This window comes from Aptenodytes patagonicus, chromosome 16, assembly GCF_965638725.1.
Source record: "Aptenodytes patagonicus chromosome 16, bAptPat1.pri.cur, whole genome shotgun sequence".
NCBI lineage: Eukaryota > Metazoa > Chordata > Aves > Sphenisciformes > Spheniscidae > Aptenodytes > Aptenodytes patagonicus.
This window is the reverse complement of record NC_134964.1, coordinates 9,215,805-9,359,983: the sequence shown is the minus strand read 5'-3', so window position 1 is coordinate 9,359,983 and position 144,179 is coordinate 9,215,805. Positions and strand designations below refer to the sequence as shown.

Here is a 144,179-nt window from a genome sequence, read left to right as displayed (position 1 = left end):
AGGCTCCCAGGGTTACAATGAGACAAGAAGAATGGTAGATTTGCATGGCCCTTCTTTTCTTTCAGTCGAGTCTTTCGTCATTTTGATGCAAATAAGTGACCTGTGACAGTGCGGCCGCTGGAGTGCGGCTTGCTGAGATCTGTGCAAGTGCTCTGCACATCTCGCTGTCAGCTGGCAGAGTCTTTTATTATCCCATAACTCCTCCACCAACATCACAGATCCTTTTCTTCTGTTTCCTTGAAAACTTTGGCTCTCCTTACGAATTAAATGGCACCGCTCTAGCATCAGCATCACTTGGTGGTACCAGACTCGCAGCACTCACGTGAAAGGTGAAAGCTGCAGCGTCCTTTTTGAGGAGACACTGGGAACACTGGCAATTTGGGGCGAATTTCACCCTTTCCACTCTGTGTTAAGACATGGTTTCAGACAGGTTGAAACACAAGTGGAAATGCAGTACCTGGTCTCTACCTTAAGAGACAGACTTATAGAGCAACTACCCAGTGGTTAAGACATGCAGAAGTGAATCTGATCTTCACTACAGCCTAACAACATTGGCTAAGGGTGGTAGATAGAGGATCTCCTCGTACAGCCTTTACTAGTCAGTTCTGGAAAAGAATAGATATTGATGCCTGGGATTTCCTGGGCAGAGGCTGCAACCTGCCAGATTTTACGATGGAGACAAGCCAACCCCCAGGAATTGGTTTGAGTCCAACAAACGAGTCCCTCTAGTGACTTAAGAGCCATTGGAATGTGGATCTCCAGAGATAACGTAAGGAGAGATCTTGAAACGAAGACTTCTGGTGTCCAGCCAGCTCAGGGTTTCCCTGCAGCTTGTGCAAAGGGCCTGAGCTGGAGGTTTGTTGGTGGTAGGACACTTGCAAAAGGGCACCTTCTCCACTGCTCAGGTACCTATGGTTCGGGCTGCACCGATTCATCTGCTGCTGGTTTCTTAGAGATGTGCTGTGGACTGTGTAAGAAAAAAATCTGGATTTCTGTGCCTATCCATGGTTATTATCAAAAGATACTGCAAGTGCTTACAGTCTTTGAGCAAAATCCTCTCCTCCCCATATATCTTAAAATTTTGCTCGTGCTAAGGAAGTAATGAGTGAAATCAGTGTTGCAGCCTGCTCCCTCCATCAGGAGTATATATTGCCTGGACTTTATTACGCTGCCTGACAGAAACGAGGTTAGGGAGAGTGGTCAAGAGGTGATGCGCTACTTTATTTATAAATGCCCATAGAAGGGTGTCCTGGGAAGCGTAGATCTGATCTGCAATTGCTCAAAGGATGTAAGAGTGGTAGAAATGAGCAAATCAGCTATGAAAATTATACCCTTGTCTTTCCACTTAGGAAATCATTATCCGTTCACCCTGGTAGAGGTCTGGATAACGATGTATGGGTACTAATGGAAAAGAGTAAGTAGATCTGCCAGTCATCGTTACATATTACCCATTTCTTACCCAGCCTGTGTCATGAGCGTTGGGTTATGGGTTGAATCTTCATGCTCTTCATCACTTGTAGAAAGAAAATGAGAGAGGTCTATCTGGGCATGCATGAGTCCCCCTGAAGAGCCATTTGAGCAAAGGCCACCTCTCCTCCCCAGGGAGCTCCCGACACCGTGGCGTGAGGCTGCGTTGTGGATACAGCTCACCTAACTGCAATTAAACTTTTTAATAAGTAAAAGCTTATAACCAGCAGTGCAGAATCGGCATCTTGGGCATTTGCTCTCACCGTGGTGTATGTGTCTTCACTTTGCAACACAACCTTGTTTGAGTTCTGCTTCCCTTTCTTAGCATGACTACAGCAGTTAGGTTTACCCCGGTATGACAGTGCACAAGGCTTTTCTTTTCCCCTTTTTGCAAATTATTCTATTTTAATGCTTTATTTTTTCCTAGAGAAATTCTCGACATCAAAACAAACCTAGTGTGTGGGTAAGGGAGCGATGAAGAGTGAGTTCTCTCATGCTGATCCTCACTGTGAGCAGAGGTAGGGCTGGAGTGGAAAATGCCTGAATTTTGGTACAGTTTGGATCCAAATCTGCATCTCATTCTGGATGGGATTAGCCAAACCAGTCCCTCCAATCTTCAGGGTGGGTTGTAACTCATTGAAAAAACCAGAGCAGTTTCCTTTTTCCTTTCTCCTTCACTAAATATGCAAACCCCATTCTTTTAACAATTAGTCTTGAATATATTCACTCTCTTCCTATCTATTATTGCTTACCTTAGTAATCTCATTCTATTGTATGGCGCTTCTTATATCAGGCATTAATATATTTCTCAAAGGTAATCTTTAAATACCCAGGCTGGTTTTGGAAAGGGGAAGATATTGTTGGGCTTTTCTAAATCATTTGTTTTGAGGGAGTCTTGGAGGAAGGGTTATATGTATTTATTATGAAAACGCAATAGCATTTTAATGAGAAAATACTGCGTTAAATATATATCTCATGTATTTATTTCTGAGAAAATTCATATTGTTCAATCTTTGGGTGAAAGCCAAGCACTTGTAATAGTTACCTGACATGATGTGGCCCCGTGACAGAAAGTCTAATGAAGACTTTCTTGATAGGAATGTAATTGTAAAGAAAAAAAATGATTAAAAAATTGGTTCCAGTGCTCTGCGATCCAAGAGTTCATTTGTTTCCTCATTCATGCACTAAACAAGTCCCTAATTAATCTTGAACCTTGGAGAAAGGAGACTAGATTGGCATCTTCTGAATACGAACGTACTTCTCATTTTGGAAAGTTTGAAGAGGCTCTTAAGCATTCTCTTTTAATGGTATTTTTGCAAGGGTTTAAAGTGGCTTCATTAGCCTGCCAAAGCCGCTAATTGCATTACCATATTTTTAAACTTCGGAGGTCCAGGGTTTTTAAAAAAAAAAAAAAAAAATTAGATTAATTTGCTGGTTGAAACCAACTGAAGTGTTCAGTGACTGTCACCGTCCTCAACTGGAGCCAGCGCGGCACCGAGCAGCGCGTGTGCTTCTGGGGCTGCACCCAGCGGTGCCACCAACCGCGCGTCCCTCTGAGTCCTGCGTAATTAAAGCAGCGCAATCTCTCTGCCCTGGCCATGGCTATGCTGATTTAAACCTGCCTGAAGCTTATTCCTGCCAACCTCAGCGCCTGAGCCGGACAGAAGTAAATAGTCGTGCAGAGGCCAACCTGCCCCTGTGCTACATCTGCTGCTTTGGCTGTTTGCGTTAAAAAAGCAGAACGAACAGATCTCTCCCAACATCAGCTTTAGTTAGGAAAGAAAGTGCCGATTGCATTTTGAGCAGCTCTTTTACATCAACGGGGGATCTTCAGCAAAAGCATCCCAGGCTCTGGGGGGTGCAGACCATGCCCGGGGGTCGCTGGGCTGTGCACCCCTGCAGCTGCACCTTGCAAAAACACTCAACGTCCAGCGGGCAAAACCCCTTTTGTAATCCCAGGCCTTTTGGAGGAAAAGTCGCGGTGCTGATTAACTCCGGCTCCTCCGTTCCTCTGTGCTGTGAAGTGTGAAAGGGATCAAGTCAAAGCCTCAGATGGAAAGTGCCAGCCAAGTTCAAAGTGTGGCTGTGTTAGTCCAGCTGTTCTTATTACAGTAAATAGGCGTCTGAACTTTAATGAGGTCACTTCCTTGAATCTTGCTTGTGTGCGGCCCCAGGTGGCTTATCTAAGGTAATATGAATAATACGAACAAGATAAGATAAGGCTGTTATCCCCAAACAATATTATCAGCCTGTGATTTTAGCTGCCTACCTACTCCATCCTGACAGTGAGGGATAAAAGAAAACCTAAAACTCCAGCCTTGGAGACTTATAAAAGCCGTGTTAAAACCCGTACGAGAGCTTCAAGAAGAAATATTATCCTGGCTGGGGGAAGGGGGTGGAGGAGAATCAAGGGCACCAAGAAGAAAATACAGCTCACGGTTGAGGGAGTTGTTTTTTTTCCTCCTTTGCAAATGTGTTCTTGCTCATTTCATTGTGAGCACCGCGATATATTATCAGCTTTCACGGAAGTGAAGAGTTGTCGGGGTTTCATTAGTTATGTTTATGCCACTAGAAATAAATCTTTGCAGTCATCAGAACAGGTTTGTTCATACTCCCGGCCCCGTCTAGGGAATTTCACTGGTCACATCCCTGTTGTGCTGGTGGAGCAGATACAGTTTGAGATATACTTTGGCCTTATTGATTTGAAGGCTTCTTCATTACTTCTCCAGCACTGCAGATCAATAGCTGTGCCTAGAGCAGCATAATAGATTTTTTTTAAAAAAATCAATTAAACAGAATATTTTTAACAGAGCCTAGTGCAAAATTCTGTTGCGTTTTGATATGTGTGGTTTAAGCTTTGCTGCATTTACCTGCCGGCCCGTATGCTGTACTAAGGGATGGGAGTCTTTGTTTCGGCGTCCGAGTACTGTGATATTCACGCTTAACCTCCAAAGGAGGAGGAACAACCCAAGATTAGAAACAAGAACCACCCAGCTTTTCTCCTTTGAAACCGATATTCATCACTGCAGCCTCGCTAGAAAGTGAAATAATGTTTGTGGTCTTAGCTCAATCCCCAGTGGACAATAATTCAGTTAAAATATACCAAAATCTGTCATGCTTTTTCCTTGCTCCGTGTCTCTGAACACAAGGAGATGAGCTCCTTTTAAATTAGCTTTCATGCTCGAAGGGTTTCCTTGTGCGTGCAGAGCCCGATCCTGTCCCCGCTGAGGCTGGTGACAAATTCCCTATTGATTTTGGTGGCCCGGGACAGGGGTCAGGCAGCAGCGTGGCTGGAGGGCAGCCCCAGGGCTCGCTGCCATCCTGGGGCTGGGAAAAGCCACCCGCAGCCACTCCTGTCCCGAGGTCCTGTAGGAACATGGAGGTGGTGTCCTGGCCCTGGAGCTAGCAGTGCAGCTTTGGCGGCTGTGAAGCTTCTGCGTCAGATTTTTGCAGCAGTGCAAGTGGTTAACGTGGTATAACAGAGGTAGGTAAATCCTTATGGCAAGGAAAACACTTATTTTTCAAAAGCTTTTCCCCAGCGGAAGGACATAATGAAGGATCCTGGTGATGTTCTGAATGGTGATGCTCAGTGAGACCTTTCTCCAGTCACCAGGTCCCCCAGATGGGGCCACTTCAGATGATCTTACAGGAAGCTAAAACCAAATTTCCCCACCTTTATTCTTCCTTCTCCTTCCTTCCAACCTTCTCCAGCTCAACACCAGCTGCTCCGGGCTGCCCCTCAGCCACCGGCCACTCTCCCACCATTTCTTCATAAGACATGGGTTGAATTATTTCTTTGAAATATTTGCATGTCAAATGACACAGGTGCGTATTTTCAGAACCTGCATTTTCAGGTCCCAGCACAGCAGCCGCAGCCACGTTGGGTTTGTTTGGTTGGAGCCTTTTTGCTTTGCAAAGTGCAAATATTTGTGGACGTGATTACCAATGCACTTAGACCTGATTCTGGAGGCTGCCAAGTTGTGAGGGTTTCTCACCGATTTGAACTAGGTCTGCACGTTGTGGAGTCAACACACCAAAGCCTTATGGCAGAGGTGCAGATCCAGCTCCCGATGTCGGGGTGGCCTTAGTGCGTCACCAAGCCAGGCTGCTTCAGCCCCATTCCCGGAGAGATGCTCTCCCAGAGGATGATTTGGAGGAGCTAGACTTCTCTGCATCGCTGTTGCAGGAGCAGCTAGTTGGCCAGGAAGGAAGCCAAGAGAGGCGAATCTGACGTAGCCAATTCCTAAGATGTCTGCAGCTGGGAGATCTGGAAACCTCCTGGTTTTCTTCTTTCTGTCATCCATGCGTGTTGGGGATGTGAGAACCACTTCCAGAAAGCCATTACTTCCCTTTGCTCCCCCTTTTTTGTGCTTTAACATCTCAGGCAATCCAAAGAGTTGGCCTTTTATTAAAAAAAGTTATTTAAACCTCGAATGGGAAAAGGAGCGAGGCAGAGCCTGGCATTGCTGAGCACATGGATTGGAGCCCACCCAGCCTGTCATACCCCCGGCAGCTCAAGTTTAAAGCCAAGAGAGGGTGTTTTCTGTGCGGATGCAAACTGGGTGAGAGAAAAATCATCAGAGAGCCGACAGGTCTGTCTCCAGCAGCGGAGGTGAGCTCGGTGCCGCAGGGAGGGTTTGGCTTTGGGCTGCCAGCCGCGGGTGGGCTGTGTCAGCAGAGCAGGTCGGGGTGGTGGCGTTCGCACCCGCGCTCTATTCATTCATTTTTCATGCCTCATTTTCAGGCCTGCCTGATTTATTAACCTCATTCTTCCTTCCCCTTGGTTTAAATTTATCTTCTGAAAACAAAGCCGGGGTTTATAGTAGACCCTCCCTTCCCTTGAGACAGAGGAGCCTGAGTTGGTTTAAGGCCACCGGCTTTAGCAAGGGCACAGGCGGTGTCCTGGGGACCCGGGAGCTTCTCGGGTGAGCAGCTGCCACCACAAGTTACATCCTCACTGCCCCAGCTCCCACGTTTGCCCCAATGCCCATCCAGACCCTGGCAAGAGCTGAGCCAGCAGAAAGCCGCTCCGTTTGCCAGCAGCCAGGTTTCTCTGGGAAGCACCGGAGCTGAAATCTGGAGCGGCTTGGGAAACCAGGGGAGGAAAGGCAGTGAAATGGGGTAACACAGAGACAAGGGGGGCAGCTCGATGTTGTAGGGATGGGAGGTCTCCCGCCCCAGCTCTGACGCTGGTCCCGCTGTCCCACGAGTGACAGCCCCAGAGAGCCCAGCCAGCCCCACCACGCTCGCTAACCCAGCGGGGGCCATCGCAGGGGCTGTACCAGCTCTTCCCTCCCGCAGCCATTGGGGCAGCTGCAGTTCCTAGTCGATGGCAGCAGCCCGCCTTGACGTCCTGCACCAACACAGCTCCTCCGGAATCACCCCTTCTCCCTGAGGATCGGGAATAGGCACAAATTACCCACCTTTAGCTCTCGTGTGTTCCTCATAGACAACAGGGGAGCAGAGTCATGAGCTGAAGTGCTCTGATTTAGGGGAAAAACCAGCCCGTGGACCTGGGATGGGGCTTGCAGTCTGCTACGGTGGCATCGCTGAAGCTGGTGGGTCACACTGAGTTGTCCCGTAGCAGTCAGGCACGTGGCCTTCGCCCAGGGCAGTTTTGATGGCTCAAGGCTAGCTGGGGTTTGCCTTTTTCATGCTGCAGGACTGAGGCGAGTCTCTAGCCCTTCCAAGGGTCATCATGATCGCGCAGCAACCTTCTCCACTGTGAGCCCCCAAGGTGTAAATGCTGGGGGACAGCATTTCCCACGGATGGCTCTGCCCCGGCACTGGTCCCGGTGTGCTCGTGCATCTTCTGCCAGGCAGCGCTGACCTTCTGATGGTGTTGGCAGTGCCAGCGCTATGGATAATTACTCAGAGTGCTAAGAAGAGACTTTGTTATTAGGAAGCTTTATTTTCCAGTTATTTTTCAGCTAATTTTTCTCCCGTTCTTAATTTGCGCCTCGCTTCTCAGAGTCGTTTCAGATCTGTCAAGCGCTCTCCGTGAAATGCTTGTTTTTGTTTGACTAACACGTTCTGGGGGAGGGGGGCGCGCGGTGCTTTGGAAGAGCGGGGTCTGTTTGCTTTGGTGATAGCAGTGATATTTGGGAGAGACAGATGGAAGGCACTTTTTATTTTCTGCAGACACTTCATGATCCAAGCTGCTCATATTGTATAAGAGAGGCCAGATGCCTTGTTAATTCATAGACATGTTTACAGCATGGAGCTTCTAATAGGTGAATATGAATACTAAATAGTGATTAGTGCTTGTCTGACAGACGTCTCCCTCCTGACTGAAATTGGATCTAAGTTTGACCTTTGATGAGGGAGGAAGGTATTCTGGTACATAATAAGCCGCTTTTTTTTTCTTCTATCTTCTCTGCGTGTAGAAAGACAAATCCTTTTCCTCCCCGTTAAAGGATGTATTTGCCATAAAGACACACCAGCCTGCCAAGCTGGGCTGTGCCTCCCTGTTCCTGCGCCGCTGCGGGAACAGAGGGGAAAACACCCAGCTGGGTATTGGGAAACTGCATGTTAAGTGCTGAGTGTGCACCCGATGGTGATTTAAAGTCCACGGGAAGGATGGCATTTGGGCTTTCTGGAGGCATAGCAAGGAGCACTGCGGCTTTTCCCTTGCACCGATGGGCTTTTCCGGGATGTTTCGGGTTAGACAAGAGCCGGTGCAGCCCATGGCTGTCTGAGCATCCCGGGCAGGGGGCGAGGGCTGGTGCCTTGGGGTCCTGACACCAAACCAAACACGCAGGATGAAAGGATTATAGATGGAAGAAGGGAGAGGCAATAGGGACAGAAAAAAAATTAGGGAAGAGACTTAATTTAAGAATAATCCCCAGCACTGCTGGTGAAAGGGGCCACCAGCTCTTTAAGAGGATGGACCACAGTGCCAGGACCCTGTTCGTCCTGTCCACAGGGCTTTGTATCGCCTCCCTGCAGGACCTGAACTATCGTGTACATTGAAAAACCCATCTAGGAGCAGCATCCAATGTATGTTTAATTGTCTTTAATGTGATATAACACCTGAAAACAAGAGGGTAGCCAGCACCTCGGGTGGGGAGCGCTGCTCAGGCACATAGCTGGGCTGCTCTGGAGGCGGCAGAGGTGGGAGGATGGTTTGTGGAAGTGAAAGCGAGGAAAGCAGAAGCAGGTCTCAAAAGTAGATTTTTTTTTTTTTTTGTAAACTGCTCTTTAAAGATAAGCAAGCACAGATTTCTCATCTTTTCTTAAGGAATCATTCCCATTTTGGGAATGGCAGACTGCCTTTGGGAGGTTTGCAAAGTTGAGGGAGAGTTGCAAGGGGACAGCTGGCTGCCAGCAACGTCCCCGCACTGGGGCTGTGCCACTTCTCCCCGGGGACTTTCTCGGTGGCACTGCACCGGCAGGACCTGGGAAACGGAGCAGGGCACCCGCACAGCCCCAGCGAGCACCACGGGTGACCTGCCCAGCCGCAGCGAGCCCGAGGCACCCCAGGTGCATCACCTTGATCACGCCATCTCTCTTAGGGCACTAGGCATTTCCCAATCTGCTCTGGTTGGGAGAGTTTTGTGACGCTCAGAGACCCAGCAGGGTTTCAGGAAGAAGTGAAGTTGCTGCGGGAAACCTGGGCGTGCAATAGTCCCGCTTCCAGCCTTTTCGGCTGCGCTAAGTGGCCACGGCGAGGGGCACTCCTGCACCAGGGGCTGGGCACATCCAGACGGAGAGATGGCCCTAAGCCAGCAGGCAAGCGGAGGCGGCTGAGCAGGCAGCCAGAGCATGGACAGAGGGAAGAGGGGGGTCAGGCCCTACATCCCCAGCCAGGCTCTCCACCCCCAGCCTGGCTCCCCACGGGTCACAGTGCAAGGCAGTGGCACTTATAATGTCTCTGCATTACTGGAGCGTCCTTTTATACATGCAAATTAATCTGATGCCCGTCCGAGGCACTTTTAAGGCTACTTTGGGGCCGAGGGACAGCGTATGCAGCTATCAACTGGGAATCATCCCATTAAGCTGAGTGGAGCTGTACCCGAGATAAGGGAGACGGAGCCCAGCCCGGCGCCCGCCATCCTCCGACCCCTTCCCAGCACACGGCGGCTCCCAGTCAAGGCTGCTCATCGTTTTCCAAGCGCCTGGCTTCGGAGGTTTCTCGTGGTGGCAGGCACCCAGTTCCCATCAGCTGTGTAGGAGAGCGAAGGGCCTGACTCCTGCCGCAGCCACGCTGACTGGGAGCCTGACAGACAGAGCTACCGGTTCCTCCAGAGATGCAAACCCAGCCTGCTGCTTGTGATCACGGCAGGGTGCGGCGCCTGGCTTGACTTGCTTTTATCCCTTTCCTTTTCACTCCATCCTTAAAATTAGTTGTTAAGTTTATTCCCCGATTAGACCAGGATAGGATAAAATGTTTGCTTTGGGGGATTTTTTTTTTTTTTCTTTTAAAGGCTTGCTCTTGCTGTGAATTTATTGGGTATTGCTGACTGCAGAGGAAATCTTGTGGTTTTTTCTTTCTCTGCTTGTTGTTCAGACGTGAAGGTGCAGAGGACGTCTCAACCCTTGAGTGAGCCCAGCTCTTGCACAAGGCAAAGAGAGCACAACTAGTTGAGCAAAATCAGCCCACGACTCTCATCTCTGAGCTCAGCCTCCCCTCTGCTCGGACTGGAAGCTGAAGCAGGAATGCAGTTTTGGCAAACAACCTCAAAAAGTAAATTGCTTGCTCTGTGGACCGAAAGACACACTCTTTCTCCTCTAACCGCTGCCTCTCTGCAGGGAAACAAGCCGATAAATGAACACGGAAAGAGAGCTGGCCTGGAGAGCTTAGCAAAGCAAAAAGGCGGTGGCTCGTGGGGGGTGTTCCTGCAGGTTAGCAGGGCTGATGCTGCAGCCGTGCTCTCTCACCCAGGGACCAGCTTCTGCCACTGGGGAGGAGAAGAAAAGGGACTTGCTGCGTAAAATGCCATTAAGGACTTTCCAAAATGATGGTCTGGCAAATTCTGGCACCAGGTCCCTCGTGTGCACTGGGCTGGATGGGACGAGGGGGCTGTGGGTCCCAGGGCGGAGGCAGCACAGGGGGTTGCAGGTCTCCCAGAGATGCCCTGGGAGAGCAGAAGGGTAGAGCTGGTTTCGGGGGCAGAGGCTGGCTCTCACTAAGGCTGGCTCTAACCTCCAGCACAGTTTTTGTGCGAGCTCTTCGCCGATCGCGTGGCGACACTGCTGTGGCTTGCAGTCGTGCCCTGCTCTCTGCTTGCATGTATTTAAAGCCCTCCGGGTCAGCAGGCAGGCGAAATGTCCTCTTTTTTACCAAAGCACAAAATGACTCCTCCGCTCTGCGTCTGTAACATTTACACGGGGGCCCCGGCTGCCGCGCTGGGCTCCGGCTCTGAACTTTGCCAAAAAAAATGATGGTGTTTGGAGCTGGGATTTTGGCTGGGACCCATCTTGAGTAATATTGTTTCTCTTGCTTTTGAAACCATAATGCATTGCACTTGGTGGTGATGTCAGGTACTTGGGGATTATAATTACTGTGTAACCCAGCAGCCTGGAGAGAGATGTCTCAGGAGGGGCAGCCTGAGGGGAAGGAAAGTTAGTTCTTTATGAAATGCAGATGTTTTTAAATAGTTGTAATTAACTGGACTGGATGCAGAGCATTGCAGATATAAAAGCTAAATAAACTTTTGTTTTTAAATGTTTGCTCTGTACTTCAAAGGGTCACTCAATTCTGTAGTGCATGATTTCAGTCCTGTCCGCGCTGCCCCCAGCATCGCCCTCTTGCTTCGGGTTCAGACCTTGTCGTTGTGCTTTTTCTTCCCCATTCCAAAAGCTGAGGACCACCTAAACGTCGCGTGCAGGGCTGTGTCCTTCGGCTCCATCCCTCGGCACGGCACAGGCTGGAAACTGGCTTCGGGAGGATGCGGAGAACGAGGCGAGATGGGCAGCATGGAAAAGAAAAACAAAACCCCCCAGCGCTCGTAGCTGAATAGGAGCAAGCTCTCCAACCCCAAGTTATGAATTTTGTCAATGAAATTAGCCAACAATGTTTGGGAAAGAATAAAAATAAAGCAGTGAGGGCTCAAAGAAAAACTAGCAGAGCCCTGGAGTGAATGGGGGCTTTGTTTGGGCTCCGGTCGCTTCAATAGGCAGCCTGAAACCCTGTGAGTCACTGCATGCTGCTGGCCAGGCGCGGGGCCTCCCTTAATGGGCCAGTGGAAAAATCTGCCTTGCTCTCATTTGACAGGCTAACCAGCAAAAGAATAAAGTTAATTTACTGTTAAAGCTAATTTGTTGGGTAAGAGAAGGAAACGAGAAGCATGTTATAATAAATGCAGCAGCAGAGAGGCTGGCTTGCAGGAAGGAGTTTCCGAGGCGAGGGCTGTCCCTCTCCCTGCTAATAACTGGGTTCGTTATACCCGCGGGTCTCACGGCACGTCTGGCCAGCGTCAGGCACAGCCCGGGGACCCCTGTAATACTCTCCGCACGGAGAAACCGCCTTTACGTAGGAAATTCCTGGTACGGCAGCGGTGCGATGCCGGCTCTGGGGATGCAGGGATACGCGTGAGCCCAGCCACATCGGCGGCTGCGCCTTCCCAGGGCCGGCACCAAGCCGGGTATTGGAGTTACCGATATATGTTAGCGTGAGCTGGCTCTGCAGCCAGGCTCATGTTTCAGTAGCTGAAATGCAGGCAGGTAGCCCACCTTCGGTTGGAGCGGGTATGTTTTGTGGGCTCTGCTGGGGCCGCGCGAAGCAGCACATTCCCAGGCTGCGATTTCATCCCCGGCCACACATTCAAACCTGCGGAGAATTGGGAAGCGCGCCCCGCGCCCCGCCAGCTCGCACCGCGCACACCCGTTACGTTACCACCAGGGGAACAGGTACCATTTTGTGCAAAATCGCTCTTGTGCGTAACACGGGCTTTTGCACGCACAGACGCCCCATGCGTGTTTTTGTGGGAGTAGCTGCTGTTTCCAAACAAAGGGCTCCTTTCTTCCCAGCAAACAGAGGTAGCTGGTGTGAGCTGAATACAACCTGCCTCCAGCCTTTGTTCTGCGGTACCTAACACACCCTGTTACTTGGTGCTTGGCATCGTACAAATATACAGTGGAAAAAAGATAGTCCATCCCCCGCGGGGCTCAGCAGAGCCGCCTCGCTTTGTCCCACCGTTGTCCGTGGCCCTTCCCGTAGCCCGGGATGCCCCAACCGAGGGTGATGGCTGTGCAGGGCGACGGATTCCCCGCCTGGCACCGACCCAGCATGCCAGGAGCCGTGCAAGTGCCTGCCCCCCTGTCCCGGCCCCCGGGGCATGCTGCCATGCTGCCGTGGTTTCAGACAGGCACGGCTTGTCTTTGGAAGCTGCCGCCGAGCAGGGGAAATTAGGGCAGTTCTGAGCCTATCCGGCTGGCTGCAGGGTGCTGTAGCCGGGGGGGGGTGGGGGGGGGGGTGGGCACGGCAGCGGAGCCGCTCAGCCCCTCGAAGGTGGACCTGAGACGGTCCCGTGAGCTGGTGCAGAAGTCCAGCTTCTGCGAGGGCTCTCCTGCGGTCCAGCGAGCGGACGTTGGCTCGTATCACCTTCCTTGCTATGTAAGCCGGTATCTATTGAAGCAGAGAGGTACCAAGATCATTTCTGGATCACACGTCATTTGGGAGGAAATTTTAATAATTTGTTACAATGTTTTAAAATCTGGGTTAAGCCCAGAAACGGCACAGCAGAGGTAACCGCTGGGCAGCCAACAAAACTGTAACATCTCCCCTTCCTAGCTTCGAGAGGCCATGTTGTGACCAAAGTAATCCTCCTTTCTGCTCATATCACCTTTCCAGATTTATCATTTTAATGTTCTCTGGGCCACCAAGCCCCACAGCTGTAAATTAATTTTTAAAGTAATACAGGTTTTAAAACTTCCATCTGCTTTAATGAGCTTGGGGGAATCCTGTTGTATTAAAAAACATGCATGCAATTATTTTTCCATCTTGGGTTTCACCAGTTCCCAGCACCACTCTGCGATGACATCTTCTTCCCCTCTCAAAAGTGTTTTCTTGTGATAATGTGGCATTGTATCCTGATGGTGTGTGTTTTGCCGCACGTGGGCAAGGCTAGAGAGGACTTCTCTAAGGACGAAGCAGTATCATTAGCAGGTCCCTCGGTGGCTTCCCAGTCACCTTTCCATTAATCCAGTTCTGCATCACAGAATTACGAAGCGGCTAATGAACAGCTTCAGCACCGGGAGCCTGGAGGTACCGTATTAACCGGACGTCTCTTTGAACTGCGTGATTTCTGGTGGGAGAACTTCATGGAAAAACGAGAGCGTGTTTGTTTTCACAGCCTTCTGCATCTGTTTTTAAATATTTGCTCACAGTAGTTCTGGTTTCTTTTTCTTTTTTTTTATTAGCAATTAGCCTAATAAGCCACCTTTTCATTGCTCCGCATGTAGATTAACCACTTCAGAGAGTACAAAATAAACATTTTGCAATGCATGCATGTATCTTCTGGAAAAGACGAGTAACCTGCTTCCACAGAGATGAAGTCCTTCTAACATCAGGGTTTTGCTCCAGATTAGTGCCCGAGATTTTTTTTCCCCTTTTATTTCCCTTAAGACAACTTCTTACGGCATTCGTTAACCTGAATTTTTAACACAATTAATTCTTACTTAGCCAGTGCATTCAAAATTATGTTCTTTATAAGTAGCAAATAAATAGCCTGGGAATGTGCAACTTCCTTCTGGTACCTGGGCATTTAGAAGATTCATCTCTGCTGAGATCAGGCAGAGTTGAGCAACTCGGACAGATTTCAGCTGTTGCATTAAAAATCAGTCTATAAGAGACAGTCCTTCCTTGCAGCCCATGGGTGAGCTGGGTCTTTTGGAGGGCCAGGAGATGTAGCACCCAAAAAGAGCACATGTACCCAGGAATCGGTACGCTGTTGCCTGCCCTTACTGCCTGACGGAAATCACATTTATTAGCAAAATCGCAGCGACTAAAATATTCCTGGTCCTGATGATGTCCTGAGCGGTAAAGGCAAAGCACCAGGCAGTGCTGCCATCTCTTTGGTACCTCCGTGCTCGTTGCTGCCATCCGGGACGCAGGCAGAAAGTGCTCCCGCAGCGCTCAAAGGCAGCTGGAAAGCAGCGAGCAGGCACCAGGGACAAAGACGCCCTCGGAAGAAGCGACTCTCCCAGTTTGGGGCTCAAACCCACAGCTGGGCTGGATGGGGCAGACTTGTAGGTGATGCTGTTTGTGGCAGCTCTTTACTGGAGAATGGGAGGACACCATCCACGTGGGTGACATCGGCTTGATTTTTCTGAGCTTTCAGGTAACTTCTGAGTAAGTTGTTCCAGAACCAGCAGGATAAATTAAGCCTTTCCTCCAAATCTGAGACAGGCCCCTGTCTCTTGCCTGCTGGAAGAGCTCCAGCACCCACATCTCCTCTTGCCATCCTCTGGGCAAGTGGTGGCACGGCCAGGATGGGGCCATGCAGAGCAGCCCGGTGTCGCCTGGCCGGCTGCCAGTCAAAGCCGGAGTGCAGCCAACGAGTCACTCTGCATCTCGGTGGGGGCCCTCCTCTAGTCTTTTTTCCCCCCTACATGCAAAATCCGTAGGATCTTAACATCTTCCTGACTTCTCTGTCAAGCACGGTAAATGCTTTTTTCCAAAATGAGTGGGGGACAGTGGGAAGAAACCGGCAGCATGACTGCACGAGCTCGATTTCTTCGGCGAACCTGAGTCGTTTATGCTTATTCCTTGCCATTGCAGTACTGCCACTCGTGCTGGCGCGCCTCCCTGCTCCGAAAGCAGAGGTCCTGGATGCAGAACTCCACATTTTCACATTGAATTTTGCTGTTCAACTTGAACTACCTGGCACTCGATTTGAAGGCACCGAGCACGAGCGAAGCACTGACGAAAATCAGGCCCTGGGCGAGGGACGCCAAGTGTCCAAAACGACCCAAAGCGGACGGGGACGCGGGCTGCCTCTTCCTCCACACCCCGTGCCGAGCCCCCGAGGATGTGCCGGGTGGCCCCTCCCTGGCTGGCCCGGGCACGGCCCGAGCTCTAATAAGATCAGTCCTGCAGCGTGTTTCCTGAGCAGCAGGAACAATGAGCCTCTGTCCCACATGCCGCCACAGTGAGAACAAGAACCAGACCGAAAAAAAAGGGGGGGGGGGGGGGGGGGAGAGAGAGGGGGGGGAGGAGAAAGATTTTCATCTTTCAGCAAAGCTGCACTTGTATTCACCTCCTGCCTTAGCAAAGCTGAAACGCTCAGTGCCCACGCCCGCAGACAGACAGTAAGTTATCAGTGCTGGTGAAGGACAACGTGGTTTTTTTCCAGCACAAAGCTTGAACCACCCCCCTCCTGGGACCCCTTGGCTGCGTCTCATGCCCACACGGCCGGTTTCCAGAGCCGGTGACAGATTCCACATCACCGCAAAGGAATTTCCTTTCCCTTCCAGAGATAAGGGACCACGCTGGGCGCAGCAGGGTGGTCCGTCCCCCCCCTCCCCGGCTGGCACCTCCAGCCGTCCCGCACCGCACCAGCCCCGTGGCGTGGGCTCTTCCCTCCTTCCAGAGGGATTTGCCGTGCTGCCCCAGGGGCAGGTAACAGCCTCCTCCCATTAGCAAATGAGGTCAGTGGTCCAAACGTGGAGGGCGACTAACCAGTGAAAAGGAGATCAATAAATGGTTGGGCACTGGGCTGTCTTAAAATCCCGTTTTGATGCTGTTCAAGGCTTTCGCCTAAATGACAGCTGCAGGTTCTTGGGGGATTTGATCGTTCTCCCACCCTCGTGGCCAGGGCAAGCCAAAGGTTTCCCACAGAGCTCCCTGGCCCCTGCCTCCAGGCTGGCTCCCCAAAAACGCTCCTCACCCACCGGGAACCTGCCCACAGCAGAGCCAAGGGGCTTCAATGAAGCAGTGATGACCTTGGACCAGCCGGGCTGCGTTGGACCCACTGCTTCTGGATTTTTCTTTAGGGAGGTTTTTTAGGAGGGAAGCTCTCCTAAAAAGTCCTTCAAGTGTGGCACGAATTGTGCTCTTCCCCTGCTGCTTTTTTGCCTAACGCTTTCCCCTGGGCCAAGCGATTAGTTTGTGTGACTCAGTAGCTTTGATGGAGCAACGCTGATTTACACCAGTTGATGAGCTGCTCTGATTTTCTTACAGAAAATCACTGTTAGGCTGTTACACTTAACCTGTACTAAACTGTGCATGAATGATTTATTGTGTACTTCTCATGCAAATGACATTAATAGACTCTGTCATACATAGAAGAAGATGCTCGAAGATTACTAAAAGCTGCCGCACTTAAAAATGTTTCAGAAGAAAATAATGTTTTATATCGTATTACCTGAGAAATACATCTGACTCTCCCCTTGAAGGCACGTACATGAGAGAACAGTGTGAAGGTTGTGTTGCATTGCATTGTGCGTGAAGCACCTTGAGGCTTTAACAGAAAAGCTACAAGAAGTATTTTAAAGGAATATATATTGATAACCAGAGCTGCATCACAGGGAAGGAGAGAACTGTTTTCCCCACGTATCTTGTTCAACCCAACTCATGATCCAGGAGTGTTTGATGACTTCAGGATCAGACTGCGGAGAAGAAACAAACCAAAAGCAGTCCTGTCTAATTAACTGAACATATTTACATGTGTAAAACTCTCCTGTAGTCCTCGTAATGACTAATGCATAATTATGCACAGACAAATCCCCACAGTAAACACAAATATTTTTGTTTGTGATTATTTATCTCAGGAGAGCTTAGCAATTTGTCAGGGCTTTGCTGAGCTGCTCAGCTGAGCCGAGTGAGGTGTGGGCAGCGGGTGACTGCCCGTGGTCACCCCAGGAGCCATTTTAGCCATGCAGCAATAGAGGAGGGCAGCTTTTTGCTCGCAAAACATTTTTGCATTGAGAAACGTAGATTTGGATCAAAACAAAGTATTTTGCAAGTTTATTCCAATTTCACGGAAATACCCTGGTTTCCCCCAAGTTTAGAAAACATTCACAACCTTTCCATACTACAACCCTCTTTCTTATGCGCTGCCTCCCCCAGACTGCCGGGATGGGAACAGGCTCGTGCGCACTCATCGTGTCTAGATGTGGCATTACCAGGTGATGTTTGTCCACCAAGAAAGGCCATTCCCCAGTGGCTCCCTCCTCTGCCCACGTTCAGTTATCTGAACTGCACAGCTGAGCTGCAGCAGGCAAGTAGGACAGGCATCCTCGAGGATGCAGCATCCTCCAGCGCATTGTGGAGGGCATTTCTGTAGAGGAAAGGGACATCCTCCAGTGGCCAGATCACTTGGTCCCTTCACCATGAGAGGACCAGCATGGACACAGCAGCTTCCTGTAGGGAAATACTGTATTCTCCCACTGCCTGCAGGAGAAACGATACAAAAACACATGGAAAAAAATTAATCCTTGTAGCCAATTTGGAATGAAGATTTTAGCTGGGATGGAGGGAGTCTATTGGCACGCCGATCCATGCACCACGTGTGCTGGGGAGCCAAGGGAGCTCTGAACAGAGCAGAAAGGAAGAGCTCTTGCAGGGTATAAAAATGTAGTGTTAAAGTCTTCCCGCTGGCCTCAGTGGATGCCAGATTCTCATACTTTGACTTCAGCTTTTGTTGTCTGCTGGTTCACCCCAGGGCGTTTCACAGCTCAGCAGCAGGGATGGACAAATCTCCCCTACGCACACGCCGACCGATGCGTGTTTGACATGAGCTCTGATGTCCCCTGGTTTCAGTGGGGCACCTGTATCAGAAAATCCGTAGTGCTTTCCTCTTACATGGCGCATTGTGGTGGTCTGGAAAGATGTGGGGGAAGGAAAGCATGAGGTGGCTTTCCCAAGCCAACACCATGGCTCTTTGTGGGCCTGTCTGCCCGGCGCCCCAAGGTGGCTGGACATGTGGGAGCTCTGATCCACCCCACTGGTGTCACGTCTCCTCCCTGACCGTGCCGCCACCCTGCCTGGGAGTAGCGTGGGCCTCTCACCCCGCTCCGATGCCTGCGCAGCGCAAAGAGCCTTCCCAAACCTCCCAGGAGACACCAAGCTCTCGGTCTGCTCTCCGAGTCCTCTGTGCCATGTCATCTTAATCCATGGAGCCGTGCAATCCCTAGTGATAAATCCATCACTTAGTCAATGGCTTTCCTCCTAAAATCTTCTTCAGGGAACAATTCTCCTATGTCTGATACAGTGACTAATTGATAACTTTCTTTAAGGGGACTGCATGATAACTTTCTTTAAAGCAGTATATTATGATCAGTGGGTTTTCCAAGCAGCGTGCAGCTCTCTTAATTCTCACCTTCGTTATTTTAACACCTCTGTAAAATGGATTTCTAATGGATCTATATTGCCATAAAACTTCAGGGATGGTGGGTGGGTGTCAATAAATTCTTTGCAATCCGAGTGACTCCGCCAGCCAGGTAGGGAGCAGAGTGACAGGCTCTGAGGAGAAGCCAGGTCTTGACTCAGGACTGCAGCTTCCAGTGGCGTGACCTTCCTTGATTTGACCCCATCCTGCTGTCTCTGAACACCTTGCAAAACTTCATTAAGCAACATGACTAGTATCTGTCACAAGCAATTCTTTCTCTCCCACCTCCTCACCCCAGGGATAAATCATATCAGCTCTGTCAGGAATACAGAAGCTGCCCTAGGTACAATCCAACCCAAAGTGTCGATACCTGGTAAGTCTGTGCAGAATAATAGTCATTGCATCAGAGCATTTTCACCCAAAGATCCCAAGGCAGGCAATAAATGTACATTATATTGGCACCAACCCCCTCCAAAACGTTCCCTGCTACCAACGGGATGGAAGGCAGCAGCCACTATTCCCAGCTTAATCAAAGAAAGAAAGAAGTGGATGTTATGGCCCTCCAAAAATAGGGGGAGATTTTAGAGAGGTCAAATTATTCCTGCGATGATTAGCCAGGACATTGGGAAAAACCCTTTTACCATTGGACCCATCACCTGGTCTCATGAAAACTGCTCAAGAATCGTATTTTTTTTCTCATCCAGGTTCTTGGGCTATAATAACTCATTTTTACCTTGTACATTGAAGTACAGGGCCCACCAATTGCTTAGAAACAAGCTGCAGCCGTAAGCATTTGCCATTCTGCCATCCCTTGCCCTGAAGAGCTCCCAGGAACGAGAGGTGTTGGAGTGAGGGTGATGCCTGCACTACCTAGTGCGCGCGCGTCTGCGGTATAAAGGAGTCCCCTACCAGAAGTGTAGGAGACAAGTCGGATGTGTTGGCTTGTTTCATTGCTGGCCTTTGAGGTCACACGTCTCATTTACAGAGTCCTGCTGCAAAACCCCGCCAAAGGCTGTTCTTTGTGCTAACGAAACGGTGTTTGGCTGCCACTGGTGTTGCAGAGGCACCAAGGGGACAGTGCCTGGCCTGGGGACTTGGGTTTCTTTTTTTTCTTAAGTATTTGCAAGTCCTTTAACCGCTGTTTTGATAGCTGGTGGGGTGCTAGAAGATATTGTCCTCCCTACCACTTGTTTCAGAAGAATTTTTGTCCCTTGGGTTTTTCGTTCTGGTGCAGCTGTTTGAGCTATCCATGTCAAAAAAGGTCAGACTGGCATATACAGCAAATTAACCTTTTTGTGGACTGCCTCCAACTCTGCTTTATTTCCATCAGGATAAGAGACTTGCAAATAGGGAGGAAAACCAAAAGCATCCCGAGTTTTGAGCATGTCAGGAAAACAGCTCCAGTGCTTTCCATACATGCATGAGGCTCTGTGTGGGATGAAGATAAAAACCAACAACCTGAAGGAGACCCTGAAAAACCTTTTTCTGAAAGGCCTTTTCAGCAAAGAAGCACTGGCACCTTCCTCCCAGTTCATTGAAAGGTTGGGTAATCGGGTTTTTTTCCCTTTCTGCTGCAGGATTTTTATTACAGACGCTTGGCTTGGCGTCCCCCCGTCAGCCTGCCAGTGCCAGGTGTAACGACTTCAGTATTTCACTGGGGTTTTGCACACTCAGTGGTGGGTTTTCTGTAACATCTGCAGCCATGCCTGGATGATGAGCACTCTCTGTGCCACCAGAATAGTCTGCGTCATCCCTCTGCTTGTTCCAACCCCCTTGTACCAATAAATGATGTCCATGAAGGTAAAAAGCAGAGCAAGAGAAACCTATTCTTGGAAACACTTTTACTATCAGGAGCATGATGCATCTCTGCACATTTTTCCAGCCTCTAGACTTAACTCGGGGTGCTGCGTTCACATGTTACAACCTCTAAAACGTTGCTTCCTCCCCCCCAGAGTAAGCTATAGGGTCAGCTATAGGGTCATGTCCTGGGCTGTGACCCCTCTGTTCAGGGCAGATTATGTATTTAATGTTAAACAACTATTGATAATAAGCAGAACGTGTTATCGCAGCTGCTGTGTGCCGCGGCAAGTAGCATAGAGAGTCATGCACTTCTTGCTTGCTTTTTGGCCTCAGGACACTCGTGTTCTTGTTTATACAATAGCTCTGCTTGGAGAGCAAGAATAAAAAATACCTTGTTTTTCCCCCTTACCAGATTGCTGTTTAGCATCATGCTACATCTCTCTCGTGGGAAATACAGGTTAGAGTCTCTCAGGTTGCGGGGGGGAATTGAATCCAGACGTTACCTTTTCTGGGCAAGTGTTTGAAGTAATGGGTTACTATACAGAAAAGGGAAACCAGCTCATCCAACCTAGCGGTAGTAGATGGGCTTTCAGACTGATGCTCGCTGCAGTGGGTTTGCTGATATTAAACGTCTGTGCCAGAGATCGGGAGGGACCCGGGGTACCGTGTTTTCAGGAGTCCTTTCTGCTTTGGGCCAGCGCCATGGAGAGGACATTTCATAGCCAGATACAACCACCCCGTGTGTTTGTCTCTCATCGGGGCACGGTCCCACCAAGTGGGCAAAGAACAGTTATTCTTTTTGCATGAAAATGTGGGGAGAGAAACATAAGTTATTAAAATGAGTCTTTCCGTAAAAAGAATGACCTGTAAGTTCATTTAAGTGTTCGCCCTAAAGATGCAGTTTGTTGGTAGGGTGGCCAGGAGGGATGTGTTTGCATCCTTCAGTGGGAATGGACTCAATGCAAGTGTCTTGTACATCCATAACTCCCCTGGAAACCTGTGGAAGAGCCTGTTGTGTCCTGGAACCTGCCCTCCCCGTGTAGCTATCACGGGGCATCAGCTCAGACAAGGGAGGGCTTTTGAGGTGTAGCTTCACCTTGTGTGGGCTCTAGGAAATCTTGTTCAGCATCAGACACCAGACTCTCCTTAAGGCATGAGGTTGCATTGGTCATTAAAGCATGGCTAGTGCTGGTGTCAGGCTTTGAGATTAATTTTGTGTGTGCTCGTTATTGCTTGTTAAGAAGAGCTCGGTGACTATTTTGACCCTCTTTTGTACTCGGTTGGATCATAGAAAAATAAGCAAGAGACGTAAAGTCTACAGTGGAGGAATACTTTGCGTGAAGACCTCTGCTTGGCTTAGCTTTGTCACTCTCAGCAAAGATAACACCATACCTGCGTGGTTCCTCACACTCACGTGCATCCATTCAACGTGTCCAGACCCCTCTGAACATTTTGGTCACAGCCCCGAGACACGGGCGTATTGAGAAATTTGAGGTTTACAAGGCAGCGGTGCAAAAGCAGGAATTCCTCCTCCTCTGCAAGCAATGAACCGCCGGCATCATATGTCCCTTTTCCTTCCCTTCACACTAGATCACATCTGTTCTTACTCATGTGTGACAAAAAAAGACTACCTGAGCGCTGGGGGGAAGGAGGGAGTTCAAAGGCAGCAGCGGATGCCCGAAGCGACGGCTCCCATGCCGGAGCAGCTCTGGAAAATAAAGCTCGAGGAGAAGCCTGCGCCCCGCTGGGGTCCCGCGATGGTGGCTCAGCGCAGGACAAGGGGGCTATTAGGGGACAGATGTACCGTACATGGTGCCAGCAGTCACCAGCCGCTGCAAAGCTTCAGCCCACGGCACTGGGGCTGCAAACGCGCCCGGGATCTCTGCGAGCTCCCAGGGAGCACAGCCAAGGGAGCAGGGAGCGCAAAACCCCTGAGGGAGACCAGAGCAGGGGGGGAAAAAATCAAATGTGCATTGGATAAAGCCCTGTATTTAGTGGTAAAAGGGCTCAGGTAAGAAAGAAATGATTTACTAGAATGCATTTTTACCCGTTACAGATAGTATTTTAGAACATGGGTATCAAACACAAGGGGCTCTCTGTGTCTGTGCGGCTCAGGTTACATCATGCTTTTTATGGTAATTTTGTCAGGGCCAAGAAAACATATTAGTACACAAATCACTTTCAGTTTTATTCCACATTTCAGGGTCTCCAGCAACTTGGCATCACTCTGCAGAACCAGCCATTCTTGGAAATATTTGTGTGTTAAAAGTGTGTTTTGAATTACAAATATTTGCACGTTCACAACACATAATTTAGGGCCACGTTTGACTAGAAACATTCCTCTGTGCAATTGCCAAGCAAAGTTTTTGGTCTAGGGCAGCCTCCTGTAGGTACATTATGAGTATGAGAATGCTTGTCCCACAACGCAGGCGAAAAGGGCACGTGGCTTTATCTGTTCTGCTTATTTGGGGTTGTTGGCTTATCAGAAGAGCAAAATCTCTTTCGAAAGCAGCAGTGTGGCAACCTCCTGCTGCTCTGGGGCAGTCTTTGTGGGAAGGAGTCTATAGGTGCTGACCTACATTTAAGTAAGAAGAGCAAGCCGGGAGCTGCGCTGACTGCTCCTGCGGCGGCATCGCTGCTGCTCTTGGGATTGCACAAGCCAAGGAGCACAAGGGCATTTTCAGTCTAGTCCAGGTCTGCCACCGTCGTGGTGTATGAATTCACTCCTGGTGAAAGGTGCCAGACTGACATTCAAAACGTGGGGGGAAAAAAAAAGCCTTGTTCTTAATAATTTTTTTCCTTTCTTTGTGCTGATGAAGTACAATGGGACATTTAAATCTGATTTTTCTAACATTTTGCATATATAGAGATTATGGTCTGACCTGGAGAAGACACTTTGTTCTGACTACAGTGATCTGATATTTCATATTTTATTATTTTTTGTCTTCCGCGTAGTATTTCTGTTGCATTCTGGCACAATATGGGCTCCCTCCAGTGGTCAAGGGACTCCGGGCTCCTGCTGCCGCTTGCCCGGGTGCTGGAGCTGGCAGGGTGGCTTTGGTGCACGGAATCACAAATCTGAATAGAAATCATATTGGGACTGTCCTTGTCTTGTTTTCCCCCATCTCCTGCTGTGTGTGTTTCATCCCACTTGCAATAGTAAACGCCCTGTAACCCACATTCAATTAATATTTAAGTGGAACGGCCTGCGCAAATAAAGATTCAGGCTTTAGATTTCCTTGCAGTTCCCAAAATATTCGCTGCAGAAGGGGGAGAGGAAGCAGGAGAGAAGAGAGAACTGGAGAGGATCGGCTGAAAGACCTAGAAACAACAATTTTTAGCAAAAATGACTCATTTTTGCATTCCATTCTTCCCTGTGGTACTTTGAGAAGAGATCCTGACTTTCTCCTCAAACCTGCAAACAGTTAAACGTGGTTTTTGTGGGGGGTAAACCAGTCCCTCTGAAACGCTGCATTTCCACCTCCCCTCTCCTAGGTACAAAACTCCTATCGGTTCCCCCGGTTCGGTTAGCCGCAAGTTCATTTAAAACACGGCAATTATTTTTTGCGGGCACCTTGGTAGGGTCAGGCATCCCCCCCGACGGCCTGACGCGGCACGGCGCTGCCTGGGGCCAGCCTGAGCCAGGGGGCTTGCAGAGCGATTTGGGGGTGCTGGAGGGCCAGGCCGTACCTGTACGTATAGTCTAGCCCCAGCGTATAGACGCGTATGTGCGTGCGCACACCCGCGCGCACACCTGGGTGCACCTACCCGGGCACATGCAGCTGTGCCTGTACCTGCTGGGTACACGTAAAGCCAGCTGGACCCGTTTCTACCGGCGAGGGACCCCCTCGGGGCCGGCGGCACCTCAGGGTGCAGCAGGGCCCTGTTTCAACACACCCCCCGCCGCCGGCCTCTTCTCGCTGCTCCGTGCCCGCCCCCGCAGAGCGGCCCCCCATCCCGCTGGGGTTTGTGCAGCGTGGTGCTGGTTTGCAAGGGAGGGGGTGAATGCACCGACGGCCGTTTGCGGGGGGGGGTGCGAATGCACCGACACCCGTTTGTGGGGGGGGGGGAGGAGGGGGGCAGCACCTCTGCACCCCTCTGCGGGGGAGGGGGCAGCCCTCCCTCCCCCTCCCCCGGGGCGCGGGCTGAGCGCGGCGGCGGGGAGGGCGCGCGCCGCCGCGGGGGGGGGGGGAGGGGGGGCGGGGCCGGGAGCGCGCGGCCTCGCCGCTCCTTGGCTCCGGCCGCCGCGCTCATTTGCATGTGGCGGGGGCTCCCCTGTCACGTGGCCGCGCGCGGGCCGGAGGGGAGGGGGCGGAGGGGGAGGAGGGGGAGGAGGGGGAGGAGGAGGAGGAGGGGGGGGGGGCAGACTTCCTGTTTGAGGTCAGCGCGGGGAGGGGAGGGGGAGCGCGCGGCGAAGCCTCCCCGCGGTCTCGCGCTGCCTGGCGGGGCTCTTGTCAGTTAGCAACAAAATGGCCGCGGTGGCAGCAGCTCTGCTCCTGAGGACGGCGGCGGTGGCGGCGGCGTCCGTGGCGGTGGCGGTAGCGGCGGCGGCAGCGGCGGCGCGGAGGAGCGGGGGACCGGCCCGGCAGCACTGAGCCTGGCACCGCCTGCCTGCGAGCGGACGAGGCGAGAGCGAGCGGGAGAGACGGAGAGAGGCGCTGCGGCCCCCCCCCCCCACCCCAGCCTCCGCCAGCGAGCCCGGCTGACTGACCGACTCTGCCCGAGGCGCTGCTGCAGCCCCCTGGGGAGACCCTGCCGCCTCGGCCCCCGGCCTCCCCCGCTCCCCGCCTCCCCCCGGGGGCACGGGCGCCCGGGTCCCTGCCCCCCGGCGAGGGGCTCCGCTGCCGCAGCCTCCCGCCGCCCACCACCCCCCCCCCCCCGCCCGGATCCCTCCGGAGGAGACGGAGAGAGGCCCGCGGGATCCCTCTCCTCCTGCCCCCGGATCCCCTGTGCGAGCGAGGCAGACAGACTGTGTTGGGTTTCCCCACTCCCCCCCGTCGCGTCCCCCCCCTCCGTGAAAGACTTTGCTGGATCCTCCTACTCGGGTCCCCTCCCCGCGCTCGCTCCTTCCTGCGAGAGAGGCTGCTGGATCCTCCTCCCGCCGGAGAGGCTGCTGGATCGCTCCGCCGGGGTCCCTGCGAGAGAGACGCGGATCCTCCTCCTCCTCCCCTGAGAGACTGCTGCGGATCCTCCGCCCCTCCTCGGATCTCCCTGGAGCGAGAGACTCGGCGGGATCCTCCTCCTGCCCGGAGCCCCATGTGAGACTCCGGATCCCCCCGTGGCTCCGTGGAGGGTTTTTTTTGTTTGTTTTTGGGGTTTTTTTGAAGGGGGGATCCATCTTAAAACTATTTTCTGGGTCCCAGTTTCTCTTTTTAATTTGCACTTTTAAAAACCCCTCAGATGCTCCTCCATGTGGACTGAGAACCCATCAAGACACACACACGAGAACTCATCCCGATCAACTCCAAATCCTGGCTTTCGTGGGTTTTGCTGCAACACATAAAAGCAAACTTGTATTTAAGACACACTCGTGCAAAAATTTAGCTGGGGACTTCAAGGTGTATTTTGTCTTGGTTTCTTGGTCTGGTTTTGGTTTGGTTTTGGTTTTTTTTTTTTTTTTTTTTTTGCTTCACTGGAAATCAAAAGCTTGTTTTGGAATTGGACCTGCCTTTGCTGCACTTCTCCTCTGGGCTGGATAACACTGAAGCTCTTTGCTTTTCTACTTGGATAGTGTTTTCCTGTTAATCTGTTGGTTTTTTCTTCTCCTGTGTGGCAGACTTTTTTTTTTTTGAGGGGGGGTAAACAAACGACAACAAAAAAAACTTAATTTTTTTGGCCGTGTGAGATTTTTTCGTATTCAGATTCGTGAAATTACGGGTACACTTACAAAAAAAAAAAAAGCATTAAAATAAGAAAGGAACACTTCAGAAAGACCCCTACACGGTAGACAAAATACTCACTTGTTTCCTTACAGCAAGACTGAATCGAAAGCTGCCAAAGAGCCCCATAAAGAAAAGACTAAAAGGTAAGAAGGGGTAATAGCCTCTCTTAATCTGGGCATGGTAGAAGTTAGCAGTGGAAGAGACCTACTAAGCCAGTGCATACCTCCTTTTCTCACAAGTCTAAACCAGATGATTATTTTTTTTTTTTACTGCTTATTAGTCAGTGAAGCAAGTAACACCACAAAACACTTCAAAATCCATTTAGTTTTATCAGATATCTTCTTTTGCTTTAAACAACTCGCCGAAATATTTTTTTTTTAACATGCTAGAATTAATTCAGTATTTTTCTACGTACCTTTTCCCAGTTCAAATAGCTGTTGTGCGCAAAACAGCGATCAGAAGTGCCATTTGTGAGTATGTTGTCCCACTCGGACCGCTTCTGTCGCAGACGTGACCGTGTGCGGTTGCTTTGTAGCCTACCCGTGTGAAAATTATCGCAGAGCATGTTGGAAATGATCCTAAGTCCGGAAAATGCGCGACGTGGGTATGGTCAGCAGTGCCCTGCGCCGGTGGGTGAGCAGATGAGGCTCCAGCTTTGTCCTTCACGGCCGCTTTCTGTTAAAAGTTAAGATCTCTGGATCCGTGGTTTTGGTTTTTTTTTCCTCTCTCTCTCCCCCCCCCCCCCCCCCCCCCCCCCCCAATGAGATTATGGGGAACTACTGCAGTTTTCTCCTGAGTATTCAGAGAGGGATCTTCGTCTAAACCTGAAATGTCGTCCGGTGGGAGAGAGAATGTTGAACAGAGTTTATGCTTTTAACTGCGACGCCGAAGGGGAAGAAAATGGGGAGGGTTCAGTTGTTAACCTGAGAAATCTTGAAACACTGGAAGTTTATTAATTGTTTGAATCTTCTTTGTATCACAAGTTTGTGTCAAAGGTTAATCTTCTTAATATGTAATTAGTTGAAGGTCCAATTACGGGATTTATTGAACTCAATTGGTTTTTTCCCCCGTCTTTTTCCATTAAATATAATACTGCTGGTCTTACTTTGTGGTTACTTTATTTTCTGCTGCAACTCGAATGTGTCTGTGGGAAGATATTTATTCAATTAATATAACAGCCAGTTTAAATTTAGGAATAATCTTTAGTACGACATACCATGTCTGCTTATTTTTCCTCTCGTATGCATATGTATGTTTCTGACGAATTTACGCTAATTTATGTACTGAAATTTGCTCTGGACATTCGGCCAGTTAAGGTAATGAAAAATCCAAAAAATCCCGCTGTTGGTGGGCTGCTTGATGATGCAGAGCTTTAAATCGGGTGGATGTCGGTAGTGCTCTGTGGACCTGAGGACAATGCAAGTGTAGAGGAGCAGGAGAACATCTGCACTGCTGCTGGGTATTACCTGGGAAGAAAGTCATGTCTTCAAAAGCCTGCCCTGATCACGTACGGTGCGTGGGTTTTTTGGATTCACCTACGACTGAGAATTAAAATGCAGTTTCCTATCGGATATTACTTTTTTTTATCGTTTCAAGAAAGTGGTAGAGATTGATTCTCACTGCTTCCCCCCTATGTTTTCCAAGGGAGTAGTAGGTGACTTGCAGTGGGTGCAACCTGCGCTTAGCAAATCGCATAGTATTCCGTAGTTGCGGTTGCTCAAATTCAGAAAGCCCTCGGATATCTGTGTGGCTACTTCAGCGTGTTATTTGTGAACTCAAAATGGTGCGCTGAGGAACCTGCCCCCGGATGCACTGTTGTTTTCTGCTCCGGCTTCTGGAATTACTTCCAGAACGTTAAAGCATCAATGTCAGACTTGTATACAACTAGTGAGAAAGACTGCTTTAGCCAGTGGGAGGCTTGTTCTTTAATTTGCAGGACTAATGTTGCTTTTTTGGGGTGAGATTAAAGAGGCGGCGTTATGCACTGGTATTGGGTAACCTTGTTGCTTCTGAATCTGTGACTACTGCGTGTCTGAAGAAAGCTATAGTAAATCAGAGTAATTGGAACTTTTTTTAGCGGACATGACTGTTTCAAGGGACTAGCGGTAGCGTAATAATGCCTTGCATCGCTTTGTCCTTCTCTTCAAAGGAGAACGTATCTTTTCTGATTTGAAGTTATCTGACTGGCACCTACCTTGTGAAATGAAGATGGTCTGGGTTCAGCCGTGGTGAGCAGGTGCTGCCATCAGGAGAACTGCTGGGGCCTGGGAGCAGGACTTGTTTCAGGGCAAGAGTGATGCGTATTAATAGGGGCTGTATTTTAGGCAGTATTTTGTACTTTTGACTAAACGTTTTGTTTCTAGTAGTGAAAAAAACAGGGTAGACTAACATCTTTATTTAGAGCTCTTCTGGACTGCAGTATAAAATACTTAGGATTTATTAATGTTTCTGTTCTCTGTATGTGTGGATTCTCATATTGACAAATTTAAGTATCGGTATGCATCAGACTAAAAGCTGACTTGAGCTGAGTAGTGTATTATATACGGTTGGTTTATGTCTGCTGTTACATCGGTTACAGTACATGGATTATTTTGTAATTAGGCTGTCATTGAAGCAGGGCGTTAGTCCCACTTACTAGGAATGGACTTGCGGGGAGCCTTGGTCTGTGCCATTTCTGTGCTAGTAGAGAGCATAGTGGAATTTACCCTGGGATGCTGCCCTTGGGTCTTGATTCGGTGTTGAGGAGCATTTGGTAACTTAAAGGTTCACCCTCTTGGCCTGGCATCTTTCAAAATCTGCCCCTGATCACCTGTGAATGGGATGAGGTTTGCCTCATCTGCTATTGCAGAGCCTGCTGAAGCTTGCCAGGGGTAGATGAAAAATCCACCTCTCTGGCTTAATTTCTTTTTTTTTTTCGGGGGTTTGTCTTTCCTATTAAAATAACCAGCTACGCTTTTGATGCCTTTTGTGATCTTTCGCTGCTGTTTAAGGGAAGGAAGGCGATTCTATCCTTTTTTTGTTTGAAGGAGCTTTTTAAGACTTGGAAAAATAATAGGATGAAATTTCCTTAATATGAGAAATAACATAATTGGGCATAAGAGTACTTTTAACCTGAAGATTCTTTGTTGAAGTTCTCAAAGCTCCCAAGTTCCATACGTTGCCAAACTGGAGTAACAATAAAACAGGGTAAAGTTAAAGGTTTTGTCAAGCAGGGACTATAAAATCTCTTTGTGCCTTGAAGCAAACTGTTGCTGAACGGCAACCTTATGGAAAGTATAGCTTTAAATTAGTCTAGAATTAAAACCTCTTATTTTTCTGTTTTTCATTCACTTCTTTCAGAAAGGCCAGGAAATTTTATTCTTGTAAGGGATTTACTGCCTGCTGTTAACTCAAAATGACCTACGCTTTTACAGTCCATTCAGATATTATATGCGATGTAGGCACCTTTTCTCTTTCGTGTCAAGTTTGTTATTAAAAGCCTAACAGCAGCGTTTACTTTCAGTTTTAGCTGTTAAGACTTAACCAAGACCGGTGTATGTGGGAACGGGTAATATGTTAACTTAGCAGCTGGCCTTGCCGAGATAAACATGCGCTTTTCCAAATGCTGTCATCTGGCCCCTTTCCAAAACAAGCTGAAGGAGGAGGTCAGGGGTGGAGCCATCCTTTGCTTTAGTAAAAAGAGGCTTTCATTTGGAAAGAATTGCTAGATAGTATTGACTATAAGAACTGCCGATATAAAAATAAAACGGCCAGACCTTTCCTAAGTAAACAAAAAAGTCTCTGTTGATTACTGTTACTGCGCTGCTTCTCTTTGAAGGTACAGCAACTTAAATGTAGAATGCACATTGCTTCTTTTTAAAAAAAACAGTGCTTTATATAAGACTTTGACCAGGAGAACTGATTAAAAATTTATCATCTTCGGTTACAACAAAGATGTGCAACACAAGTGCTATTGTTTTAATTGTTTAAAATTCAGATTACAAGATAACGGTAATGCCATTAGAAGGCTTCCCTTTGGCCTAGAAGCTGCAGGTAGGAGCCTGTCGATCCCTTAGTATTAAAGATGAATGATAAGGAAACCTCTTAAATGCCTGTGATGCTGCAGTCTAGCCAATTTAAGATCAGCTGATGCCTTCTAGTGATAATGGCTTGAGGTTTTCAGCTGTATTATGAAGATATCAGCCAGGGCAAATAGTATTTAGAAGAGAAGTATACTTTGAATGGGGAGATGATCCAGAAGTGACAGTAAATTGCATTACTGAGTGATCTATGCGCTCTGCACAGTCTCTTTGCTGGTAAATGCTAGCGGTAAAATGAAAGATGGTTGTTATTAACGTATGAAAGCAGAGGAATCTTAAGTATTATTTGATCTTCCTTTAGGAATCTGAGCTATTTATGAAAGTTGTCTACCAAAAGCACAGCTTAGTTTTACATCTTGATTACCAGACGTAGATGTACTTATGCTTATTTTATCATTACTTAATCATGATTAACTTCACTGTGGATTCCCATACACAGTTATAACTGTGTTTTCTGAAACTTTATTTCTGCAGCTTCCTACCTTGTCACTAATATGTTTTAAAATCTCCCACACAAGATAAGTGTCTGAATTTGATCATAATAACAAACTGTCTGTTCTTGCACAGAATATAGTGCTCTAAGATTGGATCAAAGATCGTATCACTTGCGAAAAATGCAGCAGTGCTTTAAAACACATCTAATTCTTCTGTCTTTTTTTAAATGTAACAACTCTATCCCAATGAAAAGGCTTCTTTAACTGAAGACATCTGTAAAATAACTAGCTGTTCTTAATTCTCACCGTTCAGGGTACCAAGCGTCAAAATCTGAGTTAGTTTTGGTCTTAGCTGTGGATGTGAATCAGCACTGTAATTTTTCAGTGTTGAGGTCTTGCATGTAGTTGTAATTCAAGCTCATAAAATACTAGAAGCTTTGACAGTAGTGAGGTCTGCTTTCTGGAGCTCTTCCCTGTGGGTTTACAGCCAAGGATGGCTTGAGAGTGAGGACAGTTATCTGTGCTGCAGCAGTGATGTTTTATGGCTGGATGCCCAGATTGTCTAGCTTTGCACACAGCTTTATAGTTTGCCTTTGAGGGCTGTGGAGGTGGAAGTCATTTGTAATAAATGGCTATCTGCAGCTTGCTTTTTCTGTGTTTTGAAATGTACATCCATTTAAAAAATAGCAAACTAGATGCACATTTGCGTAGATTTCAGTCAGGAAATTCTATGTTTTAGAAGCTCGCTCATGAGAAATGTTAACAATGGGTTATTGCTTTGTATTAAAAATAGCTAATATTTATCCCTTGGCTGTTCGGGCTTTTTTAGCAGTAAGCTCTGAATTGCTAGAGAATGAGATATTTATTTATTTATTTATTTATTATTTGAGAGAAAAATGGACTTGTCAAATCGATTGGCATCCTCTGTGGTAATTAAGCCCCAGAGAAAAATATGTTTATAGGTCTCAAAATAGTTATCATGCAGCTACCAGCTATAGGCTCATTTAGGAAAAGATAACACCCACCCCCCTTCCACCACAAGGAAAAAAACCACCCTGGGCTGTGAAGTGTTTAGTGTCTGCCCATGGGCGTTTTCCTGAGGCAGATCCATTCTCCCCCCCCCAGCTTCTTGTTACTGGGGTCTATGTGTGTTTTCCCGTGATGACTTTCTGAAGGGATAGTGGGCAGTGCCTTTGTTACGGTCTTGGTCAAGAACAATCTCTTAGAATGGCATATCTGTCTTTTCTTAGATGTGCTGTTTACCTTCCTATTCCTTTTTTCCCTTCCTGTGTTCTGTCTGTATGCTGTCTGCTTGAAGTTTACAGTTTTCTCTCTCGTACTGCATTTGCAAGACTTCCCGATGGGAAGTGGATGAGCTTTTTGTTTTGTTTGAGGCATACAGAGTACTCACAGTGGCTTGGGTGCCATTCTGGGTGGTCATTATGTACACATATCGATTGTTAGTTCAAACTGACTTCTGCCAAGTCTATTTTAAGCTCAGCCAGATATCTGCGTTGTGTCGGTCTGCTTTTCAGTTGTACTCTAGTCTTGGACTCTCAGGTCTTTTAGTTCTTTAGAATTCCGAAATGTTTTCACGGCTGATGCTAGCGACATTGGTGCTGACAATGGAGATGCTTGTTTTTAAACGGTAGCTGGTTAGTGGTAAACAAAAGAGCATCAGCCCAGTGCCTTAACACAAACCATTCTAGAAAAAAGAAGCAGTTCAGTGAGAATGCAAAAAAAAAAAAAAAAAAAAAAAACAACTGTACAGAGGCATAATGTGCTGACTGGCATTTTACTATATTTTCTTACAAGGTCATTAATAGAAGACTATAGAAGGTGGTCTTTAGCATTGCTTGTAATGTTTTTGCTTGGACTCGATGTATGTTCATAATGGCCTTGCCGATGATATTTCATATGATATGTGAAGTTAAAAACTTTACTAGCACTGCAAGCATAGCCTAATGGCATGTATGTAAATCAAGTAAGACTTCACATAGCATATTACCAAAGCCAGTCTGGAGTAGGATTCCTCATTATCCCTCTGCTAACATAATTCTTTCTACCTGTAGGTCTTACTTTCCTCTTCTCTTAATGTTTTTAATCAATTACACAAGCCTACTTAACATAGGAGAATTGCTTCCAATTTTCAGCTTTGAAATGGATGCTCCATTTGAAAGTTTGTCTCTTACTCCCTGGCTGCGTAATGCTGGAGCATGTCCAGAGAAGGGCAACGAAACTGGTGAGGGGTCTGGAGAACAAGTCTGATGAGGAGCGGCTGAGGGAACTGGGGTTGTTTAGCCTGGAGAAAAGGAGGCTGAGGGGAGACCTCATCACTCTCCACAACTACCTGAAAGGAGGTTGTAGCGAGGTGGGGGTCGGTCTCTTCTCCCAAGTAACAAGCGCTAGGATGAGAGGAAATGGCCTCAAGTTGCGCCAGGGGAGGTTTAAATTGGACATGAGGAAAGAGTGGTTAAACATTGGAACAGGCTGCCCAGGGAAGTGGTTGAGTCCCCATCCCTGGAAGTATTTAAAAGACGTGTAGATGGTGGTGCTTAGGGACATGGTTTAGTGGACATGGTGGTGTTGGGTCAACGGTTGGACTCGATGATCTTAGAGGTCTTTTCCAACCTTCATGATTCTATGAAAGATGTTAGATCTCTGCAAATCTAATCATTCTTGTCTCTTTATGGTGTCATGGCTGTAATGCTGTAAGCGCAGTGTTGTACCTCATTCTTGTTTTGTGATGCTGCAAAAAATTGCTGTTAACTAAAAATAACCTATTGGCATAAGAGCGCTGATCACATCTGTTCATAACATACCTCTTCATTTTCCTGCTTATGAAACTATTTGGTTTCTCTGCATAACATTAACTGATATAAACTGTAAAGAGGTATATGTTTATCTTTTTAAGCCTTTTAAAAAATAAATTAATATGGAAAATGCAGCATATTCTGATAAGGAAGGAGAAGAGCCTGGTGGTAGCAATCTAAATGATATTTAATATTTTCTAGTACGATCATAATAAAATAGAGCTGTCTGATCCAGGTGTGGAACTAAATTTGGTCTGTCAGTAATAGAATTGCTGCTATTGAGGAGGAGAATCTCTGTATAAGTAGCACTGTTTCAGGTGAAAGATGTTATTATATGGGACTTACTGGAGCTTGGTGAATGTGTGATTTTTACTATTTCTATTCTTCTAATCAAACTTTTAGAAGTCCTTCACTTTTGAAAAGAACGATCCAAGTTAAGTAAGTCTCATTGGGCGCCAACAGTACATTATCTAGTGATGTCAGTCTTTATACTGTGCTACCACACTTATGTGTAATAATTGAATACAGCAACGGTTGTGTTATTGGATGGATGCTTACATGATGATTTGCTTAAAAAAGACCCTCGACTTTAATTTTTTCCTTGTATTTGTGAAGATGAAATGTTGTTCACAAATTTCTAGGTGAAATATTACAGTGACAACAAAACCCCATGCTTTTGAAGCAAATAACCCAGACTGAGAGATATCATTTATTTTATCTGGATGATACTGCAGCGCTCTGATAGTCCAACTGCACTGAAATTGTGATTCCCTCCCACCCCTGTCCATCCCCCATCCCTCTGTCAGCATCCAGACAAGCAAGAGCTGATCTTTCTGGAATTCTGTCTGCATCTACTGATCAGATAACACACTTTGAGACATTTTGGGTATATTTCTGAGAATATTTGCTCCCCTGGGCATTTCATGGACTAACTGAAGGCATAAAATAGTTATTACTAAGATTGTAATTGACCATAAATTGATTTCCAAAGTGGTGTTTACTGCAGCTGGTTTTCCTGTCCTGGAAGATCATTTATGGCTATTTCCTTTCCCCATCTCTACCCCGACCCTGTCTCTCCTCCCCCCATGGAGACGCTATTCATTTGCTAAGTTGAAAAATGGATGATGGCCCATTCTGATGGTGGCTCTGATACTCTAATTTATTATTGGCAGGAATTGATGTCCAGATGCTTTTACTATGGAAAGTGAAGTGGAGGAACAGAGAGCTTTGAAACTTGATGAACTTAACGGAAATAAGGATTATCTTTTTAGCAATGCAGAGTTAATCTTTTAAACTCTGGTAGATTTGTGGAGGGAAAGGTGCTAGCTTGGACCTTTCTGTTTCCTTAATTTTGGACGATAGAATAAGTCTTTTTCTGAATTTTGTGGATTCAGTTTCCAGCCTAAAGACTGGTACAGAGTAATGTAAGGGTTACTTATCTCACTTGAGTTATGTTGCTATATTAGTTTTCAAAACAGCATTGCAGCTGAAGATGCAGTGGAACAAAACCTAAATTGCTTCAAAATGTATTATCTTTAAGTTGAAAGAAATGATCATGGTGGGCAGTGTTTTGATTTCTGTAGTTAAACACTAAGCATGTATAAAAAGTGTACAAAACAATTAAGTAGATTTTCTTCATTTGTGTTTAAACTTTCACATATTTGCGGTGCACAACTTTTAGTACAGTTTACTAGTCTGTAGTATGTTTTGTCTTCCTTGACTCAGATCAAATTTGGTGTTAACCTCCTGCAGAGAATTCCAGGACCCCTGACATCTTATTGTGACTCTTGATTAGCTCACCAGGGTTCCTGCTAAGAATTCTTCTTTCATGCATTTGATAAATTGAATTCCCTATTCACAGTGCCTTTAAATAGAACGGTATTTGGAAAACTTGAAGACAACGACTTGAATGTTAAATGAGCTCACGCAGCAAATTTAAAAATGCAGAAGGAGGAAATTATGGGTTTGTGTATTATGAAATCTTTTAAAAGAATAAACGTTTTACAAAAACATAAGTCTCCATCTCCATATTCCCTTTAAAATCTATTTCCCTTCTGGTTCTGTTGGCATCTGTTTTCCCTTTTTCATCTTATCTTGCCTTGTTATGTCAGGAGCCGTGCATTCACCTAACTTATGTTTGTATCTGGGAGTTAAGTATAATAAGGTGGTATACGCCCATATAGTGGAACTTCAGCTTTCCAAGGCAGCATATGTGCAGTGTAGAGAGCATCTTGTTCTTTACACCCAGTATACTCTAGCCTAGCTTATGCACACCTCATAGGTACCTTTTGCCATTCACCCACTTTTACTGTGTATCCCCTTACTGTTGCTGGTGATGTTGGCAGGGCTTGTACTGGGGAGTACAGTTTTGAGCTCTACAGCATGAGGAATAGTGTCTTTTTTTTTTTTTCTGATTCTAGTTCTTAAGACACATCCTCCCTGTGAGGCTGCTGTCCTTTAACTCCCTGTCCTGGTTTCGGCTGGGATAGAGTTAATTTTCTTCCTAGTAGCTGGCACAGTGCTGTGTTTTGGATTTAGTATAAGGATAAAGTTGATAACACACCAATGTTTTAGTTGTCGCTAAGCAGTGCTTACACTAGTCAAGGACTTTTCAGCTCCCCATGCTCTACTGACTGAGCAGGCTGGAGGTGCACAAGAAGCTGGGAGGGGGCACGGCCAGGACAGCTGACCCCAACTGGCCAAAGGGACATTCCATACCATGGGACGTCATGCTCAGTACAGAAACTGGGGGAGAGCTGCCTGGGGGGGCCGCTGCTCGGGGACTGGCTGGGCATCGGTCAGCGGATGGTGAGCAATTGCATTGTGCATCACTTGCTTTGTATTTTCATTATTATTTTTTATTATTATATTTCAATTATTAAACTGTTCTTATCTCAACCCACGAGTTTTCTCACTTCTACTCTTCTGATTCTCTCCCCCATCCCACCGGGGCGGGGGGAGTGAGTCAGCGGCTGTGTGGTGCTGGGTTGCCAGCTGAGGTTAAACCACAACACTCCCCCATCCAGGTCTCTCTTCGTGAGCCTCCCGGAGCTGGGGCTGCGGCAGTGTCCTGCACCTCCCCACCGGTTGTGCATTCTGAGGTGACACCTGGAGATCTCGGTAGTGAGATGGCAGGGGCCCACTGCCTATATAGGATGCCATCTTCCTAGAGGCTGGTTTCTGCAGGCTTCTGCCACACATCTGTGAAACAATTTTAATATCGTAGGAAAACTTGGGCTGGAAGGGACCTCAGGAGGTCATCTCAGATAGGCAGGTCTGTATTTAAGTCAAGTGACGTGCATGTCTGGTAACAAGTCTGCTGCTACTCACTTTGTTGCTGGTATGTGGTGTTGTTATTCTTAGACTTGTCTGGTACAGTTTCCCTGCCTGTGGGTAGGAGCAAGGGAAGCGCATATGCGTTTTCCTACTGTGCCTGTAGCAGGAACTATACCTAAAGGAGAGGTATTTCTTCCAGACCTCACCTTCCCGGGCCTTTTTAATCATGCTGGAGCCACTCATGAATGTGGCTATGGCTCCTGTAAGCTGGGTGTCTTTTGTTGCATAAAGGTTTAGCTGTGCTTGCCTGAAAGGTGTGAAGGTATGCTACACAGAAGCAGTGTTCCTAGCTGTCTGTCCTGGCAGTGCGCGTTGTTCCTCCTGACCCTGTTACTGTCGGACAGGTGACGCGCTGACCAGCTCCTCCAGCCTCCGTCCCTGGGAGTGGTCAGCTCTCACAGAGAGCCTGGGGGAAAACATCCTGTGGAGCTGTTGCTCCTGTTCCTATTTCCTGGCCTCCTACTCTGCAGCGTCCCTGTGCAGCTGCCCCAGGAAGCAGTGCTTCTCTGACATGTTCTGCAAGTCCAGCTAAATAATTTGAGCCAGAAATTTGTCCGTAGGTTGCTTCTAGGTCAGTTAATTGGTGATATTTAGTTGAACGATTTGTCAGTGTGGGGCTTTGCCTCTGTTGGCACAGGGCTCTTGTCTTCTAAAGTATTCGCAGAAACCAAAATAGCAAACATAGTATCTGGAGGGAGACAAACATGCTGCACTCTTGGTGAGCTACTGGATTCCAAAGCTGTTTTCCTTTGTGTATTATGTCCCAGGAAGACTGGGGAAGAGCTCTGGACCAGATGCTACATCAACTGCTGGTAAATATCATCAGGCCTGGGAGGGAGGGAGCGCTGTGAAACTAAATCTAGTTATCTGCACTGTTCACAGTCTGTAGCTTAATTTTCCAAGAGAGGAGTCGGTCCATGTTTGCTGGGGGAAGAGAGATGTTGTTCATAGCATGTTTCTTGCTGTTTGTAGCCTGCTTTGAGTGGTGAAAGTAATGCAAGCTTCTTTCTTTGGGTGTCTTCCCCCGCCCCGGTCCTTGCATAGCCTGAGTGGTGCACATGATGGGATACTTGAGGTCTCCTGGGGTGTTGTCAGCAGACTGAGGGAGCAAATTCTGATATGGTTCATGCCTGAAATGTTTACAAGGGTGAGGTTTTGTGTACAGTCTTCTAGCCCATGCCCAGATTTCCCTACTAACTACTTAAGTTGCACCAGAGTGGACCTTGTATATACTTTAATAGGCCTGCACTGTGGAGAGCAACACCTTCATCGAAGAGGTGGCGTACCTATGTGACTGCAGCTTCGCATGCTATAGGATCATCTACACTAGCGTGTTAATTTGGATTGGGAATTTCATCTTTAAGCAAACCTTCTGATTGTCCTCACTTGCTGTGCTTTGATTGAAATCATGGAGTGGTCTTGGAGTGCAACAACTGGATTCCTTTTAAATAAAACTTCACTGGATGATGTACTCCAAAGGTGCAGTTAATGCTTTCCTGCTGCAAGTGAGCATTTGGTACATGGGAGCAGGCTGGAGCTAGTCTGAAGTAATAAAGTCACCTGAAACGGGGATAGTGTGGCTATCAAGTCCTCTGCACCGGCAGTTTTGCTCTGCAAATCCACTCCTGTTGGTCTGCACTGCTTAGTAATGGACATGTAACATACATCTACTGAAACATTCCCATTTGTACTCCAGTACTCTCATTAGTATGCTGTCTGTCTCTGGTAACAATCCAGGAGAAACTGAACAAAAGGAAGTCTGCAGATGGAAAAAAGAAAAAACCCAACAAACCCAAACCCTACAAACATTCACTGGGACTTAGGCAGTGCTCAAATATGGACTCATCAAACTTCTGATGTCTGTCTTACCACTTGTAGTAAATCTGCATCCTTAGTTTATAAAGGCTTTTTCTTCTCTGGGATTTTTCCCCGCTTCTAGTGACTGGTAATCAACTAGTAGAAGCTAAAACAAGGCCAGGTCAGTGTGCTTTTTAAAAATATCTTGAATTGAACAATAACAACTATCTAGTCTGCTTTATTTTTGTACTAATCTAACTTACTTCAGTGGTTGTTTACCTTATGGGTGCATAAAGTAGAGTCACAATAAGTTTAACACTGGGTGAACTGAAAACTTCCAGTGAGAGCCTAGGTCTTGCAGTAAATAGCAGCTGGCACTCTCCTCGAGGTCCTGCCAGTATTTATTGCTCTTTAACCGATAATCCAAAATGGCGTGTTAGAAACACCATGTACTACTGCTGGAGATGCAGCGTTGAGACAAGGTGTGTAAGACCGGTGCTCTTTTTTTCTTCTGATCATGGAATTTCTGTTTTACAGATTGTAAGAGCAGGATTATTAACTTTGTCTCTTGGGCAACCTAAAATCTTCCTGTAGTTTCAGTAAAATATTTTAATTGCGTGTGGTGCTTTTCACATCCCGTTCTCAACTAATGCTGTACTGTTCTTGGGTGTCTTTAAACGGCAGTTACATTCTGTTCCTGCACAAATTTCAGTAGTGAATGAAGTTGTCTGTGCACGTCTTGCACCTTAAGTGTGCTGTGGTTTAAAGGAGGCCTGGAAGGGAGTACATAGGGATCAAGTCTAATCCCTCACAGTTACAGGCAGCAGTGGAGAAAGGTCCACAGAGCAGCATAGACCTGACGATACCTACTAGTACTCTGTAACAAATCAAAGCACACAAAGAAGACTTAAAGCCAAAACTATATTGTACAGTAAAACGGAAGATCAAGGGTGGAATTAGTATTAGTGGTCTGCTTCTGTACAGGAACATTAGTGGAATTTCTAGGTGACTTCAGAAATCAGACTGCTGTTCTGTTAGGTGGTCAGTTTTGTCTTGCATGCTTCAAGATAAGTTGACCAGATACTGGGAGCATCAAAGTACCAGGCCCACAGTTGGTAGCAGTCAGTGATATTTTGATGTTTCAGAGGAAGGGAGGAAGCCCCCGTCAAGGCAAATAATGTATTAAGGAGTGATAAGTGCAGGACGGGCATAATTTGACAGCTAGAAACCCCAAAGCATGGGATTAATAAATTATAAATTGAGGTCAAACAAAACCACTCATCAAGCTTCATTTATGACTCCCTGTAGGAACAAATTTTGCACCCAAACTTTCAAATTACAGGGTTTAGTTTCAAGCTGTGTGATCACACTTATATATGAAACCCGTCCATAAACTTATCTTGTCCACAGTGGCGTAGCTGAGGGCTTCTCCCCCGTTAATTCCCTTTAAAGGATATTGTAGGATTTTACTTTGCGAATGGGTAGAGGCCTTCTGTTTTCAGTCTAATTGTCTTTGTGTCCAGGAATTGGTGCAGCCTTGTATCAGTGTTACTTTTTAATAAAAACAAGTCTTCCTGTCTTTAGGTACATTTCCTCTTTTCTCCCCCAAATGTATATTTATAAATATTTGGTATGTCTTTTAATGTTGGGTTTGGTTGTTTTTTTTTAAAGTCTACAGCGTGGAAGATTTTTCTTTATGCCTAATCCAAATCTCCTCTGTTGGAATTTAAATTCAGTGCTACTTACCACAGCTGAAGTAGAAAGATTTTACTCCATTCTTCTTTACCTCTGTCTTTAACGCCTATTTGAATAAAGGGGTTGCTGTCTCTTTAGATTAAGTGAATCCAGGTCTCAGGTTTTTTCCACAGGCCCATGCTTTTTTGATCTCTGATCCTTCTTGTTGCTGTTTTCTGGACTCTCTTCAGTTGATCTGTATCTCTGTTGCTGTAGATAGTCCCAGACTGGACACAGTACAGTAGCTAATGAATTTCTGACCATTTGTGACATTGTTGCTTTGCCTTTGGATTGAGATCTGCTGTAACAACTCTTTTTTTATCTCCAAAACTGGTGTTTAGCCAGTTGTTCCCTGTGCTGTATTGATATATATGATTATTCCTGTCAAACATGGTACCCTGCACTCTTTCTCACTGAATTGCACTGTACCTTTTTTGTACATCTTGAGTTTACCAGGTTGTTCTGAATACTATCCATCCTTAATTGTTTTGTAGCCCCATGACTTGACGTAATCTGGAAACTTAGTAAGTGCAAAGTGGTTAATAAAAATTTTGCTGCTGGACACGTGGCATACTGCAACAAAAACCCATTGGTTCTCTGCCTTGTTGGAAGGGGAAGTGCTGAGGTTACTTGTTTTCATTTAGCTTATGTTCCCTACCTTGTTCGTAGAAGGAAAAAAAAAAAAGCAACTGTTTTCTTATTACCAAAACTTTGCATGTTGCTTGAAAAGTCAATAAATTACTTCTGTTGCCTCCCTTTCGTCCTTTTCAAAAATATCTGCAACTATGCCATAGGAAAAAAAATCAGACTTTTTTTTTGTTTCCCCCTTACAAATCCTTGTTAGCTGTTACTGATGTTTTTATCCCTTCCCCTTTTAAGTTATATGCACAGTCTTTGCCATTTGCTAGTGTTCTGGAGTGCCATCCATCTTCTGCTGATTCTTTAAGGTAATCTGTAATGACTTAGATACAGTTGTTCTTATGGTAAATTACATCAGGCCCAGCCAGTGGAAAAACATCCGATTTCTCTAGGGACTTTTTAAGCTGTTCTTTTTTTTGCTGGCCTGATTTGCTACCACTCCAAATAGGAAAAATGTTTAGTTCAATCTCCTTTTTTTCCCTGCCAGTTCATGGAAGTTTTCCTCAGAAGTTGGGTCATTCCTTCTTCCCAGATTTGGGGAAAAGGCACTTAAGAAACACATCTTGAGATTCTTGCGTGGAGCTGTGTTCACCAGCCCTTTTGGGCGAGGAAGCCAGAATGAAGCATTTCAGTGGTGGTGGCAGAGATCCTGGGGCAGGAGCAGCTCGGTTGCTGGCTTATTGCTGCCCCTGCCACCAGCTTGGAGCAAAGCCTCCCTGTGTAGGGAAGAGCACCGCGAAATCCCTCTGTGACGCTGTCGTCATCTGCGGGCTCAGCCCCAGTTCAGATGGTTGCTGGCCATCTGTTCCCAGCTGACCTCTTTAGTGAGGGCTAAAGCAGAAAGAAAAGTACTGTCCCTTTAGCCCTCATAGGGTCATCTGTCAATAGTCCCCCTTTCCCACTGAGTATCAAAACTAATGTTTCCTCTTGCTTATTAATGAAGCACTTAAAGGCTGATTTATTGTTACTTTTTATATGTGTGATGCTAATACATTGTTGGCCTTCCTAATTTTTGTCCCCATGTGTTTGTGCTGGTTTTTTTCATATTCCTTCTTATTTATTTGACCTAGTTTTGTGTGCCGCTTTGTTTTTTGAGGTGATTGGAGAGCTTGTAATTAGGGACCAGCTTGACTCTTCTTGATTAATAACTGAGCCTAGATATCAAGGGGAAAAAAGCTGGCACTTTTAAAGTTATACCAGCTCCTTGCCTTCACCGGTATTTACTCTAGAAAGGTCACAGAGAGCTGGGCTGGATAAAGATGAAGCAGGAAACAAAACTAGCAATAGGCAGATGTGGAGTTTAGTTTATCCGTTCTAGTGGTCATGAAAACAAGGACTGCTGATGATATGGTGACCTCTTGCTTTATGTAGTATTTAGTATTTCTCCTATATATTAGGGTATCCGCATTATCGTTTAGATTCTTGGTGATTTCCAAGAAACAATGCCTGCTTCTTCCTATATGACAGTATTTTTCAGTTGTCCTGAATTAATTGCAGTCTGCCTTTCCAGTATTCACTGCTATTTATTTTGTTAATTTTTTCATTCCATTTCATTGTCACCCTTCAAGCCTTCATGATCTTCTCAGCCACTTCTTTCTTACCATTTAGAATCAGATCTTGAAGAACTGCCTAAAAAGTAATTGTCTTCATTTCTATTTGAAACTGCATAATGCTAGATTTTGAGAACTTGGTAGATGGTTACTGTGTGTTTCATGTCTATGCTGCCCAGACCCTCTGTTATCACATGCAACGATGCATGGCTCTGCTAGTTCCTTCCAAAAAAGCCTGCTCAGCATGCTTTGGTAGCCTGCCTTTGGGCGATTATTTGTCAGTTCCTTACAATTCTAGTTTAAAGATTCCCCCCCACCCCTCCCTCATCATCATGGTGAGGAAAAATGTGTGTGTTCAGAAATGCATGATGCCCTGTTGCATGGTGGGGGAAGTCAAAACCAGAGCAATACGTAAGCAATTGTATGCAATTTGTAGTATTTCTGTCAGTAACAGCAACTTTCACAACTATCAAGGGAGGTTTTCCCAGCATAAAGTAGGATGTGAATTTTAAGGTACAAGAGGTATTCCAGAATTAAGGTATGGGAGCTATTCTCTCATTGGGCTAAACCAGGCAAAGACGTCTGTAGACCAAGATTAAGGATGCTATTCTGAAGAGGTATTCCAGGCAGTTTTCCTGTGTAAATACATACATCTTCAGCATCTTAAATATATACAAACAAAATTTGTTAGGCTGCTAGGTTTGGAGCTGTGTCACACGGAGGGACAAGAGAGAGGTCTCTGTTTAGTCCTCAGCTATTGCAGGAACTTCTGAACTATAAAACACTGTATGGGTAATAACCTCGCATGTAATAACACAAATAGACTCTTCTTGAAGTTTGTTTAAGGATACAATATTCCCGAAAGGCGTATTGCAAAATCCTGTTAGAGTGTCACATCAGTGCTAATTCAAAATACCAGCTGTGGCTTCAGATGTGAAAGCAATCCAATGTCTGATACCAACTAGAAAACTGAAGTTCTCGCATAGCTTAAAAAATAAAATCAGCCTAGACTTGCTAATTTTTTAAAGGGATTACTAAGCCTTTCTGCAATAGGCATTGACAGAACATAGCCGTAGTTCTCAAGGTGTTCTGACCATGACCTCCATTTCGTCTTGCTTTCCTATTCGGAGAGAGCTCCTAAGCGTGTGTACTTTAAAGATAACCTTGGTTTAGGTTTGGATTTAATAAGCTTGTTGCAATCTTTAAAGAGAACACTTGATTCTGTATTAAAACTCTTTGCTCTCTGCTCATAAAAATCCCCCATGATTTTGATACATCAGATCCATATGTATGAAGAAGGCAAACTCCTACAAGTATATTCTAAGACACTTCTGGTTTAAATCATATGACCTTTGTATTCATAATTTTTTTAGCATTTTTTCCTGTAATAAAGATTAAATTGTCGCTCAGGAAGTAAAACTGCAACACATGCCTTTGACAACGTAATCAAACTTTATATAGCAATGTTTTTATTGTTTTCCTTTGTTTTGCTCTTAGATGACTAATTTCTGCCTAGAAGTGACAGCAAGAGTTGGCATCTGAGAGGCCACTTGGAGCTCTATTTCTATTTTAAGCATGTTTAAAGCACATGTATTCACAAGTGTCATTATGTAAATCAGTTTTGAAAATTGAACTCCATTAAAAATTACAGTATCATTTTCTAGTTAATCTGAGGCTATTTTAATCTCAGAAATGAAAAAAAAAAACCAAAACCAAAACCAACAAACCAAACAGGTTTCCGCTAGGAGTGGCACTTCTGCCTCTTATGTTGTAATTGATACAATAATATGGTAATAAAAATATATTGTATTTTTAATGGAGCAAAATGTTTGCTCTTCTTTGATTTGGAAAATCCTCTCACATGGTGTATTACCTGCGTAAGGGAGGGAATAACATGTAACAGTGCTTGGGATACGTCAAAACAGAACCACCTTTAGAGGACAGAAAGGCTGGAAATAGAGAAGTCCATAGTGGAGTCCAGTCTGAGTACCGAGACTTTGGCAGTGATGAAAGGAACTTGGTATAAAAAAAAAAAAGCCCTAACAAGAAAGCTGGGAAGTATGTACTTTAATAGTTTATTTAAACTCTGCAAATTAAGTCAAGTGGTGGTGGTGTGTTTTGGTTGTTTGTTTGTTTGTTTTAATACTGCACTGACTCTTAAAAGGGATTTAAATGTAATTGTGGTGTTCTGGAATTGCTGTCATGTCATGGGTTTTCTTAAGTACTAGCAAGAGGAAACCAAAAAGTTTCTCATTTCGCACTGACTTGTTTCATTCACCAGCTTTAAAAAACAAAAAAGGCTGGAACTTCTCTTGGCAGTAGTCGGACAGTTTGGGAGAGTTCGCTTGAAGACAGAGGCTTTGTAGAGTGTGATGTGACTTGAGTAGGGAGCACTAAAAATGAAGGGACTGGATGTTGTTACTTTGTAGTTACTGAAGTCCTGGGGACTTCTGTTCTTCTCCGGAGCTGACAGGAATAAAGTCAAATCTGTTATGGTTTCAACTCAGTTTCTTTTGGTAATGTAAGTCATCACTTTTTGCAAAGTCCTAGAACAATCCATTTAAAACTACAATTTTAAGTACCCTTTTCTTAAGTGCAATGTTAAGTATGTGATGCAAATACTCACCTGCAACGCTTAAGAGCAAATGTCTCTCAAACATTGCTTTACAGTGCAATATTTGGAAGGTGTCCCTTTGAAATTGGCATAAAGTTGAGCAGTCATGCAGGTGATGAATCTTTGGTTGTGACAGAAAGTGATTCAAGTATTTAAAATACAGATATCTAATGCCACTCTAGATGTCCTGACCTCCAGTTGTGCACCAGGCACTTCCAGATGTGCCTGACCTCCAGCTGCTATTGCAGGCTCTGGGTCTTGCCGTATCTGTCACTTCTGTAAATAGTTTGAGCGCTGTAAGGTGTCTAAAGGGCTCTAACGCCTATGTTTAGACCTCTGAATTGCTTACTGTAATGTTTATTGTTTTGGGTAACACAAGGAAAGGGAAACTGCTTTTGGTTTAGTCTGGAGCACTGTGCAGGACCTCTGTAAGCATTAAAGCATCTACGGTGGCCAAAATCAGTATTTTTGGGCAAGTGAAAAAGTCAAAAACCCAGAACACCCTTCAACAGCCAAAATCTCAAAAGATTGACTACAATATTCCTTTTTTTTATAAAAAGGGAAACTATGTAAGAATGTGCAAATTTGTTGAAAAGAAAAGAAACAGTTAAAAGGCAAAATGTTTCATGGGGAGTGTTTGAAGACACCATGTTTAAAATCTGAAGAGCATCAGCTTCTCCTTTAGGTAAAGAGCAGCTGCCGCCCCCCCCCCCCCCCCCCCCCCAACGTGTTGTGATAAAACAATTGAGCAAATAATATTATAACTAAAAAAAAAAGGAGGGGGGCTGTAGGCTTTGGCAAGTTAAATGTAAAGCAATAATAAGTTAGGCTAAAAGTGATCTCGATGAATAATTGGAAGACATCGAATCTAATAATAATAATAATAATAGTACTGGTTTCAGCCCATCAGAAACAGAGTATTCTCAGAAGATCTGTAAAGCTGATAAATGATCAGGACCTAAAGAGCTGTCAAGGAAGATAAAACAGAGAAGTAAATGAATTCTTTGCATTGGTATTTATTTGGAAGGGTGTTGGGGAGGTTCATTGTATAACCGTTTATTACAGTGATGGACAAAGAAAGCGTAGATGGCGAGGTTTCAAATAGGTTTTCTTCTTGATTTGAGACAACTTACGTTAAATTTTAACCAAGATGCTACTGGAACAGTCTTGTATTCATGCAAATTCTTCAGCTAGAATTTATAGGATGAACACAAAATACAATGATTCATCTGGGCCTTAGTTTACGACTCCTTGAGAACAAAATTAATGCATATGCGAAATGAATACGGTATGTGTTTGATCAAAAAAAGAAAAATAGTTGGAAAATAATGTACTCGCTCATGATCTTTAAGGTATATTGTGAATCATAGCTGTCGAAAGCCAGCAGAACTTGCATTAATTACCTGGGTTCTGTTTGGTTTTGGGGTTTTTTTTTTTCAGTTTTAAACTCAGTTTCCATAGAATGTGCTGTTATTAAGTAGTACTTTGGAGTGATTGTGGAAAGAGGTTCCAAATAAAGCTTCCAAATAAAACCTATTCTTTCTGAATTTTCATTGTCTACTATTTCATTTGTCATTGGTTTCAACTTCGGAACAGTTGTTTTTTAAAGCTTTTATTACAGTATTAGAAGCAGCCTTTTTTAAACATAAGATGTAGAAAGTTAGCAATATAAGTATGGATTATTTACTTTCCTAGATAAACTTCATCTTATTGAAAAGCTCTTCCCAACCTTTATTCTTACCAGGGAGAAAGAACAAGAAACACAAGAAGAGGAACATTTGATGGAAGAAAAGAAAAAGAAAAAGCAGGAAGAAAAGAAAAAGAAGGAAGGTGCTCAGAAAAAGGTTTGTTCATGTTACTGTTTCAAACGATATATTCACTTTTACGTGTAACGTACAGATACTGATTCTGCAGCCTTTACTTCTGTGAATAATTCTGACACAAGCGAGCAGTCCTGTCGACTTTGAGTGAGGCTGTGGTCAGAAAATCTCTGCAAAAGCAGTTGTGACAGTTCATTAGCACTCCCCAAGCTGCTTACCATCCCCTGATGTTAAGTTACTGCTCCCACAGCTGTGTCACGTGAATGTTCCTCATCAATGTCAATGCAAAGTTAAGTGGATTAGTGTCAACTGATACTGAAGTGACTGTGGATTCCGAGGCCATTGCGCATTTTCTGTGGTGTGCATTCTCCTGCCTCATTTTCTGGATTACAGAGTTTTAATCTTAAACGGCCCTTAGGATGTGGATGGGAATTGATCACTGTCTTTTTCAGTACAAAAATTAGGCATCATAAAAAAAAAAAAAAAAGTGGGTAGATTCCAAACATAAAAAAAAGACGTGTCTTCACAAAATGTGCAGTTAACCTGTGTAAGCTAATAGTACGTATGGATTCAAAGGGATACTGGACAAATTCACGGAAGTTAATTCTGTTGAGTGTTAAAAAGTTCGTAAACGTACTGTTTGGTTCAGGAAGCCTCTGAACCTCGGGTGACAGAAGGCTGGGTGGGTAGATGGGGGTACTGTCATATTGCTTGCCATGTTTTATACTGTCTCTTTGGTATCTGCTTTTGGCTTTAGTTAGACAAGGGCAGCCATTCTTATATTCCTAATACATGCAGTTAAAGTAACGTTCTCCAATCCTTGACTGGAACTAATGCCTGATTTATGTAAGCAGTTTCTGCAAAAAGCTAGGCCTGCAGCCCTATAATTATTAGGTACCATTTTGAATATTGACAAGTAGTTGATTTGTTTTGTTCTTTTCTTCTTTCAGGCTGCTGAACAAAAAACCAAAGGTAAATTCACATTTATTCTTTATGAGCCATTTGATATTTTTGTAAGTTTGTATAAAAAAATGTGCTTGTACTTTTTATTCTTTGCGTCTTTTTAATGGAGAGAGTACTATCTTACTAGGATAGTTCTGTTAAAGTTTTGTTGGAGGAGCTGACTATATGTTGGAATTCTCAGCATAAGCTTTTTCTTTGCTTATCTTGCTGGGTATTGTACGGCACCTTTTTGACAAGAATACATGGATTAAACAACATATGTAATCTTTTTCGTCTAATGTCAAGACAGATGTATTTTTCCATTTAGTTGTTAGTAGTTATTTATCCATTTCAAAGACAACTAATTGCCACCAAAAAGGGCAAATCTCTCCCCCTGCATGCACGATTCAACTCAACTTTAGTGATGAAACTCAATTCATGGAACTTAGGAGAAAGCTACTTCCCCCACCGCCTTTTTTTCCTTCTGTGTGGGTTTTCTGCTTGATAAGTGAATTGAATTGGTTTGCGGCATGGTCCAGGAAGCAGCAGAGATAAGCAAGGCATTCTCCTTTTTGAGGCAGTAAACTCCTAGGTGCCCTAGGAGAAATGTTAATGAAGCTATGGCCTTAAAAAAGGTGAGGAGGAGGGTCGAGGTGATGCCCCTCTTCTGCAGCTGTTGGCTTACAGTTATTTCAGCTAGTCTGTCCTTCGATTTACATGGCACCACACAGAACTCAGGGCTGCGGAATGGTTCTGAACGAGTTAATATGCACTGTTATTTATTGCTGGGTAATTAGGTGACAGACAGGCAAGTAGAGCTTCCCAGATTCCCAAAGACTGGGAATTAAAGAAGAGCCAAGCCTAACATATGGGGTTGACAAAACAACTTATGTTTCAAACACTTTTTATGTATTTATACAGCAGAAATTAAGTATTGCTTCAGTGATACTGAATTCAGAAAAATAAAGTGTAAACTACATGATGAAGAAACTGTAACAAGTAATTTATTGAAACTCTGTCCTTTTCTTTCCAAATTTTTCTTACGTGGAAAGTGTGAAATCAGAAAATTTTAGTCTGAATTCTGTTGCATCTGCCCTGTAAGATCTCATGTAGTTTTTAATAGTGGATTTTGCTTTCAGGAGAAGAAGGTAGCAGAAGTAGCTAAGCCCCTTGAAATCTTAAGTACGTGAAAAAATTTGGAATTAAGATACATCAGAGCAATTTCTATCTAAATGGGATATTTCTGTTTCCACAGTATTACATGTTTTTTTCTCTGTATCAGCGCATTTCTGTGTGAAAAGGTTTCACTGTTCTATGATGTATTATAATGACTTTTTAATATCATAATTCAATGGCAGATGTTTTTGCTGTCAAAGTAACTAAGTTCATTTTCACGTGATAATACAGTGGCTCTTCATTTCTGTTAATATTGAAACACAGTGCCTTCTGCTTTCCTCTGTGGGATATTATTATTTCTGTCTTTGTTGTGACAGCTTTGTTTTTAATTGCTTGAAAATGCCAAGTTTAGGTTTTTAAAAGTAGCATGATAATAACTCCAGTTTTTCAGGTGCGCTTGTGAGTTTGTTTCTTTCAAATTTAGGGACTGTGTTTCTCCATCTGTTTGATTATTTTTTTTTTTTTTTTTTTGGTCCATTATCTTTGTATTTAAGCGTCCTATGCTACTGCTATAAAATATGAATTGGGAAGAAGACAACAGTAAATAAAGGTAGTTATGTTAAAGGTTAAGCAGTTCTGGCTTTTATTGTTTTAGCTATCAGAAGCAGTAATGCACCTTTTTGTAGTTAGGCTTCATTGGAAAGAGTTGACCTGGCCTGTAGAGAAGCCAAACCTCTCCTGTTCACGTTCAGTGCAAGGGATAGTGGTTATTGACAGTCATATGGATGACCCTTCTTTTAATTTCCTTTGGTGGGCAACTACTAGTTGCTTTTAAGGTTGATGTGTGGGAATGTTTTATTTCCACTTTATGATACTGTTCCCTTACATTTATCTTTAGGAGGAATGTACAGAAGCTTATGATAGGTAGCAGGAATTTCTTAAAATATGGAAAATATTAATTCTAAATTAATGAGAGGAAAAAATTGGCTGAACTTTTTTCATAGAATAGTCAAAATTGACTGTGAGCTTTAATGCAGTACTGCACCAAGTATTTTATTTTGATACATTTTCAGGGTTGAGTGACAAATGCTACTAGAACTAAAAGGCAACACAGGGATTATCATTGAATTGAGTTCATTTATTTAATATCTGGGACACAGCAATTAAATTCATTGTAAAGACAGGATGACTCAGTAAAACTGGGTGAATTGACTGCAGCAGGTACTGCATGCGGATGTACGGGATGTATTAAATCAAAGATTAAAACCAGGCTGGAACTGAACCTTTTGCAGAATGTTACTATAGCCACATTTTGGTAGGTAAGATCTCTATAAATGTGACTTAATATAGGTGCTTGTGGTAACTTAGAAAAAAAATTCCTTCATTTTATATATGTGTCATTCAGTTCTGCAGCTGAGTTGCTATAGCAATAAGCGATGCTTACAGTTTGGGTCATATTGGAGAAAAATAAATTGTACAACTGGAGATGGGATATGGAAGGATTTCTCAGTTTCTGTTTTTCAGCTGATTGGAGACAATATGTTTATACTGTTTCTTATTTGCTCTCAGCTGTATTTTTGAAGAAGGCACTTTCTTGAAGTAGCTAGGGTGGGACAAATGGTGGGATTTGGTAAGCAGTAGGAAAGGTTAGCTCTTTCGGTTGGCTTATTCTGCACTAGAAACCTATGCTGTCATCAAGGCGCCTTTTAATTTTTTTAATTAATATTAAGATTTTCATTTTTTTCTCTAGCGCAATGGAAAATATGAAGATACCATCCTATCTAATAAATAACTCGTATGCATTGTATGTGTAGCTATAATTCACTGTAAGATGATACTGGCCGTCGCATGTTCAGTCGCTGGTGAGGCCTCAGGAAAGAGAAACTAGTACGGAGGAAAGAGGTTTCCTGTGGGTGTGTGTATATGGCGTGTTGTCAGTTAAATACTGCTCTGAGGCCTCAGACAGAGCTGAATGTTTCCATTTGTGATGTGGAGCACAAAACCCTTCCAAAATAAACATGTATTTCCACCAATAGAGGAAAGGTATGTGGCTGCTTCTGAAGTTACTGGTCCAGGGGTAGGAAGTGCTCCCTTACACAGCTCTTGTGTCTCTTCAAACAACTTAAATCATTTTTTCTGTTTAAACAAGGATGCAACTCTTAAGTCTTCTCTACGTAACGGCTTCTTCAGTTTCTAATTTTTTTCTGCAGCATTGTTTAAGAGTATTTTTGTTAGGCTGAATCTTTTATAAATATACTGTTGACAACAATTGTAGGGAATGTGCGAAAGGAAAAAAGATTCAAAGAGCTGATAAGTAGCTGAAATGTTTCTCAATTACTTGAAAACAAATGAAAGTAGTCTTCCTGTTCAGCTGGAGAGGAGCGCTGCAGAATGAGATGAGGTGGGAAATGAACATGTTTTTATTGCGCGCTGTGCATTGTACTTCCACGTTACTGTTCTTTTATGGTAATTTTTTTGAGAACAGGACTATTGAGCACAGCCTATTAGTGTTTATTTTAAATGTGTAAACTCTTGCCAGTTTATATGCACTTGATAAAGAAACTTTGCCTATAAAGGCTTTTGTAATGAAAACATTCAGCTGTAACTACCAGTAAGAGTTTTGTACTGTATGGTAAATAGTTGCTAGTATGGTAAATGGCTGTTATTAATAACTACAGGGGACTTTTAAGAGAGCTATGCTTGTGATAAATACCATGAGGTCCAATGCATTTTGCTGCCTGCTTTTCTTCTAGCCATCTTGCTGCAGGTTTAGTCAGCACACAGGTGATCAGTTCCTTGACTGCTTTACTCCCATCCCAGCTGAATTCCATGCACTTTGTCTAAAAGGAAGTTAAAGTGCTGGTATAAAATAGCTTAAGTGGTTTGTTACTCAAACATCCACCACGGTAATTGAAAGGCAAAGTGTCTATCCAATTCTCCAGCATTATCTACAGTGAAGGTAAGTGTTAAATCTGCAAACACAGAAGTAAAGAGAATTAAGTATATACCATTTTTAGTCTAACATAGAAAATATTTAGGTAAATATTTGATTAGAAATGTTAGTCTGGAAAATATTTTCTTCCCTTTAGTCTAAAGCAGAGATGGCCAGTCTCTGCCTCTTTGAACTTCATGATCCTTGTAGGTCTGTCTTTAGCATGTTCATGGCATGGGACCAGGAAGAGAGATGTGGGCTTTCCAAGGGGGAAATGGAAACTTCAGCTCACTGCTTATGGGATGAAGCAGGACTGCAGAAGCTGGAATAGCTGTCATAATCCTGGGATTCAGCAGCCTGTCCAGCACTGCCTATCTTCTGTGAAAGTGGTACGATGGATCCTGAGCTGAGCATCGTTCCCTTCCGCTTGTGGTCTGTTTCTGGAGCTTTCCCCGCCCCCAGGCTGTCTGTGCTGTGTGTCTTGGGACTCTTCACTGTATGGTGATTTTAATATGCAACTTGCAGAGTCAGGAAGGTTGTCTGCAGACCGAGAGATTATTCTACCAAGGTAGATGCTTTAATATGTTTTCTTTTGGGGGACCTAAAGGAACAGAAAGCATTTAACAGTACATGGTTGCTTGATAAACCATTTGTGGTGTTGCAAATGTTGGCATACTTTCTCCAGATTCTTTTAAAATTTGCATAGCATTTTTTATACTACAAGCAGTACTACGTATTTTATCTGGAGGAACGTGGTCAACTGTGTTATAAATGGGAGTTAAAAGGAAAAAAGAGTGGAACGAGATCTGAGATCCCATCCCTTGCTCTGGCATTTCTATTTGGATGACAGAAGTAGTGGCATACCTTTCTTCAAAGCCAGGTATTTTCATTTCCAAATCAGACATGTAGATTGTTGCATAGTTTTAAATTGATTCTTTACTTACCCTGCCCAAATGGGCTGTTATAATGTTCTCTGCTTGTACTCGTTTGGATGTGAATTACCTTCCTGTAACCTACACTCACTTCTGCTCATACAGAACTGCAGTTTTGTGTACATTGATAATGGGCTCTTTCTGGCTGTCATAGATGTTACTAATGTTTAATGGTAGTTCCGTAGGAAATAAGGAAGTCTAAACTTTTTAGAGAATCTCATTAGTATTTTAAGTAGAATTATGACAGTGTGTAACACAATCAGTCTTCAAAAAAAAAAAAAGTTTTGAGTTTTTCTAGTTTGTGTCATATTATTGTAGGAACCAGCAGAGCTTTTTACATAAGACTAGGAAATGTGTTTCAGCCTACAAATCAGGTATGATTTACAACAGACTTACAACCTCTGACTCATTTGAGTATTTATAGCTTATGCTTGAGTATCTGGCTCTGCCATCTTGTTAGTTAAGTGCTGTGTTTGTACTGAACTGCTGAACGTTGTAGTGACAAAATGTGCCATAAATCATCATTGCAGGAGGAGGGGGAGTGCTGTAATAAGTTCTTCAATTAGATCTTAATATGCAGTCATTTGATAACCTAGTGATAACCTATTGCCATACATTAAAGCTTTATAACATAAAATGTTTTCTTTTTGATAAACGTTATCATGGTGGTGTTTTGCTGTTATAAGTATCTTTAAACAAACATGGATTTGTTCTTCTTATAACTGAGATACTGCTTCTCTGATAGAAAACTAATTACGATTTTACAATCTGCAAAGAACAGATTATGAAGATAATTCATAGAGTCCCTGCCATAATACTGGGTGAAAAGGAATAGAAAATACAAAAAGATTAGAGCGGACAGGAGGAGAAATTTGCATATTCAAGGAGACAAAGCAAGAAGAATGAGCTGGGAGGCTTGGAGTTAACTAGCACAGAAAAAAACTTTGGTTTCCTACTTATTGTTTCAGGTGGGATGGCTGTGACAAGCCGTCCTGAGTTTCTGGTGGCAGTAGTTCGGTGCTATTTAATATGCTTTTTGCTCTCACAAGTGTAAGCAACATTATCAGTATCTTACTTCAAATCAACATTGCCATTATGAAGTGAAGGAGAAGAATTTAACATTAGCAGGTAAGTGTATGGATAATCTTTACTAAACTACAAGCTATATTTGGCTTTGCGAGCACTTTCTGTGTTGGTCTTGCTGGTTTGCTAGTCAAAGGTGTCCAACTAGAGATTAGTCATGGAATTGAGAATTGGTGTCTTTTTGCAGGAGAGAGGGTTTGTCAAGGCTTGACACCCTGAGCCCTGCAACCATGGATTGACAGTTCTGGTCTTCTGTAGCTCTTGTGAAGCTGTAGAGTTTTTAGCTTTCAAATAAACATTCTTTTCAGACAATGAGGCACCAAAGCAATTAGTACAGGTTTTTGGCAAAAATATTTATCTCTTAAAGAAAAACAAACACAAAACTCCAGGGTTATTTGAAAATAAAACAGAAAGCATGAGCTATATTCTTCCTAATGTGCTGCTGTCCTGAGCTGGATTTATGGGACAGCTGTCCCCTGAAGAGATGCAGAGCGCTTCGACATCTTTGCCTAGAGTTGCTGCTGCTTCTTACCGCTCAAGTAAGCACCTCCAATCCCATTCAGTGGTTGCCTTGTAAGCTTTGCAGATTCCTCGGCTGGGAATAGAAAAGTAGGTAAGAGCTGAAGTCAGAGGTCCTTGATATTCTTAGTACTCCTCAGAGGTAGTTTTTATTCTCCTTAGAGATAGTCTGTTGTAGTTTGCCATCATGCAAATTTAGGCATGTGCTTATAATATAAAAACAGACAGAATATTGCTCTAGTCTTCCACGTGGTTTGCCTTTTCTCAGTTTCCTCAATTAGGAAATTATCTGGACTTATCAGACTGAGGATGGCAACAGCCTGACCTGTATATATTTAGTTTTAAAACTGGGTGAAAATGGGAACTTTCAAACACTAGACAAGTTGATTGAAGGTATTTTTCAGATGCTGTGAATGTTGTAAGGGTTGATACCCTGCTTGAAGGCAGTAGGACTACATGCTTTGATCAGATTTCTCTTTACATTGTCCATTGTCGATTAAATTTCAAGCCTGGGACATTATCTCTACAAGAGTACTCTGTGAAGAGAGAATAAGAACAAATTTGAGAACACCAGTTTGGCTTTTCTCATCTAGACTTCATTGTCAGGGTGCCCCTTGGTGGTATTGCCTCTCAGATAATTCCCTGGCTTGCTTTCTGAAAAACAAAACAACTGCCAATACAGTTGTTGACAACTGTATATTCTAGAATATAAATTTTAACACAGCTACACAATGATAATAGTGGTAGTTATGATCAAACTGCATGCTGTTTTACGGTTATTTATCTGCCCACAGTGTGTGCTTTCATACTCGGCGATAGACTGCTTTTTCAGTAATGGGCATTGCCTAACGCAGTATATTTAAGCATGTAGACTGTGAAACGGTCAAACTGCTACACTTTCTGGCATCACAGCAGTTCAGACGATAGCGTATATTCTGTTCTGTCAGTCTGCTTATCAAATAACTATTTTCCAATTATAAATAGAATGTTGTCTGATACTTGTCCGTCAGAGCATATATGCCCCAGTACTAGAGACCAGATGCATTTTCCATTTTAACATGCCACCACTATGTTCTGTATCTACTGATAATAGAAGACAGGGAACACCCACCCTGCATCTCTTCGCTTTCTTACCCACCCAGCGAGTCTGAGGTTTGTTTTCTTGCGAGTGGCTTTATAGCACGGCTCACCTACTTTATCAGTGTGGTCCTCCTTTACTTTCTGAACTAAAGTCTGTCATTCGCTTTTACCCTTCTTTTAAAGAAACGTGTATGTGAAGGAAGTCTCTTGTATACCTTGAGGACTGTCTCACTTAGATCATTCTTTCATGGGAAACTGTTGGCTGCTGTGATGCCTTCTCCATGAAAACCTATCACCTTTGATTTACCTGCAGTATGCTGACCACTTTCCATTATTAGATTATCATCTTACTACCTGGAGGAGGCTTGTATCGCATGTAAATATAATATCTATAAGATCTGCAAACCGTAAGCTTGAAGAGAGGTTCATCGGGAAAAGTACTTGCTCAGTTTGGCACGGATTGTTTTGAGATATATGCCAGTTTTCTAATGTTTCTTGATACCTTCCTTGGGAAGGATGAAACCAGCTTTGAACTGAAACGCTAGTACGCGCTCTTGGGGTAGTTACTCTACAAATGCTGAAGAGGGTTATCTGGGGAAAATGAAGGAAATGAAAATGCATTTTGATCCTTTTGCACTGTGTGTGAAGCCTTTGGCCTGAGGGACCTTGTGTTCCCCTGTTGACTATCTGGTGTTGACATTCCTCTACTCTGAGAACCTAGGCTGCCTCCTGACTTCCCTGTGTTTTGCTAGATTATTTTAATGCTTTTCCTGAGTTGTAAAAGGTGGTAGCCCATACTTTATAAATCCTACAGGACTACTTAAAATGTCTGTTTAACCAGCTCACACTCTGGTAAATGCTCTGAAGCATTCTGGTCGGATTTGCGTCGTGCATCTGATCATTCAGGTAATTCCTGAACTGGCAGTGTAGTGTGCATTAGCATCCTAAGAGGTGGTTACTCATGAGGTTGATTGTAGGTTCAAGATCACCGTGAGAGGAGGTGATTTTCTTTTTAAGCATCCTGCCCTAGCTTTGTGGCATGGCAGCAGTGGCTCATAGTAAGCAGTCTTGTGGGACCTGTGTTTAATAGCACCACTAAATGCTTTGGACACTCCTCAGCTGCCCTGAGCATGGCAGCAACTATTATTACTGTTTGCCTAAGGGGAACAGCTGAACTTGAGGCATGATTCAAGCTCTTGATTGCCTCTTCCCATGTTAACAGAAGTAATTCTCCTCTGTCTTATCATAGAGTTTCCTGAAGATCCGCCTTCCTGTTTTCAGGATGCCCTTGACATTTCTGACATAACTTCCGATTTGGCTGCTTCTGCTGTCTCTTTTTTCAGCAGTCTTTATGGAGCCAGACCTTTCACCTTTCCACGGCCAGACAGGCTCTCATGAACTTCTGTTTTGAAGCACATGAGTTACTAAGCTCCAGAACTCAAGAGTCTTCACTCCATTAAAAATTCAAATGCCACACTGAAGTCTAAGAATTGTAGGACTAGATATAGCCTTTTAGATGAGCAAGAAGGGATTGTTTTATCCATCTCCGCACTGTCAGACAGGCCCAACAGATGTTCTTGAAAGAAGTTTTGATTATTGTTGGAAAGTTGTCTTCGTACTCAGCCTGAACAGTCTTTCCTATAACTTAAGCCCATCCTTTCTTGGCTGATTTGCCCAGTATGTGGAGAGCAGATCTTTCCCCTCCTCTGCAGGGGCCTTTTTATGTATCCTCTTTTTTACTTAACAGCCCATTCAGTTTTTCATAGAATCATAGAATCGTTTGGGCTGGAAGGGACCTTTAAAGGTCATCTAGTCCAACCCCCCCCCACCATGGGCAGGGACATCTTCAACTAGACCAGGTTGCTCAGAGCCCCGTCCAACCTGACCTGGAATGTTTCCAGGGATGGGGCATCCACCACCTCTCTGGGCAACCTGTGCCAGTGCTTCACCACCCTCAGCGTAAAAAATTTCTTCCTTATATCTAGTCTAAACCTACCCCCCTTTAGTTCAAAGCCATTCCCCCTTGTCCTGTCGCAACAGGCCCTGCTAAAAAGTTTGCCACCATCTTTTTTATAAGCCCCCTTTAAGTACTGATAGGCTGCAATAAGGTCTCCCCAAAGCCTTCTCTTCTCCAGGCTGAACAACCCCAACTCTCTCAGCCTTTCTTCATAGGAGAGGTGTTCCATCCCTCTGATCATTTTTGTGACCCTCCTCTGGACCCGCTCCAACAGGTCTGTGTCTTTCCTGTGCTGAGGGCTCCAGAACTGGATGCAGTGCTCCAGGTGGGGTCTCACCAGAGCCAGAGTAGAGGGGCAGAATCCCCTCCCTCGACCTGCTGGCTACGCTGCTTTGGATGCAGCCCAGGATACGATCGGCCTGAGGTGGTGGGGTGGCTCTGTATGTTAGGGAGTGTTTCGATTGTCTAGAGCTCAATGATTGTGATGATGATATGGTCGAGTGTTTATGGGTAAGGATGAGGGGGAAGGCCAACGAGGCAGATATCCTGCTGGGAGTCTGTTATAGACCACCCAACCAGGATGAAGGGGCGGATGAAGCGTTCTACAAGCAGCTGGCAGAAGTCTCTCAATCTCTAGCCCTTGTTCTCGTGGGAGACTTCAACTTCCCGGACGTCTGCTGGAAATACAACACGGCAGAGAGGAAGCAGTCTAGGAGGTTCCTGGAGTGTGTGGAAGACACCTTCCTGACACAGCTGGTAAGTGAGCCTACCAGGGGAGGTGCCTCGCTCAACCTGCTGTTTACTAACAGAGAAGGACTGGTGGGAGATGTGGTGGTCAGAGGCCGTCTTGGGCTTAGCAACCATGAAATGGTGGAATTCTCGATTCTCGGTGAAGTAAGGAGGGGGGCCAGCAAAACCGCAACCATGGACTTCCGGAGGGTGGACTTTGGCCTGTTCAGGACGCTGGTTGAGAGAGTCCCTTGGGAGACGGTCCTGAAGGGCAAAGGGGTCCAGGAAGGCTGGACGTTCTTCAAGAAGGGAGTCTTAAAGGCGCAGGAGCAGGCTGTCCCCATATGCCGTAAGAAGAATGGGTGGGGAAGACGACTGGCCTGGCTGAACGGGAAGCTCTTGCTAGGACTCAAGAAAAAAAGGAGAGTTTACCACTTGTGGAAAAAGGGGCAGGCAACTCAAGAAGAGTACAGGGATCTCGTTAGGTCATGCAGAGAGGAAATGAGAAAGGCAAAAGCCCAGCTAGAACGCAATCCGGCCGCTGCTGTTAGAGACAACAAAAAATATTTTTACAAATATATTAATGACAAAAAGAGAGCCAAGGAGATTCTCCATCCTTTATTGGATGCGGGGGGGAACATTGTCACCGAGGATGAGGAAAAGGCTGAGGTACTTAATGCCTTCTTTGCCTCAGTCTTTAACAGTCAGACCAGTTATCCTCAGGGTATTCAGCCCCCTGAGCTGGAAGACAGGGACAACCAGCAGGATAAACCCCCCATAATCCAAGAGGAAGCAGTTAACAACCTGCTACGCCACCTGGATGCTCACAAGTCTATGGGGCCGGATGGGATCCACCCAAGAGTGCTGAGGGAGCTGGCGGAGGAGCTCGACAAGCTACTCTCCGTCATTTATCAGCAGTCCTGGTTAACGGGGGAGGTCCCGGGTGACTGGAGGCTTGCCAATGTGACGTCCATCTACAAGAAGGGCCGGAAGGAGGATCCGGGGAACTACAGGCCTGTCAGCCTGACCTCGGTGCCGGGGAAGATTATGGAGCGGTTCATCTTGAGGGCGCTCACAAGGCATGAGCGGGACAACCAGGGGATCAGGCCCAGCCAACACGGGTTCATGAGAGGCAGGTCCTGCTTGACCAACCTGATCTCCTTCTATGACCAGGTGACCCGCCTAGTGGATGAGGGAAAGGCCGTGGATGTGGTCTACCTGGACTTCAGCAAGGCCTTTGACACTGTCTCCCACAGCATTCTCCTAGAGAAGCTGGCGGCTCACGGCTTAGACAGGTGGACTCTGCGCTGGGTCAAAAACTGGCTGGACGGCCGGGCCCAGAGAGTTGTGGTGAATGGAGTTCAATCCAGTTGGCGGCCGGTCACGAGCGGTGTTCCCCAGGGCTCAGTTTTGGGGCCGGTCTTGTTCAATATCTTTATCAATGACCTGGATGAGGGGATTGAGTGCACCCTCAGTAAGTTTGCAGACGACACCAAGTTGGGCGAGAGTGTTGATCTGCTCGAGGGTAGGAAGGCTCTGCAGAGGAACCTGGACAGGCTGGATCGATGGGCCCAGGCCAACTGTATGAGGTTCAACAAGGCCAAGTGCCGAGTACTGCACTTTGGCCACAACAACCCCATGCAACGCTACAGGCTTGGAGAAGGGTGGCTGGAAAGCTGCCTGTCAGAAAAGGACCTGGGGGTGTTGGTCGACAGCCAGCTGAACATGAGCCGGCAGTGTGCCCAGGCGGCCAAGAAGGCCAATGGCATCCTGGCCTGTATCAGCAATAGTGTGGCCAGCAGGAGTAGGGAAGTGATCGTGCCCCTTGTACTCAGCACTGGTGAGGCCGCACCTCGAATACTGTGTTGAGTTTTGGGCCCCTCACTACAAGAAGGACGTCAAGGTGCTGGAGCGTGTCCAGAGAAGGGCAACGAGGCTGGTGGGGGGTCTGGAGAACAAGTCTGATGAGGAGCGGCTGAGGGAACTGGGGTTGTTTAGCCTGGAGAAGAGGAGGCTGAGGGGAGACCTCATCGCTCTCTACAACTCCCTGAAAGGAGGTTGTAGCGAGGTGGGTGTCGGTCTCTTCTCCCAAGTGGCTAGTGATAGGATGAGAGGAAACGGCCTCAAGTTGCGCCAGGGGAGGTTTAGATTGGATGTGAGGAAAAATTTCTTTACTGAAAGAGTGGTTGAACATTGGAACAGGCTGCCCAGGGAAGTGGTTGAGTCCCCATCCCTGGAAGTATTTAAAGACGCATAGATGAAGTGCTTAGGGACATGGTTTAGTGGGCATGGTGGTGTTGGGTCGACGGTTGGACTCGATGATCTTAGAGGTCTTTTCCAACCTCAATGATTCTATGATTCTGTTCTATGATTCTGGGCTGCGAGTGCACATTGCTGGCTCATGTCCAGCTTTTCATCCACCAGTACCCCCGAGTCCTTCTCGGCAGGGCTGCTCTCCATCCCTTCATCCCCCAGCCTGTAGTGATACTGGGGGTTGCCCCGACCCAGGTGCAGGACCTTGCACTTGGCCTTGTTGCACCTTATAAGGTTCACACAGGCCCACTTCTCGAGCTTGTCCATGTCCCTCTGGATGGCATCCCATCCCTCTGGCGTGTCCACCGCACCACTCAGCTTGGTGTCATCTGCAAACTTGCTGAGGGTGCACTCGATCCTACTATGTCATTGATGAAGATATTAAACAGTACTGGTCCCAGTACGGACCCCTGCAGGATGCCACTCGTCACCAGTCTCCATCTGGAAATTGAGCCATTGACCACTACCCTCTGGATGCAACCATCTAACCAATTCCTCACCCACTAGACAGTCCACCCATCAAATCCATACCTCTCCAGTTTAGAGAGAAGGATGTTGTGGGGGACAGTGTCAAAGGCCTTACAGAGGTCCAGATAGGCGATGTCTATAGCCCTTCCCATGGCCACTGATGTAGTTACTCCATCAGAGAAGGCCACTAGGTTGGTCAGGCAGGACTTGCTGTTGGTGAAGCCATGCTGGCTGTCTCGAATCACCTCCCTGTCCTCCATGGGCCTTAGCATAGCTTCCAGGAGGATCTGTTCCATGGTCTTCCCAGGCACAGAGGTGAGACTGACTGGCCTGTAGTTCCCCGGGTCTTCCTTTCTTCCCTTTTTAAAAATGGGGGTTAAGTTTCCCCTTTTCCAGTCAGTGGGAACTTCACTAGACTGCCACGACTTCTCAAATACGATGGATACTGGCTTAGCAACTTCATCCACCAGTTCCCTCAGGACCCACGGATGGATCTCATCAGGTCCCATGGACTTGTGCACCTTCAGGTGCCTTAGATGGTGTCGAACCTGATGTTCTCCCACAGTGGGAAGCTCTTCATTCTCCCAGTCCCTGCCTTTGCCTTCTGTGGCTTGGGCGGTGAGGCTCGAGCACTTGCCGGTGAAGACCGAGGCAAAAAAGTCATTGCGTACCTCCGCCTTCTCCATATCCCAGGTAACCAGGTCTCCCATTTCATTCCGGAGAGGGCCCACATTTTCCCTTGTCTTCCTTTTATCCCTGATGTACCTATAGAACCTTTTCTTGTTGCCCTTGATGTCCCTGGCCAGATTAATTCTATCAGGGCTTTAGCTTTCCTAACCTGATCCCTGACTGCTTGGACAATTTCTCTGTATTCCTCCCAGGCTCCCTGTCCTTGCTTCCACCCTCTGTAGGCTTCCTTTTTGTGTTTGAGTTTGTCCAGGAGCTCCTTGTTCATCCATGCAGGCCTCCTGGCATTTTTGCCTGACTTCGTCTTTGTTGGGATGTATTGCTCCTGAGCTTGGAGGAGGCAATCCTTGAATATTACCCAGCTTTCTTGGGGCCCTCTTCCCTCCAGGGCTTTGTCCCATGGCACTCTACCAAGCAGATCCCTGAAGAGGCCAAAGTCTGCTCTCCTGAAGTCCAGGGTAGTGAGCTTGCTCTGCACCCTCCTCAGTTCCCTAAGGATCTTGAACTCCACCATTTCGTGGTCGCTGCAGCCCAGGCTGCCCCTGAACTTCACATTCCCCACCAGCCCCTCCTTGTTGGCGAGAACAAAGTCCAGCGTAGCACCTCTCCTTGTTGGCTCTTCTACCACTTAGAGAAGGAAGTTATCATCAGCACGCTCCAGGAACCTCCTGGATTGCTTATGCCCTGCCATGTTGTCCCTCCTACAGATGTTGGGGTGGTTGAAGTCCCCCATGAGGACCAAGGCCTGTGAGCGTGAGGCTGCTCCTATCTGTCTATAGAGGGCCTCATCCGCTCGGTCTTCCTGGTCAGGTGGCCTGTAGCAGACCCCCACGATAATGGGGGTGCTAGTGCTAGTGTTTTCAAGCTGTTTTCCAAACCATAATAACTTATGTTTCTCTTCTTTGGAAGTCCTTCCAGTTAGTCCAGAATTGTTTTTTAAATGCAATATCTGTAATTGGAGGATTATTAAGTAACCTTTGAGTTAACCTGTGTAACTAAAACCTTACTATTGCTGTTTACAAGTAAAATCTAAGGCTTACTTTTTATGCCTTTCAGGCTTACTCCATTGTACAGCTCTGTAATCCAAGCTGTTGCATAGCAGTGCTGCTGCCGATCCGTCTCATTCAGTTATCCGTCCCTGAACTCAGCTTGCTTTAAGAAGCTTCTAAATTGCAGGTGCCCTCTTCTCTAATTCTGTGAGGATCTTGAATTGATAATGTGGAGTTTCTTCTTCCAACTCTCCCCGTCTCCTTTTTGATCGCTAACCATTTTCTCTCCGCGGGTAGTCCTCTGAAGTATACGTTTAAATGTATTATTTGCTTTAATTTCCCAACAGTTTCCACTACAGTTGTTTGGGCCTGATGGACAAACGATGAGAAAACTTCCTGACTGTGCTGGTAGGCTGTCCTGCTGCATTTTCAGTTATTTTCTGGTGCACGTATAAGGGAGGCCCTTCCCTTCCATTCGCTCTGGCATCTAAGTAGTGACACTCTCATCAACAAGAGAAAGTCTTCAGAATGAAATAGGAAGAAAATAATGTATTCAATGCTACGTTTCTGACATAGGCTCCATCATAACTCATATCTTGCTATCGGCCATCTTCCAGGAGTAATGATTTAATTTTTTTTCTTTGTCGTATAGTTATTTCTAATCTTGTCCAGTAGTCACTGTGGGAAATCAAATGGGAGGTCTTCTTCAGCCGCCTCAATTGTTTAGCTCTTCCTTCCCCGAAAGGATCCGTGGGTCCATGTTCTTCACCTTTTTTCTCCCTCACCACCTAGCAAACTCCAGAACCCACGTCTCTGCCTCACCTTTCCTTCAGTGTACTTCTCAGAAATCTGTTTTGCCTCGTTGTTACAGTGTACTGCTTACTGTAGAGAGCCTGCCTGTAGCTCTGCCCAGTATTTCTCTATGTGAAATTTCCTGTATATTGTACAATAAAGATACAAACCCCACTAAATTTGCCAAGGTGACCCCTTAGTGCCTGACCACTGCTTGCTGCTGTAGCCTGCAGCTTTCCAGTACAAAAGACAGCTGATCTCTCAGCCAGGTCAGATTTCTGCTCTTTTACTGTAGGTCAATGAGGCTTGCAGCAGAGAACATCTTGTCTCACTGTGGTCATTTGGGATCATTTTCTGGCTTATTCAGAAGAGATTTTTCAAAAAGCTTCGGGTGCCTTTGCTTGGCATCTGGGAAAAGATCCTTCCTAAACTCCATTTGTTTGTGTTTGTGATCATTATCCTTTTTCTGTTTGAGTAGTTGCAAGGAATGAGTTGATAACTGCTTAGATCTCACTGGGAAGCTCTCTAAGCCATTCCCACTCCAAGAAAGAGATTTCTGCCGTGAAAGTTGCTGCAGCTTGAAGAAGAGCTTCTGCCATGGTTGGCTATGGTGGGGGTACGAGCATCCAAAAAAAGTGAAATCATGTCAGAATTTCACCTGTAGATGTATGGCTTGCTTATGTTCTTCTAAAAAGAAAAGCAATAAAGAGAAGATGAGTAGAGAGTAAAGATGGTTTTGTTTATTGACACAGCTCTAAAACTCTTGAGAGTTTTGAAGGTATAGTACCGATACTTTTATCAAGCTGAAAGTGCAATTTGAAAATGTTTTAAAGATTCCAAAATACTGAATTACTTTCTTATATATTAGGTGAGGTATTCTTGCTATCTCTTGATGGTTTATAGCATCCTGTCCATTCAGATCTATTTTTGTGCAGTGTTAGGATAACTAAGTCAATTCCATGAGCATGTACAGTGTTTCTCCAGTTTGGTCCTTGAATACTAAAACACATTTTTTGAATATGAGGACTTTTTGATTTGGTGCCTTATTATGGCTACTAAGGCTTTAAAAAAAATCTAATTCTAACTTAAAATTTCTGGATAATAACTTAGATACATAGTAACAATGAACACTTAAATCCATAATCCTGTTTTACTGGCACCTGGAATGTAGCCAGGATGTTGTAAAGCTTACCTTGTTCCACTCCATTGGATTGTCACTGCATTAATGCACCCTTGCTTTTCACATTTACTTTTATGCCTGTTTTTCAATTGAGATTCAGAAAATGTTTTAATACTTGCTTACCATATTATTTTAATGAGAGTATTGACTTTCCTATGGGTGTTGAACAGGACTTGAACTGAACCTTGTGCTTGGGCTGATGTTGTTGTCATCAGCGCGGCCACTGCCAGGTATGAAAGTACCGTGTGCTCCCCCTGCTGTTAACAGCTGCCGTCTCAGGCGTAAACGGAGTTTCTTTTTGAAAAGTAAAGTAATAGTGTGGCTTGTAATTCTGCAAGATGATTAATGGTAGATAGGGCCCATTTTTGCCTGAAGTATCTTGGCGAGTCTTTAATGGGAGTTAAGGATAAAGTCAGGGTCATCGGGATGGCATTAATACCATCAGTTGGCAATTTAACTTGCCCTTTATTTACACTGGGAACTGGGGGTATCTTAGATTTGCCTCCCAGCTGACTATCCTACTCTAATGTGCAACTTCATTTAAAAAATGAAGTTGTTAATATATTGATAGGTAGATCTGAAAGCCGTTAAAGAGCTGTTATTTTTGTAGCCTGCCTGCCTAGACAGGCACGGTATTTTCTTCCTCTTTGCACTTGGACTTACTGCAAAAAGTTTACTTTTTTTCTGCAAAAAGCAGAAATAAAACTCTGGAAACTGGTCGCAATCATTGAACGTGTAGGAAGTTACCAAAAGCTTAAGTGTGTGTAGGAAAGAAAAATCTTAGGGTGTCACATATTAAACCAAGCTGTATTTCACAGGTGAACAGTCCTTAAAATGCTGGCGTTATTTCTTTTGGATAAGTCTAAGCACATCTATATGAAATAAACGTGTTTAATGTATGTGGAGTAGTTAGGTATTCCTTCCTAGTAAAGGGAAGACGTGTCTAAAATAAACTGAGCAGAATTTTTGAATTAAAATGAAGTAATAATATTAAGTTATTATTAGTAATCTTTATTAAAACATCTTTAATTTCTTTTAACATTCATGTAATAGAATCTGATTTACTGGGAGTGGCATTTAATTAATTTAATTCAATTTAGAGAGTTAACTCTATTACATATTAGTACAGAAAATTACCTCTGAACAGTCATTTCTCACTGGTGACATGCAATAAGTTAATTTAGCTCGGAGTTCGTTTGGGTGCATTGTGAGTTCTTAGTGAAAGTTGCTATGGTGACAGCCTGATCAACCAGAGCTGTCATCTAAAACAACAAATACACCAGCCCCGCTTTGCACAGTGACACCACTGCTGCTAGGCTATAAACACTGACAGATGGATCCTCTCTGCTCCGTGCTTTTTTTCTCATCCTGGTCTTTTTAGCGAACTTGGTTGCTTAAATCTCCAGCAATGCCAAGGTTGCATTGCAAGGAGTAGTGAAAAGCTTCCTAAAGAATGCTCAGTCAGTAATAGACCTGCTGCGGCTGTACCCTTCTCACAAAAGGGGTTTTCTGTCAGACTGTGTTCAACAAATTGAACTGAGGGTTGGTGTGGGGTGTTTTTATTTTTTTGGCTTCTTAGCTGCAGTGAAATGATCACAGAGTCCCAGTCACATTTTAGTTTGCTTTTATTTAGGAAATTTTCCTGAAGAATCTGAAAAGAAGGAGGTCTGAAGACTGCGGGAACTGCTTTCTTCATGTTTCTGAATAATTTAAATCCTGTTTTTCATATGTGGCATTAATGCACGATGGCACTGGAGACATAAAAAAAATCTGCTCAGCTTAAACTGAATTAATGAAGACTTTGCTTCAGATTCTGTGTTGAATCTGAAATGAAGAGTTTGCTTCAGATTCTCCAGGCATCGCTATCAGGTGGATGAACTCCTAGTTCAAAATAAAAAAACTTCCAGTGAAGAGTCTGTCTTTGGGAAATTCATTCAGAAAAACACTACCTGCATATTAAAAGTCATGCTCGGATGTAAGAGGAAGTATCAAAAGAACTGAAATACAAATTTTAAGTTCAGTATATTTTCTTTTTTTTTCCCTTCTAGATCAGTAAGCAGACTTAAGCAGTAGTTTGTTTTTTCTCTAGAGCATGATTTTAACTTAATTGGGTTTATCTGAGTAAGGGATCATTCTTTTTGGGCTTCAAATTTTTCTCAGCAACTCATTTCTGAAAGCAAGAGAGTGATATTTCCATAGGACTGCTTGTCTTTCTGATACTAGGAACTGCATCCAAAATAGGATGTAGAACCCCAAACGTTTTTCTAGATATAAAATCTGCGAAATTTTGTAGGTACAGCCTCCTAAAGTGGTAACGATGTCCCGAGGGTTTTTATATGTTTTTAAGAACCTACTTGCTCAAAGCATTGATTCTCAAAATAATTTTGTTAAATACAAATGAACACATCTTCATTTAGCCCAATAAGGATTCAGACTTTGAAATCTAAGGCCAAAATATTTCAGGTTTATTTTTCATTGAGTTGGCTACGTACACAGTTTCTCTGGGTGATGCTACCTGAGACTTGGAATATATCCACACTGCTGGGGAGGAGGGGAAGCTGGTCCATGCTGAACGCTCTGTTGGCCCTACTTCAGTTATTTGTGCTGACTGATTTAAAATGATAGCTCAGATCTCTCTACGCTATCTTTAGGTCTGTAGTATAAACATACTCTTAAGCCTTCTTTTGAGATAGAATGCGAACTGGAAGGGTTATGCCAAGATTACAGAGGCCTTTTACTGGTTGCCCACAAAACTGTTACTATTTTAGTGTTGCACATAAAATATTCATTTGGTACCATAAATGTACATGACAGTAGAGCCAAGGCTTTGTGTTTACACAGGACTGTAGACAATTTGACATGTATGCGTAGTCCCATGATTTCAGCAGCACAGCCAGTGTCAGTAAAAATTATACGTAATATCTCCCCAGCAGACTTGTAATCTGCAAGCAGTCGACACCATGCTTTCGTAGAAATGTCTAAAAGGAGTTAAATAACAATGCAACCTGCTCCCCCTGCATCCACCCCCCAAAACATAAATAAAATAATTGGAGAAGCTGTATTTCTTGCACAGAACAAAAATATAGGCGTATGTATAGTGAATCTGATGTGTCCATGCTATGTTAGACCCAGTGTGGATTTGATACAAATCGTTGTGTATGCATGCTTTATAGGCCTAAGGCATCCCTAGGGTATTAATCTCAGGCCGCCTGCACACCTGGTAGGTCTGATGTGTCCTGGACACATTGATCTCACTATCCGCATGTTAAGATACTGATCCATAAATACACACTGGCAATTTCCAGACATTCCAGAAAAATAGCCAGAGTCCTTACCTTCTTTCCAGCTCAAATTTCAAAGTGGAAAAAGAGGTTGTACCTGACATAGCATGAATGCTTGGTATTTCCAGCTCTCCTGGGTGGGGTGCTAGCACTGACTGTGCTCTGGGACACTCTGAAAGTCTAGGAGCATCCACCTTGCATGCACAGACCACGGGTGCAGCGTATACAGTCTAGGTGTGATATAATCTGTGCGCTACGTACCGCAGCTGAGTAGATTTCTGTAGAAGCAATCCAAGATATGAATGATGGGTATATGAGGTGTCTCTTTACAGCACTCAACCACTTACGTATTTGAAACTGGGGAGTGTTTATGCTCTGATTGACACTCTTCTCTTCAAGCCGCAACTGAAGAGCTGCCTTCAGCATCTCTTCAAACCTCAGCAGCCATATGGGGTGAGCTGGGTCCTCCGGACTCCGAGCGGATTCTGCTGCAAAAGGGCTGATTCTAACAGCAGTTGTTTGACACAGTGTAGGCATTAATCACTTCCTAAGGCACAGGTTTGTTTACAATAGGATTTTTGCCTCTGCTTACTTAAATAAAAAAACGTGTTGATCTGTAAGATGGTGATCCATCGGATTGCTCTGCTTTCTGTATTGTTTTAAACGAGTCTCAAGGCTTGTTCATGTGAACTGTAACCTGTGGATGCATCACTGTTCAAGGTGCAAATGAAATTTTAGGCTCTTGAATACAGGAAATCGATCGACACAGAGATAATCCTAATTGTCAGTTACTTATGAACATACTAATTACTGTGAATTTTTGTATTTATCTGTTTGTATGAATGGTTTAGCAATGAGTGGCTTTCTACTGTAAAGAATATTTACTGTACAGTCTGCGCCTGGAAGTGGCCTGTTGCATTAAGAAAAAAGAATGTTGCCAGTGTGATGACTTAGCACCATTTGTAAATTTGTTTAAAAAAAATTCCTTTAAATATGAAAACTGTGTGTAAAACATTGTCTAATGAGATTAAATGCACACAGTCAGCTTAAAATTAAAGGATTCAGTTCCTCGTTCTGCCCAGACTTCTTATGTGACTCTGTATGAAGTTATTTAATGTGTTATTAGATGCTTGGATTTTCTCACTAGTACTTGTGATGATGATAGCATTGTGTAATTTAACTCTAAGCTGTTTCCTGTCTTCTCTGACTCTTTTATTGCATCGTTACTGATGGGGTTGCATTGCCTGGAGCAGCGCTTAGGAAGGGTTTGGAGGGTGAGAGCAGATGTGAAGGAGGGAGCCTTACGACGAGTCATGCCTGTGACTTGTTCCTGATATGTAAAACGGTGTAATTCTTTACTGTGTTACCAAATTGTTGAGATTATGTGTTTGTGAGACTTGTATCCTGTTGGTGGACTGGAACTTATGTGTGTTTGGCTAGTGGGTCTTTTTAAAATTAGTTGGTGAAGTTTAGATGTTTCTAAATACTCTGGGAAGGAATACAAGATGTGAATTCTCTAGCTGTGAAGAGGGCTGAACTCGCTTTATAGGAAAGTCTTATATCGGAAACCTGAAAAAACTCTGCAAATGTTTCTAAACGCTAGCTGAGCAATCCCTCTCTTCATTCAGAGCTGCCCGCTCACTCCGTTGTAGAGTAGAAGTTTCTTGCACAAGCTAAGTCATCTCAGCAATGACTTATCTCCCTTCTGTCCTTTTTAGACACTTCTTAATGCTGTTGTTTCTTAATGCTATTAACATGAGTGATTAAAAACTTCAAATAGCTTCATTATTTTCCTTTTTTAATAGGCAAGTTGGCTTTCTAATGTCGGTGTATTGTCCTGCTCTGGAGGTGGGAATTGAGTTTACTCAATTCAAAGCTAAATGTATGATGACATGTTAAATGAAATATTCCTGTGCTGAAATGTCAGAGGCTTCAGGACAAATGTAGTCTAGAGACCAGCTTCTAGCAAGATGTATTTATTTATTTATTTGTCGTTGCTTTACAATGGGCGCATATTTGGACAGGTCTGTGTGTAGAGAGATGTACATAATAAATACTGGTATTTGAGTTACATGAATTCATAAATGCGGCTTCACTGCACTGATTATGATTACAGTCACCTGTAAATTGGAGAACTATCGCTTAAAAGAAAACAGACTAATTGTTAAGTCTTGAAAGTTACCATCTGTTATCAGTTCACATCCTGAAGGAATGTAGCTATGATAATTTAACTGTTCCATTACCCAGAATCTTGATTGTAGCTTGGACTTTAAAGTTTGAGGTCTGATGTATGTGGTCCAATTGCCATTCATCAATTAGGCCATGGAAGACCCATGTGTGTGCACTCAGAGCCTTCAGTAAACATGAGAGAGTTTGGCTTGCAGGGAAGGAGCATCATATTTGCTTTGGATTATCAATCTATTGTTGATGACAACCTATCAACCTAATTAGCTGTACCATTTTTAATGGCACAGCTAATTAATTGTGAATTTAAAATTAAAATTATAATAGGTGCTAACATGGAGGAAAGCAGTGAAGAAAATATTAAAGCTGTTGGAGTATAAGTATTCTTCACAAGACTGCCACACACGAAACCAACCTGAATAATGTAGAATGGGATTGAAGAAAACTTTTAAAAATACACGTTGAATCACACAAACCAGGTTTTGTATCTTTCTCTCAAAAGAAATATTTGGCACCCTCTCTGCTGACAGATCCGAAAGAAAAAAATGTAGATGCTGTTCAAGAAAGGGAAACAAAATCTAGTACCTGAGCTCTGAAGTATGCAAGGATCTATGTTTTTAGTAGGAGTTTCTCCAATTCTTAAGAGAAAAATTAGATTTGTGAATATAGAGTTGTATCAGTAGAGTTGGGCTAGGACTGTTTGCTGCACAGAAGTTCTGCAGCAGGGTGGGCTGTGATGGGCTTACGAAGAGGATGCAAACCCATTTGTGGTGGAGGGATAAAATGTCATTTGGTATTGATACAGTTTCAAGTTAACGTTAATCAAGAACAAAATGGAGAGGGTCCGGACAAGTGGGGCTGATGAAGAAAGAGCACATCTTGAACTTATGTAAAAAACAGCAGAAGCTGGAGAGAGTGCTGTGACTATCAACCTGAGAGAAAAATTATTTCTTTGTCATGGCTGAGGGAAGTGGGAGAACTTAGTAAGATGGATTTGGAGCTCCATTTTACATGTAGGATTGTAGAAAATCATGCTAGAAAGGTTCTTGAGAGGTCATCTATTCCATCCTCTTGCCCTGAGACAAGATCACCAAACCTGTATCATGTCTGTAGATAATCCTTAATCATTCTTACTGTTAGAAATGTAAATCTTAATCTCCCTGGCTGCTATTTAAACCCAGCAAGTCTTGTCTTATTCACTGTGGGATGCAGCAAATTATTTCCTCCTCTTCCCTTGTATATTTTTCTTTTTTTGCTTTGTGTACCCAGTGTCTTCTAGACTGAACTACTACTTTGCCTTCTGTCTGCTGTGGTAGTTCATGTTTCCAGATTTCCATTTCCTTTGTACTCTTTCTAGGTGGTCCAGCTCTTTCTTGAAGAGAGATGGTCAACCCGTGGGTACAGGCAGTGCTTTAGTAAAGGCTCTAAGATGCCAGACTGAAGTAGAAGGGTTAGTTTGAGCCTCATAGCTGATTATTTATTCCATTACAACACTTGTCTTCTTACAATAGCCTGATGTTTCTACTTCTCTTTGGTTTGTGGTCTGCTAAAACATTGCATCTTTTTCTGCAGAACTGCTATGGGGTGAGCTGTTTGTTGTTCTGCATTTAATTCTTCCTGCCTAATGATGTGACTTTCCTTACTGAATTGCAGTCGCTTTTTTCACACCACTTTTCCAGTTTATCATTGATGATTTCTGATCCTATCACGCAGCAATCTGATCACCCCCATCTTTCTTTCTCCGTGGCTTGGTGTCATTTGCAGATTTGATAAGGATATCCTCTAGTCCATCCAGTTGTTAGCGAAAATATTGAACAGCGTAGGCTCAGATCAAGTCCCCGTGGAATCTATTCTGAAACATACTTCTGTTTTGACAGCAAACCATTGATTCTCCCAGAGAATATTTCAAGTAATTTTACATTTAGCTCACATTTCCCCAATTTGCTTATGACAATATCAAGTAAGAATTTCATGTCAGAAACCATTACGAAGTTAAGATGTATAGAGTGAGCTTTGGATGGTGGGACACAGATGCAATATGTGAGAAAACAGGTGGAATTTGTTTGAACTGAAGCAGATGACTGGGTCTGAGTGGAGGGAGGAACAAGAGTGTCAGGGTAGGAGTTCGGGGTCAGCTGGATTTGTGGATATACCGGTCTAGAGTCAAAATAAAGAGAGGTACGTGGTGGATGAAGTCCTGAATGTTTCTCTGTTTCAGACCTTTGCATAAAGCCAACGGTTAAGAAGGTAACACTTGTAATTAAATGAATTAGGAAGAAAAACAGAAGATGAGAAAAAGATTGTAAGAGCTAACAAGGGACATATTCATGGCGCTGTCAAACGTTTCTGATAAAGCAGGTGTATTAAGACACCAAGTTCTAGCCAAGGAAATACCATTCGAAACCTCAGAAGCTCTTACAGCTCAGTTTAGAGAGACAGAAGTTAGCTTGAGAGGTGCTGGGGAGAGGGACAGAGTTACGAAGACGAGTGGGGGCAACGGTGGGTTTATTAAGACAAGCTTGAAACATGCATATGCTGTCAGGACCCTAGGATGCAGAGATAAGAGAAGAAGGGTAAGAGGGTGAACAGTGTGAGTGTGGGTAGGGAAGTATGTGGAAAGAATGTGGAATTACCTGAGAAGGCACGAGGACTAATAGAAAACAGGTCACAAACTTTTGTGCTAGTGATTTGGAGAGGTTTTGTTTGCATGGCCTCCTGATGCATGCAGAAAGAAGGGCCCTTACATTGTACAGCTATTGTATGTTTTTCCATCAGTAACTGAGGTGGTATCTGTTTAAAATGTATTAATTTAAATACTTACATTCCTCCATTATTCTATGATTTATGAAGCTACAATTTGTTTAGTTTTTCCTGTTAATTCCTGTTAATTTTCCCCAAAAGATTTCTACTCTTTTCGTCCTTGATACAGAATTTGTCAATATTAACGTCCGCAAAAATAGTGCAGACTTGTAGTTTTAGAGACACTTTATATAAAACTATGGAAAAATGCTCTAATAAATACATTTTCTGGGTATGTTTTTTGGCCTAGTTTCTTATGGAAATGAGGCTTATGAGATTGGGTTGTATTTCTGTCTCGGTCTCCCCATGTAGCTTTAGAAATTCCTGGCCGATCCTGACCAAATTTGGTAGGAGGTCCACAGAGGTTCCTTGAGGTGTGCAGCTGGGTGCATGACAGTGCCTTGGCTAGTGCCATTACTTCCCTTCCCCACCTGTCTGCTGAGGTCTTGAGGAAAGTCTTTAATGTGAATTTAATGGTTATCTATTCTGGTTAGCCTGCCAGCTGGCCAGTCAACCAGCGGGGAGCTTTGAACAAGCCACGGTACTGTTAACGCCAATGTCTGTTTAAGAAAAGAATGTTTAGTACTTCAAAAATTGTGAAATGCAACCAAATGGAATACACTTTCCAGCTTATTTTAATATTTACATGGTTCTAGCGGATCCAGGAATGAAGATGAAAATAAAACTTTTAATTTCTAAGAGGTAATATGGAAGTCTCACTCTTGGGAAGATGATTTGCGACTGGCTTATCACTGTGGACCCTATAAGTTATTATGATTTCCTCATAAAATATTGGTTTCCCACAGATGGTTGTAAAATCTTTCTGGATGACATAGTTTCAAAGGAGGTTTCCCAGCATCAAAATTAGGAATTAATTTTTGACTGAACCACAATCCACTGAATAGAAACAAATAAATTTCAGCGTTTACTATAAATCAATTTATGGTGGGTAGTTATCTGCTAACTTCATGCAATGATCATATGTCTGAATATAGTTTTAGAATAAATTATGTCATATCTTGATGAAGGCTGTGAAATGTGCAGATCAGAGTGGGAGCTGCACAGTGGGGTTTGAATTCATCCTAGCATGGATACCTTCTCACGCAAAACCAGAACCATTATTTATGCTTAGAAAGCTCCATCAGCCAATGAACATATTGGTAAACATGACTTTAAAACTACTCCAAAACAAGCAGGAAAGCCCTCACCTGTAGGTATTTCCCGAACAAAATGTCTTTCACAGAATCAATTTTTAAAAACTATTCTTTCTCCTGTTGTTGTAAAAGGACTTTTCAAATGTGATTGGGGTATAAGCTGGTGCAGTTCTGGATGGGTGGATGTGTATTCAGAGCTTTGATTTCTTTTTCTTTTCTGGAGTTGTAAGCTCTGGCTGTTCTAATTAATTATGCAGTGTATAACAATGCATCAAAATACTAGTTTTAATCAGTTGCCATTTAGGTAATATATAAGCAATAGCAATTATTAAGAATTAAAGCTGGTTTCTGGAGGCATGAGGCTGAGAGTGGCTATATGACCACACCATACACCATCACTCCTCCTAAAGCAGAGGGAAGACTGGAGCAGGGATGAGGGATTAGATAGTACATCTTTTCAAGGAACTTCCTTGGTTATCTCCTACCACTAAATTACACAAAGCTGAGTTACTGGAGATGGTTGAGAAATCCGAACAAGTGTTTTAGAGGTTTTCCATGAACTTTGCAGCTTCCTGTTCATTCCTAGCCTGACTTCAAATTTCCTGGCAAAAAAGTCGAGTTCTATATCGAAGGTCTAAGTTGGTAGAAGTGAAAGGAGTCTGTAGAGACTGTCAGGAAAGGTGGGTTATGGTGAGAGGTTTTAGAAGTGGGATGTTGAAAGACTTAGGGAAGGAGGCAGGAAACGTTGCAAAAGTCAAGGGAAGGAAGCGGAGAGGAAACGTCTGGAAGGGGAAGCAGGAGAAGATGCACTGTGGTCAGTTAGGAGGTCAAATGGAGGAGGAAAAGACTTTGCTCTTAGTATTAAATAAATGATATGTTCAGGAATTAGTACAAAATTGAAGCATTTCTTTAAATAAATGGTGTTAAAGTTCTAAGGCCATAATAATGCATATATTTTTACTTTTAACCCTGAATGTGGGCTTTGATGTCAAACTGCAGCTTCTGGTTACATTTTGAAAGCCATTATGAGTACTACTGAAAACTAGTTTTGGGATTACTCTTGGCTTTAGACTAACTTTTCTGCAGTTTTTTCCCGGGGAAGTTTGTGTGCTTGGGGGAAGGGAAGATCCAGGCAGAAAATTACCCACTTTTATATAGAAGCATTAGGAAGTAGGTTTTTATGCAATACTTTACTGAAATACCTTTACTTTTGCCAGTAGATGTCACTGTGGATAAAAAATACCAGCGCTTAGTAGACAAAGGAGGTAATTTGCTAAATGAAAATTCATCCTTTGAAAGTAGATTGGGGGGGCAACAATTTTCTCCTAAAGAAAGCCTTTTTTCAGCATATAAAAATGGATTTCTTACTAATCAGGATGTCTATTTTTGCCTGCTACAATCCTGTATTATTTGGTTATCTTCACCTGACTTAGGTAAGTTCATGGCTTTCTGTCTGACTTCAAAGGGGGTGTCTGTGTATGAGCGTGCTCCTGTGCAGCTTTATTTTGAAAGCATTTAGTGTTCGGAGGTTGCTTTAGTAAGCACCAGTTGTCGCTACAGTGTGTATGTGCGGGGAATTGGACATGGAGGAAGTGGCTTCATTAAGGTTGATTTGGAGGGGGGGGCAAGATGAGAAAAAAAATTGCCCATATGATTGGCTGGGAGAATAGCTCTGAATTATGGGATCCATCTGTTTCCTGTAATGAATTCATAAACCCATCAAACAATGACCTGAACGAATTGCTGAAGGAAAAAAATAATACACTGGCATGATATGTTTAACGCAGTGAGGCATTGGCATTGTATAATCAAAAATTCTTCTCACATCCAGCACTTTGTAATGGAGCTGCTGTGTTTAATAGAAGCTGTAAATAAATCCTGTCACAGTAGCAGCCAAGAATGCATTTCTGGGTTTAACTGTTTCTCTTCTGGAATGTCTGGTCCTTGAAGGCTTTAGAAATGCAAGTTTTATAGAGCTGGAGTGGGGGATTCTGAAATACAGAGAAATGTTAATGAGGTGAATGAAAGGAAAAAGCTGCCATAAATCAGTATTATGTGGCTTAACCAGTTTCTTTCATTTATGCATGTTCTTTCCTTATGTCATAGAAATGTACTTAAAAGCTATTGTTGTAATTGAAATCTGTTAGACTGATCCTATTCATTATATTAATAAAATCCACCTACAATTGCTCGTAACACTTTTTTATGCAGTTGGGATTCCTGAGATTGTAATCATCAAAAAGCATATGGAGTAATTATTGGATTTGTTTGGGTAAAATTGGATTAAGAAGTTTAGATACCATTAAATACTGATAATTATTACAAGCAAGCTCATTGTTTAGTATATGTATAGCTCTCAGAATGTAGAATAAGCAGATACCCATCACAAACATCTTAAGAACAAGCAATCTCAAGGCTTTTATTTTACGCCCTTAGTTGTATTTTTGCAAGAGGCTTTCTACTTAAATGTTTTAGCTTTAGCTCTTTAATCATGTGCCAGTTATGAAAATCACTTTGTATTAAATCCTTTCCCCCACACATTTTAAATAATATTTTTAGCATTAAGGCAAATTTAGCCATAAAGGCTACATTTTAATTTCTGGATTTCAAACAGCTGCCCACATAACATTAGCCGTGACAGTGTGTTACTTTCAGGTGAAAGGGTAGACAGGCTGCTCCTTCAGGGACTGGCAAGGTCTCTCTATAGATTGGCAGGCTGGCCCTTGGGGCTGATTAAATGTATAGCGCACAGAGCATCAGTGTTCTAGGCAGCCCCCGCTGACCACAGGCACTGCCGTGCTGCATGCAAAAGGTTGCTGTCTGGTTTGCTTTTAGCCTGCAGTTTGCTAAAATACGATGTCTTTGTACGTTGTGTGTTCTGCAAGGGATAGCCATCATCTCAAAATACATCCGTTGTAGGAAGGAGCGTGTCCAAATGGTTTATAAAGACGGTCTTAGAGCAAATATCATATGACAATTAATAATTAGGAAATCTAATGTAGACACTTAGAACGGTAGGTGCTTCTCACAGTGCATATCAAATGAAAATTGCTGCTTAAACGTTGCTGAAGATGACTTTAATAAGTAGCTGTTTTTTCAAAGAATACAGTTCTGTTGTGTTTGTAACATATATTCTCCAAATATTATTGCTGTATTTGAAGTCTAAATTCGAAGGCTAAATTCTAGCCTGATACGAAGCTGGAATTTGGGAATCAAGCCCACTTCTATGCTGTTGTTCACTTTTTGCTTTATTTCCTGTCAATGGTGTAATTAAATGGTTATTTTCCAGCTACCATGATTGTATGTATACACAGTATTCTTGCAAGAGCTTCCATTTAACTCATCTTAAAGAGATTTTCATATAAAAAACCCTCCACGTTGCTATGTTGATTAGTGAAAAAACAGTATTTTTAATAGGCAGAAATATTTTTATTCTAAAGTACAGTGTGTCTGAGAGTTTGATCTTTTTGTTCTTTTTTTCTCATCTATGATTCAGATATTTAGAGGGAAACTATTTCTAACACTGAAATTGGGTTTTACTGGCCACACCTTTGTGATGAAGCTGCTTTGTTAATTTACATTAAAGCAAACGTTGTGTAGTCTGTGACTTAGGTTAGTGATTTTTATATATATATATATGCATGCGCGCACCTATTTGGAAGTATCAGATGCAATTTATATTTTTTGATATAAATATATATTTATAGATATATAAAAAGTACTGAGAATATAATGCTTCTTAAAAAGCAGCCTGCCTTGCTCTCTCAAATATGTTTCCAATTAATTAGTATTCCTTAAGAAAATCTCAGGGCCAGATAAATATCGACTCCATTGGCATTGTGCCAGCTGATGGTTTTAAGTCTCTTATATACTTATTTAATTCCATGGAAAAATCATTTCTCAGTTTAAAAAATTAAGGAAATCAAAGCACACTCTGGTTTTTCACTTTGCTGTGCGGTCGTCCCTTCCACGCTTTTCCCCCAGCTGATCAGGACCTTGGAGTACTTCAGCATTTGATGGCCAGAGCTGAGCTGGCTTGGTGAGAGACGTTGGGGTGGCAATGTGGGGGAGCAGTCCTCATCCCCACCCGGCTGCCTCCTCCTGCCTGACCCCTGTTCCTCCTCTTCCCTGGTGTTCCCTCTGATCTGCTGGCACCAGGGTTTGTGTGGCTAGTCCGTATCCAAGCTGGAGAAACTTTCTGGCTGAAATGGGTTTAGTATTTTTGGTAGAACAGACTATGTCTGGAGTGCTCTTTCTGAATCGTGTGGCCACAAGCAAATCACGTACAGCTTCATCCTTTGCAGAAGTACTGAGTACTTGAAATTTCAGTGTTGGTAAATGCTTACATCTCTAATAATAATAGTAGTAGTAGGTAAATGCTTACATCTCTGTAATAATAATAATAATAATAATAATAATAGTAGTAGTAGTAATAGGTAAATGCTTACATCTCTGCAATAATAGTAGTAGTAGTAATAATACCCCAAGATCTCTAATTTTCCCATTTCCGCTCTCCATCTCCCAAATGAAATGGAAACATACACTTTGTTCAAAAAGATAAAAAGTGATACTATTTTAATTATCCTTTCAATGTGGCAAAGCAAGCAAAACTAAGCAGGAGTTGGCTTTTGGTACAGTTTCAAGTCTGGACAACAGGCACTTAGATATGCGCATACACAAGTCTAAGGTGGTGCAGCCTTCCCAATCCCAGGATGATGGCTGGTGAGAGCCTGAGCCCGAGCCTGTGTTTTCCGCGCAGCAGGTTTGGTACCTGCCAGACAGGCGGTGGTGGTGACCCGCAGAAGCTGTGTGTGCCCCTGTGGCAGGCTCTCCAGACCTGGAGAGACGTTCGTCTCCAGAGGGACTGCTGCTCAATGAGAGGATCAGCTTAATTCAAAGGTTATACTACAGGTTTTTTTAAAGGCCAGGTGGCATGGTCAAGTCAACAGGACTTAAAAATAGACCCATTAAAACCAAATAATATTTTGTATCATGTGGGTGACAGGTTTATTTGTATTGTGGAAACAGAATAGTTTTCACATGTTGAATATGCTAATTTGATACTTGAAATGAATTATTCTGCATTTCGTGACAATTTTCATCTACTTTTTTAATTGTCAGAGTTAGGATAAACTGTTCGTTTCCAAAGCTGGTGGTATATCTTGAAAAGGCAAAGAAGGTTTTATTCTTTGCTCTTCAGATGTTACTGGTACTTTTTAATTTTTTTATATTCGAAGGTCCTTCCTTGTTACAGAAATAAGCACAGGTGAAATTGTTTAGGCTTCCAAAATAAGTGTCTTGGAGAAGCAAAGTGCTGATGGTTGCTGTCCAGCTTGGCATATTTTTGCTTGTGCAAGTCCCTGCTCGCGTTGAAACCACCCTCGCCTCTACCTTGACACCCGTCCACTGCTTCTGCTGTGGAAGTCGATCAGTTTTCAGGTCTGTCAAAGCCAGGAGAGAGGCCGAGCGCTGGTTTTGTAGCGCGTGTATAACGACATGAGATGCAATTTTGCACTTGTTGGACATGCTCGTGATGAGCTGGAGGAATACTTGGTTCTGTGCGTGTAGGAAGCCCAAAGGGTTTCCTCTGGGCGGCCGAGCAGCTCTGGTAAACACTGCCAGGTGAGTTGAGCAAATTCCCTGACATGCACTGCCATCCCCAGCCAGCACCGTGCTGCTCTGCTCCTGGTACCCCAGCCCCGACTCCCTTGTGGCTGTTCCCAAAAAGACCCGGCACTGCTGACCTCTCCGTGCCAAGCTGTGCGGGTAAATTCTGCTACGCACCAGGGTGGGTCTGGTCTGCTTATTTCAGGCAAGTTTAGTATGGGGCATATCAAATGTATGCCTGGAGTGCAAATGTAGAAGACTAGGGTGTCCTGAAATGTGTGATGTGAAGGTTTAGGTAAAGACCACGAGAAAACAGAAGTTTTGTGCAAGTGCTGAATAAGCTGGTGGGTCAGGTCTTTTAACTAGTTTTATGGGAGATCATTAGAAGCCTGAAAACTTATGCTTTCATGGCTATAGGCAGTGTGATTTGATGTTAATATTAGCAATGTCACAGCCAAAACTGGATAACTGCTGAACTAAAAAGGCGGTGGGTGCTCTAGATGGGTGCAGTAGCTTCCCATGCAGTTTAAATGAGCAGTCTGTTCAATACTAAATTGTCACATCTCTGTGCTCCTCCCTCCTGTTTTAAAGCATATGGAAGATTTGTTACAGTAAGGAATAAAAGGTTCAAATACTGTAACAGGCAATGCATTTTGCCTAAGCAGAGAATAACCAGAATTTATCCTTATTTTTAAAACTTAATGCTGTTTTAATTCCAGTAGTGTTTATAGGATATTGTATTTTGTCCTGGTAGTAAAGCAGCAGCTAACACTATGGAAAAGGAACAGTTGAGACGCTACTATGTTTAAAGGTTTTAGACTTGAAAGATTTAAGAAAAGCTTGTATTACTTCTGTGCGGAAATACTGATGTACAAATAACCGTATAAATTTATTTCCCTGCAATGTAAACTTTAGCCACAAATTTATGTCTTCAGCATATCCTATAGACTGGTCAATACATTCATTAAATCGGAGAGAAGATAAGGTTTGTTGAGGTTTTCTTTCTGTCCTAGGGTGAACTGGTTGGCTGGTTTGGTACCTGTAACGGATGTGGTCTGCACAGACTGGGGAGTTAGTACCTTTCTTTGAAAGACAAAACCTTTTTTATCATTAAAGGTAGTGCTAATGTTGATTAAAATAATGCTCACGCTTTACACATTGGAATCCATTTTGCAGCTGAAGTTGACTGCTTCTTACTACAGATGAGAAGGTTTTCCTTTAGTCACTTGTGATACGTGGAGAACTAATGGTATAGTCTTGTTTGTCCTCGTGCCCATTCACTTGTGTTCTTGCAAACGTGTGGCTTAGTATAAAACTGAAATGTGGTTTACTTTTTTCAGTTACTACATTTCAGGGTCAGCTTAGAAATGAGAAGTGCTTTGCAGGGAAACACTTGTTAGGTAACTTTGCAAAGTGCGGCAATGGTTCTTGTGCTTTTCAGTGGGATATGAAAACTTCGTGGTTTTGTTAAAAACAAAATTAAAAATTAATTAAAATTATTTTTATTATTATTATATTAATAATGTAATTATTGTTATTATAATAATTTAAATTATTATTAAGTTAAAAAGTATCCCCCCGAAATAGCCTTGTTATGGTAAAAGAGTTGTGTAAGTCATCCACTCTTTCCAATGAAAGGAACTAATTATGATCTGAGTTTTAATCATAACTTTTGAAAACATAAGCCACGTATTTTTGAAGTCCTTAAAAATTATTTATTGAATAAATCGCCTGTGAGCATAATTTTCTTTTTAAGTCCCAATACATAGAACATATTTGTGCATCATTGTAGGTACAAAGTACTTGCACATGTGTCTACAAATTGGTTAAAGCAGGAGTAACACAAATTAATCTTTACTTGAAAACTTTTCTTACAGCTTTTCATTATCTGGAAACTTTCTCCCCCCCCCAATGTACACTCCTTTTCAATTGAATTAATTTTCTGAAATTCAAATTTCACAGCATGCTACTTTCTGTGTCCTAATAACTCTTCCAGTTTAAAAAAAAAAAAAAAAGAGTTACTCTGTGCCACTATTTCTTATTTAATAATTTTTTTCCCCCTGCACATTATTTGAGCATAACAACAATTAATTCTAGCCATCCTTTTATTTGTTGGGCTTTTATTTACTGTTTTAGGGTAAGTGTTCCTAGACATCTGGTTTTGAAAACAATCCAAGATGTTTTAGAAATGCTGGAAGTGAAAACATCTAAGAAGTTTTTTCACTTGCTCCCTTGTAGAGTTAATAAGAAGAAAAACACTGATTTCCTAGTGTTGTACTTTCCTAAATCATGTTTACTGTAAGCACCCAGACACACACATAGACATTTGCATATGTGGGAGCCATCTGAGTATTGACATGAGCTTGGTTGTGTGTATATAGATTGCTCCGTCTTCAGCCTATATGCTCTCCCCCATAGTAAACAGCTTCTCTGTTGTGTGCTGCTGACTTCTGGTGCAGCCTGGGAAGCGGGAAGTGTGTGAGATAAGGCCCGGGGGTTTGCAGTTAAAAAAAGACATGTAGGCTCTCACAGAGTTGGGTGTGAAGCCTTTATCAGCTGTGTTGTGGTACATAAATTTTTACAGCCGTACAAAATCAGGTTTTTTAGACGTAGATTTCAAAATTGTTATATAAAATGTTTCGGGAGGCTACATAATAGTAAACTAGCCCTGAGTTCTGGTCGTAAGACTTTTCTGTTTAGAATACATTTTACGTATTTTATAGTCCATGTTTTGCCGACTCTTTGGGAGACTGAAAAACATTATCCATTTGCTCAGTTACAGAAAAAAAACACCCACAACTTTTCTGATATTAAAGGCATTTCTGTTCTTGTCTTTTTTACGTAGTGCCAGAACCTATTAAGACCAGTTTAAGCCAGCCCCAACCTGCCGGTACCGGTACCAGTACTTCCACCAGCACTATCACCAACAGCAACAATGGCAAGCGTGCGTCTGCTAATGGGCAGCAGCCAGCTGCGTCCCGTTACCTGCCTCGTGAGGTGCCTCCACGCTTCCGCCAGCAAGAACAGAAGCAGCTCCTAAAGCGGGGTCAGCCACTGCCTACCGGGACTCTGACCGGCACCAGCCCAGCACAAGGTACTGGACAAGCAGGGGCAAGTCCTCCTCCGCAGCAAGGAGCAGGTGGACAGCATCATCCCAGTAAGACCCAACCAGGTAAGACTCGAAACCCGGTGGGATATCGACTCGTTCTTCATGTATTTATGCCCTCCGCTGTCAGCACGGGTGTTGCAAAAACTTAAGGAATGTTAAGAATTGTCTTAAAAGAACGGGATTTAAAGTGACGTGTATGCTGTTGCTCTTTTTCTTACAGAATATATTATGTCATTTCTAGGATCCAGTTCTAGAAGGTTTTCTCATTTATTTAGGTGCTCAGACCTGTGGGGTCTTTTTCCAGGTTTTTTCTGTTTCTTTGATATTTATAATGGATATGATCTTCAGGACATTCAAATATTTCTTTAGCGATCATTCTTACAGAAGCATTGTTAATTTGGGTATTTCTAAGTTTTTTACTATCATTTTGGCAATTTTAATGTTCTTTAAAGAGAGCTTTGCATATAACTATATGTAAATAAAAAATAGGAACTTTGTTTATGTTGTGTTGTGACACTTTTATGCCTTTACTTGCTAAATTGTTATTTGAGCATTATTTCACATTAGGAAAATAATATTTTGGGGAAAGTAGTTCGGTATCTTAGGCTTTTCTACCACTTCGTTCCATCCTTTGCAGATAGACACACCGACCTTCTTTTGGCTATTGGAAATAGCATATTGAGGAGTAAGTCTCTTAACTACCTTTTTTCTCTTGAAGCTGTTGATGAGAAAATAAGAAGCAGCTCTCTTCTTATTTGTCCTTCTGTGCTAGAGATCGTGTAACTTTTACAGTGAAGATGAGCTTAGTCAGTAATTGGTATAAATCACCTTCATCACTGCTGTATATGTATGTTGTGTTAGGCAAAGCAGGGAGTGTTCTAAGGTACAGTTACCTATGGCTTAGAAAAAGTATTATGGTCTAAGTCACAAGGGGGGTTTTGATATCTTGAATAGTAGCAATTTCTGTATGATCTCAAGTGTTGCTCATTATCGCTCACTAATGCTGTCAGACATCACAAAATTTGGATCTGAACTGTCTGCAGTTTTTCCCTTTGGGCATTAGTGAATCTTCCACTATTTTTGCTGTACTTGCTGTTGTGATACTGAACTCCAGCAGAGAAAATTATTTGGTGTTGTCCTTAGAAGTTTTAGTTAGATGAGAAAATCACCTCTCTCAGAAATTACAGCTTTTATGGTTATCGAGATGCATTTGAAAATATTACCCAACTACTCCCCAGAAACACAGATCTGAAAAGGCAGAATAAAACAATTGTTTATTTACTTAGAATGTTGGGTTTTTAGGGAGGCGAAGAGGTTCTACTTCTGTATTCTCGAGTATTCGGCTTTAGTGAGATGGAAAGTAATGAGTTCCCACCAGTTAGAGCAGCATTCTCATCTTCTTTGCAAATCACAGTTCAGCAGGGATGATGGCTGACATTTATGGCTTCTTTTTGATTTGGAGATGTTTGTTAACTGTCACATTAATGTTCTGTGTTAGATGTATTTACATATATAAATATGTATATATATATTTAGATGTTTGTTATTTTATTTTCAGAAATCTATTAATTATTTATGTGGTAGAGACAGATTGACCAACTCAAGTGGCTCAGGCTGGCTGAGGGTCAGTATTGGACTTCTTCCAAGCATCATTATCCATGTATCTGAAACATCTTTGTTTGATCTTTAAGAAACATACTGTAAATCATGAAACGAAGTCCACTGTAAGTCGTAACATAATCCATAAAAGAACTTAGCTTGTAAGAGTATAGTACTAGCTGTCTGACTTTGATCTTGCCAGATGCATTTGTACCTTGAGGTTTTAGACTTCTTTTCCGGATTCCTATTTTAAGTTGCTGTATAAAATAAGCACTTGTTTCTGTAGTTTGTCAGCCTGGCAACTATCAGCCGATGTTTTACACTGTTGAATTAGTTTGCTTTTTTACTCTTTTGCTACTTTTCTGTCACCATTGGAAAAATTCAGAATACAGTAAAAGCTAGTACACATGGGAGGAGGAGGAGGAGTGCAGCAGCTCCTCTGCTTCATATTATATTCCGTATTGCACAAAACAAGTTAACCCATATCGAATTCTTAGGAAAAGTATTACTTGAGAGCAATTAGTGCACAGAGTAAAATTGTCAGGTTGTTGTTTACTATGTAAAGTCAAAACAAAAGTTTTTAAAGGCGCCTGAAAATCAGTGTTCAGTTCTTGAAGCAGGGAAGAGAACCTTAGACAAGCTAAATGCTTGGCTAGTTTTGTCTACTGACAGCAAGAGGTTGTGCTTTGAGTCTTAAATGGTTGCCCTTCCGTATAGAAAGAACTTGCTGAATGCTAGAGATCATTTATTCCTCTTTCCAGCAGGTGGAGCATCAGTTCATTTTCTAACTACAAACAGTTACAGGAGGAAAAAAATAAATCTATCTAGCTCAGTTTATAACCACGACAGCTGTGCGCCTGGCTGCTTTGCGAGGCCGAGAGAGGAATATAGCATATCTCACTCCTGAGAGACCTTTGTAGCCATGAAATACGTATATTGACAGTCTTATGTGGTGTCTCATACTGGCTTCGTCTCCACCTTGATGAGCATAAAGAGCAGAGGTAAGAAGAGTATCCAGGGAAGGCCAAAACCTTTTCATCTCAGCTGTTACGATTTGAGTAACTATTAGCCTTAGAAAAAATCTTTGGCTTCTATATCCTGAAAACCTCCAGGATTTAAATTACGACTTTTCCATGAAATTTAACTCAAACTGGGTCATATTTTTGTGAATATGAAAATAAAGAACTTTAAACAGGAGTATTCTGACTGAGCAATACGTTGTCAGAAGGAAACTTTTCGCCTTCCTCCTTTTATCATCAGTAGGAACTGTATTCCTTTAAATGTCTGTCTCTGGTTCCCTGGGTATTTCATTTACTAAAGAGTCTTTGCAAGTAAAAGTTCTCTGGGGAAGTGAAGAGAAGGAATAAAATAACCAAAGTTGTCCAGAAGAGTCAGTGTAGGTAACCTGATCCACATATGAACAGGAATTCTGTCTGTCTGACCAGCACCTGCATTGTAGAAGAGTGATCACTTCATGAACATTATTAGACGTCTTCAAAGTGTAGAGGCAGTCAATAATACAGCAGTGCTTAGGGCTTTCTCACTCTTTGGTAGCCTGATTGCCTAACCAGAGCTTGTTAGACCTGTGCTGGATTCTGCCCAAGCAAGTCTCCATATGTGGCTTCTTTATACTCATGACGAACAATAGTAACTTTCTTTTGATGGATGACTGGTATTAATCAAAGAGCCAGGATTGTCGCACGCTAGCATCTTGTATCCAGAAGATGCTTAATGTAAATTCATGTCTGTAGCTTTTCTTTTTATAGGGTCATATTCCTTCATAGTTAACTTGAAATTATGCAGCCGTGTTCCTTCCAGGCCGTATTTATAACTACCTGGATACAAGGAAGGCTGTTAGAGAGGCATTGCCAGCTTCTTCACTGTAAAAATCGCACTATTTTATCGCTTTATTCTCTTGTCAGCAGTCTCTGTTATCTACTGCCTTGGCCTATCCAAAACACTTATCAGAACTTTAACTGCAGTGTCATGAATTAAAAAGGATGTTCTGCCAATGTAGGGAAAGTGGGAATTAATGACCACTAATACATTCTTTGTCAGGTTTATCATCTGGAAATATCAGTGAAGTGGATGAGAGTAGTGACTTTTTGTTTCTCTTTTAAGGTAATCTATAAAATATTAACTAGACAAACTGTTAATAGAAGAACTCAAAACATTTCAAATTGCATAGCGTATTTTGGAAATCTTATCCCTTGAAAACAGTCTTTTATTCATTGTTAACTATTATGAAACTATGTTCTGCTTTAGAGCATTTTCTGTAGAATAGTTATTTGTCTGGAACTGTTATCTTGAGCTACAAAGCTTGTTCTTAACATGCCCCCTCTGTAATCCTTTTCAGGATTATACTGAAGGAAAGCTGTATCTGTAATTTATGAGCAGAATTCTAATATCTAGTCCAGTTTGTTATTTTTACTTAAAGATGGAGCTTTTTATCTCTTCCCTCCCCACTTTGTCAACTAAATCCAATAAATGTGGTGCATAGTTAACTTCCTTCATTAAGGTGTGAGGCATTAATGGAATGATCCTTTTGCCATGTGATCTAAAAGAATTAAGGTAATTTCTGGAAACTACCATGGGAGATTAAAAATAGCAAGTAATATATCCTTCTTTGTTTCTTTACAAATTATGAAGTTTGTATAGGAGTCTCCGGGCAACCACTGTGTGTTTGAAGGTTATAAGAACAAATATCAAAAGAAGTAACCAGTTTTTCTGGAAGATGCCTTTCACTTTTCTGCAATTCAGCAATGTGAAACCAACACCCATCAACTCAAAAGAAATGTACCATGTCCTGCAGGAGTCATGATGAAACTTCTGCCCTTCTTTTGTATTGGCGAGTAGAGTATTTTGTGGAACAGATCCATAACATATGTTTCCAAATTCTAAAAAGAAATGAAAGCAAGTGGTTCATGCAGTAGTCAAAATGAGAAAACGCTCAAGCATTGTGGAAACTGAAGAGTTACGCTTTTAATTTGTTCTATCTGTTGTTTTCTGGGAAGTGAGAATTCGACAGCAGTTAGAGAGATTTGTTTTCCTACTGTGGGCTGATGCCAGATTCTGTGCTGAACTTTTCTTTTCTAGGAAGCTGGAAGTTTTATTTCATGTTTGAAGATTTCTTTAGCTGCAGTTTGCATATTCATGCTTGTGGCATGGAATGTGCGTGTTGAAGTGAGTGTTCTGGGCAGTTGGAAGTTGCTGAGTGCCGTTGTGTGGCCGATTAACTCTTCTTATAAATCTGTTTGTGTTAACTTTGGTTTTGATAATTTTTTTAGGAAGCAAGATTAAAAAAACTGCTTACTGTTAAAATCATGTCTGACAATACTCGTTTCAAACATCTAATCCTTTAACTGTGGGTTACTTTAGAGTTCCTTCTAATAGGGTGATTTTATACGGTTGTAAAGTCAAATTTGGAGAAAAGTTTTAGGGAGAGATAGTATCTGTTCTAAAATGAGTCAGTATAGTTGGAAAACACAGATAAGCTTTGACATACAGTTGTTTCATCAAATCTAGTAAAGCAGCAGTGACCTTCAAGCTAAACGCATATTTGGACAATTGCCCGGTTTAGCTTATTGTGCTTTGCAATAACTGTAGGTGAGGCATGTATATGCAGACGTAGTTCTGTAGCATATGAATAAAGTCTCATTTCAAAAGTTCAAAATAAGATTTAGCTTGACGTCCTGGAGGCATGGCAAACAGGCTGATTTTTAATGAATAAAGCACATGCGAAAACTGCCTTTATGGAAATGATTGGCTGAACTTTATCTCTTTGGGCCCATATTCTGTAATTCCACTAGCAGAATATCTTTGTTGGCAAAACATTACTGTGTTTTTGCTTTTAGTTGGAAAGTTACAGAATTAAAACAAAAAAATTTAGAAATTTATTTATTCAGGATCTTCCTTAAACAGTGTTTTTCATATGTAATAGTTAACACACTAAATACTATAAAGTAGAAATCAGGGATTAGATAGTATATTTATTCATCTTGTTTGCACACTTTCTATGTCTATAATTTCACACTTTCTATAGCAAATACACTTCTTTAAAAAAGTGTACTACATAATACCTGGAAGATGTGCATTGTTGTATCATGGCTGTTGATCTTGAATGAAGGAACTAGCATGGTGATGTTTCTTTGTAAACACAAGAATTGGCTATTTCTACTACTTCAGTGGAAGGTAACTGTATATCACAAACCCATAATGCTTATCTGCAATAAAACTCCTCACAGCTTTCAATTTTTACATCACTTGACTAGGTGGTGGCCATAATTTGCAGAGTAGTTCACTGTACAGCTCATCACTATACACAAGGTTCCTGCAATGTGGCTATGTAAAAGTTCTCCTACTAGCGGGATAAAATTTGATGTTACGCCATTTGTTAAAAAATATGGACATTATCAGTATTTTGTTTTGATTAAATCTTTTGCCAATAGTCTCATCGAATTAGTGTTGTACAGGGTTGTTCAGGTACCGCCAGAGGTTGCACGAGTGGTGATTACATTTCTTCCTTCTTGGTTTTTTCCTCAGGGCTTTGTTTAGCATTTGGTAGTGCTTGTGGTCTGGTACATGTCCCTGGAAATTAGGCAGTGTTACCAAAGTTCACAAGTGACAGGTATATGTTTAGACAAAAGGAAGTTAAAAAACATCGTACAAGGACAAAAAAATGTAGCAATTAACACGGAGATGGGATCTGGCCAGTAGGTACCAGTTAACATGGAGATGGGATCTAGCCAGTAGGTACTGTCTGGATGTACTCCTGAGTGATGAACATTTTCTGAAATACAGTAAGGGGAAAGTCTGTGAGAAGTGAGTCTCAGCTAGTAAAGGGTTTTGTCTCCCATGTGAATTTTCAAAAATTCCATATAATGCTTTGAATATAGATAGAGAAGTAGCAACCGCTGTGTAGCACAAATACGGGCATTATGAATGAAAAATGATGGTAAAAACTCATCAGTAAACTAATCTTTGGAATGAATTTTTCTGCATTGTGTATGTTATCTGACATCAGGCAGCAGAGCATGAAAAATAAATCTGCTGCTTCAAATCTACTTGACAGTGATTAGAATTTTTCACCAGGAGAAGGAAAAATAGAAATCTGTAAAAGGATAAATAACTGAGATGCCTTTATAGTTTTGCTGTCCTCACTTTCAAAGAGCGGGGATGTGCAAAAACTTCATGACTCAAAGGCCACTGCTTTTGCTTTGGAATCAGCAGACTTGCATCCTACCTCTAGCTTCACTGTAGATGGCTGTGCTCTAGTGATAGCCAGATACATGAACTGCCCAGGTGTCTGGGGGGAGAAAAGGTCAGGAGACAAAGAGTCTGGCAAGTTGTTAAAATGTGCAGATGGCAATTTTCTGACAAAGCGTGTGAAGGGACCGAGTAGCAGGACCTGTCTCTGACGGTGGAGAAGTAAAAGGTGGAAAGCAACTAACTAAGGTCAAAGCGACCAGGAAATAGGAGTTTGGTCCTTGGGAAGAGCAGAAAGGGAGTAACGTCATGTGAAAATTATCAGAAAGCTGAATTTATACAGCTCAGGAAACAGGTATGATACTACAAGAAACAAATATAAAACAAAGAAGTTTGTAGCTGTTAGGGGAGAAAAAAAAACAACGAACAAAAAGGCAACATTTTCTTAAGTCCATTAGTGAAAGGAAGGCCAAGGGAACTGGTCTGATGTTCAACAGGAAGAACCATTGATAGGTGGCATCAGGAATACTTTAAATGCTTTTCCCTTCATCTGTAATGCCTGCTGGCATTCTTGCAGAGTGTGAGAACTAGAAAACAGAAAGTAAAACAACCGATGTTAAAAGGTGAGAAAGGAGAAACCAGGGAATTACAGATAAGTGATTGTAATCCGCTAAAATGATATTGGAAAAAATAACCGAAGCAGCTATTTCTGTGCATTGCAAGAGAGAAGTACAGAGCTAATGTGGGTTTGTGGGAGCAGGTCATGCCAAAGGAGAGTAGTTCCCTGTCAGCAGTGCAGCAGGCACTGCGAAACGGGAGGGAAAATCATGTCCTAGAAGTTGACTTTGTGCAGCCTTTGACAGTGCCTCAGAAGACTTGTGTGTGTGGTGGTGTAAATAAGTGGGAAGTATAAGATGAAACTATTGCAAGAAGTGTCAGCTTCTTGCAGCTGCTCAGGAAGCTGTAGACAGGGAGTAGCTCTCAGTCCGTACTGGCAAAATGAGAACGTTTTGAGTGAGAGTACAAATTTGTACTCTTTGATATTTGCATCGGTCTTTTGGCTATAAACAACAGCCTTCATAAAATTTTTTAATGATACCAAAACTGGAGAAGAGTGCAAGGCAACTGTAAGACAAAATTACAATATGGAATAGTGGTAACAAAATTGTGTGATTGAATAAGAAATAAAGAAAAGGGAAACGTTCTTTATTTTGGCCAGAACAGCTCCGTACACAAGTATGGTTATGTGAGTATCATGCTGCAAAAATGGATCTGGAGTTGGTCACAGGGTAAACCAGATTAATGGTGTCATGCTGTTGAAAAGACAACAAGCATACTGAGGGAAATAAACAGTACTGCTTTCCATGAGGCACTTCTGATAAGGCCTCTGAATATTGAGTCCAGTTTGGGGTTTTGTGCCTTCAGAAGGAAGTGAACCAGCTGGAAGAAGAGCAGAGAAATGCAACAGGAATGAGTAGAGATCTTGAAAACAAGCCTTGCAAAGAGTGAAGGAGTTGGAGCTGCTAAGTCAAAGAAAGACTGGAATTAGAAATGCAGAAATACCTAAATAACTGCTGCAAGGAAGAAAATGATACATTCCGTATGCCTGTGATGGATCAGATAAGAAATAATGGGCTTAAATTTCAACAAGGAAGATCAAGGTTAGACATTAGGAAAAATGTGCCAGTATGAAAGCTATCTTAAGAAGTGAGGTAGAGCACTTGGGAATGTGCAGTCTCCATTGCTGGAGGGCTTCCTTGTTGGGTTGGGCAAATGTCACTTAGTGTGTATCAGGAATAGTTCCTTAGATCAGGTGAGTGGTCTGCATAACCTCTCAAATCCCCCTTTTTAGTCTTCAGGTATCGATAAGGATTTCAAACTTACCAGACTCATGCCCTGTCGAGGCCGCTACAAGATGGAGCACGTGGAAGGGAACAGCCGCTCATCCACCAGCACGGGCTGGACTGGAAGCTGTGCTTTATTTTGCCGCCAAACTTTGGTGTGGGCTCTGACTCTTCCTTGGGGTTCTGCATTGCCTTCCTACGTTACCTCTGTCCGGTAAACACAACCCCCTTGAATTAGGTGCCCTTTGTAAGTACCTGCCTCCATAAATTGAAGTAGATTTCAGGGAGTTTACGATATTAATAAGAAAAATAGAAGCAACATGAGAATGTGTCTTATGTTCTCTTCCAGTTTTGACATATCATTTTAACTAATGGAAATTTTAATCATGTATAGCTGATATAAAGGAGTATAATAATCCACAACAATATTTTGACTTTAAAGTTATTGCAAAATTGACTCAAGCTTAGTTTCTAGTTTCAATTGAAACAGTTTTCTGAATGGAAACAAAACCAAACAGATTTGATTTTCATTCATCTGTTGTTTTTAAAATGAGGTTAAACCCGTCCAGTATTCAGAGACTATTGCAAAGAAACAGAGAATAAATGTCTTCAGAAGGAAACCAACTATTTTCAGGAGTACTTCAGTGGAACAGTTCTTGAGCCAAGAATAGCAGCAGCGATTGTGCTTTGGTAGTGAAGTGGCAGCAATTCTGAGAACGCAGCCAAACCTTTAAAGAGACATCAGTTGTGTGCGATCCAGTGCAGAAGGGTGAAACTGCTCAAATGAACACCTGACAAGAATTGAAACAGCAAATTTAAAACGTGCTCCATTTACTGCGTAATTAATATGTATTTGGGGCAGATAGGAGGAGGAAGAACAAGGAAGTGAGAAGGGGAAATAATTGTAAAGGAGTGTATTAGATGTCCTAGAAGTTTGTGTGTAAATTCTCGTTTGAGATTTGTATATAAGCGTTGATAAAAGTTTTCTACGTGTGTTCTCAGGATTTGTAATGATGTTTAGGTCCTGGAAACACTAAGCTGCCCCCCCTTCTGTTCACAGCCTGTGTGTTCAAATGTCTTAAAGAGAGCCAGCGCTCTCCAGCCTGCGGTTGTTAAAAGATGGTCCCCCCTTCTGCAGGAGGCAGAAAGCACCCGGGTCCGCGCTGCATTGTTTAGGGCAGTTCTTCTCTGCGTTTATAAACAACAGCGCCTTTGATTAATACGCTCTCATGTTTGCCACTTAGATCTTTTTTAGGTAGAGGCAGGGAAGTCATTAAGGGCTTGGCGGGGCGCCAATATACAGCTGGGACTTGGTCTGCCGCTCGCCCGCCAAGCGGCGGGAGCTGTCGTTGGGGCAGGGAGGAGGACGCGGGGCGCGGGAGGCAGGAGCTGTCGTCAGGGCAGGGAGGAGGACGCGGGGCGCGGGAGGCAGGAGCTGTCGTCGGGGCAGGGAGGAGGACGCGGGGCGCGGGAGGCAGGAGCTGTTGTCCGGGCAGGGAGGAGGACGCGAGGCGGGGGAGGCAGGAGCTGTCAGTGGGGCAGGGAGGAGGACGCCGGGCGGGAGGCAGGAGCTGTCGTCGGGGCAGGGAGGAGGACGCCGGGCGGGAGGCTGCGCCCGCGTCTTCTCTTGGCTGACTTTCAAAAGCGGGAGAAAAGCAGCTAGGGTGCTAATTGTAGCTGGGTCCTGAAGTGAAAATGTTTTGTGACAGTTGAAAGAATTTAAAGAGGAAGGAAGATCGGTTTAGTGTCAGCTGCAATTAGATAATCAAAGCTTAAAAATCCTACTCTGTTCATACCTTCACCTAGAGTTAAGGAGCGGAGCGAGGGGAAGGGGGAGGAGGGCTGTGCGTGGAAAGGGCATTTCCATAGCCAGTGCAACCGAGGCCCGACCGAGCTTGCAGGTTGTCTGGGCGCACGCTTGCACAGAGAGATTTTCTTGGCAGCTCTACAGGATGAGGCTCACACTGTACACAGCCGACATATTGAAGCCGAGAGCCCTGGAGAACGTAGATGCAGGAGTAGAAACAGCTCTGCACACAATGTAGCGTCTCCTAGGATGGTTGGGCGGCTCCTTTCTTCAGGTATTTTATTACCCATCAGCCCTTTTTAGAGCCAAAAAAAGAGAGAAAGTAACCCTAACCCTGAGAAAATAGCATCTGCTTCTGTTAAATCAATTTATTACATAACATTTCAGAGAGAGAGCAGCAGCACAGCGTCCTAAGCTTTTGGCTGCATTTCAGGTTTGATAAAATGGCGTCTTCGCAGTGAGCTGCTTGCTAAAGATATGTTGCACTGAGCAGAAAAATGCAATTATTTGGTGTTTTCTACTGCTGCTTTTGTTTTGGAGAGGTAGCATTTAGTGGAATCTCTACTAATAATGAAAAATGGTGTTTGTTTTTGCTTGTTTTCTTAATGCATTTAAAAGCTTTCAGCATCAGAGGAAAGGAACTACGTTTTAATGTCGTAGTGCAGAAAATTAAAATGGGATAACAGGCTTTCCCACTTGTGTACTTAACTGTGGTTTAGTTTTAAAATAAATAAAGCTGCTTTATTCAGTGCTTCCATCTCTTTTCTGTCTTTCCACATTATGAACGCTATTTCAGCTTCCTAACATCTATGAGACTTGTAAGTTAGCTTCGTAAGTGGCTTCAAATAGATGACAGTTTTCAAATTTGTCCTCAGCCTCAGACAGCGTATGCATAGAGCTGGATGTAGCAGGTAACCTGAAATATTAGCACTACAATTCCCAGATTTTCTACTTTATTATATTTCATTCTTCAGAATAGATGCTTGTGTCATTTTTTTCTTTTTCTTTTATGAAATTAGCCTACATTTGATCTAGCACTTAAAATGTTTCTGGCAATTCGGATTTAATTAAGATTTAGAAAAATTCATGTATAGTTTTTTATAGATCTCATGTTGATTTGAAAACTGTTTCTTTTGGGGGGAGAAAGTAATTTGCCCTTTTCTTCTTGACTTCCTACTCAGAATCACTAACCTTTGTGTGACAAGCAAAATCCCCTGTAGGACTGTCACTGGCCTTCGGGATTTTTCTGTCTTCTGCATGTCAAAGCAAACAACAACGTCGTCTGTAATCTGTCCTTTGGGCACAACAGGACGAGCCAATGAATCTGGTTGTTGTTATGCTGACTAACATGAACTGAAAAATAAAACTAGTAATAAGAGAAGGACTCACTATTAGATCTGATTTAAAATTGGATGAGCAAAACTTATTAATAACGTGGTTCTCATTAAAAGTTTATCCCAGGCTTTGCCATTTCGCACCCTCTCCATACTTCGGTTCCTAAATCAGCTGAATGTTATATTATAGTTCAGGATGCATAATTTTACTGCGCAGCATTCGAACTCATTACTGCAATGGATGTTATGAAGATACAGTTACTTTAACTCAGCTGAATGAAAATGAAAAGAAATATTATTGTAAATGACATTTTCAGAGGAGGATTGAAGCTTTGGGTAAACTGCTAGTGCAGGCAAAGTATTTTGCTTTTCTAAGAAATGCATTCAACAGCTTCTCCCATTTCACTCTACTCATACTTTACCTTTGTAATCTGTGTAAACTTTAAACTAATTTTGCAACTAATTATTCATATTCATTATCAAACACAGCCAAAAATGTTTTCTATTTTTAATAAGTACTACATCGAAGTTGGTAAAGTATGTTGGGTACAGTATGTAATAACACCAGCAATCTCCTCCCATCCCATTAAGGATATGATTTAAAAACAAAACAAAACCCTCATGCTTATTGGTAACACTGATCAAAGCTGTGCATTTTTCAAGTAGCATGTACGATTTACAGAATCGTAGCATTTACAGCAATTTAACAGAAGTTATGTTTGTTTAAAACAATTTTGACCTGTTACTGTTGGTGTCAGATTAATTTGTCCTTCCTGATTGCTGAAGATATGTTGTTAATCAAGGGAATCATATTTTATAGAAGATGCATAATTAAAATTTTCAAACACAAAGTATTAATTTAAAAACCAATTTCACTTTGCAGTGTACCAGCACTAGGATTTGCTAACATAAAATACCCGCGGTTCCTGTTCCTGATGCCTTGTTTAAAATCTTTGCTCAGTTCACAGAGGAAGGATAGAAATGCTTCTGATGGACTACAGTGCTTTTATTTCTGATCTTTGCATAAATAAAGAGGAACTGATTCTTAAGAATTTTTTAAATGGGTTTCCCATTTCAGTCTTAACAGCTTTGAAAATAAAAGAAAATATTTGCAATTTCTATGAAGAGTTGGTTTCCTAGAAAGTTGGAGGAAATCTATGTGTTCAAAAAAACCCCCTCAAACAAACTAAAAAATTCTCTAGATTTAATCATATAAAATATTTTCCTTTCATTATTTTTCCCAAATGTTTAAAGTCCTTATGGATTAAGTAGGACTGTGTTACTAGTTATTTAATGTATAGGAATGAACTCCTTTTAGTCTAGAGAAAATGGAAAAGTGTCTTTTGGTTATTTGCTTCTAGAGGCGAGAATATAAAAAGTCCTCTCTTCAGGATCAGTTCTGCACTCAAACTCTGTTATGTTTGTTCAGCAGCACAGTCACAGTTTTTGCAGCTTTCTGTTTATATTGTGAAATTTTTTTTCATTCCCTTTATCTGTCCTGTTTCTTACAAGTTTTATAGCAGCAGCCTTTGGTGTTAGGACCAATTGTTCCAGTAAATATTTGGATGCTATGAAGTTATTACACGCCTCTTGTTTTTGTGCTGCTTTTTTTTTAATCTATGACTTGCAAAAGGTACCAGCGTGGTCCTGCTGACTCCAGAGCAGGGAAGGCACGGCACAGGTACGCTGCTGCTCAAGAGAGGGCTTGCTTATTTTATGTCACCTAAAAATATTATTGTAATCCCTAGCAGAGTAACCACTTTCTGATTAGTCAGTGGTTGTTGTTGAGGTTGTAATCTGAATTGCAGTAAAAGGAACTATGCTGATGGTGCACGAAAGGGAGTAATTACGGAGTTGCAAAACCTTGAAAAGCAGAGGGGTTTGAGCTGCATGTGCACTGCTTCCAAGCCAAACATACTTGGTGTGATACTGTCTGGAGTAGATGTGCTTATCCAAGCTGAGGCACTTGGCCATTTTCTGCTTTTAACATGGTCATCTCTTGGTCTTTATAGTTCTTCCCCCTCATATTTTTTTTTTTTCCCCCCTTCTTGTTTCTCTGACTGCTCTTCAAAATCCTGGTATCTTACTTAATGAACCATTTTGCTCCCTACTCTCAAGAACCTTTCTAAGCTGTTTTGTCATCTTCCTCTTCCATTCCCACCCCTTCCCTTTACTTTCTGTCTCCGAAGTGCTCCCAAACTTGAGCATTGCTTTAACCACCATCTTTGGGGGAGAGGAGGAAGAAAAAGAAATTATTAAACAAGCAGCTCCCTTTCATCTCATCTTGTCAGTCTTTGTGCCATTTTTGTGAGTATTGAGACGTCTTGCACTGTGCTCTTGATGCTTCTTCACAAACCTGCCCTGCACAGACACTCTCGCTTGCCTTGGGCAGCACCATCGTTCTCCCAGGCACTTGCACACGTAGCTTAGGTTTTGGCTTTGACAAGACCTTTTTATTGGAACAATTATTTCAAGCTACCTTTAAATCTTTCTGTCACGTCTCAAATGTAGTGCTGAATCTCACCACCCACAGTGTTGAAAAAAAATCTCGCATAACTCCTCTTATCTGATTCTTTGGTTGCCTCAACTTCTTATCTTCTGGCCTGGACTGCCGCTGCTTTTTTCCTTTGTTCATTCCTACTCTGCTAAGAATGCTGCTTGGCTCATTTTTCTGACCCTGTTGACCCTTTTAAAGTCATTTCACAGGCTTCCTTTCCCTTCCGTGCCTTATCTGGGATTCTGGTCTCTATTTAACACCTGTCTAGCAAACCTAGATTATCAGGTAAACGTTCAACCTTTTTCCTTAGCTCTGTAATGTAACCAGTAGGTTTTATCCAGGAATAACATGATGCTTTCTTCCTTTCTATCCATTGCATGTAGGGGAGAGAATCCAGGTAAATCCAAGTGGCTCCTTTCATACTCTCTTTTGGATTTGTCATACACATGTCAATTATTTAGCCCTTTCTGTGAAACGTAAGGCTTTTCCTAGCATCATGAGAAGACAGGTGATGAGCTAAGACTGTTTTCCCTTCCTTTCTCTAACATTCATACTTTTGCTTCAATTGAATTAAAAAAAAAAAAAAAAGCAAGATGCAATCTGTCCTGGTTTAGTGTGTTCTTTCTTCATCTTGATAAATCTTCATGAGGCAACCAAATAATCACCCCCCTTTCTTGAAAAGCTACAGGTGAAATATGTGAATAAGAAGACTTTGTCAAAGAGAGCAAGCTTTTTTTATTCTTGGAACAATTTTTTTGCAGTATTGGAATACCTCTAATTGGAGGCAGTTAGAGGAGCTAATCACACCAAAATATTTGTGATTTAAATTAATGCATATTAGGCATCCACTGTTAACAGCTTATTTGAGAGATTTGTTGCATACATCTTCCCCACAAAATATTATTCTTATTCAAATAATAAAAAAATTAAAGTCATGTTTCTGCAGATTTACAGCAAGTAAAAATAATTGACATCCAAAATTTCTAACTTACATATATGCAGTTTTCTCCCTTATTTAGACACCAGTTAAGAGGAGCTGTTCTGCAGATCGTCTCTAGTACATACCCCTAGGATCAGACTGAATTACTTGCTATAAAATTCCCATCAAAAGAAACTAAAAGGAGTAATCTGTACTAAAAATCTTGTAGAGAGCAATTGGGATGGAAGGCAAATGCAAAAACTTGAACTAAGCTTGAGTTCTTAGCATGAGAAGTGTTGCGTCTTCCAGTTTAACTTTGTACCCTAGCAAGCAATTAGATGCTCAAGAGCTTTTGTTTAATTTTTTGGATTAGCATCTGTGTTTGAGGATGTGGGAGGTGCTCTGAAAAGACTGTCGTCTGAGCATCTGTACAGCATAGCACTGATTTTCATTGGTTTGGGTGAGAAATTGGACTGTATGTGCAAGTGCAAAAGAATGTTTGAACCACATGTAAATCCTTTAAGAGCTACGTTTCTTGACAAAACTGCCTGTTATTTAGAAATACCGGAGTTCTCTGCTAAAATGTTTACAGTAGTGGTGTTTAAATGTATAATTGACACTCAATAGTAAAGGTGGCTGTCCGTATTTGTTCCTTTATTTACAGGAAGGGTTGAAAACCTAAATGCAGTATGAATTTAGTGTGTTGAGTGTGATGTGGGTGTGTATGTAATATCTAAGGGCAGGCAGACATTTTACATTTTTTTATTGGATGCTCTTTCTTTGTGTTTCTCTGAAGAATGAGAATTGAGTCAAAATAAATGGTAAGAGTCTGCTAGATAGTCTTCTGCGTTTTTTCCAAATTTGCTTTTTAGCTTTTTCACATAGATTAGTGTATTTGCTATCCTTACTTATTGCCTGCTTACTATTTTTACTAGTGCACTAAGGGATACAAAACACTTTTGTTGCTCTGTTCTAAAATAGAATTGTTCCATTATTTTAATTGAGAGTTTTGCCAGATTAAAAAAAAAAACCTAAATATGAGCATCGCGCTTTATTGTAGTGAGGAAAATTACTGTGTTATGTTAGAGAATGTACTCTAAATTTTAGCAGAAAGCAGTGTTGTAACTGGCAATGTAAAATAATACTTAATAGAGGGCTTTTGCAGTGCTTGATCAGTGGACTCATTTTTAACCTTATTGGATCCTTTCAGATCTCAGCCACAGTGGATTGGGAGACCATTATGAGAATTCCCACTGGGGACAGCAGCCCGCTTTCAGGAGTGAAGGCAACTGCAGCTGGGATAAAGTGATAATAGACAGGACTGACAAGGAAGCGTGGCCTTCCATTACCGGAGCTGAGACTGAGTCTGCCTCAGAATGTACTACAGACACTGACTCTGCCTCCAACTGTGGCTCAGAGAACAGTAGCATGGCTACAGGGAGTGCCCAAGGCAACTTCACTGGACATACAAAGAAAACTAATGGCAATAATGGCGCCAACGGAGCACTCGTCCAAAGCACTTCTAACCAGAGTGCCCTTGGAGCTGGTGGAGCAAACGGTAACGGCAACTCGGCCAGGGTGTGGGGTGTGGCTGCGGGCTCCAGCTCTGGCCTAGCTCACTGCTCTGCCAGTGGTGGGGATGGAAAGATGGACAACGTGATGGGAGATGGTAGAAGTCAGAACTGCTGGGGTGCTTCCAACTCGAATGCTGGCATTAATCTTAACCTTAACCCTAATGCCAATCCAGCTGCCTGGCCTGTACTTGGACATGAAGGAACTGTGGGAGCAGGCAACCCTTCCAGTATTTGCAGTCCAGTCAGTGCCATAGGTCAGAACATGGGCAACCAGAATGGGAACCCAACAGGCACCTTAGGTGCTTGGGGAAACTTGCTGCCTCAAGAGAGCACAGAACCACAAACGTCCACTTCTCAGAATGTGTCTTTCAGCGTACAACCTCAGAACCTTAACACTGATGGACCAAATAACACTAACCCCATGAACTCTTCACCAAACCCTATCAATGCAATGCAGACAAATGGACTGCCGAACTGGGGAATGGCTGTTGGTATGGGGGCCATCATCCCGCCCCACCTGCAAGGCCTTCCTGGTGCTAACGGAACATCAGTTTCTCAAGTCAGCGGGGGCAGTGGTGAAGGAATGGGCAGTTCAGTGTGGGGGATGTCCCCAGGTAATCCTGCCACAGGAAACAGCAATTCTGGGTTCAGTCAGGGGAATGGAGACACTGTGAACTCAGCATTAAGTGCTAAACAAAATGGATCCAGCAGTGCTGTGCAAAAGGAAGGAAACGGAGCGAGCGCGTGGGATTCGGGGCCTCCTTCTGGTCCTGGGGTACTAGCGTGGGGCAGGGGCAGTGGCAACAGTGGTGTTGGTAGTATGCATTCTGGAGCTTGGGGCCACCCCAACCGTAACACCAGTAACGGTGTGAACGGTGAATGGGGCAAGCCCCCAAACCAGCATTCCAATAGCGACATCAACGGGAAAGGATCAACAGGGTGGGATAGCTCTAGTGTTACCAGTCCGAATCCTGCCATGCAGCAGGGCAATGAACAAATAAACTCTTGGGCCAAAGCTGCAGCATCTGGCACCACAGCTAGCGAAGGAAGTAACGACAGCAGTGGCAGTCAAAACGAAGGCAGTACTGGGAGGGAGGGGGCTGGAGAGGGCAGGAGGAGAGACAAAGGGATGATAGACCAAGGGCAAGTTCAGTTGCCAAGAAATGACCTTGACCCCAGGGTCCTGTCCAATACGGGGTGGGGACAGACCCCTGTAAAGCAAAACACTGCCTGGGAATTTGAAGAGTCCCCAAGGTCTGAACGAAAGAATGACAATGGAACAGAGGCCTGGGGTTGTGCAGCTACTCAATCTTCAAACTCAGGGGGGAAGAACGATGGGTCCATCATGAACAGTACAAATACCTCTTCAGTATCTGGGTGGGTCAACTCTCCACCGGCAGCTGTTCCAACAAATACAGGTTGGGGAGACAATAACAACAAAGCACCAAATGGCCCAGGGGGATGGGGAGAGTCAGCAAGCTCTACTACTGTTAATAATGCTGCTGCTGCCAAAAGCGGCCACGCTTGGAGTGGGACCGCAAATCAGGAGGACAAATCGCCTACCTGGGGTGAACCTCAGAAACCCAAATCTCAAAACTGGGGAGATGGACAGAAATCAAATCCAAGCTGGACTTCAGGAGGTGGAGATTGGACAGATTCATCATCTGTTCCTGGACACTTGGGTGATGGGAAGAAGAATGGATCTGGATGGGATTCTGACAATAGATCAGGGTCTGGTTGGAATGATTCCACAAGGTCTGGGACCAGTGGTTGGGGAAATGGCACAAACAGCAAGGCTAATACAGGTACAAGTTGGGGGGAATCTTTAAAGCCAGGCCCCCAACAAAACTGGGCTAATAAACCCCAGGACAACAATGTGAGTAACTGGGGAGGAGCTGCTTCTGTAAAACAGACGGGGTCAGGGTGGGTTGGTGGGCCAGTGCCAGCCAAACAAAAAGAGAACTGTGAGGCAACTGGCTGGGAAGAGCCATCTCCACCGTCCATTCGCCGCAAGATGGAAATCGATGATGGTACCTCAGCTTGGGGCGACCCAAATTACAACAACAACAAGACTGTAAACATGTGGGATAGAAATAATCCTATCATTCAGAGCAGTACCACAACCAATACCACCACCACTAGCACCATTATCAACACAAATATGGTTGAACCTCAGCCATCGCACCAGTCAAGTGCCCAGCCGAACCGGTCCCCGCTGCTTGGTCCAGGTATGAAAATAGTTTTATAAGATACTTTATACCAGTACCGATTACTGAACGCTGTCTGGCCTGATCAGTGTGCAGTTACACATTAAAGATAGAAACCCTGTATTTATGTCATAGAATAAGTTTATTCATTTACTCTGAAGCAGTAACTTCTCGTCTTGAGGACAGAACCCATGGAACCTGAGACACAAGCTTCCATAGTCCAAGTGAATGTAAGAAAGGCTTGAAACAATATCTGGTCAATAATACACTAGGTCCTTAGATTGTTGATCCATATTTATTTTGTCAGCTCTTCCACAGTTACGTAGCACCTTCTTTTAATTCAACCATTTGAGAGTTTGGGGTCCTTTTGCTAACCTTTTTTCTCTGACTTGTCTTCTGTGACCATTGCTCAGTCTTTGTCTTGTTTAGACAATATGCATCTGTTTAGTTTCTGCAAACCGTACCTCTTGGCAACAGATGTTTTTTTAACGGTTGCATGAATCTAGGCTGTTGCTGTTACTCTGTCTTCTGTTTGTTGTCTTTTATGAAGAAACGGTTCTCTTCCATACTTCAGGTCTCAAGCACGGGTAGTGTCCTGGACTTTTATGTGATTCTCGTAAAGCTGAATTGGTTAAAGATGTTAATATTCAGGGTGGCTGGGAAAAGTGATTTTAACTTCAGCTGTGTTCCAAAGACAAGTTTTTAGGCATCTAGGAAAAGACAAGGTACTGTTGTAGACAAGCAGCAAGGAATAAAAATGGGGAAAAAATGAGAAAAATGCTTAGGGGGAAGGTATTTAAATGTTACTAGCAGCCCTGCTCATATTATGACCGCAGACTTCTCAAAATAAATCTAATCTTGCAGTGCTCTTTGAAATTCTTCATCTGATTTTTGTCTCCAAGTTTTTGTTTCGTCTTGGTCATGGCTAAATATTGACTTTTTAACCCCTCCAAGTGGGATTTGTTCTACTTCTCTTATTTCCATCATTTTTCTCTTTGATGTTTTGAAATAATTCAAACTTACTGTAATGTCTGTGTAAAAATAGCCTCATGTTCCCTACTCTGGTCAAATATTTTAACAGTTGAAAGTATCTATTTTAAGAAAATAACGTGCTCCAGAAGGAGAAATCTTTAAATAGGTTTGTACTTGGTCAGTCCAATATACGTGATCTATAATTTGTTAACCTTAAACTTATTTCATCCACCTTTAAAACTTTACCCATGAAACTGACAATTCAAATTTCTGAATTGTAGTGGAGATACCGTGAAAGTGGGTTTTTGGTTGGGTTTGGGGTGGGGTTTTGGGTGGAGTTTTGGGGTTGTTTTTTTTTGTTAAGCTGATTTTTGGAAGATTACATTGGTGCTTGTAAAACTGTTCACATACAGCAATGTATGGTTAATGCTATTCAAATAATCTAACACCTTGCAGAGGAAAACTTACTGTTCCGAGTCCTTCAGATTTTGAAAATGGAATTTAAAAACTGGTGTTAATCTACAGTGATTCCTCTAGAGAATAGACGGTAGCAAAGGAGGGGTTTCTTTGATGTAGTATGTTTATGCAGACAGAGAACTGCTTATTAATTTGTAACCATCCACTCAAACTACCACGTGAATAGGTTAAAATGACAGTATTGTGTGTCTTGCAAAAATGTTCATTAGAAAGATTCTAAGATACTAAAGCAAAACCAACTCTCTGAATATACTTAAGGCAGCATGCAAGAAAGAGGATAAACTGAGTAATAGTGAAGACAATTTAAAATACGGTTCTGATTTTAAAATTTACATCAAGTTGTTGAGGGCATAAGTTAGGCCTTTTGTTGTGTATTTTTGCTTACGTATGGTTACAGTTGTGTACATAGGTACAGATACAAAGGCCATACATGGAAATATTTTGAAGGATTATTGTCTAATCTGCAAATGGAAGCTAGGAGCAGTCCCGTGTGACTTTGTGTTATGCCCGTCTTTACCTTTGACTGTGCCCGAGAGGGGCTAGTCTTGTGCTTATCTTACACAGAGAGCGCAAAAAATGTAGTTTAAAATGACCCTATTTGCTTCCTCATTCAATGTGCAGGAAACCTATTTTTAACACCGCGTATAGCACATAGCAGCTGTAGAGCAATATCCTGTTGGTCTTTGTGGAAATGTACACAGACTTAAAACATCTACAAATCATGTCCCATCTGGGACAGCTAAAAGATGAGAAGCAAGTAATGCGCGGCTTTCCTACGACACAGACATGGGCTTGCAGTTTGTTGTCGTGCTGTTTAACCTTATTTTTTCCTACTCCAATTCCCTGTCCCGTTGGCTGTGCATTTCCAACCTCTGCAGAAAGGGAGACAAGAATCCTGGAGCCAGGAGACTTCTGTAATCCACAACCAAATTGCATCCAACGACAGTTCTTTCCCATGTACAGTATTTCCATGCAAAACGTGATTGTGTAATTAAGGGCTGTGCCATAGGGCACAGGTTAAGTGCTCATCTAAAATCTTGCAACACTTGAACTAAGTAGTTACCATTGGCATTTTGTCTTCTGCATGGGTCAAGACATGCTTTGCCAATCATTTTTATGATTCGTTACTATTCAGGGAATATCATGAATAAGAAATCATGGATTCTGTTCCTGTATAAGTAGGGAAGCATGGTGTAGCTGTAAGATGGCACAGTCATGCATCCTGAAAGCAAAGAAGTGGGTTTTAATTTCGCTGTACAGCACTAGTTAGCTGTTCACAAAGGAGTGGAAGTCCCTTTTGGGTTTTAAGTTTATACTATATTAGTTTAGAAATGGAGGCCAAGTTACAGTCTTGTTATTCAATTTGTCACCCATCCCCAGAAGTTCTCAAAATTCTTTGAATACAAAACTTAAAAGCTATTGATGGGAAGCAGATGTTGGTACACACTTGATGACAATGCATAATGCTCTAAGGAGTTTCTTTTTCTGTCGGAAACAAAAAAAGGGGATAGATAATGTGATAAATGTAGTCCTTTCTGGTTATAGCGGCTTGCTCCCAAACCACTGCTGAGTTATTTAGAAAGACGAGCAGAAAGCTAGTGGTTTTGATTTAGATTCAATTTTGATCTAAATTACTTGTGCATAATTCTTACTAGCTCTTTTAACTCTTGTAACTTTGATACAAGGGGAATAAGAAGTGAGAAGAGGTTTTGCAAACAGGAATGATTAAAAGATTTTTGGATCCCAAACGGCACCAGATCCTTCCTCCAAATGCTGAGGAGTGGGCTTGATGTTCCCTCTTCCCACTAATAGGTAGAGCCTGGCAGGGTTCCAGCCGCCCGTCCTCCGGCTGAGTAAAGAAACGACAAAAGATGATGTAGGCTTCCCTATGGAGATTTTAGGTCAAAAATTAAGGTCTTTGTGGTTCCTAGAGAGCAAGGAGCTTAAGTTTTTTAAAAACTGAACCAGGTCTAAATTCTGAAAGTTCTGAAGATCTCTTTGTTCCTTTAATAATCCTGTGCCGTTGTCTCAGTGGCAACTTACATGTCATTCATAGCGTCTAATTTATGTGAAACAGGGAATGCAAGTGATGTGTTTTCCTTACTTTGAACTTTCATCAGAATGGATTTGAAACCAGATCAACTTTGAGCTCCTTTAGGATGCTCATGTAAAAACCAAAAATCCCGTTGTGGGTGCTCAGCCCTCTAACAGCCAAGTTCTGAGGGACAGCCAGGCGATACTGAGATTTTCACACAAGGTTGATCTCATTGCTGAAAGCCAAATAAGAGCTTCCCTAATGCTGAGTGAGATACGAAGGCGTGGAGCTCCACTGCATGAACTGGAGTATCTTTGAGAAAATGAAGACTTGAAAGGTTAAGGGTTACAAGTGACCCTTAAATATATATATAACCCTCCCTTTTACACACACACACCCCCCCTTATAGCTTATTTCTTTTCTATTATTAGTGGACTAACTGGTGACAATTTAGTAAACAATCTCTTTTGTACCTAATTTCTTCCTTTTTCATCTACAGAAGGTTCTAATATTTTGGTTTGCCTGTGTTGTAGTCATATGCTCTGGTATTTATCATGGACCAAACAACTTCAAGGAAAACAATTTCTGCCATCCAAATGGCTATAGGGTTATTTTGAGGGAAAACAACTGCATCCTGCCACAGCTTAGTTACCATTTCACTTTCCCTTGAGGATTTCCTGTTGGCTGTGGCCCAGTGTTAATTATGTTTTTATTTCTATAAAACAAAGCTCTGCCAATGTGTCCATGTTTATTACTCACTGTGATCGTTTTGTTTCTTGCAATTTTAAGAGTGTTTAAAAACTTCAGTATTGAAACCTCACTTTCTTGCCAAAGAACCCTTTAACGGAGCTCATTCTGTTGCAAAACAACATTCATGCAGATCTTTTGAAGGCATGGAGCTTTTTCTCAGGAAAGCCTGAATGCATATTATTTTCATAAAGAAAATAGGAAGTTTTCTCTGAGCAGAAATTTTGAAAACGTTAGGCAGGTTCAGATTTTGAGACCACTGTGAAGGTGTTTTCCTTCCAAACAGCTGTGTAAAGGAACTTAAAAGTAGCTTCTTGCGTTCATTCAACCCACTGTAATGCTGTTTGTGAGCTGCCTTTATTGTGAGGTATATGATACAGTACTGGAAAGCATCACGCTGCCAGAGGCAAGCTGTTGGGACTACAAACTGTTTGAACCAATATTCCACCTGTGTCTGTTTCAAATATGAAGCATACTGGGTTATTTTAAAAATTGAGGGAAAACCTTGTTTAAAAAGAAGAGTCCTTTGGAGAATACAAAGTAAATTTCTTCTTTCACGTGTGGAATTTTGCATCATTCATTCAAAAATGTAACTATTCACCTTTTTAAGTTTCTAACATGGAGTCATAAAAAGGTAGCACAGAGGTAGTAACATTAAGACAGCAGGTACTTAATGCAGAGGGGGAAACAGGTTCATAATTGAGAAGTACTCTGGAATTTACATACGGGTTAATTTTTGCAGTGCACAAGTTATTTCTCCAGCAGCCTTCAGGTTTTATTTACTAATTTCCTGCACTTAATTTGCTCTGTTAAGATAGTTTTGAAAACTTTTAGTTGATGCATTTTGTTTGCTTTTAGGTACTTGCAAGTATTCTCTTTTAGTAAAGGCTGGCTCCCTCATTATTTGTAATCCCGTATTACTTACTGCTCAGCGCATTTAAAGCACTTAACTCAAAATAACTTGGACATTACACATCCGTGGTCTTTTATCGATGCTGTTGAATTTATAGTGAAGAGCAACAGAAGGACCAGTTCTTTTGAATTTTTATTCTATAACCCAGCACACTTTGCCTTTTCAATATATGAATTGTGTTTTAAGGTTGATTTCATAAATTGAATTAGTTTCCATTAGTTCCATGAACTCAGGGAAGTATTAGTGTTCTGCACTCTCTCTATTTGTATTCTAATTGGTGCCTTAGAGATGTTGTGTTTTCTGTTTCATTTGCCTGCAGTTAATCTTTTTCAGATGCCAATATGATTAAATACATGCAGTTGTCTGACAAGGTTGCCTCCTGAGTAGTAAGGCAGAAATTCAAATAAAACGTTCCTTAATTAAAGTTGGCTTAAAGATACAAGCAGAAAGCTTGAATAAGTATTTTAGGTGCAACGCCAAGGAAGTTGTCATGTTAAGTAGCGGTTCATTTCTATACATACATGTGTGTGTCTGCGAGTTTGTCTTCTGTACACACTTTAAAATAACCAGAAATTTAAGATACGTTGACAGAGCTTAGAATACAGTATTTTTGTTTCAAATGTAAATCAATTTAATGAAAGGGAAGTTTTGGGTTGTTTCAGGCATATGTTTTAAAACACAATGAATCTTGCTGGTGGTGAAGGAGCTTTATTAAGCTACGTGTCCTGAACATGTAGGCTTAGTTTGGATATGTTTTATGTCATAGACACTTTTATAAGTATCTGAGAGAACTGCAGTTGCTTTAAGAAATAGAGCCTAAAATAAATACGTAATACGGGAACACTGGAGTGGTGGACAGATATGAGCCCATCTGTTTGAAAGGAGATTTTTTCACTGCTAGCCAGTGTTTGAGTTACTGTTGGTGGTGTATGTTGCCTGCAGTTTCTAGTAACAGAAATTCTGTTGAAATCAGTAAGTTCTGCAAAGACATCTAGCTAGACTTGTTGCTCAGTGTAACACTATTGCCTAGTTAGTTTAATTTATTTCAAATAAAGTTCTTTTGTGGTGACTTCCTTGCCATTTTCTTCCTACTCTAGGTGTCAGTTTGCAGAAAATGTTATGTTTCTGCTCTTTGAAACCTTTCCAGAGTATTTTTGCAGATAGCACTGGGGAGCAAAAAAGGAATAGTGCTGCAGCAAAGTAGGCATCTAGTCCTTAAATCATGAAAATCTGTTAAAAACAGTAATGATACACTTTTTGGGGAAGTAGCGAAACCAAGTTTCTCTCTTACTAGATCTGTTTGCATGTTGTGAGCTGCTAGAAGTTACAGATTTGGCAGGGCAACAGTTGATCAGAATAAAATACACGTACTTAATAATATTACTCTCCAATGAAAAGAGGGCAAGTTCTTGAATTAGCAGCCTAATTAACAGTGGAAGTTTCAAGTGCACTGGATTCTGCAATACTTTTTGAGATCTCGGTTGTCATGTGATGTAATGCTTTTTGTGATAATTGTAGAAAAACAGGTTAATACCAGGTATATGTTAAAACTCTGTTTTCTTGCCTGTTATGCATCTGGCTTTTTTGTATACTTTTAAAAAGTACCTTGAACTCCGCCTGTGATCCAAATGTGTCTCTTCAGAAAAAACTTTTTTTTTTAAGAGGTAGTGGTCATTTTAAATTCAATCAGTGCTTTTGCTGTGTTTGTCAGTGTTGCTCTTTAGGACTTAGAAGCTATGTGGTTGTTCCTAGCGCATTTGACTTCAGTGCTGAAATTGGTGTCATATGATTTTAAGCGCATTACATTCAAGCCAAGCCAGACTAAGTTTCTTTATAGTAGCTTACGTTTTTCAGTGAGTTAAAATAATACTCTGTAGGAAAACAGTGACTTCTACCTGCCATTCCTCGTGTTTTGACTGTAGATTCTAATTGCAGTCTTGTCTAGTTCTCTTTAAAAATCATATTTTATAATGTAGAGGCTCAGTGATGAAGGGATACGTAGGGAACACAGTCGACCATGAGCTGTAATGAAAGCTTTAAGGAATGCATATAACGTATATAATCTACGTTGAAAGTGGTAACAAACAAATACCATCTTACTCATAGGGCTTGAGAAAAGAGATCTGATAATTTGTAAATAGTTAAAAGGAATTAAAATAGCTTAAAATCTTTCAGTGAAACAAGGCCCAGCTCAGATTTGGGTCCTGGTCTCCTGCATGCTCGCAGTGCTGCCATGTGCTCCCTGAGCCCTGGTCAGTCTGCTCTGAGAAGTCACGTTGGAAGCAACTGCTCCCTTGGGACCAGGTCTGGGGCTCACCTGGCAGCCTGACTGCTCCTGGCTGTGTTGAAAAATACTCCTTCTTTCTTGACAGCTTGGCATTAGTATTCAACTAAGAAAAAGAATTCTGAGACTAAATCAAAGGGATTTTTTTTATATGCTTAATTAGAGTCACTGTGTCTACTTACTAGTTCATGCATTCTTTTTCCAGACAAAGACTTTAATACAATGTCCATCTTAGAAATTATTGACAAAAGAAACCTTTCCTCTCATCACTGTTCTTCTCTCCTTCCCCTTGCTTCAGCAGGCTGGGGAGAAATGCCTACTGTCCACACAAAGACCGAAGCTTCTTGGGGAGAGCCGTCATCCCCTTCTGCTGCAGTTGATAATGGCACTTCAGCATGGGGGAAACCCCCCAGCAGTGGTACAGGGTGGGGAGATAATCCTGCCGAGTCGGCGGGGACATACGGAAGAACAAATGCTCCAGCTGCTGCCCCAGCACTGTGCAAACCAGGTACGTGCGTGGATGTCACTGTCCTAAGAGGTTGGAGGGGAAAAAGCAAAGTGTGTTTGCTTCTGCCAGTATTTTTAAACAGCGCTCCTTCTGGTTTTCTGTGCATTTAAATCTTAATTTCTTTCTTAAAACTCCATTAGCTGTCTCAAAACGTTGATATTCCCAATACGAGATTCATACAAAAATATTAATATAGTGTATCGATCCAGTAAATTTCAGGTGTCCCTTAGAGTATTTTTGTGTACTTCAACAGCAGTATAGTATAAATTGTAGAGATGCAGGAAACTATAAAACTGCAGAAGAATGTGAAACAGTACTTATCCCTCGCTGCCTAAAAGAAACCTGTATTGGGATGAGAAGCAACTGAGCTCAGTCAAGATAGGATTGATTTTGGGAGGAAGAGAAACACTTGAGAATGACTAGTCATAACTTCTCTATTCTTTTAAACTGAGGGAGTGGATATCTTCTTCAGCTAGTAAAACTGTTCAGAGGTTCAGGAACATCCTGAACTATTTACTGCTTTGCGATTCCTAACTAATGTTATTTGATAAAAACAGTCCATCTCTAAATGCCCTGATGGCTACAGTGCTTGTTTTAGACTTCTGTTTTGGCTGTGGTAGTCTTTAAGCTTCACTCCTGCAAAATACTATACTGAGAGAGATAGAAGGCCCAGAAAACCTGAACAGAGGAGCAAGAGTTCTTAAAATGAGTAATCTCAGCTTTAAACAGAGTAAACAGAGTAAAACGGAACGAGGTGACACAACCTCATCACTTAATGTAAAGTGTTTCCTGCAGCCCACGTGCTCCTTTCAGATCCCATTCTTCTGAGATGGGAACGAGTTTCTGACCATTCGTGACCTCGAAATTTGGTTTTGTTTGTCGGAAGAATGTGGCAGCTAAAATGGTGAGATTCATTGAAAGCAAAATAGCACTTAACAAGTGTGTGGTCATACTTTTGGTTCCTTGTTCCTAGGAGACTGGAATGACCATGACCATAGATCTTACTTGTTCAGGAAAAAGAAAGACTTGCTGTTGCTGGACTTTATTTTCTACAAAGTATTTAGAGACCTTTTCTTTTTTGCTAGCTTCAGAGACGGAGTCCTTATCTTTTAATGCCAATTAAGCTACTTGATGAACCTCTATATCTCTTGAAAATAACTCAAATGTTAGCATACTGGATATGGTATAAAAGGAAATTGAAGCCGATTTTTCTTCTCCCTCTTTCCTTTCCTCCAGCTTCAAAATCTATGCAAGAAGGCTGGGGCAGTGGTGGGGATGAAGTGAATCTCAGTACTAGTCAGTGGGAAGATGAAGAAGGAGATATGTGGAATAATACTGCTTCACAAGAGAGCAGCTCCTCCTGTAATTCCTGGGGGAATGCCCCGAAGAAAGGACTTCAAAAGGTAAGACAAAAATAAAGATGCTGTCTAGAAAAGAATGGAATTAGTATAACATTTCTAGAATAAGTTGTCACAAATTTGTTGTTGCATTATACCTGAACTCTTAAATTAGAACTCTGACACCTGAACCCAAAGACAGCTTGCCACTACCGTGGTTCAAGTACAGCCTACCTGCTTACAGGGGAAAGTGGGAGATCTTTGACTTTAAGCATGTCAGGTGCTTCGGGAGGTTTTGTTGTTGTTGCTTTTGTTTTCTCTGAGTTTTATAAGCTTCCATGTATTCTGAAGAAATGATAATGTATTAACAGAAACAGAAAAGCGTTAAGGGGGTTTTCATACGCTTTCTGTTGTGGTAGAAAAGCGAACAGTAGTTTGTGATGTAGTGGTTCAGCAAAAAATATCTATTTCCTATTTGTGAGGAACAAACAGATAATTTTAAGGTCTGAACTGGTATGAGAACAAAGCAAATCTGTGTTAATGCCGCACTCAACCAAGAACATAGACAATTATGTTAGGAAGTTTTCCATTGCACAGTCTTTATTTCAGGACAAGGCCAGGCTGTAACTTAAAGGAATTGGGAATGCATTTAGCCAGTTTGTTTGTTATTCCATTAGCCAACAGTTAGGCCAGTGATTTGATCAAGTATGGTTGTTTCTTGTACTGTCCGCAGCCCAAAACAAATCCACGCTTGTCCCTTGGTACTTTCTGGAGAACTGAAAGGAAGAGGCTTCTTAAGGATTTTGTGATAGAAAAGCTGCACAGAGATCTTTTAAAGGTGTTTATCTAGACGCTCTTGTTTGTTTTTAAGAAAATACACTGAGTAACGTTCTTAACTTCAAGGTTGCAAACTCGTTTTTGGGAATGTTTTTCAGGAAGTGTTGTACTATTTCAGAATCTTTGATTTCATTATGTTTTTCTGCCAAGGATTAAAATGAAATACTTAAATTCAAAGGTGGCTTTAATTCAGTGGTCGACAAATCAAATACTAAATAGTACACTGAACACCTACTCAGCTGAGATAAAATTTGTACACTTTGTGGGGGAAGAGAATCGTAGTTACGTTGTTCGGAGGGTTCTTCAATACTTTCTAAATTAATGTACTAATATATCTTTCAGTAGCATGTATTATTAATAAGAAAGACTTACCATGTATTTTATGTACATCTCACTAGTATGAATATGGGAACCAGACCATTAATGGAATCTCCCATTTATTTACTAAGGGCATGAAGACATCTAGCAAGCAAGATGAGGCCTGGATCATGAACCGTCTGATAAAACAGCTCACAGACATGGGCTTCCCTGTGAGTAGTGTTCATAGCTAGCACACCAGTGGCTAAGCTTTTGTAGCTCGTAGTTCTGACTTCCAATGTTTCAGACTGTAGCTACAAAAAGGATCTTCAGTCTCTTCTTCAGGCCGGGAAGTAGTTCTGTTACCTGCATCTAGACATTTACTCTAATGTCAGAAATCTACCGTAAGCTAGTAGAGTGCTCTCTGAGATTACTTGATGATATACTTTGTGTGATGACATTTATAGATCTTTTGAAGTTCAGAGTTTTATAACAATAGGTGTTAACTTTGAACTTCAGTAATAATTCCACTCCTGTTCCCCTTTTCTTATTAAACAGGTGAAATTAGAGTATAGCTGTATTTTTAGAGAAAGGCATGTCATAGTGATACTTAAGCCTTCCATAGAAAACAGGTAGAAATTTAAATAGAACAGTACGATTTGACCTTGTAGAACTAGTACTTACTTAACAAACTGAAACTAACTGAATTGTTGTGGGAATTGGTAAAAGCAGAAAAAAATGTGCACAGACATTACTTGTGCTGCTCAGTATATATGAAATCCAGTATTTGAGATATATGTGTTTTCTCAGCTTGCTTTGAAATCATATAAGCATGATTACTTTTTCTCTTAACATAATCCGTTTTTTTGACAGAGAGAGCCAGCGGAAGAGGCCTTGAAGAGCAACAATATGAATCTCGATCAGGCCATGAGTAAGTATTTGTGTAACTACTTTTTTTTTTTTTTTTCTTTAAAGCAACACAGGAACCATTTATGATTCTGAGAGTTTGATCTTATCCAGATATATTTGATAATATTCATTTTCTTGCTTTTGCTTTTGTAAGCAAGACCTACTTCTCTGACCTACTGTTGGCAAATTCACTGTCTTTGCATCACCTTTTTCAATACATTTCCCCTGTCTGTGAAGGTGCTCTGCTGGAAAAGAAGGTGGAAATGGACAAGCGTGGAATGGGAGTGACCGACTATAATGGAATGGTCACCAAACCCCTTGGCTGCCGCCCACCACCAATCTCCAAAGAGTCTTCCATGGACCGCCCCACCTTCCTTGACAAGGTAAGTTCAGAAATATGTATGTGATTTACAAGTCAAAACTGTACACAGTATAGAAATACTGATGATTTCCACTGTCTGTTGAGAAAGCTGTAGAGAGAAATGTCATAGATAATTACATACTAGTTTATTCTTTTTCTTCTCTTTTAATCTTGTGGGGAATTTAGTCCAATGATTTGATTACCACATAGAAATAAACAATGGTCATCCCCAGTGTTACACTTGAAATTAAAACCTACTAAGGAATCAGTAATGCAGTGGAACTAGAAATGGGAAAAACAAAGAAACGGAGTGCAGAAAGCCTTTCACTCTACTCTGTAAGAGTCCAGAGAGTCAGTCACCCTTGCCCAGAGTAACGATCGGGCACGACCAAGGCCAAAATCTTCAAGAATTAGGCTCCTAATTCCTGGTTTAGTTTTGAGTTCCTTATAGATTTCGGTGAAAGTTCAGTACTTAAATAGGAGTGCGGAGCTGAGGTATTTTTGTTAAGTCAAAGAGCAGACACGCACAGTCATAAATAGCTTCCCCAATGAGCTTCCTTTTCTGTGATCACGTATGACAAATTTTCCAGCACCATTTAATGACTGAGGAGAAGGCTCCAGAAGTTCCTGGTGTCTAAGATTTGAAGTGCCTAAAGAAAAGGATGTAGGGAAAAGTGCAGTGAGATCTTCAGTAGGAAATGAGATTTACAACTTGACATGAAGTCCTACAAAGAGACCCACCAAATCATCTCAGAATCTCCCCCAAAATAAAGGAAAGAACAGTCTCTGGTGCCATTCTTTATTTCACAGGTTATTTGAAATATTCATAAAGGGGGGGTGGGGGGTGGAGGGGTGGTTCTGAATGCAGAAATCAATAGTTTTCACAAACTGTGCTGAAACCAATTCATTTTACATAAGCTGTTTACAGGATGTGAGACAGTAATGACACCTAATCTTGTTAACACAGACTGTATTAAAAACTTTACTGACCCTGAATAACGATTATCTTCCCAGTTTCCACCCTGTGTTTTCTTATAGTCTTAACTATAGCGTTATCCCTAAAGTTACGGTTTGTGTTGTGACAGGTTCCCAGGTGTTGCACTAAGAAAATTAGCGTGGCACTATGCTAGGACATCTGATAAATACTGACCTTTAAATGACAACTATTACTCTTTCTGCTGTCATCACAGTCTAAACAGTTTGCTGAGTTTTAGTGCTGGTAGGATGCAAACTGTAAACAACTTAATTTGATTAAACACAAATGCATCTTACATAATTCTGGGTTATTTATACGAATAAGGAAAAATTAGCATCCATATAAAATTTGCTTTAGAGGGTCCTTGCATACTAAAAGTTTTTCTGATAGTTCAAATGCTGCCCCAGTGCTGCGTAATCTAGTGTCATGGCAGTTTTCTCCAAAGATTATATATTAGAAAACTGCTTTTCTGCTTTTAGGGGGAATAATAACATTTGTTCTTTCTGGGCTCCCTACTTACATCGGAATGATGTGGTGTCCATTATGTTGTTGTTCCCTAAACCAGACTAAACTGCTTATGTATTTCCTACAATGTAAGGCTCAACCTGGCTCTTCTTCCTTCTTTTTCTCTTCCTGCCACGTAAAGTTCATTCTTAACTATGGCAAATCTATTTGTTTATGGCAAACTTTAATGAATATGTTAATTAAAAGATCTCTGTCCTGATGAAGGTCACAAAATTAATGCATGCATGCCAGTTAACCTTTTCTTTTCTAGGATAACAATATCTTGAGCAGTAAAACTCTTGCCAGAGAGGTGCCTTATGTGCATCATAATGCATAATTATGGAAACATATGTTAAACACAACTATTGAGAAGGGAGTACTAAAACCATTAATATTCATACAGCAAGTAAAATCTGCCAGTCTAGGCATAATCTGTCACAGTGACTTTCCTATAACAAAGGAAATAATCCCAAACTATATTTGTTAGCTATCAGAGTGTTGAGCAACTTGCTAAGTGAATTAAACAAATACAGTTTCTACTCTAAGAATAGATATCTTTTTCCAAAGAAATTCTTTCCAGATTCACAGCTCTAGGAGTTGCTACTAGAGCAACTCCTCTTCTCCAAAACCTTTTGGCCCTTTGAGGTACTATTTCAGAGCACGAGCCTGGAGCTGTCTCGCTTCCTGCTCCAGGTCATCCTTGGTCGGTGAACAAGCTCTCTGCACAGCTGCACGAAGCACTCCAGCCAGTGTTCCTTATTTTACTTACTGTCTTACCAAGTCATTATCCTTTTGCTTGGCTTTGCCGAGTCTTCAGTAACTTATGTGAGGTTCCTCTTCATGAAATTGTAAGCTGGGTTAGTGTGCGCATTGCTACCGCTCAGCTGATTCTCTCAGCCTCTCCGCTCACCTGAGTTGAGTCTCCATGACTTTTTTCCTGCATTTTCTCTGACAGGTAAAGCCAGCACTTCTTTTTTTTAACCTTACGCATTTGAGGAGAGAGAATATTCAGCCCTGACATTTGCTTCTGGACCCGTTAAACTCCCTGTTCTCTCTGGAGTAGTAATGGTCTGTGCAACTAAACATCACCTTTGAATGTTTGCTTTTACTTGTTCCTCAGTGCTTGCTGCAGATACTCTTTATTCTGTGTCACACTGAGTCAATCTTTGGCACTCAGTGCTTTGTTAATTATATTATTTTCCAGGATGTTATCTTGCCCTGTAGCACCATAAAAGGAGAAGGGAGAAAATCCAGTGGCTTCGAGGAAATAAAGATCCAGCCTAGCAGTACCCTGATACGTGATCTCAACCACATTATCTTATACTTGGTGGCGAGCATGCTGTACTTAGGTATCAGGTTTGCTTGAAGATGTTACCTGATGTCTTCTGGAGTCATCAAATTTGTAAGAAAAGCATGTAAGATTTTCCTGGAAGCATCCTAAAAAATATCGGAAATAAGCCCAGAGTGCTTCAAAGGATCTTTTCTTAAAGTCTAGGGATTTGGCTTGGGTATCACTCCTGAGTACTGGGACTCAAGTTCGGTGTGTCTTCTCACTGCACCTATCAAGGGTTCTTCTAAGCTCAGAAGAAAAACGTGGTGGTTTGCTGATCTGCGCTGACCAGCCTGTAATTGACAGTCTTGAACCACGCAGAGACATCACTTAATTTCTTAGCACAATCAGATGCAAGTGTTGAACTCTGGACCCCATTGTATTAGATGTATGTGATGAAAAGTCAGGTACGCCCTCTGAAGAGAAGTAACATCAGCCTGCTTTGGCATTAGCTCAATCTTGCCTTCTGCGACGCTTCTATTAGTTCTGTGGCAGACTCGTTTTCCCTCCTGCTCTCCTCTATTTTTGGATTTTTTTTATGCTTTCTCCCATACTGCCAGCAGAGTCCTGTCTTCCTTCCTTTGCCCTGATGCTGCTTCCAGACTTTCTCCCAAATTCTTGAGCATATAGGAAACTGTGAAATTCTCACCTTACAAATTAAGTCTCCTTTTCACTACTGTCTTATTCATTGATCAGCTCTTCTTCTCTACTATTGAGAAATCCAGGTCTACAAGTCTTGATGCCTGTGTGCTGCAATCATGTTCTTCCAAAAATACTCTGACTAGACTTTCTCCTTGTTTCTAATTCCAGCATAGTGTTTGTTGGGTTTTTTTCCAACCTCGTCCTTCTGATCCCAGTTGTCTCTGGTGAGTGTGACTGCTTTTTGTCTTTGGGAAGATTAATGAGATATTTTATCTTTACGCAGAAACACTTGTGTAGGCCTTGCAATTAGATGATGATCACTAGAATTTTAAGGTTGACTTCTAAATTCTTCTTCTGTCCTCCATCTCTGCTTCCTGTGATCCAGTGATTGTTTCTTTTTGAACTTCCAAATTTTGAAACCTCTTCCATATTCCCATGTTTTCAAAATTAAAAATACCAATGATGAGTACTTCTTCTGAGTATTGCATTTCCTGCAAGTCTCTTTGCCTGTACCTAACTCCTGTCAGATTTGAAGAGAACTTACTTTGAGGTGAGATTTTATTACTTTAACTTCCTCTTTTGGGAAAGGTTTTTTTCTGTTTTAAGAAGTATTTTCTACTAACTACTTCTGTAACTGACTTTGTATAAAGACCTCTGGCAAATTCATCAGCCTCGCATCTGTCTGTTGGGATATTTTGATTCATGAAGTGGCAGTTGTTGGCAGGTGACTGCCAAAGTGTCCAGGAATCCTCTGCTAAGTTGTCCATATCTCACAGGGCTAAAAAATCTTTGAGTAATGCCACTTGCATTCTGTCATATTTGGTACATGAGACTATTGTGAGAGACTTTCCGAAGTCCTAAAAGTAACGTATTGTTGAGCAGCAGTGTGGTGGTTTGTGTTGGATAACTGTAGAAGGAAATACTGCTACCGGTAGGATTTTACAGTTGTGTCAAGTCCCATCAAAAAAGTTAAATGCAGTGCTGGATTGAGCATAATTTTGATGATTCAGATATAGAGGATTTGTTTGATTGATTAGCCTGAGGGAGAAATGTAACATAAATTTGTAAGAAAATCACTGAAGAGGAAAGGTTAGGTAGAAAAGCTTATTCTTCAGGAAACAATTATTACATAAAGAGCCTGAAAAATAATGGATCACAAACCATTGTCAGCAGTAGAGGTATCACCTAGTCTAGGTTGAGAATGTCTGAGGAGTACTTTATGTTGACCGACTAAAATACTTTATGTGAAATGAATTGATTTCAGCTCCACTTACAGAGCACAGATTTGTGCAGCACAGTTGGTACCTTATGATAAGTTCAAATTAAAAAAAATAGAACAAAATGAATGTGAACAATGTGTTATAAACTTGCTACAAAAGACATTTGCTGCAGTTCAGCCAAGGAACACACTTGTGAAGGTGGCCTTGCAGCAAGAGTCCGCCTGTTCTGGAGATTAGATGCCTGAGTCTCCAGTGTGGCTTGTCCTCCACCGTCCCTGGCACTGCCTATTTCCAAAATGAGAAAAAACAGTGTCAATGAGACAAGACTTGAGTAAATTTTGAAGGCAGGGAGGGATTGCATTGGTCTTTCATGGTCAGTAGGTCTGTTCACATAGGAAACAATGGCATCTGAAGGAGAGAGCACACACGAAGCTTGACATTATTTTCCCTTTAAAGGGGGAAGGGTAGAATTGTAAACATATGTCTGTGATCTAAGGAGAAATCCTTGAACCTGTTACTGTCATGCAAGCTGCGGTTGTTTGTGGAGTGTGACTGATGTCCGGTAGAATGTAAAATATCTTGAGCTGAAAGGCCTCGGGGATATCATTAGAAAATGTCAGTGTCCCCCTCAGGATAGTCAGATAGCATGTCAAGTGTCACTTTGCCTGATAGTAAAGAAACTTTTTCTTTGCATCAAAGGAGAGCTGTTGAAAATGCATTTTTCAGGATTAATTTAGCACATAAAATCTACCGAGCGTGCTTGCTGCATTAGGTCATTTGTTTGGGTATCTGGTTAGCGGACTGGGCTGCTTTTTTAACAAAGGAGGTTTATCAGTATCTCACAATCTTCTGGGGCATTGAATTTATTGGTTGAAATAACCTAGCTCCTCACCTATTTAAAAGCCTTTCTCTGCAATGAATACATTGCTTGAAAAACACCAGTCCAGCACATTGCAAATTAAAGATTTTTCACTCTGCCTGTTTTTGGAGCTGTACTTTGTACACAGTGTTATTTGATCATGCTTGCCGCAGGCTTCCCAGACATCAAAGCACAGTTTGAGATAGAACTCGGTACCCCACTGTAATACTAGCTAGATATCTACCTGTTTGACTGGGGATTATATGCCTTGCTGTTTGCCCCCTGCGGGGGCTGCCTTCTGTGCATCGTATCCATGTTCAACCATGGTTCCTTACAGCCTGGTTATCAGAGGGGGCTCCTTGTGTCTTGCTAAAATCTGCCTCCTCCTGGGGGACGTTGAGGCAGTGTCGTAATTGCTTTCCTAGGAAGGCTACACAGACAACATTATCATTATTGTTTTTAAGTATTTTTGTGTTCGTTGGGTGTGTTAGAGTGTAATGTTTCATAGTGGATAATAATAACTCAGTGCTACGTGAATATTAAAAGAGGCTCATGTGTCTCAGTTAGGAAAGGGGATTAATGCGAAAATGCTTTTTTTAAGAGCAGAGCTATGATGTAGAACCAAATACAGACTGGTGTCAGATAAGCTAATCTGGCCTTTCCCAAGTTCTGAGTTAGCAAAAGCGGTGTGTCCTATGTCTGTGCTCCGCTGCTGAGAGTTTACCAAATGAACAAAAGACTTCCCTGAAATGTGCTGGATCTCTTCCCTTCCACCTTTCAATCCGGTGGAGAAGAGAGGAGAAAATCTAAGGGGGGAGGAGGAGATGGCTGCATGATAGCTCTGCGATCGGTTGCTAGAATCTCTCCTTCTGGAGAGGTGGGCGAGGGTGGTTGTGCATTTGTGGATTAAGTGCAACAAAGTAAAGAAAAACAGTACCTTAATCCTATTTCTCTCTTTCTTCTCCCTTCACTCCATACTTTTCATTCCCTGTTATTCATACCTTTTTTTTTTTTAAATATTTTTATTCATCCATGCCCTCTTATATTTCCATGGGACACTGTTTTGTGTGCTGTCTGCTCGTGGGCACCGCACACAGCTCACCCTTTCTTTCTCCAATCAGGATGGCGGCCTAGTGGAAGAGCCCACTACTTCACCATTTTTGCCTTCACCAAGCCTGAAGCTCCCCCTTTCAAACAGTGCACTCCCTAATCAGACCCTGGGCGGGATTGCCTCAGGGCTGGGCATGCAAAACTTGAATTCTTCTAGACAGGTAAGGCTGTTGGGGGAGATCCCAAGTTGAATTTCAGCTCTCTTGGACTCGCTGCTAGTGCCCATCACTTCCCCGGGGAAAACGGTGGTTTAAACTGAAAGTGTGTGCAACATCTTTGTTCACGTGAAATATCAGCGGAGAAACTACCTGCTGTGTAAACGTTTCACGTTATAGGACATAAAACAACTGCTTAGTTGTAATTAGCCTGCTAATTACACGCATCCATTGAGAAGAGACTGTAGTATTATGGATTTATACCACTGAACCATGGTATAGCTCTGCCTTGATTGATGCGAGGTTTCTTTTTTTTGAGGCGTTGCTAATTGTCACAGACTCCAAGGCAGAGACATTCCTCTAATTCATCTTTCCTGGCTGGCATAATTATTCAGTGATGAGATGGGTGAGAAGTGATGGGGGCTTTTTTCTTCCTGCTGTAAGTGTCAAGACAGCTCATAGCTTTGACAGGTGGTAAGAAAGAAACTGTGCTTCTAGCACCTCTGGTCAAAGAGAGCATTGTGGCAATAGGGATGTTTTGGCCCCTGGGTAGAACATGCTGAAAGAGAAAGAAGAGGAAAGAAAGGGAAAGGAGGTGGAGGGGAAGGTTCATAAACACCACGAGGCTGAGAGGTCATAAACTACTGTTGATTATGAAAAGGTTATTTTTGCCATATAAATTGAAGTTCCAGCAAAAGATAAGAAATAACAACACAGAAAAACTCTATGTATCATTCTATGGTGGCGTTTATTACGTATGTTCTTTTTAAGTTAGTTTTCTAAAGGCAATACTTGTCCAGCACTTACAGCCCATTAAGCATATCTTTCAGAACTGGAGACTGCACTAATAGCATGTCCATTATCAGTAGCTTTGTAAAATGACTAAGCATAAAAACTGCCTAGATAATTTAAGGATTGGGATGCTGTGAGTTTAATGACCCCATTCTCCTGTCCCTTGCTACACAAATACAAACATTTTTGGCAAGTACTTTTCATTGTTCATCTTGTGACCCTCTGGGGTTATGCATCCTTATAAAAGCGATCTTCAGCTTCAGCTACCTTTTGTTCAGACATCTGTACAAAGTTTTCGAGGTTTGGGATGTTGTTGGGTACATGGCGATCTTTGCCATGCCTGATTCTAAACCCGATTGTCAATACAGTCTGTATGTACTGGGTTCTTTATCCGTGCCTGTCATAATCACTGAGGATAAAGACTGCACAGATAAGTAACTTTCAGGTTATATGTTGAGTGATGTCTCTAAATGCCAATGTCTCTCTTGTCCCGCTGTAGATACCGAGTGGCAATCTGGGTATGTTTGGCAATAGCGGAGCAGCACAAGCCAGGACCATGCAACAGCCGCAGCAACCGCCAGTGCAACCTCTTAATTCATCCCAGCCTAGTCTTCGTGCTCAAGTGCCTCAGTTTCTATCCCCTCAGGTTAGACAGCACTTCCACTCCTGGAGTTTTCCCTTTCCCTGGAACTCTTCCATATGCACTCTCCTTTCCATATGCATTCTGTCATACTCCTGAGGCTTTGCAGCTACTGTTGTCTGGCCGTGTCTGTGTTGATTTATTCACTAGCCAGTAAGCATGTTACATGTGTAAGATGTTCTCGTGTGTAGACTCTGTACGTTATCTGTGTGGGCACATTCTCTTGTTCCTTTTTGCAAAAAGTAGTGTTTCTAGAGAGCCGATGAGTTTGTTCTCAGCTCTTTTTCTATACATGGATGTTTGAGTATGGTTATTAAGATTTGTATTAGAGTCTCATTAACTCTTTGGTAGTTCATGGTACTACTTCTGATAATAGTAATATTTTCCAGCTGATGTCTTATGACTCTTATTAATGGTTTACACAGTTGCCAGTGTTAAAAGTAAATGTACAATGTTTAATACACTGCTCTTTCTTAGGTTCAAGCACAGCTTTTGCAGTTTGCAGCAAAAAACATTGGTCTCAGCCCTGCACAGTTAACCTCGCCAATTAATAATCCTCAGCATATGACGATGTTGAACCAGCTCTATCAGCTGCAGCTGGTAAGTTAAAAGACATGGCAAATAAGCTCTAAACCAGAATTGAAGGCATGAAGAGAAAATAAGGGAATGGCTAACTAAATTTTTAAATGGACATGACAGATCTTTAAAACCAGATGCTGATTTCTTTAGTAGAGTTTCTTTTCAAAGAAACAAAATCATGTTTTTTGCCTCGGGCTTTATAAATAGTCATTTGTGGAATAATTATCCTTTACAGCTGATCAGTGGAACTAAAAAAGTCAGTTGTCTTCGTACTGGTATGAGTAGCACAGTATATTCTCAAAGAGCACTCACCTGTGTATTACATGCCAACGTATGCAACTGATTGACCAACTGGGAAATTTGTGTCGCAACACAAGAAGAGAGAAATCTTGGCAGTGCTGGTCCCCTGAGTTACCTGGAGAACTTCCTTCAGTTGCCTCACTAAATAATAAAGTGTAGGGTAAATTTGCTGTAATTAATGGAATGTATATTAAACACATCGTGATAAGAACTGCTTGTTTTTGAAAAGTTGTGTACTTTTGCTATATTTGCAAATTTTACATATATGTATATATGTGTGTGTGTATGAAAATATTTAATTGGATTTTATGAATATTTTTAAAAGAGATACTGCTAACATTAAGTCAGCATTTGCTAGAGTTAAACATAAAATTGAGGATGACAGACTAGCTTAGTTGCTGATCTCAATGTGCTAGTCAAACTCTTTTGTTAGTAACAGTGTTTGATACTGTTGTTCATTTCTGGTTATGTTTCCTAGTTTTGAGGAGCACAGCATTGATCTCATGCCATGGTAATAATTGAACAGTACCCAGCTACTTGAAAAAATATATGTACAGGACTTCTTTGGATTTTAAATTCACATGTTTCAGAGAAACACCTTGAAAAAAAAATTTACTGCCCAGTTAACCACATTAACATTGTGGAATTTTTCTGGAATAAAGCAGCACAACTGATTAAATACAGAGTGTTGTCAGAACTCAAAATGGCCAAACCAAAAATAACTATTGGTATTTATCCTATTTGTATGGTATTATAAAATTCTATTTTAATTTTTGCTTTGTCTTACGATTTTTTCAGAAAAAAAAAGTTCCTATCTTTAATGAACACTTACTGCTCATAAACTTACTCATCAGGGTTTTTTATTGACATGTTTGGTTTTAAAAAAACCTAACGAACACTGGACTTAAACAAATGTATTTTAGAATACCTTCCTAACAAGATTGTTACTTTTGCTTCATTAACTGTTTTCAGAAAACTCCAGCGTTTCTGTCTTTTCTATTTTATAACGTACCAGAGCAGTTCAAGCAAGCTTGTTCAGCTCATTGTATATGTTAGGACCTCTGACCTCTCATTTCTGTCTTGTAGGCGTACCAACGTTTACAAATCCAGCAGCAGATGTTACAGGCTCAGCGTAATGTTTCCGGACCCATGAGACAACAGGAGCAGCAAGTAGGTTTGCCTGCCAGTTCAGTCTCTCCATTAGAGTTTAGTTTCAATGGCTTAAAGAGATTGTACTACATTATGCGAAAGCAGCTAAAGCATCCTTAGAAACAATAATATAGTACATGGCTTGAGTATTGAAAAGGAAAGAGTGCTAGAGTAATAAAGCTATTTCACAGCATTCAGTTATTGGAGGAAAGCTCTTCAACCCTTAATTTGGTTTATTTGTAAAGAGATCTATTGTGTTATTTCATTGTAGAGAAAGGCACAAGAAATCTAGTGTCTTTTTGTTCAATTGAGCGTTTATTGATTCTTTTTCTTGCCAGGTTGCACGTACAATCAATAACATGCAGCAGCAGATCCAGCAGCACCAGCGCCAGCTGGCCCAGGCCCTGCTTATGAAGCAGCAGCCTCCCCCTCCACATCTATCTTTGCACCCCTCTGCAGGCAAATCAGCCATGGATAGCTTTTCACCCCATCCCCAGGCTCCCGGCCTACCTGACCTGCAGACCAAAGAGCAACAGTCTTCACCGAACACCTTTGCTCCTTACCCTCTCGGTGAGCGTCCTTCATTAAAGCAGTTCCGTATGAAAAAGACAGAGGGAGTATATTTCATTATTTCAGCACCTAAATATTTTGCTCTACGATATAATAAATACAGAAATACAAAAGATGTGTTTATTAAATAGTGTTGAAATGCCTCAACAAAATCATGGGACTACATGCCTATCTGGTAGCTGTTCAGGTGGGCTGTATTTGCTCATCTGTGCTCTGCCTACAAATATCAGAACAGAAGATTTGCTTAATTAACTATCTACGTATGTTGCTATTTATGAACTAAATATATATTAACAGCATCATGTTGTAAAATACACAAATGTCATTGATAAACAGGAATATCGTCTGGAAGTCATGCAAAGTCATCTTTCCACTCTAATAAGCACTGGTAAGGGCATCAGTTTTGGTCAGTGTATTTTGAGAAAGATACAGATCAGTTTGAAGGAATGCAGAAAAAGTGTTGTGCAGATGATTAGATGTTGGCCTCAACTTGGCCTCAGGTTGCGCCAGGGGAGGTTTAGATTGGAAGTAAGGAAAAATTTCTTTACTGAAAGAGTGGTTAAACATTGGAAGAGGCTGCCCAGGGAAGTGGTTGAGTCCCCATCCCTGGAGGTATTTAAAAGACGAGTAGATGAGGCACTTAGGGACATGGTTTAGTGGGCACGGTGGTGTTGGGTCGACGGTTGGACTCGATGATCTTAGAGGTCTTTTCCAACCTCAATGATTCTATGATTCTATGATTCTATGTTTCAAAAACATGACTGCTAAGGAAAAAGTGAAATCCTCTGCTCAGTTTAGTCTAAAGAGAAGACTTAAGAGACATGCAGGAAGTCTTCAAAAATGTGAAAGATAGCTTCTAAGAAGTTTTCTTGCATGTGGCTAATGCAAGAGGTAATAAACTTTTGTTGCATAAAAGGAGATCTAGTTAAGGATTGCTTACTTGCTTTAAGCAAAGTAGAGTACTGGAATAAGTTATCTGGGAAGTTTCTGAAATCTTCTTCACCGGTCATGTTGTGGTAGGTTGGACATAGAGCTGTCAAATATGATTGATGTCAAAATAATCAATTCGGCCTTGAGACAGCGTGAACAGAACAACCTTTCAGACATGTTTTCTGTGATTGTTTGATGTATGTTACAGACTTCATTTATGACATAAAGGAATTAATGTAATCTCTTTGTGACTCTCTTTATGCTGTGTACAATAGAATTGCCAAGCTTTATCTGCCATGCAGCAGTTAAGAAGGTAATTTTGACTGCTATGGTGAGCTGTTAGAGCAGGGAGCATCAGAAGGCAAAAGAACTTATGAATTAAAGGCCTAAGTCTAACAGGTTCTTATCATATCTCAGCTTCCTGTGATCTGCTCCCTGCTAATAATCCTGCTTCAGGATTATCTATCAAAAAGAACCCAGATTCGTGTCACAGAAGCATGTCAAAATTATTCCTTAAATATAGTCTGATTTTGTTCTGTGTACACAAAACATATGCCCAAATAGTACACTACCTGCTCTGATGAATAGCAGCTGATTGTATGACCTCTTAATTAGTTGCTTTGTCTGGATTTTTAAAATGTTGTTAGCAAAATAAAATGGCAGACATCATGGGCGTGTGCTGGTGAGACATTAGGAATATTTTGGCTTAGCAATGGAATGCTGCAAATTCTTCACTGGTTTAAACATAGCATTCCACTGCATTCTTCCAGAATGCCTTTGCTGAGACAAGTGAAGAGACTGCAAGTAGAAATACTGACAGCTTTAAAATATTACCCCTACCTCTTTTTTTCTTTTTTCCTTTTAGCAAAGTTTTAACGTTTTCTGAATCCATGGGAGTTATATTGGTGTTCCCATAAAAGCAACAGTTCTTGACAGCAGGTTGAAAATGTGCATAGTAAATTACTACACATACGTACAGATGTCTGAAAATCAATGTTTAATAATTTCTTTAGCTGGATTTTTAAACACATCTTTTAATCCTCCAGTTTATTGTGGGTATCTAATGACCTGTTTCCCCTTAGCTGGACTGAACCCGAACATGAATGTAAATAACATGGACATTACTGGTGGTTTGTCAGTGAAGGACACTTCTCAGTCCCAGTCTCGCCTTCCTCAGTGGACACACCCCAACTCAATGGATAATCTGTCTAGTGCTGCTTCTTCGCTTGACCAGAACTCCAGCAAGCACGGTATGTCGCGTTTAATCTCTGGGTCAGTCTGGCTTTTTGAGACTTGAGTCATATTGCAATTGTAATTTTTTTCTCATGTTACTATTTTTGGTTAATACTCATAAATGGTTGGTACAGAGCGCCCTTTGAGACTGTGATATTTTTAAGATGATTTCTGCAGTCACATTCAGCAATGCATTGAAGTTCTTGCAGCTGTCACTTCCTACATGCAGTGTAGGAACGTTTGTTTTCATGTGCTGAATTTTGTTGCTCAGAACATGGAGTTTAAGTAAAACAAGCCATTAGTGTTGGCAAAACAAGTCCCACAAGCTTCCCCTTACTCCAGATCTGCATACCTTCAATCCAGAAAAGCTTTACATTGGCTTTTTCCCACAATTTTTCCAATATCATCAACCTTTCACAGCCAGTCCTGTACAAAGGCATGATGGATTATATAACTACCCACCCTGGGAGTTAGGAGCACAAACTTCATATTTTTCCAGAAGTGATTGCTAATCTGTTTGAACACCTTTATCCCTAACGCCTCCAGTATCCTGAGTCGTTTATTCCTTTATTTCCTGTACCAAGTTTATTCTGTTATGGTGCTCCGTTAACTTTATTGTATCCTGGATTTTATTATGAGCAGCATGAATTATTTCTTTTACAATAGGTTTTTATTCAGCAAGTAGCTGTACTGCTTATGCCAAATTGTTGTTTGATAGTTTGTAGGAACATGAGAATGGCCATTTCAAATCATCCATCCCATTAGCAATGAATACCTAGAGAAGGATGAGAAGAGCGCTTGCCTACAGTGGTATTCCTTAGTATGCTGTCTCAGCAAATTCCTATTTACCATCAGTGTAATGATTTGAATTACTTGGTCTCTTTTTGGCAGTGATGTAATGCGAATTTATTTAACTTGAGTGTCTAGATTGTACCAGCGGTGTGTCTCACAGCTATAATTTGTAGTAAGGCTTCAGAGGCTGCTAAGCCTTGCTTACTGTGTTTATATTTTCATTTTCTTTTTTATCTTTGTAATACAGAAAGAAAAAAAGAAAATAATAACAAAATACAGGGACTGATGAAATTCCATACCCAAAATTGGTCCCACTCCTAAACAAACCATTTCATTCATTACAGGTGCTATACCTGGAGGTTTAAGTATTGGTCCTCCGGGAAAGTCCTCCATTGATGACTCTTATGGCCGGTATGATCTGATTCAAAACAGTGAATCGCCCGCCAGTCCACCCGTAGCTGTTCCTCACAGCTGGTCACGTGCCAAAACCGATAGTGATAAGATTTCCAATGGCTCCAGCATAAACTGGCCACCAGGTAACAAAATACAAAGTATTCGTGTTAAACCGATGTCCTTAAAACGTATTGTTGGTTTCATTTATTGAATCCTCATGCCTTCTGATACACAGGAACTTTGGAGAATTACAACTTTATATAATCTTCTTTTTATTATATTTGAAACAGAGTTTCATCCAGGAGTGCCATGGAAAGGACTGCAGAATATTGATCCTGAAAATGACCCCGATGTTACTCCTGGAAGTGTTCCAACTGGGCCTACCATAAACACCACGATACAGGATGTTAATCGCTATCTTCTCAAGAGTGGAGGTAAACACATAATTTACTTCATCTGTGTATACTTTCTTTTTCTTTCCAAAAAAAGGTGACTTCATATATGATGGCTGTAGTATATTTTTGCATGTAATCCTAATCTAATAATGCTTCTGCTCTGAACTTTCACTGAAAATCCAGAAATACTTGATTTAAATATAGGACTGAGAAATTTCTGGTTGACAAACGTTGTGAGATGTAATATAAAATTCTGTGGTCACTGGAAGTTTTTGTAACCTGTAATGCTTTGTTTTGAACAAGAGTTTGCTCTCCACACTGACCAACCTCTTACATACACTTTGTGAAATACTCAGAAGACACAATGCAAAAGTTCCACAGTTGTTGCTGAGGCAGCAGGCTTCTGTCACACTAATTAATTGTAGCTTTGTTAGAAGATCAATCAGCAAAATAAATTAGAACTGTTTTATCCCCAAAACCATCAAAGAAAAGAAAAAATAGGGAATTGACTAGTAAACTAGTATTTCCCAGTGCCATTTCCATTCCTTTTGTCTTGTCAGTGCTAACTCTGGAATTAAAAGGGTACTCTCTAAAACAATAAACCATTGGGACTATGCGACTTGTTAACTAGATGTACTGAAAGTGGATCAAGGGAAAGGTGGCTGCGTTTAATCATGATCAGCGTGCCGAAATAGGCAAGTTATCTGCACTCTATTAGAGCACTCTAATATGCACAGGAATAGTATAATGAGGTTGTCAAGAAGGACCTGTCAGGATTAAAAATGTGGATTTTGTTCTAGTAGTTACATCTGTGATATCTGCGTAGATTGTAAATCGGAACTATCCTTGAAACAGGCTTCCAGCTCTGGGCTTGTTAACTCAGACGAAGGGATGTGAAACGTGAGGGGAAAGGAGGCAGGGGTTTTCATTGCCTTGAATGATTTTAGTTGTCCCTTACCAGAAAGCAATCTTTATTTAAGCTGAAACATGGAGTATTTGTGTGCATGAGTAATGTTGAATTAACTTTTAATGACGCAAATGTACTTCAAGGGGCAGGCAACCTGAATGGTTTGAAGTTATAAAAAGAAAAGTATAAAGACATAATTCAGTCACAGTTCAGATACGGTACACCCAAGAAATACTCCCTTTAGACCAAAAGCCTAGCCCTACAGAGCTATACCTGTAAGTTAGATGATACCTACTACAGGTCCTTCTTCTTTGTAGAAGGAAAGTATACATTAGCGCTGTTGGCATATAATCTGTCTGTGGAATGAAGAAATAATTACGCTACTTAGAGAGGGTCAGTATAGATGATTTTTGCAGAAGTAAACAGGCCCTCAAGAGCCAGAACCTTCTGAAAAGCAGTGACTGTTGCGGTCCATGTATGCTTTCCTTTCCTCATTAGTTTTTTAGCTTGTTAATAATACAATTTTAGTAAAAAGTGTAGTTGCTGAATCTGTTTCTTTATGCTCGTATAACCTAGGTGTTTGCTCCTAGGTAAAATTATCTGTCAGTATCCCTCCATATGAGACTGGGGCTTTCACGACATGCTGCCAGGCATGCAGCCTGAAGTACACGGATTGTATTAACAGAGCTGATCTCCATTTAGAGGGCTAGACTGTGGTGTATACCATCCTTGCACTGTATGCTTAGAAACAGACAAAACCTAAGCTTTTGGGTTGTTTTTTTGTTTTACCCTGTTTGCTAATGAAGCTTTGCAGGGTCAGCTACTATGAGCTGAAAGTCTTAGCCATATGGAATGAGGAACGGTTTCAGCTCTGTGGGCATATGGGCTTTTGAATCTGATATAATTCCCTCACTCCTGCCTGGGGAATAGATTATTTCCAGAGAGGGCCTTGATACAGAGTTATTTTGCTTGAGACTGATGTCTGTATTGGTGTCCTTTGGAGCGCAGTGAGTCTGGATAAGGTGAAGTTTGGTTGGTTGCTGTTCCAGTTGAAAATATAGCCTGTGTTTTTTATTGAGCTGAGGGATGAGATTGTCGTTTTACTTCCTCCCTTCTACCTCAGTACAGCGCTCTTTTCCAAAGAACTCACCTATTTTTATTAGTCAGTTAAAGATGTTTCACTATCACAGTCCATCTATGTATGTCAGGAATGATAAGTCATGTAGGATACACACTTAATTTTGTTGGTGGCTAGAGAGAATACCTCCAGCTCTTCTGGTCTTTATAATGAAGATACTTTATTTCATGTTCAGTTTCTTTCATTTGCTGCCAGTAAGGAAATTGTATGTATGCTTAGATAGCTCCTCAGATTGTAAATGATTTACCAAGATGGTTTCAGGCTATTTCATTTAATGTTACCAGTTTGAGAAGAGATTGCTAAAATATATCCTTGCTTTACTGAAAGTCTGCAAAAATGTACAGATGTTTGTGGGCATTAGGATGTAGCAGAAGTGCTTACCTTGAGTAATTTAGGGCAAATCACCTATGGTAAGAGGTTAGTTTATCATACACATCTATGCTCATCTACAGTTGCCATTCCTTAAGTCAGCCGGCAGAGCACCTTTATAAATGAAGCCTGTTCCTTGAGACTAAACAGTTTAACACTGATTTTTTGAGAGAGTCACGTATCTTAAAGGAAATGCAGAATTTATCTTCTGCACAGGCACCTAGTACCTTTGCTACTGTGCCAGCTTTCTTTTCTTTTCTGCTAAAGACTTCTGCTTCACTTTATCACGCTTTCTATAACATTTCATTCCTAGACTTCAGAGACCAGGCTGATTAAGGAAAATGCCTTGCATGGTTTGTATTTGCACATAATAGATTTGCTTATGTCACACCAAACATCATTATGCCCATCTTTCTTAGTTGCTTCTCTGCTGGTTCTGCAGGGTCATCCCCAACATCATCTCAGAATGCCACGCTGCCTTCATCGAGTGCCTGGCCGCTTAGTGCCTCCGGCTACAGTAGCTCTTTCAGCAGCATTGCATCCGCACCTAGCATTGCAGGTACGAAAAATGGCCTTTCTACTTTCGCATCCTTCTGCATTCTGAGAAAAGGCCCTAGAAAGTGCTTTCCCAGTTATTACAGTAGTGCTACTATAGACAGAAGCATATTTTTTAGTACTGTGCTAGGTAGGCAGCTCTCCTGGCAGCTCTCGAGTGGTGAGCATTGGATGGTATGCCTGGAATTGTGCTAAGGAAAAATGTATTTATTCCACTTGGTGCCCCATGCTGTCACTCTGTATTGGCATCGAGATCTCTTAATGACTATTTCCACTGCAGCTTTGAGGAGGAATATTGCCTAGGGCCTCAGTAGAAACACCCCTACTAGACCCTTCTAGTAAAAGCTGATACAAATTTTTTTTTTATAAACTCACTGTTAAAAGTGAGCCATCTTCAGCTCAGGAAAAAGTTTAGTAGTACCTCAAGGAGGTACTCTGCATGGCTGTGGAGGGGTTGGGTTTGGGGCTCTTAAATGTCTTTTAATAGTCAATCCTAACCCTGATGCTCCCCTATATGGCTGAGATTGTAGGTCATCTAAATAATTACCCCATTCTTTTTAATGAGCTATAAATTCTGGAGCATCTCTCTCTGCAAATCATAGAAACTTTGCTTGCGAACTGGCTACCTAAGTATCGAGTTTATCCCATTATAAAAATGTGTTGGGGCTGTTGTATGGATTGTGTTAGCATTTTCATATCTAATCAATGAAAACCCTCCACTTCTTTGAATAAAGGAAGGTGCAACCTCCAGGTACTGGAGAATGCAAATGCAGAATGCAAAACAAAAAGGGATCGTTTGAAATGTTATACTCCAGTGAAAGGAAGAGAAAGGAATGGCTTGCTTTTCTTTTATCTGCCATGCATTTCTGCTTTATTTGCTTTTTATTTTTTTGCAGTGTCATCTAATCTTTGTGTTAACCCCATGAGAAGTAGTGACATAGCAACATCTAATGTGTGGTAATGTGCATGTATCATGTGCTACATCGCAGGCTCAGCTGCTCTGAGTTCTAAACCTCAGACTTTCTCCCTTTCCTCCCACCATTTTACCCTTGTTAATGTTGTCATCATCATCATCATTGTTGAATTATTTCTGTTGCTACAGTTTGCAAGAAGATGGGACAGTGGTTGCCCTTTCACTTAAATTGTTATGATTCAGTATAAAATCATTGAGTTAAACGATACAGATAAATCGAGGCAATTTGGGGAGTGTGTGTGTATATAACTGAGGCTGTGATTTGGTGACTGGTGAATTTGGCTTTAGGACTAATAAAAAAACCTCAACGGCTGCCTGATGCAGAGCACTGATTCAGTATAAGCTTAATCTGCCAGTTCAAATCTGGTTTTAAAAAAATTCCCAAGATTTTTGCATCTTGGACTTTGTCAGGCCAAGTATTTTCTTACTGTCTGCAATCAACATTAAAGCATTAAGGCAGCATTATCACAATATCATTTGCTCTGGCAGAAGATGCGGTGATGTGTGACCATTTCAGTCCATTCCAGTCAAACATGTGCTGCTAATGTTAGTAACGGTGGGACTGTGCTATGACAAGGAAATTTGACTCTAATTTCACAACATATGTTGGTGCAAGGAAGAAAGGCAGGGATGTGTAAGTCTAAAGGTGAATAAAGGGTTTTGTTTTGGTATCTGTAATTTGAATCAATTTTGTCTGCCACTCTGAATGCTAAACGGTATTTGTTATTCTTGGTTTTTGTATGATTTTATAAAACTCTGGTTTGGCAGGAACAGTAGTAAGATAGTTGAAAAACTGATTAGGGAAATAAACTGAGCAGAAAGTTACAAAGAGTGACAGGTTGTGATATGGTCTAATCTTCTGAAGACTTCATTTTTCTCAAAGACACTTGGAAAAAAGAGTATCTGTTACTTTGAATATTCAGAAATACAGGTTTTGTTGGTCTTTGATCTTTGAAATTTTAATAATATATCAGAAGAACATATGGATATACTGGTTACTTTACATTAGATAAAATGAGTTGTGTAAGAAAAAGTGGTTAAGTTCTGTTAAACCTTTGAGAGAGACAATCTTGAAGTGTTTCATTATAATTTTGATGAAATCAGATTTCAAATACTTAAGTCCATTTTCTGGTCTTTTTCTCATGTATCGTCTTTTACGAGAAAGCGAAATAGTAGGAGATGTTAAAAAGGGAACTGTATGTGTAGCAGGTGTTGTGAGATTCAGTAAATACAAAATTCTTTGAAAATGTAAATACCTAGTGTAAGTAGGTTAAAGGATACAGGATTTATATTGCTGGATGGTACAGAATGCTATTCTTTTCTCTTCTGAAAAGCTGGAAGAATATAGTCAATGCAGAAGCTTGACTGTTACCCATCCTACTTGGTTTAGCAGTTGTTGCTAACTAAAAATACACAAATGTATTTTTTTCTGTTGCAGGTAAATTGTCAGACATCAAGTCTACGTGGTCCTCTGGCCCAATCTCTCACACACAAGCCTCTCTGTCCCACGAACTATGGAAGGTACCCAGAAACACTACTGCTCCTACGAGACCACCTCCAGGCTTAACAAACACCAAGCCATCATCTACGTGGGGTGCCAGTCCCCTGGGCTGGACCAGCTCTTACTCCTCTGGTACTCTTGACTTCTGTGTTTTATAACACCACAGTGCCTTCTTTTTACCATTGTTCGCTCTTATTCTGTGTTACAATAGTGAGGCACCCCATAGCTGTGTGTTAGGCTCCAGAAACTTGAGGTTTAATACAAGTAGAGCGTGTCTGTTTTGGGGATGAAGCTCAAGTCTGTTTATTTTAACTAGGATAAGTTGTAAATGAAGCTGTCATCTTTCAGGTGGTCATATTAGTAATTTTATGTAGGAATTGCCAAATTATTTAACTCCAACTAGGATTTTTTCCATTTCCTTAATTTCTAAAAATATCTTTTAAACATGTTTCTTGTTTTGTGGTGTGATCTATGACTGCCTGTGAGGCTTCAAGATGAGTGAATCAGCCCATGGAATTTAATATGGAACACATTTTTGGAGCATGGATGTGAAGCATTTAGGACCTGATGGCATTGCAGGGCCCTCAGGGAATGTCTTAATTTTTTCATGCAGGCTGGTTTTTTAGATGTCGTTGTTTTGCTTAAATACAAATATGAGAAACCATGGATGTGGCTATATAAATACATGTATTTATACATCATGTTTGTTTGTGAAGTATTGTCAGCTTCAAAAGTATTACACCTATTTTATAAAGCTGACTGTTTTATTAATCTGCTTTCACTAAGTTGGGAATTCAGTGTTCTTCCCTCTTCTTGCCATTTATTTTGTCTCAGTTTTCTTCACCAAAACCCCACCTGGTGGGCAGATACTGCTGGTGCCAGGATTCTCTCTGGAGCCTGAGTGTGGTCACACATGTGACTACAGAAGTACTGCAGTTTCTCAAATGCCACTCATAAATATCAAGCTTTTACAGTTTCTCATTGTAAAACACCAGGCTGAAGTTGGAAAAGCAGGTTTTGTTGGTTATGTCCTTGTATCTTTAATCATAACATTGTCAGTGCAGAAATATGTGTTTTGAATAAGTCACATACATTAATGTGTCATTGGCAAGATAGCAGAATGCTGCAGTGCTATAAAAATCTTTAATAGCAAGCAGCAATCTAAGCTTGGACATCTGAATAGCTTTCGAAATGTGTCTTCCAGATTAATTCTAATGTCACCTGAAGATACCATTTGTTGCAGTGTCATACCTGCATCCGCTAGTTTTCTAATAGTTATTGTGGGAATGTGAAAAATGCCACAGATCTTTTAAATGTAGCAAAAGCAGATTTTCATTCAGCAACCTTTCATTCCGAAGACGACAATAAATCAAGATGTGAGGAAACTGCTGTAGGATTTGTTTTCAGTAGCAATACTGCTTGGTAGTATGATGTGATTGCAGATAAGTTTTCTTCTTGTAATATGCTCTCCACATCATGATAAAATGTTCTGTTGTGGAATTTGTATTATAGGTTCTGCGTGGAGTACTGACAGCTCAGGGAGAACAAGCAGCTGGCTGGTTCTTCGAAACCTCACACCCCAGGTAAACAGAATTGTACATAACTAGTTATGAAAAGAGACTTGTCACATTTAAGAGATAAGAAGAACATTTATCAGCCTTGGTCATTTGGTTCATTTGAAGGGAAAATAATTATTCTGCATTATTACAAGTGTCTGTTTTCTACAGGGAATTTGTTAAGTTTTCAAAGTGCTGTCAAGTCAAGTATGAACTTTTAAGACTGTAATTACTCATTCAAGTGTGCACCATTTATGTATGTGTAAGTTTGGAGGTGAATGATGTTTTAAAGCAGATACAGAGATGTAAAATCTGCTTTTTCTATGGGTTGGTTTTGGGGTTTTTTTTCTGTTCTTCTAAGTCTGTCAAATCCTCTAGTCCTCAGCGTAGTGTCATTCACAAAGAAGAACTTCAGTCACAAAGCCTTGAATGTAGACATCCAAATTAATCTTGGGGAAAATTTAGCTACATTTATGAACTGTGTGTTTTTCCTTTGACTTATTTCTGGACTTCTGTGGACTTCTAATGATAAATATAATTTGTATCACCTAAATTGGGAAATTCTGTGCACTGGACTGCAGGGAAGTCTTAAAAAGACAGGATGTCTCGCTCAGTGAAGACCGTGATAAGTCTATAAATTCTTCTTATGGAAGAAAAACCTTTTTTCTCTTTCATCTGTACTTATTCTTTAGCTTTTAAAACTTGCTTAGTTAATAAGCATTTAAAGTAAAATCACAAAAATACAGATAACCTTTCCCCCCTTTCCCTCTTACCAGATTGATGGTTCCACACTGCGGACACTGTGTTTGCAACATGGCCCTCTAATAACATTCCACTTGAACCTGACGCAAGGGAATGCTGTGGTCCGATACAGTTCCAAGGAAGAAGCAGCCAAGGCCCAGAAGTCTCTGCATATGTACGTTTCTGCTCTCTCTTTGTTATGAAATCAGTTTTATCTCAGAAACTATTTTCTTAGGCATTTATTTGCTAGGACTCGAAACTGATCACTAGTTAGTTTAATCTGATTTTGGAAATTACCTAATGAGAGAGAGAAAAAAAAATTGGGGACTAGATACTCATATACTACTGAATAAGAGGTCATTACAAAACTTGATAATAGATGTTCACCATTAATAATGTGCTCAGTAAGGAGCACATTGTCACCTATAAGACTGCAAAGAATTTGTAAGATGTGATGAGAATTCCAAAGGAAGCTCGGAGAGAAAAGAGCATGAGGCAGGGTTTTAGCTTAGAGAGCAACAGAAAGGACAAAATGATAAAGAATGCATTCATGAGGGTCACCTTTTTTGAAGGAGTTTTGAAAGAAATTGGAAGAAAATGTATGACAACAAAATGTGCTTTTTAGGTGTTTTAAAATCTGTGGGACTAATTGGCATACTAGGCAAGAGCTGGAGAATTTGAGTGATAAAATCAGTTATGTTTCAAAAGAAGACTTAGGTGCTTAGAGTTGGAAAGCAATTTTCTTTATCAACAGGTTATAGCAGGAGTATAATGAAAAATATTGATCATAGCGGAAACAACGTTTGGAACTAGTTGTACTACTGGCCTGATTACCGTCCCTATACTTGGAGATTTAGGAGCAATGGTTACTCCATATGTAAAGTTGCAACTACTTTCCCATTACGAACCTGATTAACAGAAATTGTAGCAATAATAGTAATATTAATGACCGTGTTGCTTTTTTAACTGTTGACCATTCCTTAATTAAATATTACGAAGCAGCATTCAGAACAATTTGAGATGAAAAATTGACCCAATTTAGTTACATCACTTTAGATGTGGGCATCAGATAAAAGAAATAATGCCAAAGGCAAAATTAATACGCAAGTTTAAAGATGAGTGCTTATTTTAAATATGTACATGGCAATGTCCTTACATTATCAGTGATCTGGAAGGCCTCCGTTTAAATTGTTTTTTTAATAGGTTGTGGCATAACTCTAGCTACACTGCTGGCAAGGACAGGACAGACCTTTCTGAATGAAAAGGGTTGAGCTATATATGCGTTTGGTTTGCTGGCAGGGTGACAACAGTAAAATACGCTGGGATTTGTGGAAGCCAACAGGGCAGTATTAGAGTTCCAAGAGATATCAGCCACTATCTGTTTCACAGATAAATGTTTACATGGAGTTGATCACTGGAAAATACATCACAGAGCCAACAGTCTCAGATCCCATCTGATTTGATATGAGAATAGCTTGCTCACGCTCTTCATCTCTGGTTGCGTGGGGTTGTTTTGCTATATAAATTAGGAGCAGCAGTGATTAGTACTTTTTGGAAATTAATTTAAAATTTAATGAAGAACGCATAGTTTTCAAAGACTGCGTTTGCATCCCTTCGCTTACATATTTAGGAAAGGCAGACATTCTTACGATGTGATTTTCAGCAAGGAGCATTTGGATAAACCCTGCTTGTTGATGGCTTCCAAACCAGAGGCTGCGGTGAGGGGGAATAGCCATTACAAACACGTTTGTATTCCAGCGAGAGCGTAGTTGTTAATGTATGTGTTCGGAGTTACCATTGCCATGCAGTGGTGAGACTGAACTAATTCAGAGAACCTGGAGGTTTAGGCAGACAGTGCCAGGTAGATTTATCCTCCAGTCTTTTTAAAAAGATCTTAGCTTGCAAAATAAATTCTAGAAGAAAACAAAAGCTAGGTTCTTGGAAGAATTCTGCATCCATTGCATTAGTCATGCAGTTATTCTTGTCAAACATACACAAAGGAAATTAATTTTAAACTTACTATTAAAGTGAGGTTTCAGGGAACAGGAGGGGGGGAGACAAAACCTTCAACTTTGCAGGATGAGTGGTGAGTTGCACTGAAGTACAAATCAATTTTTAGAGTACAGATGTTGGAAATGTGTTCCCAACACAGCCAGTGGGTTTCAAGTATATCTTTAAATAAAAGCAGGAATAAGCTTTAGACACGGAATAGTTAAACCGTACAGTGAAGAGTTAATGTTAAACATTGTGATGGGACAAGACCTTTAAAGGTATGAAAGCATACTTGTTTGTTACATGTGAAAAAAGAAGGATTCTCTAATCTTTGAGTCTCTAAGTCTTCTGAGAATATTTAAAAAAGGAAGAGGAATTACACACCTCATGGTCCGGAGGTGTAGCATTGCTTTGCTACATTATATGATGCATTGTCAGAGCTATATTTTGTATGTTAGCTGTTTAGGAAGGCAAAGTGCTGTAATTACTACAGGTCCCACTGCCCAGTGCTCAGAAATAATAAAAGCTACAACATTTATGCAAAAGTGAAAGTGGGGTAAGGCGGCAGTGTTCTCAGGTGCTTGAGCACAGACTTAGAAACAGCATTTCAGCCTTTGCTGTAACTAAGAAGTTACCATCGAGTGTGATGGCTGTAGACATCCTGAGGTGCAAGGTGTCTGAATTTTAGTCTGCTCATGTATCTGGCAGATTTAAAAAAAAAAAAAAAGAAGAAGAAAAAAAGAGAGAGAGAGACTTCTTTTCTTTTCCTGGTTAGTTGATTTTAAAATACGCAGCAAATGATTGAATCTGTTGCAGGATTTAAATACTAGAATATATTCTTTGATGACAAATTAATGTGAAGCAAACAGTTTTTGAAAATGTATTATAATAAATGTGTCATTGTCGGCGTCATTTGTTACTGATAATGCTGGTATGCTCCTATCTTTGTGCCCCAATAGAATACAGCCTCCCATGATGCATGTTAGTTAAACGAGGTGGTCTCCTCACATACAGCTTTGTGTGTTTGCCTATGGATGTAGAAAGGTAAATAGAAAATAGGACAGAGAAGTCTTTGTTCAAGAGACTGTGACTGCTGAAAGTGAGCAGATGTGGCATAAATCTTCATCTCAAATTCAGCTTGGGGGAAAAATGGTTTTATATCCTTCTTGGATATTCCAAAAGCGCCCTTTGCACCCCTTGTTTCATGTCGCACCTTTTGGCTTTGTCCTCAGGTGTGTCCTGGGAAACACTACCATCCTGGCCGAGTTTGCTGGTGAAGAAGAAGTCAACCGTTTCTTAGCACAAGGCCAGCCACTGCCGCCCACCTCCAGCTGGCAGTCCAACACTGGAACCAACCAGACTCGCCTGGGCTCCTCGAGCAGCTCTCACGGCTTGGTCCGCAACGACGCCGGCCACTGGAACACTCCCTGCCTGGGGGGCAAGGGGAGCAGCGACCTGCTGTGGGGTGGGGTGCCTCAGTACTCCAGCAGCCTTTGGGGACCCCCGAGCACCGACGACGGCAGAGTTATCGGAAGCCCGACACCTTTGAATACTCTTCTTCCGGGTGATCTTCTCAGTGGGGAGTCCATCTAGGAAACAAGAGAAACAAAATGGAAATAACAATCATCAGCACTAAAGGAAAAATAAAAATTGTAACCCTTTCCAGTCCCGGGCTTGATGAAGAATCCAGCTTTAACAGATCAGACTGGCAGCCCTTTTTAGTACCTCTGTCCAGTATCAAATATGAAACTGCAGAAGTCCTTGTGAACTGTTCATGAAACAGTATGGGCTACTTTTGGTCAGTGTCACATGCTAATGACAGGTTTTATTTTTTTCATGGCTTTTTGTTTTATGTTGTCTTTTTATGTTTGTATGGTGATTTTAAAAACAAAGTATAAAAGCTGCTTAGAATAGGTCTATCATGAAGGGCACTTTTCAGAATTTGGGCTGGAAAGGGTTATTTTATCAGCTGGGGGGAGGGGGGGGGAAGGGGGAAATGAAAGCCTATTTAAAATGAGCCTGTGACTATTATGCACATTACCAGAGGCGGACCCAATAATCAGAAAGGGTGAAGTGTGATATTTACCATTGGTACAGAAAAGTAATGAATCTGAATGGTAACTATTGACTGTACAGGTTGAGCGGGGGGGAGGGAGGGCAGGGTTGGGGTATCTCTGTGTCCACTACTCCCATGGATCTGCCTATGCACATTACCCTTGTTTCATTACTTTTTCATGTCATTTTTTTAATCCCAAAAATATAAAAAGTAAAAAAAAAAACAAAAAAAACCCACAAAAAAACCCAACAACAAAAAAAAACACATATCAACATGCAAATACTTGAATCCAGCAGGCCAATAACAAAATGTGAACACTTTCTAAGTCTAATTATTACACTTCCAGGTCGGCATCCGTACACAAAAAACAGGCTCTAAGAATTTTTTTTAAAGTTCGGACTATATGTTTTTGTTGGAACAGATGTATGTATGTGAGTGTGCTTGTGTGCATGTGTGCGCGCGTGTGTGTGTGCCCATGCGTGGTTTAACTAAAAGTGTGAATTTTTTCCTTTTATTCAGTATATGCTTTTTATTTGCTCATTGGTCAAATGTTTAATTGTTACTAGCTTCTAACTTTGCACTGAGTGTCCGCAGCCCTTCTTGTAGCTAATCCTATAATGCTAAAAAGAAAAAAAAAAAGAAAAAGAAAGAAACTGATAGAAGGGGCCGGCGACAATTCACGTGTAAATGTTTACTCAAGGACTCTTATCGCATTTTAAAAATTACAGTGTGTATCTCTGGAGAATAATATGTATATCTACCTTTAGCGGCTTTTTATTGTGGACTAATGCAAGAAAATTATTACCGGAGTATTGCACCATTTTTCCATTCGGAATATAAAGTTTAAAAAAAATACTCTTGTTGAACTGTGGCCATAGATAATTGTAAAGAGTGGATAGTTCCCTTGCAAGCAGGAACAGAAACAAGCACTTGGACATAGGTTTTGACTGCTTTTGGAGGAGCCAGGAGTTTTGGCTCCCACCTGTTTACAGACCTTTTTTTCTCCTTCAAACTTTAAAATAAAAAAGGAATTAAAAAAAAGAAAAAAAAAAAAAAAAAGACTTCCATCGTAAAGAAAACTATTTTCAGAATGAAGATATGCTACTTCAGAGCTCTGGGATTGAACAGTGTTGTTGTATTATTCTTTTCTTTGGCCATTGCTGTGTACTATTTTTGTTGTTTTTCCTCCTCTTCGTCAAAGTGGCGAAAACTTTGTGATCACTATCTTGCACATGGTGGAAGATGTCTCAGGAAAGCCGGGTTTCCCGAGGAGCAACTCCACACCATTTCATGTATTTTTAAAACCCAACTCCTAGCACTGAAGATATTATTAAAAAACAATAAAATAAAAAAAAGACAGTAAGAAAGAAGAAAATACCTAATCTAATGTGTAGCAGTTACATATTTACCAAATAATGGACTCAAAAGAAATAGATGTTTGAAGAGTGCTTTATATATTAAAAAATCGCTTTATGTTTAAAAAAAGATCAATGTTTTTGATTGTTTTGAAAGGAAGAAAGACAATGGAATAACATACACTTCAAGTATGTTTTAAAAATTATATGAACATTGTGCTCCCTGCCTGCTTGGATCAGGAAACTTGTGCATTACTTTTTTTTTTTTTTTTTTTTTTTTTTGAAGATTAGCTTTTTAATGGTTTTATCAGATTTAAAGGGTCCTGCAAGATTGCAAATTAACAAAAGCTGGTTTTATAGAGGATCATGAACTATGCACAAACTGGGTTCAAGACTTGTTTTTTTCTCAAGTTTTAGTAGTGTATTTAGCTGAATAACCTTTCCTCAGAGTAATTGCATCTCATTGCCATTACACGCCTCCTACATATATATTTTATATATATACACACACACTCTTATATAAAATATGTATGTGTGTATGTGCGTGTTTACATACAATTTTCCATGCTGAAGTTTAGCATTGAGTTGTAGAAAAACTCCTGATATTTTAAAATTGGGAATGAAAACTTCTGTTTAAGGGTTTGGGGGGTGGGTTTTTGTTTTGGGGCTTTTTTTTTTTTTGCCTTTCCTTTTGAATTAAAGATGTCTGTAACTCTGAGATTAAAAAAAACCAACAATTGTGGCTTTTAATGTTTATTCTCCTCATAGAATGTGATTGTTAAAGAACATGCACCGAAAGTTGCTTTCAAGAGTACGAAGATTCTTTGAAACTTAATAAATTGCAGTTTTTTCTTGGCTGTTCAAATAATGTGTATTTTTCTTTTATGCAGGGGATACTAAAATAAAAAAATACTGTTAAATCTGTTAAGGTATTTCATGGAAGAAGTTTAACTCTTTCAATACTAATGAGAATTAAGTGTACAGCCAGGCAAATCGCTCCTGTAAGTGTAGTCACACACTTTGGATCTGTGCTTGTTGGTGATGGCATTCTCGTAAGCTTGTATCATGAACGCTTTGCATATCGCATCCAAAAGAGTGCTGCGTAAAAAGCAGCAATCATTTTTTTGTTAGAATTATGTTTTCCTCATTTATTCATGTCTTTAGTAATACAGTAGATGAATTGTGAACACTTTGGATACTGCGAGGCTGAAGGCTCCTCTCTAGCTCTGCCATTCAGTCACCCCGTAGCCTCCCGTGTTCTGGACCTGGATGTCTCTAGCTCTAAATTGCCAGTTCCGCTACATTTTATGAGATGGGCAAATAGCCCGTAAATAAAATAGGGTAGAAACGCCAAAATATTTTCATGTTTGGCCTTTCAGGTTTTGAAGTGAAGGGAGATATTTACAGTGGCTAACGCTAGGCATAGGAGGCGAATCACAGAAGGTTTGTGGAGGGACCCAAACTTGCTCCGTCTCCCTTGTCTAAAGCTGAGCTTATGTTCTCCTCCCACCTCCATAAAACCAGTTCTTCACCCCTTGGTGGCACTGAGGTGATTTGTACTGAAAGTGTGATTTACGGCAGGTCTGGCCCCAGGTCTCCAGCGGTTACGAGTTTGTACAGTAGAACTCGTTCCACTAAGCCATTTGAAAGGGGGAAAAAAACTAATGTGAAGAACTGGATTAATAAGAAAGCAGTTCACAGCCTTGAACAACAACACCTGCGCTGCGACTGTAGCCCATCCTTCCTGTCACCAGGATTACCGGCTACTCTGCCATAAACTGTACATTTAATAAGACAGACCCGTGGGGCTGGAGGGACCCAAGCGGCTCTTGAGAGTTTGCAGCTTGCTGGCAGATATGATACAGTTAAAAATTAACAAACCTAGATTTGGGGGTAATTTTTGTTACTTAATTAGCTAAAATACCCAGTCTGAAGCCTGTTCTGCTAATTTAGTTGCCAATACTGCCCCAAAGTTGCACAGCTGTTGCCACGGTTGTTTTTTACTGTGAACTGCTTCCCCTCCCGTCTCCTGGGTTTTTTTTTTTTCTCTTCCAGATGTTTGTAATGAAACTCTCAGAAGAGAGTCGCCTTCTCTTCTCCTTCCTTGGTTTTTTGTTTGGCCTGTATTTTGTTTGGGTTTCTCCTTAGCAAGGAGGGCTTTCAGTTTCAGCGTCCCTGGGTTTTGTTTGCCTAGACATCAACGTCCGTTATGGAGTCGGATGTTTTGGCTAACGAGAGCTTTTGTCTTCCATAAGGTTGGCAGAGATGGCTTTTTGTGGATCAGATGCACTGTTAAAATTTAGTATCCACCCTGGTATATTAAAAGAAACGCAGCTTTTGGCCAAAATCGATCTTTTAGGTTTTGCATAGCTCTTTTTATTTTCCATGCCATGTTCTTTTTCTGCTTTAATGCTATCCGGTATTTCTGAAATTGTAAAGATAGCTCCTGATTAGAAGGATTCTCCTTATGGCTCCAGAATCTTTACAAGAAAACATTTTTAACGATTTCTGTTTTTCTGTATATTGCATTTACTGTATCCTCCATAGCACTTTCACTGCATGGCTCCCCTGTCTTTAGGCCGAGAGAGTTTCTCTTTCCTAAGTGGTCTGAAACTGTCAAACTTCTTCTTAGTTACTTGTCTAGTTTGTGGGTGGCACTGGCAGAGCAGATCATTTTGCTATTCTGCTCCAAAAATATATTATTGTTCTTGAT

The 144,179-nt window shown here is 41.9% G+C and overlaps 1 protein-coding gene across 11 annotated transcripts; it reads left to right on the top strand.

The window, feature by feature from the left end:
• Positions 1–25,441: 25,441 nt before the first annotated feature.
• TNRC6C (trinucleotide repeat containing adaptor 6C) lies at positions 25,442–142,385 on the top strand. 11 transcript variants are annotated; one of them, XM_076353550.1, is made up of 24 exons: positions 25,442–26,565; positions 47,163–47,262; positions 48,189–48,210; positions 82,828–83,154; positions 99,507–102,098; positions 109,807–110,013; positions 111,250–111,416; positions 112,084–112,188; positions 112,637–112,717; positions 113,358–113,415; positions 113,631–113,776; positions 120,383–120,556; positions 121,842–121,988; positions 122,460–122,582; positions 123,948–124,031; positions 124,349–124,580; positions 126,593–126,760; positions 127,880–128,071; positions 128,219–128,362; positions 131,180–131,296; positions 133,704–133,898; positions 135,279–135,349; positions 136,099–136,238; positions 139,288–142,385. In XM_076353550.1, exons 2-24 carry the CDS (start codon positions 47,200–47,202, stop codon positions 139,646–139,648), a joined length of 5,916 nt encoding a protein of 1,971 aa, XP_076209665.1. In that variant the 5' UTR covers positions 25,442–26,565; positions 47,163–47,199; the 3' UTR covers positions 139,649–142,385. The 11 variants fall into 11 exon arrangements, with proteins under 11 accessions (XP_076209665.1, XP_076209666.1, XP_076209664.1 ...); XM_076353551.1 differs by having other exon boundaries at positions 109,804–110,013; positions 120,407–120,556; XM_076353549.1 differs by having other exon boundaries at positions 109,804–110,013.
• Positions 142,386–144,179: the final 1,794 nt, after the last annotated feature.

Bases quoted from the DNA above. Each gene is read 5' to 3' on its own strand.
- TNRC6C (XM_076353549.1), top strand. From the start codon at position 47,200: ATGGAAGAAAAGAAAAAGAAAAAGCAGGAAGAAAAGAAAAAGAAGGAA. The intron at 110,014-111,249 runs GTACGTGCGTGG...CCTTTCCTCCAG, and splicing joins CCCAGCACTGTGCAAACCAG to CTTCAAAATCTATGCAAGAA. The intron at 131,297-133,703 runs GTACGAAAAATG...TTTCTGTTGCAG, and splicing joins ATCCGCACCTAGCATTGCAG to GTAAATTGTCAGACATCAAG.